At 36.4% G+C, this 130,907-nt stretch overlaps 3 protein-coding genes across 4 annotated transcripts; 1 reads left to right on the plus strand and 2 right to left on the minus strand.

Annotated features, from left to right (window-relative positions):
- Positions 1–1,055: 1,055 nt before the first annotated feature.
- Positions 1,056–19,917, minus strand: LOC125683240 (neuroguidin-like). Of its 2 annotated transcripts, XM_056158973.1 has the most exons (14): positions 19,874–19,895; positions 19,165–19,268; positions 17,080–17,220; positions 10,364–10,501; positions 10,139–10,223; positions 9,999–10,051; positions 9,609–9,696; positions 6,237–6,361; positions 5,977–6,032; positions 5,838–5,886; positions 3,679–3,771; positions 3,330–3,365; positions 1,688–1,706; positions 1,056–1,142 (listed from the first exon to the last, which is right to left on the minus strand). In XM_056158973.1, the coding sequence occupies exons 3-14, from the start codon at positions 17,206–17,208 to the stop codon at positions 1,117–1,119; spliced, it is 897 nt and encodes a 298-aa protein (XP_056014948.1). In that variant the 5' UTR covers positions 17,209–17,220; positions 19,165–19,268; positions 19,874–19,895; the 3' UTR covers positions 1,056–1,116. The 2 variants fall into 2 exon arrangements, with proteins under 2 accessions (XP_056014948.1, XP_056014941.1); XM_056158966.1 differs by lacking the exon at positions 19,165–19,268 and having other exon boundaries at positions 19,874–19,917.
- A 12,819-nt stretch (positions 19,918–32,736) lies between these two features.
- LOC130046409 (protein-glutamine gamma-glutamyltransferase K-like) lies at positions 32,737–78,292 on the plus strand. The gene is made up of 14 exons (XM_056158982.1): positions 32,737–33,082; positions 34,616–34,767; positions 64,172–64,354; positions 64,656–64,916; positions 68,185–68,303; positions 69,517–69,624; positions 69,934–70,111; positions 70,294–70,429; positions 71,115–71,218; positions 76,061–76,303; positions 76,761–77,039; positions 77,308–77,468; positions 77,586–77,722; positions 78,057–78,292. The coding sequence occupies exons 1-14, from the start codon at positions 33,039–33,041 to the stop codon at positions 78,211–78,213; spliced, it is 2,262 nt and encodes a 753-aa protein (XP_056014957.1). The 5' UTR covers positions 32,737–33,038; the 3' UTR covers positions 78,214–78,292.
- A 3,276-nt stretch (positions 78,293–81,568) lies between these two features.
- On the minus strand, positions 81,569–113,236 carry LOC130052856 (b(0,+)-type amino acid transporter 1-like). The gene is made up of 13 exons (XM_056158989.1): positions 113,038–113,236; positions 102,461–102,562; positions 100,694–100,821; positions 94,184–94,319; positions 92,296–92,421; positions 91,627–91,726; positions 91,488–91,532; positions 87,468–87,591; positions 87,275–87,378; positions 86,893–86,989; positions 82,327–82,476; positions 81,888–82,068; positions 81,569–81,782 (listed from the first exon to the last, which is right to left on the minus strand). Exons 1-13 carry the CDS (start codon positions 113,105–113,107, stop codon positions 81,736–81,738), a joined length of 1,410 nt encoding a protein of 469 aa, XP_056014964.1. The 5' UTR covers positions 113,108–113,236; the 3' UTR covers positions 81,569–81,735.
- Between the last annotated feature and the right edge of the window lie 17,671 nt (positions 113,237–130,907).

The raw sequence follows: 130,907 nt of genomic DNA on the forward strand, positions 1-130,907 counted from the left end.
CCTAGCTCCTAGCGACTTCTCCCTATTCCCAAACTTGCAAAAGGATATCCGTGGACGTCATTTCCGGCAGTTGAGGAGTGCGTCAATGGAAAGGACCCTGACTTTTTCAGTTCTGGGCTGATGGCACTTGAACACTGTTGGTCTAATTGCATCACACTAGAGGGCAATTACATCGAAAAAGAAGAGGTGGGTCTCAACTGGAAATAAGCTAGGCTGGTTACTTACTGACTCGCCCTCGTATATAGTACCGCGATAGTTCATGGACTAGAGCGTGTGTGCTTCCTGTAAGATTTATAAAGGACGAGGTCAGTCATGGGTATCCGACGATGACGCCGTGGATACATAATCAAAGACGCCGCGCTGATGCATCTTCGCTCCTATGACATGAAGTTGCGTCCCTTAGCAATGGGAATGAACATTAATAGTCATGAATGTAACACGCTACCCCATGAACAACCTCGATATCATATACCCCTACAAGTAGCACATTCGCGTAATTTAAACCTATGCATGAGATCCAGTGCCATAGCAGTCAAGAGTTCTTTATTGTGCGAAAGCCTATCTTAACACAATTCATTGTATAATCAGTATTAGACTTGGTGCTTTCAAATCTTAGGAAAATGTCTTTGAAATCTTAGGAAAATGTCGATGAAATCAAGGTAGCCCAGGATATCATAGGTTTGAGTCCCGCTTGTACATATATATATATACACACACACGGATTAAGGAGAAATCTCGTAGTGGTAGTCCGAGATAATATAACGGATTAAGGAGAAGTCTCGTTGCAGTAGTCTGGCAATAATGCGACAGATTAAGGATACATGTACGTATCGAAAACCAGGGAGCAGATGGAAGATCTAATTTTAATCAGATTGTATTCAATTTCATCTAAAGCCCTCATAATTTCCAACAGTTAATTAACAGGTAGATTCGCGCATACATTTTCACAACCCTTCACGCAGGTAAATTCGTGCAAATGTCTTTCAACCGTATATACAGGTACAGTCATGAACGATATCAATAAATCGTCAATCAAAGAGTTTAAACAAACATATAAATGCATATATATGAAGGTTTATTTCAATGTTGATTTTTTTTTCATCTGCTATCCATACATTAGTGTTTTCTTCTCTTTTTGAATCCTGAAAAATAAAATTCATAAAAACTTAAAATAAATAAATAAATTATATATATATATATATATATATATATAGGTAAAAAATAAAAATGGAACACGAAGACGTTTAGTAAAGCTTTAGCGCTTTCATTTCAAATCTTCAGAAGCTTTACATTTAGTAACATAGCGACGTTACGTCACAAACAGCGGAAAGTTAAAATGTAGATTTGAAATGAAAGCGCTAAAGCTTTACTAAACGTCTTCGTGTTTCATTTTTATTTTTTACCTATACTTTTGATCATTGCGAAAAGTAACTATTATCTATATATATATATATATATATATATATATATATATATATATGATTGTTTCCAATTAGTAAACTTCATAAAACCCAAGGGTTTTATATTCATCAACTACTGAAATATCCGTCAATTTGTTTTATGGTTGGTTGTTTTTTGTTTTTTTTTTATAAATTTTGTTTGCTTTTGCATTTTTTAAAAATAATCATCGGTGACCTTTCTCATTCATCTGTATCTTATCTAGTTACACAGAAAAAACCGGGGTTACCTTTCTTTCCTTTCTTGCCCTGTAAATCAAAGAAGAAGAAAAATATATCAGGACTGCAAGGTTTATTCGTACTGTACTAATATTGTACTAATATAGTCCAACTATTTCAACTCATCTTTACCATCCAAGCGTGACGCTCCGTGGAACGGTCTGCCATGTGGACTTAGAAATGTACAGACACTCAACTGTTTTAAAAAGAATTTTAAAGCCCCACCTATTTCATCTTGCTTTTAATGTATGATCTGTGATTCTGTTTTTATATGTATTTATTACTTTTTCCCTAGAACATTTATGCCAATAGTGTTTCAGCTTTTAACTTAACATTTTTTAAAAGAGTACTTTTTAGATACTTTGCATAGTGTTCAACTAAAAAAAAAAAAACTTTAACTATCAAACTTAATAATAATGTTTTATTTTGATAATTTAATAGATGTAAGATTTTATGTCATACTGTCATTTGACTTCATTTAATTGTGTGGGTTTTTTTTAATTATTGTTGCATCCCTCACTGCTACCCTTGTAAAGCACCTTAGAGTAATTTGTTTTATATAAGGCACTATATAAAATATATTTATTATTACATGTATTATTATAGTTTCTCTATGAATAGATAAACACCTTGAATTGTCAATTGGCTGTCAAGTCAGAATAACTAGATTTTCATTTGGAGGATTCTACTCACAGAAATTAACAGTAAACATTAATTTCCCAGTATATGTCCAACAACACTCTTCTTTGTTGACAATGCACATTAAGACAATAATCTCATATTAACATATCACAGATGTTTTGTAATACCTGAAGAAGTTACTACTTGTTACAGAGATAGAAAAAAAGTAATGGCTGATTCAAAATGAACAGATAACAAAATAAGTTTTACAATCAGTCCACCCTCAACAGCATAGGCTCAAAGTAGAACAACTGTATTAATTTCCAATTTTATTTAAAATTGGAAATTAATAAAGTTTTAAAATATTAAAATATAGTTTAAGTTATTCAATAACCAAAGACTAAAGCATATGTTTGTAACTCTTTTAAGATGTCAAACGAAATAAGCATTGTATGCCAACACTAAAAAGTCATGTGATAAATATACATAAAAATTGGTTAAAGTGACGATATTTTAAATTACCACTGTATAAATACTGTATTTATAATCTAATTATGAATATTAGGGAAATCAACATGCAATAGACAAAATGCCAGCATGTGAGTTACTGTCTTTGACATATTCAAATCATTATAACCTTTCCATATTGAACTATCATAAGATGGAGGTATCTATCATAGCCTTCTCTCATAAAGGGAGGTAACCCTATTTGATATTTCTAGACAGAGAAACTCTCATAGAGGGAGGTACATGTAACTCTATTTGGAATTTTTGCTATTTTTGTATTGTGACACCTAGTTGTTGGACTCATTGAAGTTGCATGTAAGAGCAATTTCACATACATGTATATCTACCCTGTCAGGCTATAGTAATCGGGCAATACATTAGTACATTCAACATTTATCAAAATTATCTAAGATTATATTCATATAAAATTGGGTAATACATGTACTTTTAAAATTAACAATGTCTTCCTTGTTGTAGTATAATTTTCTAAGCTATAATAAAGGACAGCGCACTAGTATAATTTACCTTTCCACCAGCTTTCCTTTTCTTGGAAGATCCACTCTGATAAAAAGAGAAAATATCAAAATCATTTTTTTTCTTCAATCCTATTCTGCACCATGCATATATATGTATTTACAAAATTCTTTTTGATTGAATCTAACCATTAATTAACAATATAAAATATTTCAGTACAATCAACACTCTCTGTGGTATTTCAGATCTGTTTAGTAAAATTTCATTGATCTCATCCATGCCTGGCATATTGCAGGTGGGAAAAACCCAGCTGATCATTTGCACAATTTATTATTTGTCAATTATGAAGCATTATCTAAAAAAGGCATCAGTAAAATGATATTAACAGAGGTGCATGTACCTGGGAAGTTCGCCCTTCTGTCAAAGCGCTGATGTCATCAAAATGAGTCAGGTTATTCAGTGAGGAAAAACCAGCTACTCTCTTCATCTCATTCTGTAAATAAAAATGACTATCAGATTAACATCAGTGTAAACAGAACTCTCCAGCAGCTGTGTAAGTGCACTTAGTACAGTACCATTCAGCTATTGTGTGAGTACATACATATAAGTACCCTTACCAAACAGTAGTCTTCAGTGACATAAAAAAGGCTCACAATGCTCACCTGAGTCAACCGGGTCCTGTTGTTGTTTAGAAGATAAATTTTTTTAACCCTCTTTATTTCCACAATTTTTTAACCCATGTCATGACTCCACCTAAGCCAAACAGGGGCGTGGCTTAACCCAACTTGAATCCACACAACAGAGGGATAGCCAAACAAGGGCGTGGTTTAAGCCAACTTGAATCCACACAACAGAGGGATAGCCAAACAAGGGCGTGGCTTAACCCAACTTGAATCCACACAACAGAGGGATAGCCAAACAGGGGCATGGCTTAACCCAACTTGAATCCAAAACAGAGGGATGCCCCTCATTTCTCTAAAAGCATGCATTAAAAAAAATCCAAGATGTGTTTGTGAAACACTGGTGCCCCCACATGGCAGCAGAGTAATCATAGTACCCCAGCAAGGTCTTGTCACATGGAATACAGATGTGAAATATGACAACCCTATTACTAACCATTCAAAAGTTATGACCTAGCTTGATGTTTTTTGAAAGTAGGTCAAACTCCCAGGTCAAGGTCATGAGGGCAACAATTTTGGTACTAAATGAAAGGTCCTGTCAAAAGAGTGACACCTTTGAAATATCAAAGCCCTATCACTAACCATTCAAAAGGTTATGACCAAGCTTAAAGTTTTTCAAAAGTAGGTCTAACTCCAAAATGAAGGTCACATGGTCAAACCATTTTGGTAACAAAAGAAAGGTATCGTCATAAGGAATACACTTGTGAAATATGAAGCCCTGCCACCATCCATTCATACGTTATCACCAAGATTTGTGGACAAACAGACATACTGATAAAAAAAACTATATGCCTCCTAATCTCTGCTTAAAAAAAAAGATCTTGAAATCTTTTCCCATCTATTCTCACGTAAAGCTGTGAATCTGCATTGTGGTCCAGACCTACCCCCAGAGCATTGATTTAAAGTAACTGAAATCGACACTACCCAGGGATGCTTGCATACTGATATGGCTAATCCTGATCCTGCAGCTCTTGAAAATTAGATTTTTTGAAAACATTATTCTTTATATGTAAACCTTTGATCCCCTATTGAGGCCCCATACCACCCCCACCCCCCTCAGTCTAGATTTGAATAAACTTGAACCTGAACTATCTCTGTGGTCACCCTACCTTTAGAGACATTGATTTCAACAAATCTGAATCTTCACTACCTGTAGATGTCTGCCTATTAACATGACAAATCGTAGCTTAGCTGTTCCTAAAATTTTAAAGACTTTATACTATATATACTCCCATGTAAAACTTTCATCCCCATATCATGGCCTCATCCAAACTCAGAGAGCCACAAATTTAATAAACTTGACTCTCCGCTACCTGAAGATACTTGTTTATCAATATGATTAATCATCATTTATGGCCTTGTTGTTCTTAAGAAAAAGATTTTTGAAGTTTTATCCCTACATATTCTAATAAAAAATATTGTTCTCCTATTTCAAAGGGGCATGGATCATGAAATGTACAAATTTAGAAGCCCTTTACCCATGGATACTTTGTGCTAAGGGTGGATCACACTAGCCTAGTGGTTCTAGAGAAGATGAAAATGTGAAAAGTTTACAGACAGACATCAGGTAATCAGAAAAGTTCACTTGAGCTTTCAACTCAGGTGAGCTTAAAATTAAACTCAGCAAGTTATATCTACATGTATTGCACAACCATTCAATGGTTGTATGACAAAAATACCATATCTCTCTATAATATTGAATCCTCTTCCAGTTTTTCTTTAACTATATACATAATCTATAACACAGAATTTCAATTCAAAATTTTAAATCATGACTTCAATAATTCATTTATATTTCTTTGATGATTCTAAACATGTACATTTTGCAATACAAACAGAAAAAATAAAAGTAAACTAAAGATTCAGTTGCTATAACTACCTTATCCTTCTTAGACACCGAGAATCTCATGAAATGTTCCTCTTCATACCTAAAAAAGCAGACATATACAAAGTTATGTCATGTAATAAAAAGTCAAAGAACTGTAACACGAATGAAATGAAAAGTTGAAGTCTCTCACTCAGTTCTGTCCCTTAGTTTCTTCTCTGCCTTAGATCGCTGTGTGCTTGTGGTTTCCTTTAAACAGAAATATTGTCTTGATAATGTTAAACATTCTGGCTGAAGAATAAAACTTCTAAACAATCAACCCCCAAGAGACATACACATACATGCCAATTTCATACAAACGAATCTGTAATAAATCCAACACTTTTATTTTGAAATAGTTATGAATGACAGATATGTTATTCTTAAATTGTAGGAATGATTTTGAGTGGTTACCCTGACTTCTAAGGGGCCTTCACTGTACTCCTCCCTCAGATCTCGGAGCATGCTCGTACTGAGTGCCCGCTTTTTAGCCCGCTCCAGGACTTGCTGTTCCTTATCTTGTACAGACTCATCACCCTCTGTCAATTAAAGTGATTACTGTCATCATGTTTAATACACTTCAACCTCGGTTTCTCGAACACTGATATCTCGAACATCACGGATATGTCAATGCGATTCAGAAATCCCAACCACTCTTAATATTCTCAAAGTATTTTACCCTCGGTTTCTTGAATCCTCTATCTCAAAGCTTATAATTATTCTCGGTCCCATCGAGTTCGAAATAATGAGGTTTGAATGTATTAAAAATAAATATACTGTATAATGATTAAAACAATCTCTGTCATCAATCCTAGTTGTAGAGATAAATAGAGGACCAGTAATGAGGATTAGGAAGTTTTGTCAGCTATTTATCAATGCATATAACAATTCTTCTTTTTTTGTTTAACAATAATGTAAAATCAGCTAAAGATGTTAAAAAGTAAATTTTACTACTCGGTGTTTATAAATATGAAATTTCAAAAACCATTGTATGAAAACAATGTATATATCACAAAAATTAAAGAAAGGTATGAAAAAAGAATATCAGAATTCAACTATAAACTACTTAATGGTACATGTACTTTGAACAATAATGTATATGTAAGTAAATGGAACAAAGATATGTCTCCATCATGTGAAGCTTGCAATGTAGATGAAGACATAAAATATCTTTTGTTTGAATGCAAAATTGTTAAACATATTTGGGAGAAAATTAGCTCCTTTTTGAAGTTTGAAATTCCACGAAAAACTATTGTGCTTGCATATTATAATGAAATCAGTGAAAAACAACCTTTTTTGAATAACCTTATATCTTTTATAAGTTTTTCTATATATAAATATAAAATGAAATGCAGATTACAGAAGGAGGAAATTTTGGAGCAAGATCTCCTGCATAAGCTTAAAAATGAACTTCTTATTCAGAATATGGTAATTGCCAATACTGGCAAGAATAGACGCGACTTTCATAACAATGTAGGAAGCTGTTTGTAATTAACTGAATATATTCTAATAGATATATGCATTATGAAATGAATTTTGATATGCATTATGAAATGAAATATCATGATTTTTCTGATGTATGAAATGAATTACGATTATTTTGATGTATTAATGCATTATGAGATGAATTTTTGTGATTTTTCTGATGCATGGTGATTTTTTTGTGTATATATCAAATGCACTATGATTATTATGATGTATGTATAATTTTCTGATGTAATATGATATGAATTATGAAATCCATTACAATCAATATTATGTATGCAGGGCTTGAAATTAACTGTGACTGGTTAAAAGTCTGGCAGACTGACTGACATTTGTTTTAGTCAGTCCAATGGTACTGGTCAATTTTCTAAAACGTCATTTTTGAAAAACTTGCTCATCGAATCTTAAACATGCCTTTGACATTCCTCTGTAGACATAAAAGTATCACTAGTCCCAAGGGCTATAAAATTTAGGGAAAATTCCTGTTCTACATACTACTATTCAGTGACAGTATAAAACAAGATGTATTCTTAAAACATAAAAATGCCCCACAAAAGTGCCTAAACAGATGAAAGACTTTATTTACATAACATAAAGGGCTACCTGCTCATTTTAAATATCCATTTAGTCTCAATTTAGTATCAAGTGTATTAAAGATGTTTTACAAATGTTTTACACATAAATATTATATACCAAGTTTGGCCCTGCCCTGGAGTCAGCTGAACCTCTACCCTGTGGATTATGAAATTCACAATTTTGGTAGAAGCTTTCCTGCTCTACATGATTGATGAATATGCATTTAGTTTTTTCTTACACATATGCAGTTGTTGAGAAGATTTTTGAAAATTGGTCAATTTTTTACAGTTTTTGCCCTGTCCCCAAGACCCTAGGGGTGGAGGAGTCCTGAAATTTATAATTTATGTCCCCCTTGTCCCAAAGATGCTTCATATCAAATTAAAAAAGAATTGGAAAGGTAGCTATCAAGAACAAGTTAAAAATGTTCAATTGTTAACACACAACGCATAATGAACAACGACGGACGCAGACCAATTGCAATAAAAAATGTGGTTTATCGATTAATAAATTATTGTCCTTTTATTATCGTCCACATATGACAAGATGTGTCAATTCATGAAATTGTTTTGCTTTAGTTCTTAAAACTTTGTTAAATAGTGGAATGTTCTGTGCTTGCACATTTGTGAGTCATATAAGTACATATGTATATGTACAGCCGTTTCATTTATCTACGAGGACTGAATATATCGAGTGGTTAATAAGAACATGTAATGGCTGCACCTTTTTCTTCTGGAACACAGAAATATGATGTCACACACATCAATACACACAAAGGTCATGGTGTGCGAAATTTACAGCAGCTGATAGTAGCGTTGTTTCTCTGTTGTTTACGCGCGGGCAACTCTACTGGACATTGTCAGAGACAATTTTTAAATGATTATATTCAAGCTAGGATCACAATTACCTATACTTAAAAGTGTTCATGACGTGCTGAATTTGGATTTGTTACAAGATGTGGCAATTGTGTCCATTTAATGTGATACATGTATGTATTTTTTAAAATCAGTGCATTATGTAAGTCAGCTAAATTTTCAAAGCAATGTAAAGTATGTACACTATCTGATTGTGGGTATTTGAAGGTATCGCTATCACCCTCAATGAACTTCACCCTTGTACAATATTAGAGATGAAATGCAGTCATAATTCATTGTTTATCAGTTTCCAGCCTTATTCAGCCTTAAGGAACCAATTTGTATTGCTATAACGCATCATTCATATTTGTAACCTTGAGTCAGCATGGAAGGTCAAAGGTATAAGAGAGAGATGGAGATAGAGAGACAAAAGGGAGGAGAGAGATGGAGAGAGAGATCCTCATTTTAATCCCTACATTTGTATCTGTGGAACTAATTCATCCAAAAACATGCAGTACACTCAAAGCAATTATTTTCTGTATTAGGCTAATAATCACAGCCTGTACGGAATGAACATAAGCCACTGATCCGCGGATCATTGATGCATATCTAATACTGTCAATCAAAATAACACTGGGCTCATTTTCATTGAGAAATGGCTTTTTTTAAAAAATCATTTTAAATGTTGGCCTGGAGGATCTGCAAGATAATCAACTCTAAACTGGAAACATTTTTTGGATTTTTGATTAAGGCAGTCTCACAGTCGATCAAGGAGATATCCCATGAATGGTATGAAAATTTGGTTCTGAATGGTTATTATGTGATTTATCAAATGGCATCATTTGTACACAGATATATTGGAACATGACTTTACCATAGTGCATAGCTGTGAGTTTAGGAGGCTGGTAAATCTTGGGTTTCTTTTCTTCTCCCTCTGATTCTGATTCTGACTCATCATCAAGCTGGGGAAAAAATCCATTCAAGTGTCAAATAAATAAATAAAAATAGTAATAAAACATTCTACACCATTAAATTGCTAACAAGTTTGATGTACTTGAATTATATAAATAAAAAACCAGACTAATTTTCAAACTGTTGATTAATAAAGAACCATCATTTCATGTGGCTACAGGATAGTGTATGAGGAACCTTTAAAGTTTCACTGCTGTCCCTTCAGTACATTACATGTACCTCTATAAACAATTGTGATTAAGTTTAATTTTAATCCTCTAATGTCCTATTACAAAAATATCTTCCAACAAACCTTGCTTATCAAGTTTTCGGGGTTAGCTCTGTATCTAAGAGGATCCGAGGAATCTGGAATTGAGATTAAAGCTCCATTATACACACTGTAATAATACTCTGAAATATTTTTTAAAATGTCCAGTTTGATCCGGTGCTTACCTATACCCCCTGTGGCTGCTGTTCTAACCACTTTGTCAACTTGATATTTCAATTTTTTGTCTATTGGTCTCATTTTTTCAAGAACCTAAAATTAACAGAGCACAATCTGTAATTAATTTAAGAAATTAGAAGACGAAATAGCATCTATATATCCCTTAATTAACCATTACGAAAATTGTGAGCAGAGTTAAGAAATCTACGACTACACATGACAAAGACACTGACTGTTCTGATTTCAACAAGTCTATCGATAGATGGATCTCCCTCTATGCTTTCTCCACTGGATTTCTGCAGTGTTATGTAGGTCAGATTCATCAAGTAGGTCAACAGCAGCTGGTACTTCACCTCCAGAAAACTTATCCCCTAAAACAAGTCACATAGTGAGATAGTACATTAGAATAAGTCACATAGTGAGATAGTACATTAGAATAAGTCACATAGTGATATACAGTCAACTCTCGATAAACCGCCACCTTTTGTTCTTATGAAATTATGGCATTATAACGAATTTGGCGATGAATTGAATTACCGCCATCTTGAAGAAATAGAGTTACCGTTCTTTTATATGTAAGAGTTATCTTTTGTCCTTACTTGCATAAACCACATAAACAATGATTTGCAATATCCTGATGGGTACATTTTGGATGATGTTCTTGGTACGTAATGATTTGCTTTTTTTCATCAGAATTTTAACAGGACCCTCTTTCGTGGCGAAATCATAGCTAAATTGAAATGTGTTTCTATGATGTATAAACAACTTGACTACAGTTCATCTCCAGTAATTTTCTTGTTTATTCAATACAGCAATTACTGGGATCCTTCTGTCCAGGTGTACGCCAGAGATCGATAATGACCAATTTACTGCTTCACTGACCACGTGCACCTATGGCGGTTTATCGAGATAATTAACACAGTGAAATAGACTTTTGTAATGAAAACACTGTGGCAAATGGCGATAGCGAATTTGGCGTTTTAACGAGAGTTTTAAGTAACAGGAAAAATGTTCCTAGAAAAATGCGGCGTTATAACGAAAATGGCGATGAATTGAGTGGCGATAATTCGAGAGTTACCTGTAGTACATTAGAATAAGTCACATAATGAGATAGTACATTAAAATAAGTCACATAGTGAGATAGTACATTAGAATAAGTCACATAGTGAGATAGTACATTAGAATAAGTCACATAGTGATATAGTACATTAGAATAAGTCACATAATGAGATAGTACATCAGAATAAGTCACATAGTGAGATAGTACATTAGAATAAGTCACATAATGAGATAGTACATCAGAATAAGTCACATAGTGAGATAGTACATCAGAATAAGTCACATAGTGAGATAGTACATTAGAATAAGTCACACAGTGAGATAGTACATTAGAATAAGTCACATAGTGAGATAGTACATTAGAATAAGTCACATAATGAGATAGTACATCAGAATAAGTCACATAGTGAGATAGTACATTAGAATAAGTCACATAATGAGATAGTACATTAGAATAAGTCACATAATGAGATAGTACATTAGAATAAGTCACATAGTGATATAGTACATTAGAATAAGTCACATAATGAGATAGTACATCAGAATAAGTCACATAGTGAGATAGTACATTAGAATAAGTCACATAATGAGATAGTACATCAGAATAAGTCACATAGTGAGATAGTACATCAGAATAAGTCACATAGTGAGATAGTACATTAGAATAAGTCACACAGTGAGATAGTACATTAGAATAAGTCACATAGTGAGATAGTACATTAGAATAAGTCACATAATGAGATAGTACATCAGAATAAGTCACATAGTGAGATAGTACATTAGAATAAGTCACATAATGAGATAGTACATTAGAATAAGTCACATAATGAGATAGTACATTAGAATAAGTCACATAGTGAGATAGTACATTAGAATAAGTCACATAATGAGATAGTACATTAGAATAAGTCACATAGTGAGATAGTACATTAGAATAAGTCACATAATGAGATAGTACATTAGAATAAGTCACATAGTGATATAGTACATTAGAATAAGTCACATAGTGAGATAGTACATTAGAATAAGTCACATAGTGAGATAGTACATTAGAATAAGTCACATAATGAGATAGTACATTAGAATAAGTCACATAGTGAGATAGTACATTAGAATAAGTCACATCATGAGATAGTACATTAGAATAAGTCACATAGTGATATAGTGCATTAGAATAAGTCACATTATGAGATAGTACATTAGAATAAGTCACACAGTGAGATAGTACATTAGAATAAGTCACATAGTGAGATAGTACATCTGAATAAGTCACATAATGAGATAGTACATTAGAATAAGTCACATAATGAGATAGTACATTAGAATAAGTCACATAGTGAGATAGTACATTAGAATAAGGCACATAATGAGATAGTACATTAGAATAAGTCACATAGTGAGATAGTACATTAGAATAAGTCACATAATGAGATAGTACATTAGAATAAGTCACACAGTGAGATAGTACATTAGAATAAGTCACATAGTGATATAGTGCATTAGAATAAGTCACATTATGAGATAGTACATTAAAATAAGTCACATAGTGAGATAGTACATTAGAATAAGTGTGTTTATGGTCACCCGACTGACCCTAATTTATACCGTCAAACATATCAGGTATTTTTTCTCTCTCCAATGCCTTCTGATGTAACTTTCAAATGCAATTCTAGGAATATTTTGTCCATTCATCCACGGTTTTCACATTTACATGTTCCTTGTCATGAATCACAAGATTAAGTACATGTATTTATTTATGCTGTACAAATCACTTTATGAAGAAAAGTGAGAATGTAAATGGAGCTGTTTAAAAACTTTTCTTAGATTCTAGTACTGAAACAGGTTCAGACCCATTACACATTGTCCTGTCAGAGGCAAAAATACGCAAAGTAATTAAGAGTTCGATACTCAAAGCATTTTTAGGATGGAGAGCATTTTCAGATTGAATTGATAATTTTGGTAATACATTTGAACTTTCTGAAATTTGATGTAATATTAAAGGCAATGAAAGCAAATAAACTCTATAATTTAACTACAAAAATGACTCCACAAAATGCTTAGTTTTGGGACTGGTAGTTTCGTATGTGTTGTGACTATGACAATTGACATTAAAATTTACACATTGTCAAGTCTTCCATTAGCCATCAGGTACCCCTAGACACAATATGACGACTTTGATTTAAAACTACTCAGAATCTCGTGTCACATAAAAGTGATAGACAGAAGGATAACTAAAGTACACAAGATCTTCCACACCGAAAAGTTACGTTTTGGGGGGGGAAATAAAATAAAAGGCCAACCCACTTGCCCTATATATTTTTTAACACATTTTGTTTGGCCTTATGCCAAACAACTTGAAGGATTGACAACAACTGCTGAAAATATGTGGCGGGCCCACCTATAAATTCATAATTTCTTTCAATTGATGTAAAGTTCACTTCATTTCTATATGGAGTCAAACTTAACAACACTTTGTGAGATGAGTTGATGATTAACAAAAAAACTACTACAAATGTAATAGCAAAAATGGGCAAATTGTAAACATTTGTTGAAATCTTGCTGATTTGGTCAACCCTTGCTAAGGCCATGTCATTGTTTGAAACTATACTTTCATTTTATTTCAAAGTGCTATAGCTTATGAAAATATCATATTTGAAATGCTTTACTGATAGGATTTGGAAGGTTTTTAACTTGATATTTTTTTACTATCAGGGCTCAAAATCATGTATGGTCTGACAGTCTGCTGCCAGTAAATTATAGATTTGGTCTTGTAAAAAGCATGTGCCATTGGGGATAATAACATGTAACTTGAATACTTATCAAAATTCCTCAATGATCAGGCTAGTAAATCAGATATGTCAGCATCCAAGTTCTTCTCGAATGCAAAATGATTTCTTGTTTTTACTTTTGTTAAGTTGTACTATGAAGTATGATGTAAACAAGAGTACTGCAAATGGTACAACATGTGCCCATTAGACCTTCAGTGCAATAATTATATCTGTATCCATGATGAGAAAAAATCCAGAAAACTATTTGACTTACTTTTAGCCCTAAAGTAGGTCACAGTGCACCAATTAAATTGAAATGTGAACTGATCATCTATTTCTCTGAGAGGGGAGGTTCTGATAAAATTTCAGGGCAATGCCTGTACATGTATATCATAACGGGGAAAAAATATGGAAAACGAAAACAAGATTTTTCTACAAAGTGAAACGATGATCCTGTCCTTTGACCTTGAAAAACAATAGGCATCCTCCACTTGGCATAACTTAAGGTGTATGTGTACCAAGTTTGATGGTCCTAGTCCCAATAGCTTGGTTTGTATTCTGCCTACAAGGTTTTCCTAATTACTGATACTAAAACCTTGACCTTGAAAAGCAACAGACATTTTCCTCTCATCTTGGTACATTTAATTACCTTTGACCTTGAAAAGCAACAGACATTTTCCTCTCATCATGGTAATTAAATGTACCAAGATGTAAGATCCTAGCTCCAATAATTCAGTCGGTATTCTGCCTACAAGATTTTTCTATCAACTGATACTACAACCTTGACCTTTGAGCTAGAAAAACAATAAGCATCTTCCTCTCATCATGGTGATTTAAATGTACCAAGCTGCAGGATCCTAGCTCAAAAAGTTTGGTCTGTATTCTGGCCACAAGGTTTTCCTATTCATTGATACTATGGCCTTGACCTTGAAAAACAATAGGCATCTTCCTCACATCGATGTGATCATATGAACCAAGTAGTATGATGCTGGAGCTTAAAGTTCATTTTGCCTACAAGGTCCAGACAGACAGACGAGGGTATACCTTAATACGCCCTGTCTTCGATGGGCGTATATGGTGACGTCTCCATATGAGTGAAAAAATTCTCAAGCGAGGCATTAAACAATATACAATTAATTGACACGCGTATAATAAATTCATGAATGTTTCTGAGAATGATTTGTCTTAAGTGGGGTGTTCATAAGAACATCCGTCATTGTCAATTGCATGTTTCTTAGAAAGAGTTGTTTAACTGTGATGCTTTCGAAATGCCATGACACTATGTTTCCACAAATGACAAATCCAAAATGACACCAACTGTTGTCCACGTTTAGTAAAGAACATAAATAAGAATAGAGCAAGATTACAACCATTTTGGATTTAAAACCTGCTGGTGATGCTAGTTTGACTGAACAAGATATTTATCATGAAAACGTTTCATTGTCATTCAATTAAGATCAGTCATTTCCATATCCACTGGTCAAAGGGATAGATAAAGTTCTCATTTGACCAGTAAAGTTTAAGTTGAAAGCCTACATGTAAGTGGCCAGTGAATGAAATTAATTATTTCTAGCCATGTACATGTATGAATTAGCATAATTAAATAGGTACTGTTTATAAAGCTTGGAAATGATACATTTGAATTTCAGACACTGAGTGAAATTAACTGTAGACCAACAGATATTGAAAATGTCGTAGACCGGTTGTCTATAGTACAGAACAGTTAATTTAGCAGCCTGCAAACTAGTAAATTTCACAGTCCACTTACCATATGGACACATACATAAGGCCAAAATAAAATGTGTTTCCTACTTCACTCTCAAAGAAATTAGGTACGGTAGGTAGGTAAAACATTTTATTTGAAACCTTATTTTTTGATATGCTTTTAATACAGGTCTTATAGACATTACAAATACTTTTCACCCATTTTGAAGATCAATAGTAGTTAAAATGTAAATCAGAGAAACTCAAATGCAAAAAGAAAACATGAGGCCCATGGGCAACATTGCTCACATGAGTCACGTTGGCCCACGTCTAAAGATTTTCCATATATATTCGCATGTAAAACTTTGGTCCCTATTGTGGCCCCAACCTACCCACAGGGGCAATGATTTGAACAAACTTGAATCTGCACTATACATGTATCAGGAAGCTTTCATTCAAATGTAAACTTCTTTGGCGCAATGGTTCTTGAGAAGAAGATTTTTAAAGACTTTTTTCTATATATTAGTATTTAAAACTTTGATACCCTATTGTGGCCCCATCCTACCCCCGGGGTCATGATTTTTACAAACTTGAATCTGCACTACATGTATGCCAGGAAGTTTTCATGTAAATTTTTACTTTCCTGGCCCAGTGGTTCTTGAGAAGAGTTTTTAAAAAATTCTATATATTTTTGCATGTAAAACTTTGATCCCCTATTTTGGCCCATCCTACCCCCGGGGATCATGATTTTTACAGACTTAAATCTGCACTATGTGAGGAAGCTTTCATGTACATTTCTAATTTCCTGGCCCAGTGGTTCTTGAGAAGAAGATTTTTAAAGATTTCCCCAATATATTTGCATATAAAACTTTGATCCCCTATTGTGGCCCCACGCTACCCCGGGGGCCATGATTTTTATAAACTTGAATCTACACTATCAGTATGTCAGGAAACTTTCATGCAAATGTAAACTCCTTTGGCCCGATGGTTCTTGAGAAGAAGATTTTAAATGACCCCACCCTAATTTTGCATTTTTGTAATCATCTCCCCTTCGAAGGGGAGATGGCCCTTCATTTGAACAAATTTGAAAGCCCTTCACCCAATGATGCTTTTTGCCAGGTTTGGTTGAAATTGGCCTGGTGGTTCTGGGGAAGAAGATGACAATGTGAAAAGTTTACACTGACACCGCCGCTGACAACAGAAAAAATTTGATCAGAAAAGCTCACTTGAGCCTTTGGCTCAGGTGAGTTAAAAATTCCAGTTTGAAAATTCAGAATTTTTATTTTCTTTTATATACACTGTCGATAATATATTTTGGGTCAGCAGGGTAGGTAAGGTCGGGAAACCGAAAACACACATATATTTTATTTTTGCCTAATAGAAAGTTAATGTTTATCCCTGTACTTATGTCCACTTACGCTTGATGTACTGTATTCTTCATTTAGCGCTTTCTTTAGAAGATGATCTATAAGTTTGGTGACATCTTCTGTTTGTGACTCCATGTCTCCAAGGAGTTTAATGACTTCCTCCATTTCCTCTGCCGACATGGTGTTGTGAAACTGATAAAATATGCAAAATAAAAGTTGCAATAAGGAAAAAAAGCTTGTATATATTTCAATTCACCTAACCTAAATAACATCTGAACATATTTTACCAGCAGTCTTCAAAATTAGCCACTAGGTCAAAAACAAAAACTGGAGGCTTATACTCCTGTAAAATTACTACATATATAACAGACTGTCAGGCATGCACTGTTCATTAATAATGTAGCGGTCAGCAGGGTTCAATTGCCGGTGGCCAGATAGCTAAGTTGGTAGAGCACCTAACTAGAGATTCAGGGAGCCCGGGTTCAAATCCAAGTCTGGTCCATTGCATTTTCTCCTTTCCTGTAACATTTGGTGCTGTAGACAAGCTCCTAAAACTGACAGGTAAAAATGCCTGCCAGGGGATTAAGATCCTGGGTTGATGTCTTCAAGTATGAAGACATTTAAGGAGGTGGGAGTGTAGCAGTCAACCGGGTTTGATTGCCGGTGGCCAGATAGCTCAGTTGGTAGAGCACCTGACTAGTGATTCAAGGGGCCCAGGTTCGAATTCTGGTCTGGTCCGTTGCATTTTCCCCCTTCCTGTTACAATATCATCAACTTTCTGTTAAACTTATAGTTCCATATATTGAGACGGAGTGAAATTACAATTGATAGTAAAGATATATTAGAACTATCACACTAAGGATAAACCTTAAAGGGAAAATAAATAAATGTTTATTTGGTATATACATACATGTACATAAATACCAAGGATAACCCATGAAAGCTCGAAAGCTTATTTCCAATGGGGTCCTTTGATGCACGGATGTTTGCGCTAGGCCTAAGGGGGTCATTCATGTGGGAGGAAACCGGAGTACCCGGAGGAAACCCACGTGTCCGAGCGGGCGACTGCCATACCCCCTCACATATAACCACTGCCAATCACGGGGATCAAACTCGGGTCGCAGCGGTGAGAAGCGAGAGCGCTACCTCTGCGCTACCCGGACATCGAAGATAAGAAAAATCATGAATGAAAATTCATTTTGATTGGACAATTAATGGTGCTGTACCTATATAATGTTTTTGGCACAAAACCAGGTATAAAGCTAAAGTTACATACACAACAGTCAGTAAGAATTTGAATATTTGTATGGGAGATGGAACTTGAGAAGGAAATGTATTTTAAAAATTCAATGACCATTTCATGTTTGTTATTGGAAATGTTTTGGACTGACAAAAGTTTGTACAGGTTCATCATTGACAAACTTCAAATTTGTCAATTTGATATTTACTTCAATGTACGCCATTTTTGTGCAAATTCGGAATGTCCTTTTTGAACAGTTTTAAAAATATGTGGAAGGTGCACGCACTTGAATCAAACAGAAAGTGGTCAGTACAACAAGTTCCAGTAAGGCTAAAGTCGCAGAAAGTCATGAGAAAATAAAACGTAGTAAATGTGACTTAGATGAAGAATCAGGCAGTGAAACTGAGCTGGAACAAAATGAAAAAGAAAACGAAATTCTAATTGAAAAGCTTGACGTGCATGAAATTGAAAAAGAATATAATTAAACTATGAACAAATCACCAAACCGAATTTGTGTCTATTATTTATTTTTAAATAACAATATTGCATGATAAATTTTGGTCTATAGGAATTTGTTGTGGTCTATAGGAAATAAAATGACTATGGACCGAAAGTCTATAGGGCTTTAAAGTTAGTTTCGCACACTACTGACAGCGATATTTTCTATTCTTTTTTTTTGAGAACTGTAACATCTTTGTTTCCATAACAAAACCTCTAGCCTCTCTACAATGATCTTCTGTCATTAAGTTTAATTTCATATTTTGTGAAACCTTTTATAGAGGGCTAAGCCCTCTCACGGCCCAAAGGGCCGTGAGAGCGGAGTTCTCCCTATAGGTAACACGTATATACATGTTTAAAAGGAAAATACAGAAAACTAATGAAAAATTAAACCATACCTATGGAACTTGAAAATTTTGGTCCCAATGGCGCCGATTTGAATACTAGCGCGTGGACATGTATTTCTCCATTTTGAATCTCGTGTACCCAAGTTCACGTCGTTCTGAGATGTTACAGAAAATCCATAAAAGCATGTAAATCTTATGTTAATCATATATTTAACGCGATTGTACCAGGCCATGTCCCCTATGTTTGTGTATTTGCTAAACACCGACACTGAATACGACGTCACAATCACTTTTTACATCACTTACATAGAGTTTCCCACGTTCAATGAATAGGCGGATCAAAAATGTCCAATGTTAGAATACTTTTAATGAACTCTGTCCTCACGCGTTAGATGCTAATATTTTGGGATAGTTTTTGTCCTGTTATGGATCTAGATACTTATGCCAATATTTTTTGCTTTGCCCTCAAACACGGTCAAGCCGTAAGACATATTACACGTTATATAGTAGATTTTGATCATTAATAAATTGATCATACACTGTTAAATGTGAAAAACTAAATTTTGGAGGAAATCATCATTATCATCTGTTCATGTCTCACTCTCAGTCCCTTTATATACGGACCTGTTCTTTTCAATACCTTTTAATACACTATCGAAAATGACAGATAATATTTTTTTTTAAAAACCATGGTATCATTTCATATTCAGAATGTGTATCATAATTATGTCATATTTACAAAATAAAAGCAACAAATTACCGTATTTTGATAACACGCTGAACAATACACACCGGAAATTATTAAATGCTATATAATTGCGAAGCCTATCTAAAACCACCACATAATTCCGGAGTCCTATATACTGGTATTTGATGTAGGTCTATTATATATTTAATTTGTATCCAATATCATTGCCTGAGAGTGTCACAATTTCTTCACAAAAATTTCAGCATCGTCAATGTTGCAGAGTGATCATATTTCATGAATCCCATAAAGAATATAAAATTAATAGGAGAAACACCACCCTCGCTTTATACACTACGTCGATGCGGTTTGAGGTCAGGTACAGGTAGGTACTACCGGACTCAGTAACTGTGGCTAGCGACGATGGGCAAACGCAGACTTCTGGACGATATGGGATCAGGTGCCTAGGAGAAGCACCCCCCCCCCCCACCCCCACCCCCGCTCATCGGACGCACCCACCGTTAGCCCTATTTTTTGATCAGGGAATAGTTCAGTATGTAAAGAACAGCCTATCACGCCAGACAGTGATAGCGTGTATTTGCAAATTAGATCGCTCGTTACATGTATAACGACCACAACTTTGTGAAATGCTGACTTTAAAGAAGATCCATGTAACATCAATTTATTTGTCGGTATTTAACTTGTCTGCAGAAAATGCTCTCGCGTATTGAATCAGTTGAGATATATGTTACACCAGTTGCAGCTCTAATGGGATATTGTTTCACACACATGGGAAGTAAATTGACGATGGAGAATCTGAAATGGATTTTGTTTGTCATTTCAAAGTTGTGTTGTTAATTTGTCGTTGGTATTTATGTTCACTATATAAAATATTCAAATATGAAGCATGTATGGAAGACTCTATGGTCTCTCTTATTTCGAGTTCACTGGGATATATGAAGTCGACATATGAATGAAAATAAGTATTGTTAATAGATAAAACGTCGTCGATACTTTTATATCTAAATGTTGATTTAAGGTTCACAGCAAAAGATTTTTTCTATTTATGCAATATAAGCTTTTGTATAAAACCTGTCTAGTAAGATTACAAAAACATGTCAGCTGATAATGAAGCACAGTTTGCGCCCATGGATATTCCAACAGACCTGATTGATGACGTACTTACAGACCAAGTATCATATTGATCAATCGATATTTAAAGTAGTTACTGCCCTTGAACTTTGAAAATTATTACTTTTTCCAATTGAATTTGCTTGTAGATAATGCAGATAATGTAGATAATGACAATGTGTACCATTATTACAATTAGATATTCAAGTTTCTCTTGCTTGTTTACAGATTTATTTTTACCAGGATTATTGCCATTGAACTTTAGAAAAAATAACCACGTCAGTAAAAAAAATAAATCATTAGACTTTACATGTACATGCATTAAAAAACTTTTTTATTTTACGACGATTAACAAACAAGTTCTACTACTGTACAAGTTATATTAATGCTTCTCGTACACTGTACACGCAGTAATAAAGTGAACAACAATGAAAAAATAGTGTTGACTTTTTTAAACCACTTTTTTTTCTTAACTTTTCAACTTGGGTTTTGTAGTAAAGGGGGTAATATTCGAAATAAATAAATTGATGAATTAAGTTAATAAATCCCTTTTCGCATCCAAACAGCGTTTAGGTCCACACCTTTTCATCCAAATATATAATTATTTTTTCACAACTTACTCAGGAAACAAAAGCTGTGCATGTAATATTATATTCTATAATTGTTTTATTTGCACCTAATGTTATTTTTGCATCCTTGGACTTGCGAATATTTTTAACTTGTATGTCAGGCGAGGGGGGAGCGTTCGTTTCACATTGACTCATCTAGTATAAAAATTGCTACACATGAAAGGTGAAGATAACGAACAGTGATCAATCTCATAACTCCTATAAGCGATACAAAATACATGTAGATAGTTAGACAAACACGGACACCTGAACACAACAGAGGTGGGATCAGGTGCCCAGGAGGAGTACGCATCCCCTGTCGACCGGCCACACCCGCCGTGAGCCCTATATCTTGATAATGTAACGGAATTACCCGTAATCAAAATCAGTATGCCAAGAACGGCTTAACAATCGGTATGAAACACGTCAAACAGCATTTGACCCAATGATAGGTTGTATTGACGAACTAGATCGTTATAACGATCATATAATTTGTGAAATACTGACTTCAATCGAGACTGCTGAAACCCCTGTAGCATCAACTTGTTTGTCAGTAGCTTCCCTCGATTTAAAAACTGACTTTACGCAGAACAAGCTCATGCGGATCGAATCAGTTGAGATATGTAAACACCATATGCAGATGATAATGGGATATTGCTACATGAATATGGGAAGTTGACGATGGAGAAGCTGAAATCATCCCGTTTGTCATACAGTTGAGTTGTCAGTTTGACATTAATGTCTACTTTCAATAAAATATCTAAGTAAGAAGCAAAAGCGGACGACTCAGTGGTGTCTTTTATTTCGAGCTCACAGGGATATATCGAATCGACATATGAATGAAAGTTATTATTGTTAATAGACAAGACGTCGTCGGTATATCTAAATGTCGAATTGAAGGCCACAGCAAAAGATTTTTTTCTTCTCACGTAGAAGTTTTTGAATAAATTCTGCTTCATAGAAATATATAAACAGGTCAGCTACATGTAACAAAGGAACACAATTCGTGCCCATGGGAACTCCAACAGATTGTTGGAAGACCTGATCACCAAAGACCACGAAGATATTGTCAATGAGGAACTCTAGCACATTTTTTATTTCAACTTAACAGTACTTGTGCGTGGAATCAGTGTGGTGTTTAACAAAGTATTTTTCTGGATGACTGATCACTAGATATGAATATTTCCGTTTTCCATTTTTTGCTGAAGAAGCAACTGTCTATGATGTCAAAAAGTCTAGTCTTTAATTTATCGTGAGGAATGATCGTGCAAAGTGTTGAAAAGTCATAGGTTTTAATGTTATTGATTTGGGTAGTTTTGCGATTTCAAGTTTACTAAAAGTTCTTTAGAAGTTTTTAGAATCCACATTTGATTTAACACCACTTCTGGCATATGTAGTCGCACAGTAAATTTGAAGTTTCTCTTTCACAGCTGTTAATATTTTCGTGAGGAGCAGAGATAAGGGGCTTGGTAGAGCACTTACTGGATCCAGCAATGTATCTTTGTTTGTAAGGGTTTTTATGTAGTTTAGGAATCCAGTATAGGTACGGTAACTCATATTCATTCGACACATTGACTGGGCTATTAAAAGTGTCTCAAACTGAAGCATGGTTTCGAAGAATTTCATCTTTTGAAAGGGCAGTATAGTACTAGTACGATTACCAAAAGTGGAATTAATACCAAGTTCGTTTAAAAGACAGTTGTAATAATGAGCCTTACAACCAAAGATATAATGTCGTTACAAGCTTTGTCAGCTGAAATCAAAACATATTCTTCATGTAACCTATCTAAGTCTTTTATCACTTCTGCTTTACTAAACACAGAAGGATAGATGGTAAGTATTTTTGTTTTCATATGTCTAATGCGGGATTGGAATATTCCTCTTATACTTTTAATCCATTATGACAATGTATCAAATTCTTCTTTTTCATATTTACCCTATCGTCTGGCATAATCTTCGACAGAATTCATAATAAAGATGAAGTTCTGTCGCCAATTAAACGACCGAGGTTCTCTGTATTTAGGACCTTTTAGAATAAGTGATTTGAGGTCCTCATTTTCAACTATATTAACATCACCAGTAATGGCATGTCCAGCTGGACTATAATTGAAAGAAGATGAAGAACAAGAACACGTTGGTGGATTACGTATAAGATGGTCTATATCTAGGCACTGGAAAGTTTGTTTAAAATTAAAAAGTTTGGATGCAATAGTAGAAGTAAAGTTGTAGAAAATACAGGGAGTAGACTTGAATTTGAAAAACGTTGGAATGCATGACTGAACCCTTTTATGACGAAGGATGTTGCTTATGTTCCTTTGTTTGTAAATTTGAGCTTAAGGAACTGGCAGCATGATTTGGAAGGAATATCATCCGTGACCCGTGCTGGTTTAAAGAGCCTGTGATTGGCAACATTCATAATCATAGAGTTCAGTCTATATTCAGGTGTTCAAAAACCAAGTATAAACTAGCTGTGGCTTCTTCAAATAACGTATATAAAGCTCTCAATGGAACAGAGTAAAATCTAGTCTTTAATTGATCATGGGGAATGGTTGTGTACACTGTTGAAAAGTTATACATTTTGATATTGTTGATTAAATTTTGAGAAAAGTTTTGTGATTTCAAATTTTGTGATTTCAAATTTACTAAACGTTCTTTAAAGATTTTTAGAATCCATATTTGATTTACACCACTTCTAACATATGTTGTGACACAATAGTTTAATGTTTATTTTTCATAGCTGTTAATATTTTCGTGAGGAGCAGAGATAGGGGCTTGGTTAAACATTTACTTAATATATCTTTGTTTGCAATGGTTTTTGTGAAGTTTAGGAATATATTAATCATGTACGTACGGTAACTCACATTCATTATTCCCATTGACTCGGATATTAAATGTGTTTAAAACTGAAGCATAATTTTGAAGAATGAAAGGTGAAGATAACGAAGTGATCAATCTCATAACTCCTATAAGCAATACAAAATAGAGAGTTGGACAAACACGGACTCCTGGACGCACCAGAGGTGGGATCAGGTGCCTAGGAGAAGTAAGTATCCCCTGTCGACCCGTCACACCCGCCGTAAGCCCTATATCTTGATCAGGTAACCATAGTCAAAATCAGTGTGGCATTTTTGGAAAGGGCAGTTGGAGTACAAGTATGATTACCAAATGTGGAATTAATGCCAACTAAAATATAGTTGTAATAATGAGCCTTACAAACAAAGACAATGTTGTTACAAGTTTTGCATCATGAGGAGATCCAGCCAGTATACCATCAGCACAAAACTGAAACTGTACACCAGCTGCATCTTTCCAATCCTTTTATATGGCTCATGAAAGAGAATGACCTAAACACACTGTCAGCATTCCACACCAAGTCCCTGAGAAGAATCCTTAAAATATTTTCGCCTAATACTATCTCGAATAAGGACCTTCTCAACGGGTATGTCCTCAGAAAGGAACCAGACAGTGTCACCAAGACAGTCCTCTTCTGGACATCAGAGGGAAAACGAAAGAAGGAAAGCCCAAAAGTCATATGACAGTGGAGGTATAAATGAAACAACCAAAGGGAAGTTGGAACACCCTCCACAAAACGGCAAAAAACCGACCAGGATGGAAAATCCTCGTTGCTGCCCTACACGCTAAAGGCGTAATTGGCAGTAAGTAAGTATACGGACGTGACCTACACTTTACCATACTTGAAATTGGTCAACACAATACTTTACATGTCATTCAAATGAACTCGATAGATATCCTGTCAAGTTTATCTATATACTGATGTTCACGAATATATAGAAAAGTAAAGGGATGCTATCCCTTTACTTTTCTATATATTCGTATCTTTCAAGTATATTTGTATTTCTATATATACAGTATCTGCGATCCAAACTATACAATATTTTTCCCTATACATGTAGCTAAAATTCTAAACTGTGCTTAATATAGGAACATACGCTTCACTAAAGCCAACACCATTTTAAGTAGGGGTTATTTTACTGATTAGCATATTGTTCTGACAGAAGCGGTGAGCAACGTATCTTCGCAGAATTCTCTTTGAGATCAACAATATTTGTAAACATAATGTGTAGCTGCCAGGATTAATATGCTTTTTGCGTATACATGTATATTGTTACTGATTTTCATTTTTGTAAAGAATAACTCATAGAAGAATTCTGATATACCGAGTTTTTCTCTTTGTTAGAAAACAACCCCGTATCGACTCTACATGGAAAGTGAAGATAATGAACAGTGATCAATTTCATAACTTCTTTAAGGAATTCAATACAAAATCGGGAGTTGGACAAACACGGACTTCTGGATACACCAGAGGTGGGATCAGGTGCATAGGAGGAGTAGGCATCCCCTGTCGACCGGTCACACCGCCGTGAGCCCCATACTCTGAACAGGCAAATGAAGCAATCCGTAGTCAAAATCATGTATTCTTAGAGCGCATGAATAAAAGTAAACAAATTAGAAATTGGTACTCCATTTCGAAAAAAAAAATTCAGGGCCGAATTTCATATCAGATTTCAGTATGGAGTTGTCTTTCACTGTCCGGTGGAAAATGAGATGTACAAGTCGTAAGATTCGTAATATGCAAGAAACTTGGTAAAAGAAAAATGGTTATAAATTGTCAGAGAGTCAATTTCAGTTCGACGCTGTCTAAACGAGGTTGACTACGTCACCTCGTAAAAATGAACTTGTAACACGTACAGCTTTGAGCTCGTAGAACTTGTAACATGTACAGCTTTGAGCTCCTAGAACTTGTAACATGTACAGCTTTGAGCTCCTAGTTTCTACCATCTCGTAGATTTACAAAACTTCTAAAAATGAAAATAATTGAACGTGCATTTATAATAAGATACTTTGAATTAAATATTTTCAAAATGCGGTGAATAATAACTGTGAAGGATCCGGGTTAGAATAGGTCCTCAGTACCCCACCCCCGGGGATCCGGGTTAGAATTGGTCCTCAGTACCCCACCCCCGGGGATCCGGGTTAGAATAGGTCCTCAGTACACCTTGCTTGTCGTAAGAGGCGACTAAATCGATGAATAGGTGATGAAGGTAACGATCAATGATCAATCTAATAATTCCTATAAAGAAATTAAACTTAAAAGTAGGGCAAACACAGACCCCTGGACACACGAAGATCATACATGATCAAGATATCGGGCTCACGACGGGTGTGACCTGTCGACAGGGGATGCTTATTCCTCCTAGGCACCTGATACCACCTCTGGTGTGTCCAGAGGTCCATGTTTGTCCAACTCTTGATTTTGAATTCCTTATAGGAGTTTTGAGATTGATCACTGATCGTTATCTTCACCTTTTCATACCAGAGGTACATATTTGATGTAAAGAAGCTAACAGACAGAAATGTAACACAGATTTGCAGCTCTTAAAAACACCAAAGTACTGTTAAAGAACAGTGGGATAGCACCTGAGGTACAATTATAGACACAGTGGGATAACATCAGAGACGCATTTATAGATAGAGTGGAATAGCATCAGACACCTTTATAAACACGGTGGGATAACATCAGAGACGCATTTATAGACACAGTGGGATAACATCAGAGACGTATTTATAGACATGGTGGGATAACATCAGAGACACATTTATAGATAGAGTGGAATAGCATCAGACACCTTTATAAACACGGTGGGATAACATCAGAGACGCATTTATAGACACAGTGGGATAACATCAGAGACGCATTTATAGACATGGTGGGATAACATCAGAGACGCATTTATAGACACAGTGGGATAGCATCAGAGACACATTTATAGACACGGTGGGATAGCATCAGATACACATTTATAGACACGGTGGGATAGCATCAGAGACACATTTATATACACAGTGGGATAGCATCAGAGACGCATTTATAGACACAGTGGGATAGCATCAGAGACGCATTTATAGACTCTTGCAAAACATTGCTTTCTTTTAAAAACAACAAACGGAAATAATGACTGCCTGATGGTGCATGCAAACGTATAGAAGAGAGATAAAGATTGAAACAGAAACTGTACTTCATCAACAACAAGTCAGAAAAAGAACAGATCTGAGGGGAGTATGTTGAGATGGACACAAGCGTTAAAAAATGTGTAAGAAAGATCACAGAAAACAGACAGAACAGCAACAAGTAAAGACGAACACAGAATTCTACACAACATCATCATACAATTATCTGAAAACTTTTCGGTGGAAGCTCAAAGATCAGAGATGAAAATGGCAACATTTTTCAATAGGAAGAAGATCAGGTTAAGAAATGGAAGAAATACTTCTGCTCTGTGCTCAATACACAAGACGCTGAAAGCACAACAGAAATTGAAATGAAACCCATAGAATTAGATACAAATTGTTCAGAAATAACAGGGGAAATCAGATCTATTAGACAAGAGGCCCATGGGCCATATCGCTCACCTGAGTCATCTATTATGATTTTAAAAAAGATTTTTTTTTTATCAATCTTTATTCCCATGAAAAATTTCTACCCCATATTGTGGCCCCAATCTAGCCCCTAAGAATCACAACATAACTGAAAATGAATTCACATAACAAAGAAATTCCTCAACACCAATATGTCTAACATGATATTGCTGTTCTGGATAAGACGCACGATCACAATGTCATAGATCATGGTATGATACAAAAGACCTTGCCATAAGAAATTTATATACAAAATATGAAAGCTTATCTTAAATATGTTAGGAGATATTAAAAAGGTCAGACTTCTATTAGAAGCAGGTCAAACTTCCATGTCAAGGTCACAATGTCAAACACTGAAGTAAATCAAGGTGTTACAATAAAAATCTATGAACAAAATATAAAAACTCTTCCTTAAATAAATATCCCGTGGGGATCCGGGTTAGAATAGGTCCTCAGTACCCCTTACTAGTTGTCGTAAGAGGCGACTAAATGGGGCGGTCCTTCGGATGAGACCGCAAAAACCGAGGTCCCGTGTCACAGCAGGTGCGGCACGATAAAGATCCCTCCCTGCTAAAAGGTCATAAGCGCCGGGCATAGACCTAAATTTTGCAGTCCTTCACCGGCAATGGTGACGTCTCCATATGAGTGAAAAATTCTCGAGAGGGACGTTAAACAATATTCAATCAATCTTCCTTAAACAGTTCAAGATATATTGATTAGGTCAGGAGTTTTTAAAAGAAAGTAGGTTAAGGTCACAAGATCAAATATAATGGTATAACAAGGACGTCTTGTCATAAAGAATCTATACACAAAATATGAAAGTATCTAATAGGTTACATTTTCTTAATACTATGTCAAATTTCAAGGTCAGAGGTTGTAGTATGAAATAAATGGTATTGTCATAAGAAATTTATATACAAAATACGAAAGATATTTTCTTAAACAGTTCAGGAAATATTGATTAGGTCAGATTTTTTCAAAGTAGGTCCAACTCCCAGGTTAAGGTCAAACTTCACAAAATAAGGTCTTGCCTTAAAGAATCTATATACAAAAAATGAACCCTCGCCTAAAAAACTCCGGATGTATTTGATAGGTTATGTTTTCTGAAAAGTCGATCAACTTCGAAGTTCAAGGTCACAAGATCAAAGGTCACAATATGAAATAAGCTGTCTTGCCATAAGAAATATACATGAATAGGTGAAGATAATGAACAGTGATCAATCTCATACATGTAACTCCTATAGGGAATACAAAATAGAGAGGTATACTAGAGATGGGATCAGGTGCCTAGGAGGAATATGCATCTCCTGTCGACCAGTCACACCCACCGTGAGCCCTAGATCTTGATCAGGTAAACGGAGTTATCCATAGTCAGAATCATGACCTCTGGGTGTGTTCAGGGGTCCGTGTTTGCCCAATTCCGTATAGGAGTTACTGGTCATTATCGTCACCTTTTCAAATTATTGTCTATATTAAACATCTTGCATAGAAAACTGTAGAGTATGCGACATAAAATAAGGACCCTGCTGGAAAAAAGGCATTCTAGACTTTCATGGACTATCCCTGGGATTGGTCAATTACACATGCAGTGGAATATTATTCATAAGGCATTGCGTTTTATTTTCTTTTCTTAGAGTCATTATATTTGTTTTATAATTACATATTTAGTAACCATGTCATATTTGCATGTCTATTCCTGAATAAAGATTATCATCATCATCATTATTATGAAACAATACAGGAAAATAAGATTTTAAAAAATGAATCAAATATTACAATATGCTTTGTTTATCGGGCACATTTACGGACATGCAACTCCCAAATTCTTCACTAGGATACATTGTCGATTTACGTATTCATCTAAATTCCTCTCTCTTTCTTTCAGGCACATTAAACTCTCTAATTACATGTAAACGTACAGTCACGCGTTGGTATAGATAATATCGATCATTAAAACACGATAAAAGATGTAGAATTAATAGCAACATTTCCGAACTCATCAACCTGAAAATGCCATCGATAGAACTGTTAATGTGACCGTTTTAACGATTTCATGTCTATTATAGGTCTGGATATTATAAATAGTATGTTATCGATAAAAGATCGAGTAAATTCGCTTGCATGCTGCTTATGAATTGTGTTATTATCAAGAACGCTTGTAATGTCAGCGGAACTCTCTTTTCCGCCCTCCCACGGGGATGGGGACATCGATTACTAGTGTAGGAGAATTAAAGAAAAGACATGTAAAGCTTTCGGCAGGTCCATGTAAATACATTCAAATAGACCGATCTCGTTATCACTTAACAAGTGGGTTGAAATTCCTTTTAGAAAAAGCAATTTCAATCTATTAAAGATATAAATGTTTTGCTTTTAAGTTTTGTCTTTTCCTTCTTTTTTGTATGCTGTTTGGCGTCCCATTCGTGTATTTTTCATTCGTGTACAGACGTGGATTGCCACTACTCATCTATGCTAGGTTCTCAAGGTCGTACATGTGGGGTGACGGTCTTATCCCCCCCCCCTTCCCCGCGTAAAAAATCATTCCGAAAAACTACTTTTAGAGTAAGGTTTCCTCCTTGGAGAACCGGCTTTAGAATACTTATTCTTTAGATTCGGTTTTCCGAGGGGAACAATCCTATTCTAGCGTACACCCTGACCCAGTTTCTCTCCTTTTCCAACAGTAGGGGCTACTTCATTAAATTTATAAGAATTTTTATTTCGTCCATCAGTACCTATACAATCATGGGAATAAATGATTTTCAATGTTCAATTGATTGATCTTATATAACATTTTATCCCGTGGTTGGAATAGGTCCTCAGCATCCTTTGCTTATCGCAAGAGGCGACTCCCTGCTCAAAGGCCATACCGGCAATGATGACGTCTCCATATGAGAGAAAAATTCTCGAGAGGCCTAGGGACGTTAAACAATATACAATCAATCAATATACAACATTTTGATTCCATGTAATTTGAATACGCATGTTTATTTTTGATACATTCTAGGTATGACGATGTCAAATTTATACCAAGCCTGCATTAGTATAGCTGTAGATCTGTAGCTCTCTGGTATGGTGTCCGGATAGGGCCATTTGCAAAAGCGTGACTGAGCGTTAGTCACAACACGCCATAACGCCAACAAGCAACGCGCCTTCGCGCAGACAAGCAACGCGCTTTCGCGCTCTCACGCCAACAAGCAACGCGCCTTCGCGCAGACAAGCAAAGCGCCATCACGCCAACAAGCAATGCGCCTTCGCTCTCTCACGCCAACAAGCAACACACCTTCGCGCCAACAGGCAACGCGCCTTCGCACCGTCACGCCAACAAGCAATACGCCTTCGCGCCGTTGGCGTGACGGTGCGATGGCGCGTTGCTTGTCTGCGCGAAGGCACGTTGCTTGTTATGAGAGCGCGAAGGCGCGTTGCTTGTTGGCGTGACGGCGTGTTGTGATTAACGCGCAGTCACGCTTTTGCAAATGGCCCTATCCGGACACCATATTCTGGCGATGCAAGAATACAACGATATAATGCCTCAATAGTGCGCATTTTTTCTGCGCCGTAAATCAGTTTTTTTTTAATAAGGTTTGGATCTACATGTAGCTCTCTGATCTGTCTCAATACTTTCCCAGAGAGCCACATATCTGCAGCTAGCGTCCGGCCAGAATTTGTCACTCATACAGAGATGTCATCAGCTGTAGATGAAGTACCACAATTTAGCACTCAGGGCCGTAGTAGTGAGGGTTCTTTAACGTGCCAACTCCTACCGTGACTTCCGTTTTTAAGGTCATATCCGAAAGAATTCTAAATGCCGAGCAAATCACTACCTACGTCTTAGGTTTGACTGCAGGTATCTGACTGACGACCTCTCGGTTACGAAGTGAACGCTCTACCACTGATCTATCGCTACTGGACGGTCAACAGTGGATGTTAACTTCTCCTAGGCATCAGATTCCGTGTTTGCTCTACTACAGATTTTGTATTCTATATCAGATTTATGAGATTTCTCACCGTTTGTTACCTTCACATTTTCTTCATTTTCATATATTTTACATTTCCAATGTTATTGCAATATCTTTGCTAATTGAGAATGACAGATGTGAACTATGTGCTTATGAACCTTGATAAATACAGCAGGACTATCATAACGGCTAGGAATAGTCCGACAGAAGTAAATGTAAATATTTTAAAAATATATTTCATTTATGAAAAGACGTGAGAGCAAGCACTGTGGTGCTTTATGTCTACATACATGTACGTCACACGAAGCGCGTTAGCGTTATAACGCTTCATGAAAAATATGCTGGCGTGAAACATTGCTGTTCATGCCTCGTATATTTCTGTACTATGTTTATCAAGGTTCAAAGTGTGTAAAATTTAGTCTTGATGTAATTATTACGCATTTTTGCATCTTACCCAATGCAAATTTAGTATTAACGAACTTTGCTTTTATAACATAGTTTGCATTGATCGATTCAACATTCCTATTACTGATTGCAAGTTTAATATTAAGTTGTGATTTTTTAATTCAAATTGCAAACCTGATCGCTATTTGGCTTTCCTTACTTAATTGTGATTTACGGTGTCATTTCTCTTCCACTTTCTCCCAGTTCGTGACCGGAGAGTGAATTCTTTCATGCATCCATGCAGCTATCATTTGGCTTTCCGCCTACAAAAACACATGTACCTCAATTTGTGATTCTTTTTTATGTATTTCCGTAATTATTATATAATAAGTTGATAGGCTGCATCTATCTATTAGAATGGTGCTTTCTGTACATGAAATAACGGTCTGTAAACTCCACATTAAAAAATAAACATATTGCTGAAGATATGCCGAGATTTTCTTTATCTGATAACGTAATACAAAGAGCAATCCCGACATCTGAGCTTCATGTTGAGGATGTATATTGTATGGTATTTTTGCTAACATCTCGAATCCCTGACACTAGTCGGCAGTTCCGTTATTTTTTGGCGCATGGGTGGAAAGACGGCGCACAGATGTTGGAGGAAATTTAGAAAGTTTCGGTACACATGGTTAGACTTCCTCGTTATACATAAGAATTATAATCATGATGCACTCCAAGGAGAAGTACGAGGTTAATCCACAATCAAGGTCAGTACCCTGTCTGTTTGTTTGAGCGAACCATTTCATACCTCATCAACGCCAATACTGTCTTTTGCACTCACTTTCTTTGTATGCATTTTCAGCCTCTGTTCGTCTCATTTATAATTCATTCCTCTATTCTTCTTTTTCTCCACAAATTCCTACTTCTCCGGATTTTCACATTTTGCACATGGATAAGCAATTCTCAAAAGTCAATTCAACGTAGAGAGAAAACCCCCAGCAAATTCAATTCAAACATATTTGAAACGATTTCTTTGTGGACGAGGGCCTGTTTGGTAATCGAATTCATACAAGCTTTTAGGAGGTTCATCAAGTGCAACAATTCCCCCAACCAAACATGCATGATGTATTTGAAAATGCTGAACTACTTAACGATTTCTTTTAATATGTTCTGCTTAAACAGCTTGTATATAATTACTCAGTGCCAATACTCTAAAGAAAACACATTACTTCATATTCTGTTACTTGCGATCAGCAGATGAATGATAAATCAAACCTGATTGACATAAGACAGTCATTTAAACAAGCCCAATTATCTCTGAGTAATTGCAACGATATTTATATGAATTGGGGTTCATCATTTTTATGTTAAAGCTAATATACATCATGCAGCAAGAATCGTTATACTCATGCAATTGGTCGTTTGAGATCACATTTTGGTAAATTTTATGTATCGTACCGTTGATTAAGTGGCTTATTTAAATAACAATACAAAATAAATATGCATGGACAGTCAATTTTCTCAATGCAGAAGACACATGGCTAGATACACTGTTGCTGTCAATGGATCAAGTAGGTGCTTGTACTAATCCAAACCAAATACTGTCAGACTCACCATCAACCATGCTGACTCCTAATTACACAGACATAAGCACACGATTTTGTAAATTAAATCATCGTTACTTTTTAAACAGAAAACCTTAAAGGTTAAAACGAATTATTTTTCTGTAGGTGGATGCTAAACACTTTCCTATAATTCCCATGAAACTATTAATTTTTATATAGTGTATGTTTGAAAGGCTTTAATTCATTTCATGCGCCAAACAATCCCTCCATTTAAATTGCGCAGGTCTCTCTCTCTCTCTCTCTCTCTCTCTCTCTCTGTTATAAATCTCTTGTACTGCTGTAATATTGTGAAGAACTGATACAAGGTCAATAACATGTATCTCACTCTTATAATACATTAATCTCAAGCTCATCTCAACGTGCATGCAAGTATTAAACTACATGCACATATGTTATACGTATAAACAAATAGCCAGCATTTACCGAATCCCAGGGACCCTGGGGCCCACTTGAATAACTACGATCACACGTTAGATTTGCGAGTTTGTTCTCTCGTACATTAGGCCACGCTGATAATGGTAAGAACACTGTTTCATATGTACAATGTACTGCCATGCACTCCTACTAGACGCTGATTGGGGGGGGGGGGGGGGTCTAAGAGCGACCCTTCAACTGGATTTGTTTTCTGAAATCACGCAAACTACATAACCTACTGATACTCCATTCACTTTATAGGACGACCTTGTCCGATCGCCTGTCCTCGTATTATGGGAACATCCGGAGCATGCTGCTGGGGAGAAGGTCCACGTATGAGGTGGAAGAGACCTATCCAACAGCAGACGACAACCACGCTGGAACATTTAAAGAGAAAGAGTCACCGACAGAAGGTATGTCAGTGTTACAGTCCAGAGCTAGCGTTACATGTATGTACATGGAAAAGACTGAAATATTGGCTGGCATGTAAGTGGTTATACGTTTAACATTTCATAAATCATCATGATCAGTAAGCAAAACAATGGTTGTAACGTGAGGAACTGTGGAAAACTTGTGTTTTGCAAATATAGTTTCACATAACAAAAAACATACCTGGTTGTAAACAAATGTTTTACAGGTGGAGGTAGGGGGAGGGGGTAGTTGAACTGGAACCACCATGTCCGTTCTGAGGTCTTTTGGATATTTTATATTAGGAAATTTCTCTAATAGTATATCGAACTCCCCCCACCACCACCAAAATACATGTACTACTATGGAGCGCCAAATTAACATACACTAAAATAAATCAGAATATCTTTGATAATTTGAAGATATCATCAATTCAGGTTTTGTGCGCATCGATTCAATCTTTAATTGAATTATTGGTGTCATTAATTCAAATGATGCGCACATCAATTCAATTATTGTTCTCATCAGTTCAATTCATGCGCGATCATTAATTCAACTGTGAAAATGTTGAATTGAAGACATCTCCGATTAGATACATGTAGTTGCTCCCTCTGAAAGAATTATTGCGCGCATCAATTGAATTGATGACACCAATAATTCAATTGAAGAAAGCTATAATTCAATTGTTGAACACATTTAATTCAATTGATGCGCGCAATAATTCTATTGAAGGGAGCAATGATTTAATTATTGCGCGCATTAATCGAATTGATGTGCGCATTAATTGAATTATTACTCTCTTCAATTGAATTGTAGCGTGCATCAATTCAATTGTTAATATCATTAATCTTTTTTTAAGAGAGCAACAATTCAATTATTACGCAATCAAATCGCTGCACGCATCAAAAAAATTGATGATATCTTCAAACAATTACAAATATCTTCAATTATTTGAACTTATGTTCATTTGGTGCTCCATATAATTGTGTCGAAGAAATACACAACCTGTAAACCTATGTAGGTGGTATTTTCAGACAGGCTAAGACGAGGCCTTCTCTGTAGATTCTATCAGTACAATGTCATGAACATATCTACACCATATATAAAAAGATGAAAACTTCTTACCTGACACTACGGTTGCTTAATGACATTCCTTGTCCCTTGTCATTCGGAGAGGGTCAAGGTCGCAGAACATCCCAATCATGCAACGGCACTCTCGCTGAGCTTTGCAAATTTACTCTCTTTGTCTAACAATATAACTATGGTTAAAGTACAGGAAACTATCGTTTAACGTACGCAGTAGCGGTCGCGGGGGGTGGGGTTACGGATGTTGCAATCTGTCCTTTGGTTGCATATTTTCAACTAATATGATCTATCTATTCCATTGTGGGGTACCTTTTTGGAGCAGAAAAGGTACCATTTTGGCTTGCATCCCTCTAGAACACTTTCTGAATCCGCTCTTGGTACATATTTATTGGATGCTGTATATAATGCATTCGGCACATCTTGGTCGATTCCGATCACCATTGTATATAAGTAGTGAGATTAGCCGAATTTTGACGGTTCGTATTGTTCCCTTCCTTTAACCTGACTGGGCGGTGTATTCTTAAATTTGTATTTGGACGGTGCTACTTGCACATGGGTTATGAGTTATGACAGGCACTTGAAAGTCACCAAAATCCCCCTGGATGCTTAACAATGCGCTTCGTAATTGGTTGTCTATTAGAAGTTACTAGAAGGAATTATATCAACTATCTTATAACATAGAATTAGTTGATATAAAGACACATGCAACAAACAAACTTTTTTGAAACATTTGTACAGAGTTATATAGCGAGAAGTAATACATTTCAACTTTTGAACATCATAGAAAATTTACAACTCCCTTATTTATTTATTTTCTTTTTTTTTTTTTTTTTTTACAAATTTTATATTTGTACTTTTTACAACCAAACTACTATAGTAAGCTAAAAAATATATATACCAACCCATGTATCCATTGGGGGGGGGGGGGGGGGGTCAAGTGTCCTTAAAGTAAAACAATAAGGAAATGAGTTTTACATTATGGCGGATACATCTGTTGTTTATATATATTTATCTATCCATGTATTTATCTTTTGTTTTGCTCACGATGTTATTCCAGTGAATGAAAACAGTTCAGAACAGGTTATACATGTGTATCAGACAGAACAAGGCGGTGTTTAAGTTCTCGGTGAATGCACGAACATTTTATTGAATGAATCCAATACATTAAAAGCATAATGAATCGTATCTTTTTCCGGGGATAAAGGGGGAGGGGCGCTACACTTAAATTCATTCCGATTTCAAATATCGATTACAATTTTTTATTTCATTATTGCAAAATCGGAAACATAGTACATTATACCTGAAAAATCTTTCCCCTAAGATATTGAAAGCGTTACTGAAAGTAAGACCACTTACGTGAATGATATTGATAGCGTAGATTGTCGTGTCCTATACAAGTAGTTCACGTAGGAATGTTCGGTCCATTATTGCTGTCTGGTAGAACGTCTGGCTCTCTATCGTGTTGTCTATAGTAAACCAGTGTTCACGGGTCGACCTTTAAAGTTTAATCGAACAAAAGGATTTGCCGGGATGCTAAATCTATCCTGATAGGATTGCAAAGATCCAAATATTATGGAATTTCAAAAGTTTAGATTCATAGACAAATTCAAATTGCACACCTTATACGGAGTTTGATATTACATTGATTAACGTAGTTCCACACTCCTGTGACGTCATAGGATTTTGCAAAGTCAATGATTTAATGACAGGAACATAAATTTTGTTGGAGCCATTTTCAATAGTTATTGTAAAAAATCTTGTTAGCCATAAAATATTTGAAAAGTCTTAGTTATATTTGAAAAGTCAATGATCATGATGATATGTTTTAAAATATTGAATCCAGGGACAATAACTCTGTTTTCATTAAATTATTTATCAAGTCCATTATGCGATAGATTTCCTTTATTTTTGACAAACATTTTACTAAGGTGATAAGGAATCATTATCTGTGTCTTTTCATGAAATTACATAAAATTTTAATCCCGAGTGATTTTGAATAGCTCAACTGTATAGTGCCAGACTTCGGTTTTTTATGGGGGTATACATACTCTGGAAGCTATAGATTTGAAATTATTAAGGAAAGGTATGGATTTTTTTTCATAGATAACTATAACAGATGTACATCTACTAATATAAACAGAAAAAATGATATGTAAACCATGCAATAAGGAAAATGCATCCACATTTGTTTGTTTTTTAACATTTTGGAGAATAACGCTAATTCAATAATTTTGCACATATCTTTCTAAAACTTGATGAACATATTGAAAATGACATGTGTTTTAGTTATTGATATGTTTCCCGATAAATAAATGCAATTCAAAAATATTTTGTTGTTTTTATTTTAAAATAACAACAAATAACTGTTTCCAATGAATTTCGTAAAAATCTACATAGGGGTACACGACTTCAGTAGTGTCTGTAATGAAAATTAACATGGAAATCCTGAACTGTTTTGCCTTTTTTCATTACTCTGAATATTAATTTATTGATTCCAAACAAAAAAATGCTACCTAAACCCCAAAAAATCCAGGACTAAGGACCCACCTTAAATCGCAAGTACCGTGTTAACGAAATCCCACGTGATTATGAGGAATTCTCAAGTTTTAAAAATATATATATTACAAATCCAGTGTTTTTGCCTTCGATGTATTTACAATTACAACATTTGATAGCCATTTCTTCATGATTCATTGTAGTTGTGAACAATGCAAGCATGAATCTTGATCAAATTTGGTACGTCCTGATTAACGGTTTGGAATACCGACAGAAATAGAATATAAGAAATAAACTTTATTTTTGAAAACACATGAGGTTATGAACTGCGACGCTTCACGCCGGCATAGTTCAGGAAACGCGTCATAAAAAGTACGTCGCGTGAAGCATTGCAGTTCATACCCTCATGACATTGTATTTACAAAAATGAAATTTATTTCATAAATATCACTAAAATACATGTAGCTAGTGAACCAACATAAAAACATTGCACTAAACCTAGATCGGATCAATCTAGGATATCACTTGTTCCTTCACCTAGAGTCCCCAGTTTTCGCTGGGCATGCTAAATAATCTATACTGACACTCCATTCCTACAGAGAGTTGTGGTCACTGGATGTGATGTACATGTAGGCCTAACTTGTAATTTTGTTCCAAGTCTCAGCTTTTCCGATCTACAACAACCTGCTTCATTTACAAAGTCCACTATTGGAGAAATGTTGGTAAAATCTGACAAAAATTTGTCATAACTTTTTCATGTCAATCTAGATTTGATATCAAAGAAACGAACACAATCATGCATTGAGGGAGGCCTCATTTTGAAAATAAAAAAATGACAGAGATTCTAAAGTGTTTTTCTATTCAATGAAAACGCTACATTCTCCTTTGACAAAAATAACACCATCTCGCCTCCTCACCCTTTGTAAAATCCTAAATCTGGAACTGAAACTTGTAGAATAATGAAAAATCAAATTCGTTTTCAACTAAAATGTGTATTTCTTTTTAAATCAAGACTTTTACATGTATGACTGCAAGTTTGAAAAGAGTGCTGATACTTCATGTAGATTCGAGAAAGGTCACGGAGAACATAGGATTTGTTTTTTTCCTTTGATTGAGTTATTTAACGGAACAATCTATCTCCCATTGTTGATCATGTGGTGGAAGTCTCGTTCAACAACACGATGATTTACAAAGACAATTTACCGCAGCCAGAAACCAAATTACTTTGTTGATTCTAATCTAGAAGTTCAGACGAAAGAAAACGATTCTCCTAAAAATCAAGGAGCACGAAAATAGTCTTTAGGTTTGACCGAGATAGTATTCATTCAGTGGGAGACGAGCTAGAATTTTGTAGACCACGTGTTTTTGATTAATTTAAAATAATCTCTTGTAGACAAACAGTATTCTTTGGTCTTGCAGTCAGAGCATTGAAGAATTCTGAACTAATTTACGTTACCAGAGATTGTAATCACAACGTAAAATGTGTTCGGTACATGTAGTTTTATAGTGTAGAGACAATGCAGTGGATGATATATGATTTATGTACTCCATTTGTTTTGCCTACATGCATACTCATGTCAGCCGACTCAGCTCTATGGAGTTCTTATGGATTTTCACTCTTATTTCATCGTACTTATCACATATTTTCTTTCAAAGTTGAACTGTGTCATTCACCGAATCTGCAGTTGCAAAGCACCAGTCAACACTTTTCAATGTAATTATACGTAACCATATATATGCACCGAAATGTCATGTCGATAGAATAATCAAAATTGCATCGCTGCAGCGTTTCCCTAAAGCATTGACTGGTATTCATTTTATTACAAATGATTATAGGGTAGAATTTATCTATATTATCGATTTGATGTCAAATTCCAGTGTGATCAAAAACCCAACTAATGCAGTTTGACTGGTTCTTTACGATAAGCATGTTTGCTTGGTTTCAGCTCCTCGTTTATTTCCACGATCCTTACAGATGTACTTTAAATAATGCATTGCAAGATAAAATTTCATAAAACATTTTGAACAGGAACTACATGAATTCCTGATTAATTAATGATCATTCCAATTTAACGTTCAAAGAACATTTGAAATAGGTTTTGAGATATTGTACAGAGAGCGGTTTGTTCTGTGTCGTGAGAAGGCTTTGCATACGTTACAGTCCACTTATCCAACGTCGGGGCTAATTCTAATTTCTTTATAAATGTTTGTCTCTGATTCCAATTAATGAAACCATTTTTAATTAAACTTTCCTCACTTCCCGGGCTGCGTTGAGTTTGTCACAAGCCAGATAATTAAACACTGTGCTTTCAAAAACATTCCATTCAATGGACACAGAGACCTTATAACATTATTGCGCAGCTCCAGAAGATGTATGTAAAGCCCATGCGCCATAAAATATAGTTCGTACTGAAAACCCCCTCCCAGTGTATGTTTTCTATTGCTAAATCCTTTGAGAAACATGCAGAAGAAATGTCTGCTACATCTATCAAAGGCATCCCCCTTCCCATTACCGGAGGATCAGTGTAATCTGGGGGAATCTGTCGTTCATCGCGATATCACCCAATCGTCCATTTACTGCACAATTACGTCATTCTTCTTCCATCAAGATTTGCATACCAGAGGATTGGACGATTTTTAAGCTTTTATTTAACTTGTATGTCTCGTAATTAAGACCACGGCAACCAAATTGATACGCCGAGCAATGCAATTTGTGCATGAGTATTACGTAGAATATAAAGCCGTGAATATTGATGTTTACATATAATAGACATGTCGTGTTTAGCCCAGCAGAATGCCAACTTACACATTACGTCCATTTCGTCACTGTTTCTATACAATATGCAAAATTATTACATAATTACTCCTTGGATGTAATTCATAGTCAAATATTCACATTTCCAATGTTTTCTTTTTCTATCGATGTCTATACAAATTGTAATAATACAATGTAACTATTCCCTCATACGTAAGCAGTTGTACATGTAAACAATGCGCATATGATTCTTAATAAATATAGTACGTTTATTTCAACGATTGGGAATTCCGACAGGACATAAAGTAGAATGCAAATATAAAAAATGAATTTCCTTTTCGAAAAAACAGAATTCACAACTTTGCATATCATCAGCACAATGGGCTTAAAATATAATGACCTAATGCTTGGATATTCGCAACAAATGTATTTTCGAAGGTATTATATATTAAAATCATGTTTCCATGGTTAAATATCGGCAACTATTTGATATGTATCCAATCATTCAAGGGATAAATTGTACGATTTTCCACCTACACGGTAGCGCATAGTAATTGCAATATATTACTTATCATGTGACAATATACCTTTTAAAATCATTAGCTGTAAACTCCACGTGATTAACAAATGGTTAATTAAAACTCGCATATCGTTATTTGATTTCCGCTTCAATGAAATATGTTTTTCTACGAACAAATTTATAAATGCCCATCGTTAATACATGTGCCGTATCAAGACATTCAAAATTTCCGATCAGTCCAAAGAAATTCCACTATAAAAATATAGAATGATATTTCTAGAATTTTCGTTGTTGTTTCTAGAAAATTTTGTTTTAATTCGACCAATCTCAACCGAACATAAATTATTCATACCCTTATTCAAAAATCATAACAAAAACACCAGTATTATGGGTAGCAGTTCCAAGACCTGTGCATTTTATTTAGATGGCTTTGTATAATGTTAAAAACAATTGCAATGTATAGAACAAAATTACCTTTCTAACTCCACGTCTTCATTCTGTGCCGTCACTGCATCAACTGCTTATCATTTATAGTGCAGACTGCCCAGTAGGGGCCCTGCTACACTAGGTTTGTTGCGGCGAGGCGACGATGGTGGTCGACCTTCGGATCCCCTGGAAACGGGGACGGGTCTTCTTGAAGATCCGGGGATGGTTAGGTCCTCCAGAAGGTGGTGGATGGGTCCATCTGCTTATCGCTCGAAATCTCCCGCTTATACACTACTTACAAAAACGTCATCTAGTGGGGAAACTATAACCTTTAGAATACCCAAAGGCGGAGTAGGAATTTCCGAATTGTCACATATTCAATATAATTATGTTATAAACTAAAAGATTATATGAGAAATTAAAAGATTATTTACTACATTAAAGAAAATTCTGAAAATATACGGATATTGTGATACTCAAATCCAGTCATGTATGTTTCATTATCTCTCTCTCTCTCTCTCTCTCTCTCTCTCTCTCTCTCTCTCTCTCTCTCTCTCTCTCTCTCTCAACCACTGAGCCATGCAATAACTTTGTGAAACAGTTTAAAAGTCGAACCAATATACACATGTACCTTGACAATTACATTTGCTCACTTTAAGGTCATAGATAAAAATACACTGTAACTGAACAATCGCTTTTCTGACACAAGTCAAACCGGTGTGAATATTTGATTTGTGAGTTGTGCGGATTAGGTTCTATTTCTCAGAGCTGAGGAAATTTAAGTAATCTAGCGGATTGTCAATGTCACTAAATATCCTTTCATGGTTATTGTGTACCTTTTGCCTCAATATCAAGACTACCGCCATGTTTATACAAATCAAGAATGACCGTCAAGGAGAAGGGTTATGCAGCCCTAAAGTTAAGACGAAATTATGGCGAAGCCTTATTAGGTGCATCGTCGCTAGCCACGGTGACTGAGTCCGGTAGTACCTGCCCCATCTCAGTAGTGTTAACGGAGACAATAGGCATGGCTTGCAACGATGTATTAAGCAAAGTTTCGAGAAACTGACTTAAGACGTGTTCTACCGGTAAGTCATAGCATAAAGCTACGCTCCTACTGTCGTTTGATCCGTTACGAATGCCACCATTAACCATTCGTAGCTGATCGCGATAGTTTTCCAGAATTTCGGGTTTTAATACGATGTGATGCGAGTTACATGTGTAATACGGTCTTACACAATTTGATGCGGTAAGGTCACGATAGATAAATTTCAGGTGACACGATCTGAACACCGTCAAGATACGATCACATACATGTACATGTACGTTCTGATAAGATTGTCCCAATCAAGTTCATGATTGGACCTCGAAATCGTACGATCATCACGTTCCGGGTCCCCGATTTGGGACGACCGTATACGTGCAGATACGTTTGTATTTTACATTACGATACATTAATCACGAATCGATGCGCTATGTTGCGATAGGATACGATTTTGATCGCGATATCTCTCACAATCAGGATCGAAATGTCTTTCACGATCAGGATCGAGATGATTACTCTTTGAGGTAGGATTGGACCCCGGTGGGTATATATACAGCCCGACTGACCACTGACTTCATTATTTTTTGAACATCTAAAAAGAAAACAATACAACCCACAAGCTCTGAAAATGGCGGAAGTTGAAGTTGATTACAGCGTGGATTTACAATATTGAGTACTATATGCTTATTATCATAACTATTGTGACAGATCATGGGACATTGCAAAATAGCGTGATGTTTTATCTTGTAAAAGATTGACAGATTTGAGAACACGATTAGATGCAATATGTTGCAATTTGTTACAATGCAAAACCATCTGATGCAATTATAACGGTAAAATACAAAGTGGTAAAACGGACCGAGATTGGTTCCGTCTTTTGCAATCGCAAGTGACGTATAGCGAGGGTGCATGTGCTTTGGGTTAAAACAAGGGTGAATCCAGAAAATTTTAAAAGGATGGTGCGACCCAATTTTGTGCCTGAAAAGTGGGAGGTTGAAGACCTAAACATTACAAAATACCGTGTTTGCTAAACCAAATTGTTTAAAAGCTATGCGGCAACCCACATATAACCTCCTCTAAAACCGTCACAGTAATATGAATGTTACTGGCATATGCTCCTGAAGGCATAGTTCTACTTTTAAAAAAGACAAAACACACGTGTCATGGGTAGAGAGAAAGAGAATAGAGAGTTTCGAGTTACTGCCGGAATGGTTTTAAACGCGATATAATGTGTGGCTGAGGGCTGTCATGGCGGTACAAGATCTTGACTACGCAGATGACCTTGCCCTACTGTCACACCTTGAGGAGCACATGCAGAGAAAGACATCAAACCTGCAATCTAATGCCAGCAAAATTGGATTGAACATCAACATAAAGAAAACAAAGGTTATGTCTTTGAATATCAAGCATCCACAAGGAATACAGATTAATGGTAAAAACCTGGAAAGTACAAGATCTTTTACTTACCTGGGTAACATTGTTACAACAGATGGTGGTGCGGAAGAAGACATCAAGGCAAGATTAGGAAAAGCAAGAGGTGCCTTTATCCATCTTAGGAACATCTGGAAGTCAAACAGCATAAGCAAGAACACCAAGATGAGGTTATACAACAGCTGTGTCCTGTCAGTTCTGTTGTACGGAGCGGAATGTTGGAGGATGACGGAGAAAGACATTAATAAAATATCAAGCTTCCACAATGGATGTCTCCGAAAGATCTGTAAGATATTTTGGCCTTAAAAAATCTCAAATGATAATTTACATGCAAGAACAAAATCCTCAGACATGCGCACCATACTTATGAAATACCGCTGGAGATGGAGGTTGGACATGTCTTAAGGAAACCCATCAATGACATCACTAGGGTCTCACTTCGATGGACTCCAGAAGGAAAAAGAAATCAAGGCCGTCCAAAGACCACCTGGAGGAGGACCGTTGAAACAGAAATGAGAGAGGTTGGCATGACCTGGGGTGAAATTGAAAAGACTGCTAAAGACAGAGAGGAGTGGAAGAAACTAGTCCTTGCCCTATGTACCCACGGGCGCAACAAGGACTAGGTAGATAGGATAGGTATAATGTGTGGCTGAGGGCTGTCATGGCGATACAAGAAAAAAACGGGGGGGGGGGACGACGGTCATCGACCCAATACTTTTACAGAGATGGTAGGGAAAGATGAGCGACGAATTAATGTTTGTGACAGCGATCTGTGTACAATGAGCAGGGAATGCATCGATGATCTGTGGTCAGTGAAGTGGCGAAATTGAAACTTTGGACGATTTTGAAGAGCTATAGAACTCAATAGTTAGTAGTGTGTACCACTTTGCTATATTACAACCGCATGGCAAGTAAAACTCATAGGTTAGCTTTGTTTTATTTCATATTGCGTCGTTAGGTTAATGACAAAAAGAATAATCGAGATGTTGATGAAAATTTAAATAAACCCCACCCCGATATTCCTATAAATGACTGTATGGTAGAGGGTACTATTTTCCCTTTCCCGACACAGAAAAGGGGCCCAAAACTACGTGAGCTTGGCTAGCGTTATGTATAAAGAGCTCCAAATTAACGTAAACTCAAATAAACGAAGATATCAATAATTATCTGATGAGTCCACATGCATAACATACCTGCACGAAACTCAACGATCGTACGACCCTCCGGGACACCTGTCCTGTAATCTTAATAAGTTTGTAGTTTCTCGCACGTTTATTCAAAGTATCCGTGCTTCAGTACATATAATAATGATTTATGCAACTTGCGTAAACTGGGTGTGCTCACGACAATTTTCCCTCCCCCAACCCCTTTCCCTACCGTCCGTCGTCTTCTGATATTCATACATAGAGAAACAGATCTGTTGCAACTTTCCATAATCTAACCGGTTTAACCTTGGAAACCGGGGTACATGTGACACCCGTTTCAGAAATTATTGTTTAATCTCTAGTACATCTAAATTTAATTGTAAATGCGAGTAAAACCAAACGAAAACAAGGGATTCTGTAAGCACCAGATACATGCAGTGCCATTATTTGGTATTCACAGAAAAAAAAATCAGAGGATTGGTCAGCTTGATCCAGTATATTTTTAGTTTCAATGGTCGGTCATTCCATGTATTTGTTGACAATTTGCCAATATCAGATATCTATTTACTGCATTGCTTTTGTTTTACTGTGAAGTTTCATGTCGAGAAAATAAATTGTTTAGGATGACCCACATGTACTTTTTTATATTCACCAGCTAAGGGGTCCATGCTATGAAAATTATGTGATATCTACAGCTAAATGTTTCTGCATAATTATTTATAGATAATAATTTTCTTGTATAGGTACATTGTATCAGAATAACTAAGACGCAGTTGTCCAAGTCTTGTTAAGACCAGCTGTGTTACAGATCAGGCTAATGAACGATTAGAAATCCAATGTACTTAAAGAGCTTCGCAACTGAAATTTGGGTCGCAACGCTTGTTATTGAACTATAGTGTTCTAAACTTGACCTTTTTTACACTTAGAAGTTATTCAATTAAAGTTGATTTTTGTGTTGGTGTTAAACACAACATAAGCAACACAAAACAATCATTACATAGAATAGATACAAAATCATGTCTTCTAACACTACAGATAAAAAAATAAATTAGTACTAGTAATGGAAATAAATAATGACATTTTTGCACTTGATATATGAAAAACTTCATGATATCAGAATTGATAGTTTAAAAAGACATATTAGGAGTAATGTCAATTTCTAAAAATTTACACAATTTTCAAGGTAAAATTTTAAAATGCAACTAAAAGAAGTGGGGGTTGGAGATCATATTTTTGGTGCTCCCCCCCCCCTCTCTCTCTCTCTCTCTCTCTCACATTTCCCCGCTAAGGTTAATGATTTACATGGTATAAAATTTCCGACCTTAATGTTGCACAATTGCTCCTAATTACTCTCTGTACGTGAGATCGATATCCAGCCTAGACCTATAGACTCAGATTTGTGGACACATCAATTGTACTTTCGATGTTAATATCTCTGTCCTCTATCAGTGTTTACCATATGAAATGAAGGATAATCTCATTTATGTTCATCCAAAATTTGGTCTGGAACCGAATCATCGGCAATTTACGTCAATGTACTGGAGGTGCATCTCCCCCTTCGTCTTTCATTTGGACCCAAGGCCATATGCGGAACACATTGTTTTAGTGTCCCTACCTATAGATGACACTGGTGATTTTCATTGGCTTAAAGTTTTTATCCAATTGAATTAATATCTCAGATTATTGGACAAACATGTTTTACTAAAATAATCAATTGACAATCACACGTAACTGGCAGAGTGATCTGTTCTACATTTATGATAGATTTTTAATAAAGCCGAGCAGCCATCGCTTTTCAAATGGAAGGTTTCTTGGAATTATTCTGATTCGGTCCAGCATATAAAGGACAAAACCATGCTTAAATGTCTACAAAGGATTAGCAGCGTTCACAGACCAGGTAGGAAAGTCCTTCATTAAACGACAGCACAAGTCATAGCAAGAATACATTGTAATTTGTATGTATAATTAAGAATGGGAATTGTGTGAACATTGCCCTTGCAGACGGTACTTATTCCATTGCATTTGATTTGTTGCATTCGATCACCGCGGACGTGATAAATTCCATACGTAATAATTTTCAGACTTCTATATACAGTGTACATGCATTATTTCAATCGTTCATTCCTTTTATTTCATAATTATATCAAATGAAAATATATACCAATCAATTTATTATTGCAAGCGTTTTTTCCTTTTTCTTTCCTTCTTTTTTGTTTTGTTACTGTCACTGCAAATTTATCATAAAAAAGATAAATGGGGGAAATAGTTTTAGGACCCATCCCCGATTTGCATGCTCCGTTCTATTATAACATATTGTAGAAGTGACGTTGAAGAGCTGCACATTAACGGTGCTTTCATGGCGATACAATCCTCTCCAATGACTTGGCATTGTGTAGACGAACAGGCCCGAAGATGGGGATTTCGAGAGAACACTTTCTAGATTTTTTTGTGGGAAGTATCAGGGATGGGTGGGTGAGCTTAGCATCCTTTCCGCGCGGTCTCCGTTCGATGGTAGGCGGAGTGACTTGTACATGTAAGTGTATTATCATGATTCCTGCTAGTAGCTAATCATTCATAATTTGATAAAAACCGGCATTGGGGTATCGTCATGGTGTCGAACAAACCATGCGATAGGGGGCGATAGTTTGACTAACTTCTTTGTAATGTGGAAGAACACTGCTTGAGGTTTTTAGCATATAAATTAGACCACAGAGAGAGCTCTACACACAGTGTGAAAATTAGACAAAGATGATGACTGATTTAAATAAAAGACAAAATGGTTATATAGTGTACTTTTTGACGTCACAATGCACACACACTACAAGAGTCTCAATCACTGAATTTGTACTTTCTAATTTATTTTTTTTGTATAACAAAAAGTGAATATCATCAACTGTAATTTAGAAAAAAAGATAAATAAATGAATTAGAAAAAAGTATTTTTTTCATTTTTTTTTAAGTATAAAGAGGACAGTGACATGAAAAAAAAATTCGTCGGTGATTTCTTCATACTTGATCAAATCTTAACAAAGGGTACTTTCAATACAAACATCTCCAAATCATGTGGCTGTTTTCATAATTGCACGGAGTTATGGGCATGTAAGAACTACCATCCCTGAAAGCTAGTGAAAACTCATTACATCATGATCTTGATATATGACGTTTCTCAATAAAATATGAGTTTTTGGTGACATTTCACGTACAATTCAATTGCGTTCTATCTAACTGACCTGTTTTTATATACATATGATGCAGAATTTATTCAGAAACGTCTACATGAGAAGAAAAAATCTCTCGCTGTGGCCTTCAATTCGACATTTAGGTATATGGACGACATTTTATCTATTAACAATAATAACTTTCATTCATTTGTCGATTCGATATATCCCTGCGAGCTCGAAATAAGACACCACAGAGTCATCCACTTCTGTTTCATACTTAGATATTTTATTGAAAGTAGATATTAACGGCAAACTAACAACTCAACTTTATGACAAACGAATGATTTCAGATTCTCCTTCGTCAACTTCCCATATTTATATAGCAATATTCCAGTATCACCTGCATATGGTGTTTATATCTCTCGACTGATTCGATACGCGAGCTTGTTCTGCGTATGACCAGTTTTTAAATCGAAGCAGTCTACTGACAAACAAGTTGATTTTGCAGGGATTCCAACAGTCGCGTTGAAAATCAACATTTCGCAAATTATATGATCGTTATAGCGATCTAGTTTGTCAATACGACCTATCATTGGATCAAATGCTGTCTGACTTGTTTTATACCGATTGTTAGACTGTTCTTGGCACACTGATTTTGAATACGGATAACTCCGGTAACCTGATCAAGATATAGGGCTCACAGTGGGTGTGACCGGTTGACAGAGGATGCTTACTCCTCCTAGACACCTGATCCCACCTCTGGTATCCAGGGGTCCGTGTTTACCCAACTCTCTATTTTGTATTGCTTATAGGAGTTATGAGATTGATCACTGTTAGTTATCTTCACCTTTCATACATACTAAGTTCGGTCAGCTTCTGCAATTGACGGCATTACTTTTATAAAGGGAAATATCTTCCTTAGATTATGTGAAATTATACTTACTGTAAAACAAAGGTCACGTACTGACAAAGGTCACGTACTGACAAAGGTCACCTACTGACAAAGGTCACCTACTGACTCTCTAGCTTTTTCAGTAGCTAAACTTGCTGCAGCTAATGGCGAACTCTTGACAAAGGGACAATTACTATAGAGTGCTTTACTAAACGAGCTATACTGAGCCGACTCTGACACGTCTAGAGCGTTATGAAATAACTAATGAATTTAAGATTAGAATCCAGTAATTGAAGATTGTCTAGAAATTTAATAAATCTGGACATAAATTCCATTTTCCAATTCTATAATTGATTTTGAGAAAAATATTTTCAAATGTTGGGGTTTACGCTCTTTTTTGTGTATGAATATTGAAGAAAATTATGAAAGTGTGCTGGAATTTGATATATCATGTGAAAATTTGTCTACAGATTGCCTGAAATCTAAATATGTTGATGCTGTCGTCATGCCATACTTTGTATAAATCGAATTCTATTTCAGGTTTAACCATTCGTTAAGGATGGTCTCTATTGTTTTTTTTTTTATGTCGAAAGGTCAAAGTCAACCTGGAACATGCATGCATTGTAAGAATTGATTTCTGGATATGTCAAATGTTTCATTGCATTTGAGCTTTGTAATTAGTAGTGAAGCTTTACATGGTGGCTCTCTATAAGACTTCAAATGTTGTTCTGAATCAATACATACGGTAATAAACGAGTTTTAATTAATATCAATTAATATCATAGATATAGGACTCATGGCGGATGTGACCGGTCGACATGGGATGCTTACTTCCAGGCACCTGATCCCACCTCTGGTAAATCCAGAGGTCCGTGTTTTCACAGCTGACTATTTTGTATTCCTTATATAAGTTATGAGATTGATCACAGTTCGTTATCTTCACATTTCATACTTGCATGTATAATGTGATATTCATCACGATTTAGAATTGAAAAAGGGTCTTCTCAAAGGGATTTACCGGTTTATATTAATAAATAAAATATATAAGATTAAGCAACGAACATGATTTCCCTGAATTTGTTGTAGGTAAGAGCAGTGTACTATATGACTTTCTAAATGGTCATATTTCTTACGTTTTGTCAAGTTTTGGGCGGTTATGGGGCTTTTTGCGTTCTTTCCGCCGCCCACTGAACATTGATGACAGGATATGTAATCCATACAATTGCTTCTAGTCGGTAATTAACACACTTTTTCAATCAGTTAAGACACCAATAGAAATGCAGAGCTAGCGCAGAAATTATTCACCGTTTCCCTCTACAAATTGAGCATTTTCCAAGTCATTGAAAGTCGTTTTCGGTATTCCTTGCGTGCTATTCCTATTTCTAGTTTTTCAGGACAATGCAGCCCAAACGTGGTGCGTAATTGTTTTCCCCGGTAAATGTTCCGTAAGAGAAATATTGTTAATTGGACGTTTCGTGCCTATCATCGCACGCAAGGAGGAAGTCGAATAGAAAAACAAAATTCTCAGTAATGTGTCGCCTTCGTCTCTTTTCAAATTTCTTTTACGATGACGGATCATTGAATCTTTGGCCCACAGCCAGTATAACGAGAAACGTTTCCGGCCTCAACGATTAATAAAATGAAGAAATCAAGCTAAAATTCCCGTTTTGCTAAGTACATGTACTGAGATCTTGAAACATGACTATTAACCACACCTGCATGTTTCTTTCAGCTTTCGTCTTTTTGCAATATAAATGATAATATTTAATCAACTCTGATTGAAAACGATATAAATTTATCACGTTTTCAGTTATAAATACCAGTGCATGCAATTCTAATCAGACATGAATTGCTAAAATGATAACTATCTTCAATAATTTATGGGGAAGTCTTTAAAAATATTGTTTCTATGTAAAGGACATCAATTCAGTTTGGTGAAGGTTCTCTCTATGTAAGGTCTTCAAGTAACAAGTGTTAATTCCCAAAACGTCTATCATCATTTCTTATTACTACTGTGTATATATATATATATATATATATATATATATATATATGTATATATATAAAGCTTCTGAAGATGTAATGAAAGCGCTAAAGCTTTACCGAGGATTTCTGTGTTTTCTTTTCATATTTTTAATATATATATATATATATATATATATATATATATATATATATACCACTTCTTAAATATCAAACTACTATCATGATTTGTGTTCGTTATGCTAAAACCCCTAATCCATGATTTCTTGTACCAATGCTTATAGCTGGAATTCGAACTGAAGATATCACTGGAAACCCATAGGGGTTAAATTTATGGCGTTTCACTTGCATTTGAATTATTCTAATCTAACCTTTAATCTTGAGACTTTTCATGCATATAATGCGGAGCAATTGAACCAATGAAAACCCCTTTTGAAGCTCCATTGTCTGAATATCAGTAAAACGTTTTATTCTTCTGATAATTAAGATTAGAAGAATCATAATAAAAACAAGATAATCATGTTGTAATTATGTCATTTCGCAACTAATCTCACAAAAGTCGCATCGTCCTGGAAGTTTGTACACTGCATTGCAATTGATGCTAAGCATTAACTTGGAAACGAGAGATGAAATACGATGCAAGCATGCATTTTAAGTGGGGAAAAGATAAGTTATATTGCTGCGACTTGTTACAAGGAAATGCCGGCTCTAGAATGAGAGGAAACATTGACGATTAACCTTGCACAATGCATAGAGTGCCTTTCGGAATCAATATTCAGCACAGTGACATACAGTTAATTATCACTGTCGGAAAATCCTATTTGTTGCAAAAAGATTTAAGTCACGAAATAAAACGTGAACTCCTACGTCGCAATCCTGTTTCTAAAAAAAAAGGTGAATACGACAAGGGACCCATGTTAGTGTGATCAGCCATACCAAAACTGGACTATTACTTCAATTACTTTGCTTTATAACACATTTTCCTGAAATATGATTGTGGATTTATATTTAACTAAGATCACTTAAAATTAACTGGTAGATCATTATCCTTGCCCGCCCCGATCTTTTCATTGTTGCAAAATATATGATTTCCGGAGTCCGAGTCCAGCATTTACAAAATTTTATACTGTCGATTTCATTTCCGCTGTAAACACATTATAAAAACTGCAAAATGTACACGTAGCTGTTTAGATAAGATAAAACCCCTACATTAATAAACTTAGTGCTTGTAAGCAACGAAGAAATTATAAACGATCTAAAGTGTGTGTATCCTACTGGCAGAAAGTGATCATTGCGTGATATATTTCCGCTGTGAAGTAAGCAGAAATCAGCAGGCAAACAAGGCGTCAGGCCCTCTTAGATATAACTACACTGCACAAGTAGACAAATTTCACAAATTACGATCTTCGACGAAAATTCACTATAGGAGGATAAATTCAAAGATAAATCATGCCAGGAAATATCTGACAGCTTCATGCTGATCTTAGGAGAGAAAATGGATACCTACATACATGTACCAACAAACAAGGACAAACTAGACTCCCTTCAATACAGATTGTGTTAAACGTAGAAAGAAGAAACATCGACTTTAGGGGAAATACGTTACGCTAAGGTGAAGAATAAAGTCAAAGAAACCTTGTTAAAGGAAGGAAATGAGAGTAAATGATATAGACAAAAAAATCCAAAACTTCTGAAAATATAAACTCGTGAAGAAAAATGAAACCATGAATTTCAGAATAAGTTGAGAATTAGAATTTAGAATCTACGGACAAAAAGCTGGTGTTTTCTTTTGAGGCGTGTACTTAAAGGAGGAGGATACAGTTTGGTTTTATCAATGGTAGATCAGTAGTGTTGCAGCGATTATATATACTCGAAGATATTACGAAACTCCTTGACGAAGACTTGCATACAGATGTAATATTTATGGATGCTTACGACACAGTACCTCACCAACGATTAGTATACCCCTGGGTCGAGGCCTCTGCTGGTGGACTGTTAGTCCCCGAGGGTCTCTACAGCCCAGTAGCTAAGTACTTCGTTACTAGCTTGAAAATACGGATGTATATTTAATTGCTGTTGTAAAATTTAGAAATTCATTTCAAAATTAAGGATTATCTCCCTCACGCATAGCTCTTATCCTTAGACGAATTTGACACCACTTTTTTTGGCACACTGTTTCCCCCTAAAATAGCTCTAAAACTTCATTGTTATTTCGGATTTCAAACATTTCGGTTGAGCATCACTGAAGAGATATTATTTGTCAAAATGTGCATCTGGTGCATCAAAATTGGTACCGTATAAGTTTTACATATAAGCTTCTGAAATATGGATTAAGCAAGTTGTGCTGCTGGTTAGAAAATTTCTTAAAAGACATGAAACAAAGAAGGCTATTGGTACATGTATTTTGCGGAACGGAACGGAACGAAACCGGTTGTGGGGTACCTTAAGGGGGAATCGACTGTAAAAAGTTAGAGGATTGTAAAATGAAATACCGGACTTTAAAGTTCTAGTTATATACATAGTAGTGTATACTCATGTGGACCCATGAAAGGTAGAGGGTTGTAAAATAAAATACCGGGCTTTAAAGTTCTAATTTTCATATACAATTGTATTCAATCATGTGAGCTTCTCTTCTGCGTTCATTTCTGTAGTTACTGTATAAACTATGTTTAATTATACCCCCCCCCCCCCGCAACAAGTTGGGGGGGGGGGGTTATACTGGAATCGGGTTGTCCGTCTGTCCGTCCGTCCGTCTGTAGACGCAATGGTTTCCGGGCTCTAAAGCATTATCCTTTCCACCTACCGTCACCATATCATATATATGGACTACCCATGGGATGAAGATGTTCCCTATCGATTTTGGGGTCAAAAGGTCAAAGGTCAAGCACACTGGATATTGAAGTAGCAATATGGTTTCCGGGCTCTAAAGCGTTATCCTTTCCACCTTCAGTCACCATATCATACATATGGACTACCCATAGGATGAAGATGTTCCCTATCGATTTTGGGGTCAAAGGTCACGCGCACTGGACATTGAAGTAGCAATATGGTTTCCGGGCTCTAAAGCGTTATCCTTTCCACCTACAGTCACCATATCATACATATGGACTACCCATGGGATGAAGATGTTCCCTATCGATTTTGGGGTCAAAAGGTCAAAGGTCAAGCGCACTGGACATCGAAGTAGCAATATGGTTTCCGGACTCTAAAGCGTTATCCTTTCCACCTACAGTCACCATATCAAACATATGGACTACCCATGGGATAAAGATGTTCCCTATCGATTTTGGGGTCAAAAGGTCAAAGGTCAAGCGCACTGGATATTGAAGTAGCAATATGGTTTCCGGGCTCTAAAGCGTTATCCTTTCCACCTACAGTCACCATATCATACATATGGACTACCCATGGGATGAAGATGTTCCCTATCGATTTTGGGGCCAAAAGGTCAAAGGTCATGCGCACTGGACATCGAAGAAGCAATATGGTTCGGTTTGTCATGCCATTTGTTTTTTACACTCAGAAAAGAGGTAGTTTATACCTATTACCAACACCCTTTGGGAGATTGGGGTAAGCGGGGGGTATTCTTAGTGAGCATTGCTCACAGTACCTCTTGTTTTTTATGTGCATTTAGTACTGACATAAAATGCACATTTTCTGCGCTGGTTCCGTTCCGCAAAATACCAATATCCGTGTGGGTGTTAGTATTTAACGGAAAGGAACGAAACACATCAAAATATTGAAGTGTTATACTACACATACAATTAGTCTCTTGTTTACATAAAATATTTCGTCACACTATATGATATAATTTTCCTTATGTTTGGTAATTTCACTGTATTTCATTCCCTGTATCACGGTATCTGAAATTAGTTCGCAAATAAATAAAAAAATCCATGTGTTAGGTAAGATTTTGAATATTTGTGTTTCTATGATATTGTTATGGTTACTCTTGTAAATTAATGTCACATTGTTTATCCCTGTTTCTGGTGAAGCTTTCTTTTTCGTCGGTTTATTAGGTGATCACTCTAAAAGTACGTGGAGTTGTCAATGGGAAAAAACGGGGTCAATGTAATTTTTTTAATGCGTAAATGATAGTGGCGAATAAAAACCTCACGAAAACGAGGTTACTAATAGCCACAAAGAATAAGTAGTGTTAACGAAGTATTCTCAGAATGAATAAAGGCCACGCCCAGTATTCCACAAGGGTTTCTCCTGGGGCTGATCCTGTTTGTCATCGTCATTAACGATTTGCTAGACGTGGTAAAACAACAGATCTACAGAAAGCTAGAATGAAATAAAGATACTACTACTCTACAGGAAGATCTACATGAAAGTTTGGACTGTTGTTACTCTATAAAAAACACCCCAAATAGAGGATCGAATACAATGAACAGAATAGAGGATCGAATACAATGAACAGAATAGAGGATCGAATACAATGAACAGAATAGAGGATCGAATACAATGAACAGATGAGGAGAGGAGTTTGTTCACAGCGACAAGTACATAGGTGATACAATCCACACCAAGTTACTGTTTGAAGGGCATACACACACCCAGTCAACAATATTTACATTTGCCAATGTACTACCTTATATGGCAGTACTAATACAATTGAGATTCAATTTCGTGTAACATGAAATTGATCACGTGATCAGTCTTTTCCTGCGTATGAATACAATCACCGCTTCAAAAGTCAGTTTCTGTACCTTCACCTGGCTTCTTTCTTATGCAATACAGTGGGGGATTTAGACCCACCCACCCCCTTTCGCCACAAATTTGAATAATAGAAATAGTGTGAGTAAAATTCCAGATTGGCACCCAAAATGGCTGAGTATTTTGACAAATACTTGACTTTCACCCCCCCCCCCCCATGGATCCACTACTGCAATGACATCATAACAGAAACAAACGCAGCAGGATATTTATACAGAGTTTATTTTGTAAACAAACAAAAATTTCATCAATTTATAACAGAAAAATTAAATATACCGTTCTGTTGTTTCATTTTAAACAGTTTTAAATACCGTCTGTAACTATGCATAAATTGCAACTTCCGCATGGCGAATTTATAAAATAAAGTTCTATGATATTGCAAGTGAAAAAAATGTAGGCAGGGTTATAAGCCTATTTATTTTATGATTATGATAAGTTAACCCGTTGTTTCCTGGCTCGAAAACTTATGTTTATGTCAGGGTACCGGTGCGAGTCTTCATTAGAATCCTACAACAGAAATCTATCAAGTGAATAAAAACTCTGTCAGTTCGTTTTCATTTTCTCTTACACACACTGAAGGTAAATAAAAGAAGCATCCTACCTGCACTTTGCCTAAATCTGTCTTACTGTCTCGAATCATCTCCTGCATGGCTACAACCGCGAGTCCTAATGATGAACATACCGTTGTTTCTTTGCAAAAACCTGTCTAAAAGCTTAACGTTAACTTGACCCATCATATCCACCATCAATTCTCTCAGATCCTTTGAATTTCTGTCGAAATCTGTGTTCAACAATTGCGTTTTCAACTTAGTAGGCTAAACCAACGCCAGTTTTTTCATCGCTGATTGCGACCAAATCACATTACGGATGTACATGTAGTTTACTCCGCTATTGTCTTCATTTCAGTTAACTTTACGCTCTAAATTATCTTTATTTTACACCTGTTTCGTCTTTTTTAACCTTTTAAATTAAATATCTATATCTTCTATTCTCTTTGAGATTGTTCCTAAAAAATTTTATTCGATAAAACTCTAACGAACTATATTTTGTGTTCTATGATCGATATTTCGGACATCTGGTACATAATCATGGAAGCTCGGTAAGAACACAAATCAAAATAGAAAATATGAATATAAGAAATAAAATATTATTTTGAGTGTTATTGGGATATGACATGAAGTTGGTACGTGATCAAATCCATTATTACGCCCTTTGGGCGTTATAGAATTTGATCACGTGATCAACTTTATGTCATATCCCAATAACATTAAAAAATGATATCTCATTTCTTAAAAGCAAATATGATAAGAGGAGTGATAAGGCGTTCTTTTACATACTTTGAAATGGAAACATTCTATCTATTGTGTAAGGCATTAGTAAGACCGCATTTGGAGTGTGGTAGCGTTTGGTCCCCACTACAAAAAGAAATTAATACCGGGAATTGAGAGTGTTAGAAGGAGAGCTACAAAGATGACGACCCCAGTCGCTCTCATCTAACTTATGAAGAACAGTTACGGATATTGGACCTTTCAACCCCAATATCTAAATAACTTCATAGGAAAATAATAGTAACATCAGAAAAATATGACAGCATTGTGTGTAGTGAGCTGTTTGAAATTATCCATCATCTACTAGGGGCTAACCAAAGAAAATGATCAAGAGAAGGGCAAATCTGGATGAAAATGTGAAGATAGCGAACTCCTATAAAGAATACAAAAATAAGAATAGAGCACTCACAGACCCCTGGATATACCAGAGGTAGAATCAGGTCCCTAGAAGGAGTAAGCATCCCCTGTCAACCGGTCACACTCGTATTGAGTTCTATATCTTGATCAGGTAAATGGATTAATCCGTAGTCAAAATCAGTGTGTAAAGACCAGTTTAATAATCGGTATGAAACACGTCAGGCAGCATTTGACCCAATGAAAGTTGTATTGGTTAATTAAATCGTTATAAGGACCATATAATTTGTGAAATGCTGCACTTAAAAGAGACTACGTGAACCCCTGCAACGCCAACTTATTTGTTAGTAGCTTCCTCGATTTTTAAACAGATCATACTCAGAACAAGCTCTTGTGTATCGAATCAGTTGAGAGACAAAGACACCATATGCAAGTGATAATGGAACATTACTCCATAAATATGGAAAGTTGGCAATGGAGAAGCTAAAGTCACCATGCTTTTTAGCCGAGTTGCAACGAAGTTGAACTCGGCTATTGGTTTGGTGATGCGGGCGGGCGGGCGGGCGTCCACAATTGGTTTCCGGATGATAACTCGAAAAGTTTACAATCTAATCAAATGAAACTTTGATATATTGTTGGGTACCAGGTAAGGAAGACCCCTATTGACTTTGGAGAAAATAGGTCAAAGGTCAAGGTCACAGTGACTGAAAATAGATTTAAAATTCCAAAAGGATTTTGGTTTCCAGAGGATAACTCGAAATTTTTTAATTTGAATCAAATAAAACTTGGATATATTGTTGGATACCAGCAAAGCAAGGACCCTATTGATTTTGGAGAACAGAGGTCAAGGTCACATTGACCGAATATAGATTGAAAACTTCAGACAAATATGGTTTCTGGACAGTAACTCGAAAGGTTTAAAACTGAAATTAGTTCTTCACAATTATAAATATACCACGTCATTCCTGGCTTTATAATGTATCCCATGCAACTCGGCTCATGCACCCCTGGGTGCATATACTGATTTTCATAAAGTTAAGTTGTTAGTTGCCGTTAATATCTATTTTCAATAAAATTGTAAGTATGAAGCAGATGTGGACGACTCTATGGTGTCTTTGCCGTTAATATCTATTTTCAATAAAATAGCTACATTGAAGTATGAAGCAAATGTGGACGACTCTATGGTGTCTTTTATTTTGAGTTTACGGGGATATATCGAATCGAGATATGAATGCAAATTATCATTGCTAATAGATAAAACATCGTCGATATATCTGAAAATCACATTAAAGGCCACAGAAAGATTTTTTCTTCTCACGTAGAAGTTTTTAAATAAATTCTACTTCATATGAATATAGAAACTGGTCAGCTAACAAAGGAGCACAATATGCCCTTGGAAATTCCAACAGAATGTTAGAAGACCTTATCACTAAAGACTGCGAAGATATTGTCAATGAGGAACTCTAGCAAATTTTTTATTTCAACTTCAGAATATTTGTGCGTGGAATCAGAGTGGTGTTAAACATATCAATTTTTTGAATGACGAATCACTAGTCTAAGATAGGAATATTTTGGTTTTCCATTTTTGGTTAAGACTCTTTTTTCATTTATCGTCAGGAATAGTCATGTAAAGTGTTGAAAAGTCATATATTTTGATGTTGATTTGAGAAAAAGCTTTGAGATTTCAAGTTTGCTAAAAGTTCTTTAGAATTTTTTAGAATCCACATTTGATGTACACCACTTCTGGCATATGTAGCGACACAGTACGTTTAAGGTTTCTCCTTCACAGCTGTTAATATTTTCGTGAGGACCAAAGATAGAGGCTTGGTAGAACACTTACTGGATCTAGCAATGTATCTTTGTTTGTAAGGGTTTTATGAAGTTTAGTTTAGGAATCCAGTATAGGTACGGTAACTCATATGCATCCGATCCATTGACTGGGATATTGAATGTGTCTAAAACTAATGAATGGTTTTTGAAGATTTTCATCTTTTGAAAGGGCAGTTGTAGTATAAGTACGATCACTAAAAGTGGAATTAATGCCAAGTTCGTTTAAAATATAGTTGTATTAATGAGCCTTACAAACAAAGAAAAATATTGTTACAAACTTCCTCAGCTGGAACCAAAACATATTCCTCATGTAACCTATCTAATTCTTTTATCACTTCTGGTTTACTAAACACGAAAGGATAGATGATACGTACTTTTGCTTTGATGTGTATTGTGCTATCCATTTAAATATCGATTCCGCAAATTGCAAGAAATTGCAATGAAGTATGTTCTAAATTTTGATCCAGCACCATCAACACTGATGTCACTTTAGTGTTAAAGGTTGAGTGTCAAAGAATATCCTATATAGTTTAAATAAATGTGCAAATAGAAATCTAGGATATTTTGTTATATATGGGGCTTACGGCAGGTGTGACTGGTCGACAAGAGATGCTTACCCCTCCCGTGCACCCGATCCCACCTCTGGTATATGCAAGGGTCCGTGTTTGCCGAACTCTTGATTTTATATCCCTTAAAGGAGTTATGAGATTGATCACTGTTCGTTACATAAGTATGATAGGGGTTTTCTTTGGATGGTTCATTTTTAACTTGCTGATCAATTATTTGAGAGCATTTATTTTCCACGTTGAACGGCATGATGACGAAGTATTTTTAATACGCAAGAGCTTATTCTGCGTATCGTCAGTTTTTAAATCGATTAATTGATTGAATATTGAGAGGGACTCTCGAGAATATTCGTCACCACTGCCGTTGAAGGGCTGCAAAATCCCGGCCTATGCTCGGCGCTTACGGCCTTTGAGCAGGGAGGGCTCTTTATCGTGCCAACCTGCTGTGACACGGGACCTCGGTTGTTGCGGTCTCATTTGAAGGACCGCTCCATTTAGTCGCCTCTTACGACAAGCAAGGTGGCACTGAGGATCTATTCTAACCCGGATCCCCACGGGATTTCAAATCGAAGCAGGCTACTGACAAACAAGTTGATGGTGCAGGGGTTCCAATAGTCTCGTTTAAAATCAGGATTTCGCAAATTCTATTGTCGTTATAACGATTTCGTTTGCCAATACAACCTCTCATTTGGTCATATGCTGTCTGACGTGTTTTATGTCGATTGTTAGACCGTTCTTGGCACAGATGTTTGACTGCGGATAACTCTGTTAACCTGATCAAGATTTGGGGTTCACGGCGGGTGTGACCGGTCGACAGGGGATGCTTACTCCTCCTAGGCACCCGATCCCACCTCTGGTATATACAGGGGTCCGTGTTTGCCCAACTGCTTATAGGAGTTGTGAGATTGATCACTGTTCGTTATCTTCACCTTTCATTGATAAAAGCACCAAATTTTGAATTCTACATATTTTTGATCTGTGTTTGCCCTGTTCTTGATTTTGTATTGTTTGTGGAAATTATGAGATTGGGCGTTTTTCATTATCTTCACCTTTTCATTATTGTAAATTATTTTAAATAAGTTCGGTGTAAAATAAAAAAAATCAATCGATAAGGTCATACTTATGTCACTTTGCTGGACATCTTTAACAACATGTATCTGAATTGGTGCATGGCGTCTTTCTCATACAGCCTATATTATTATTTAATACCCACCATATTGTATCATACCGAGTATCATGCTATCGGGGTCCGTGTCTACAACGTATTTCATTCGAAGATGGATATTGTTCAAAGTGTAAGCTGATATGAAACAATACCCTGATAAGCATTTCCTTGATCAGGATTTCCATCTAATGTGCTCTTTGATAGATTTCCGTCTATGGACAGAGAATGTCAAATCTAATTGGATATATACAGATAGCGTCAAGGAGTCTCCGCGTCTAATTTCTATAGTATTAATTCTTTGTATTAGGAAAACGAAAAAATACAATTATAGATATCCATTAAAATTGTTCAGTAATTTACCTCTTGTAACGCAGAGGTAATAGATGTTGTCACCCAATTTGAATTTTTTTTTACATGCCAAAGATCATGTAAAACCCTCAGTAGGTACATTCCTATGTCTAATATTTGCTTTCGAATCTACTTAAGAGATAAAGATTTTAATACTTTCATATTTTTCCCTAGCAATGAGACAAGATAATAAAGGAGTGCTTGTTTTCCAAACACAGAACGATCTAATAGCATAAAATGAGTTAAAACCAGTTTTCGTGAGCGTCATTTTTTTGGCAATGAAATACCTTGTACGTAAGGGCCCCAAGTATTTTATAGCCAACATATACGATTAAGTGCTCCTTTGTTAGCTGGCTTGGTTTTGATATACGTTCGTGCTGTTAAATACTGGTGACACTGATAGAAATGTTGACTGTATAATCTGTTCAAAGCACAATTGCAGCTCTGTTCTGCTGCTAGATATGAAAGTAAATCATTTGTATGGAATGAGCATTATACTAGTATTAAAAATGCCAAATGAAGATAAACAAGCAAAGTACAATTACAAAAATGCTGCAGGAGGTGCGATACCAAAAATATCCCACAGAAACTAAATGACATGAAGGACTGAAGGGGAGATATTTTAGACCACGCTGTAAATCCTTGGGACCAAAAGGTTCATGCTTAATATCCATTCAAGGCAGATGCGCGGACAAACCAAAAGACTAAAAAATCCTTCAGGACCCATATACATGTACAATGCACATATAAATGCATAGTAATTAAAATAGTAAATGCATGCATTTAGATCACATAAATTTATTTATGTACACACACACACACACACACACACACATACATACATACATACATACATACATACATACATACATATATATATATATATATATATATATATATATATATATATATATATAATTAAGAAGAGTATATTCAAAAACTTCTACATGAGAAGAAAAAATATCTTGCGTGGCCGTCAACTCGACATTTAAATATATCGACGAGACTTTATCTATTAACAATGATTATTTTCATTCATATGTCGATATATCCCTGTGAACTAGAGATCACAGACACCACAGAGTCCTCCACATCTGCTTTGTGCAGTACTTAGATATTTTATTGAAAATGAATATCAACGGCAAACTAACAGCTCAACCTTATAACAAATGAGACGATTTCAGGTTCTCCATTGTCAACCTGCCATATTTATATAACAATATTCCATTATCACCTGCATATAGTGGTGATTGGATACACAATGCAAGAGCTTGTTCTGTGTATAATCAGTTTTTAAATCGAAGCAGTCTACTGACAAGCAAATTGATGTTACATGGGTTTCAACAGTTTCGTTTAAACATTTGGCATATTTTATGGTCGTTATAATGATCTAGTTTGTAAATACGACCTATCATTGGTTCAAATAGCATTAAATGCTATCTGACGTGTTTCATGCCGAATGTTAGTTCTTGGTACACTAAGTTTTACTACGGACTACCCCGTTTACCTGATCAAAACAGGACTCATGGAGGGTGTTACCGGTCGACAGGGGATGCTTACTTCTCCTAGGCAACTTATCCCACCTTTGGTATGTCCAGGGGTCCGCGTTTGCCCAACGTTTTAATTTGTATTCCTTTTAGGAGTTGCGAGATTGATCACTGTTCGTTATCTTCACGTTTGATTTGACAATTTTATTGTACAGTATTTCCACGTGATGATAAACGGTTGTGTTTCAGCAGACATCGGTAGATGTAGAATATGGTTTAGGATGCACCCATGATTTCTAGATGATTGTTCAGATTAAGTTTTTGAAAGCAGGTTTAATACGAAGTAACACATTCTATAATGAATTTAACTATCTACTGATATGTAACATCAAAACTTCCATAGGATACTGCAGTTGGGCTGTAGTTTCCGAATGAGTGACCAGTAAAATATTTGGAGGTAGTCAATCACATGTTAAAAAATAATAATGAAGTTTGTTTCAAATGCTGCAGTTGAAGTGTATGTTTCAGATGATGAAATATACACTGTTGTACATACAGGTACATGTAAGAGGCAAACACCAAGACGTGGTCTATGTACATGCATTACCATTTTAATGGCATCATCTGGTATAAGGATTTCATTTTCTATTAATCGTGTAACTTATTTCTCTTCTAGAGATCTCGCTGAAGCCAAAATGCCTGGACCTTCAGCGCACTCTGAACAGAGAGGCCCATCGGACGAGCTCTTACGAGATCCCCAACCTAATTGTAAGAAGGGGACAGACATTTGACATGAGTATTCTCTTTGACCGGGTTTTCTCGGAGCAAGATGATATAATCACACTGCAGTTTGTCACAGGTCAGTCATCATCTATCAATAAGGATGATATAACCATATTGCAGTTTGTCACAAGTCAGTCATCTCTATCAATAAGATTTAGTAGGTCGATGATATCGTGGTGCAGTTACCATCGGTAGATTAAAATCTATCAATTAAATTTGAATTTTTGATTTTCAAACTGACGTGGACTTCTTGCTTTTATTCTACTCAGAATGTTAAAATATCATGATATCTCATAAGCTGTAGTTTTACCTTTTGATCTTCGAATAAGTTAGAATAACATAAATTTGTACATTATGCATATTTTATCTACTATCAGGACGAAAACCTTTACAAAGCAAGGGAACTGTGATATCCGTCCACAAAGCGCGGGAACTACAACCAGGGACCTGGGGATACCAGATCACGGGAATAGACGAAAAGAAGGTCAATGTTAAAGTGTGCACGTCTGCTAGCGCTATAGTAGGAAAGTATCAACTGTTTGTTGACACCGTCCACCGACCGAAAGATGGCGCTTCACAAAAATGTCGCCATTGTCATCCAGACGATGTATTTGTCATTTTCAATCCATGGTGCCAAGGTAAGACAGTCCTGCAAAAATTGTGTATCTATTAGTTCAGCGAGTTAAGAAGTAATATTGCTATACATACGTGATTTGTATATACATTTACAAGTGACGAATAGGTCCAATTAGGTGGACGTAAATCAATTGTAATGTTTACACGTGTTTTTTAAATAAATGATTTACTTACTTTTAACGTCATATCTAAGAATTACACAACTTTTAATAAACATGAGAAAATTGTACACTCTCTTGATCGAAATAGAGTAAATTTTGTTTTGAAAACATAGAAGTCGCTTTAAGGGACGAATATTTCTTTTATAAACACAAATCGTAAATTAATCGGAAGCGGGAAAGGGCAATTTTCAAGAACTTAAAGAATTTCTGGAATTGTGTCACAAGATTTGTAAGGTTTTAGATCGGAACATTTACGAATTTGTAGAATTGTGTCACAAGACTTGTAAGGTTTTAGATCAGAACTCTAACGAATTTCTAGAAGTATGTCACAAGACTTGTAAGGTTTTGATCGAAATTAATATTTATTATGTCTCCCTTTCCCTGAAGAGGGACATATTGTATTTGTGTGAATTCTTCTCCCGCTTCCCATACAAAGTTTGTCCGGGCCATAACTTTTTTGTCTTTTGACATAGGCCTTTGATATTCGGTATGTGGGTATACCATGATAAGGCAGTGTGTCACATATCATATTTGATTACCTTTGACCTTTATCTAAAGGTCAAATAATAGAATTGTTGTTGTCCAGACCATAACATTTTGTCTTTTTACATAGGCCTTCGATATTTGGTATGTGGTTATACCATGATAACACAGTGTAACACGTGGCATTTTTGTATTACCCTTGACCTTGACCTTTCATGAAAAGGCCAAACAATTTATTTTTGAGGGCATTTATTTTGTCCGGACCATAACTTTTAAGTTTTTTAAACATAGGCCTTTCATATTTGGCATGTTGGTAAGTTAGATTTACTATCATATGTTCACAACACTGTTCCTTGGTTTAAGCACATATACATATAGGTGACTGTTATGTACCGTCAGTCTTTATTTTTCAAACTTTATTTTTCATACGGTAGCACGTGACCGTATGCATGGGGAAAAGTCAACTTCGTATGCACAAGTACATATTTATCAAGATCAGCAACGTTTCATAAACAATTGTCAAGAGAATTATATATATATATATATATATATATATATATATATATATATATGAATAATCAATTATAAAATGCATACGGTCACGTGCTACGGTATGAAAAATAAAGACTTACGGTACATAACAGTCACCTATATGTACAGTGTATATGTGCTTAAACTAAGGAACAGTGTTGTGAACATATGATAGTAAATCTAACTTACCAACATATATTTTGGATCAGCTCTTTGGACGAATAAGGCATGTCCTAATTCTCTCCACTTTTAACATTGATTGGCAAGCCTAAAGACCCAAAACATGTAATCTGCGTTGTAAATACGTTTGTAGATTAGTGTAGTTGTAGTGCTAGATGTATTTATATGTAGTTTTTGTTATTATTCTCTGTTGATATTGTCCACATTATGTAATTCTTTTCGTTTGTCCTGAAGAAGGGACGGGTCGTCCCGAAAATTTGACAATCTGGTTGTTCGTGTCGTTGGTCATTTTAGTGCTTTGTGTATATATATATATAGGTAGATAGATAGATAGATATCTTGTCTCAAAGTGATTATGAAATTACACTATCCGTTTCGGCAACATATTCACCTCAGCAACTCCCAACAAAAGAGGTTGTTCATATCTTAGAATAGATATCATTTTTAAAGTTATACTGATATGCTGTTGTCAGATTTATATCCGTTCATTGGATTAAGGTATTTTGTTGCCAAATTTATAACACTGAATTAAGGTATGAAACTCAAACATTATCATCTAGACCAGATTGGTTTAGTTGTTGAAGCTGAACGTTAAGGTCCCAATCAAATTGAAGGATGGCTCTTATTGTAATTCCACCCCTCTAGAATTATAGGTTCAATTTTATATTCGATTGTTGATTCAACAAATAAAATATCTTTGTGACAAATAAAAATGATAAAAAAAAAGTATGTTGCGGTATTAATATTTTTTTTCCAGCTAACACAATATACCATATCAATGTCAGGAAATTGCGATTTTCCATAAACAGCATTATTAAAATTTCACAAAAACTGGTTGTAACGAAATTATAGTATTCATAACAATATAATGAAACTTTCTTTATTGCCATTGGATTCAATATTTTGAAACATATAATTGATTATTCATATATAACTTAGACTTTTGAAATATTTTATGATTAACAAGATTTTTTACAATACCTATTTAAATTACAATTTACATTAATATATATGCCCTAATTTCTTCAATATTTTCAACCCGTTTCCCAACCATTTTGACAACAGTTGTCAACGACTGGCTGTATTGAAATGACTATACGTTGAAAACTATGTGGAGCTGAAGGCTCGTGTTTATACCGTTGGAAAGGTATTGCATAGAGTTATTCAAGAGATTGATCATCCACGAAATCATGCAAAGCGTTATCGCGGTCTTGTACAATACACATTGCATATCGAACAACCCTCGTACAAGTAGTATGTTTATTGGACATTATATCCTGCCTCTCTGTGTCAGTAAGATAAATATTTTCACCTTGACCTTTAGCGGACTCGGTCTATTTGTATGTTTATTGAGGATCTCTGTATTAGTAAGATAAATATTTTCACCTTGACCTTTAGCGGACTTGGTCTTTTTGTAAGTTAATTGAGGATCTCTGTATCAGTAAGATAAATATTTTCACCTCGACCTTTAGCGGGCTCGGTCTATTTGTAAGTTAATTGAGAATCTCTGTGTCAGTAAGATAAATATTTCACCTTGACCTTTAGCGGACTCGGTCCATTTGTATGTTTATTGAGGATCTCTGTGTCAGTAAGATAAATATTTTCACCTCGACCTTTAGCGGACTCGGTCTGTCTGTATGTTTATTGAGGATCTCTGTATTAGTAAGATAAATATTTTCACCTTGACCTTTAGCGGACTCGGTCTATTTGTATGTTTATTGAGGATCTCTATATTAGTAAGATAAATATTTTCACCTTGACCTTTAGCGGACTCGGTCTATTTGTATGTTTATTGAGGATCTCTGTGTCAGTAAGATAAATATTTTCACCTCGACCTTTAGCAGACTCGGTCTATTTGTATGTTTATTGAGGATATCTGTATTAGTAAGATAAATATCTTTACCTCGACCTTTAGCGGACTCGGTCTATTTGGAGGAGGAGTCACACAGGGAGGAGTATGTCCTCAATGAGACCGGAAGGATCTGGATGGGGACTGTCGGCAAGTTTTGTGTCCGGCCCTGGAACTTTGCGCAGGTCAATATTTTAAATTTCTAATAAAGAAATATATTTTCATAGCGTCTGTATGGCTATGTCCACATCGTCCTGAAAAAGAAGATTTTTTACTTACTTCTTATATCAAAGTCAATCTATCTATATATTTACATTTCCAATATTTATTTATTTTTACGATTTGTAATGACAGCTATTTCCTCATGAATGGAATGCAGTGGTAAACAGTGCGAGTATGAAATTGACAAATACTAGTATATAGTTATCTATTTTAACGGCTGGGAATTGTGAAAGAAATGAAAATAGAACGTAAATATCAGAAATAAATGGAAAGGTGAAGATAACGAACAGCGATCAATCTCAAAACCCCTGTAAACAATACAAAATAGAGAGTTGGGCAAACACGGTATCATTTTTGAAAATACATAAGTTTTCATGAAGCGCTAACGTTCTACATTGAATATGCTTCATCGCAGTGCATACTCATGTGTTTTCAATAATGAAAAAAAAATCATTTCTGAAATAAAATGGAAGAATATCATCTGATTTGACGCCTAAAATTGTGGAAATCTGCATTTAAAGATTTTTTTTCAAAACGTTTAGTTCTTGTGTAAGAAAAACACTGATAAACTAGCTTTACGACAAATTTTGCAAGTTAACCTCACAAAGTAAGGTATTTCATTGTTTGTCCTCGATTTTTTTCAATTCAAATATCACTTCTGATGCTTGCGATTTTTATTATTTAAATCGCATAAACCAACTGACTACATCTCATTAACATATCTACTTGTCTCTCTGTGTGTAGTTAGGTTGATTGAATATTGTCTAACGTCCCTCTCGAGAATTTTTCACTCATATAGAAACGTCACCATTGCCGGTGAAGGGCTGTAAAATTTAGGCCTATACTCGGCGCTTATGGCCTTTGTAGTTTGAGCAGGGAGGGATCTTTATCGTGTCATACCTGCTGTGACATGGGACCTCGGTTTTTGCGGTCTCATCTGATGGACCGGTACTGTCCCATTTAGTCGCCTCTTACGACACGCAAGGGGTACTGAGGACCTATTCTAACCCGGATCCCCACGGAATTAGGGACTTGTGATAATTTAGACCCACTGCAGCTACTGTGATTACAAATCATATATAATAGAAAATGTTACGAAGCATAAGCTACAATTTCGATAAAATCATTGTTTTAACGTACTGAAATATTTATGTCGGATTACGATTTCAATTCAAGTTTGATGACGTCTGTTTGATGGCTGCGTTGTCGATGATGGAGAAATCAGAACTAGGGGATCCAGCCAGAGGCAACCCATTATTGGTGGTGAAAGCTCTTAGTCGTGTGGTGAGTAGAATATACCCATTATTAGTCTTGTGTTGAGTAGGAAACACATCAAAACACGGAGTACATGAGGACATTTAACTACTGACAGCCATGTTTGATTGCTTTTAAATGTTTTAGTACATTATGTCAAAATGGAATCGACCCCTATTTCATTGAAAAATTCGGTATTTCACATATTTGATATTCATAAGGGTGGGTTAGGGAGAAAGTAATCGTGGTGCATGCTATATTAATACATTAAATTACCAGTATGTATTTTTGTTTCTTCTAAAAAAGAATTTTTTCAATGCGATGTGACATTATTGTCAGATTAATAATAACGAGAGGGACGGCGGGGTGTTGGTGGGGAACTGGTCTGGCAAGTACGAGGACGGCGTGCCTCCCTACTCCTGGAACGGAAGTGCCGCCATCTTAGAGGAATTCCTCAAGAAGAGGAAAGGTGTCAAGTACGGGCAATGTTGGACATTTTCTGCCATAGCAACGACAGGTAACTCAAAACCTTAAAACCAATACTCACCTTTAAATGGAGACGATGAAAGCATCTAATCATTCTTAAGAATTTAGCGCCTGGGAACTGGTTGTCCTTTAAAACCTGACTGATGTATCTAATCTGTCCATTACTATATCGCATTGACTTGTTTTAATTAATAGACTGGTTTTCTGTTACAGTTTTCCGAGCTCTTGGGATACCGACTAGATGTATTACTAATTTCCGGTCTGCTCATGATAGCGATTACAGCATACAAATCGACAACTTCTGGACACCGGAAGGGAGACCTAGAAAAATGATGGATGATACAATCTGGTTAATTATTGATTAAATGATTCATTATCATTGATATAATGTTCATTTCTTTTCGTTGTAAGATTTTTGTAGCAATTCGAAATAACTCTATGCAAGTTTTGGTGCTTTAGTGTGACTAAAGTCAGCAATATCGTAAACAAATACCATGAGAGCAACATAACTGTCATTAATTGTTCAAAGATCTGCTATAATACTAAATTCTCTAAATCGTGAGATGTATATCGAGAACAGACTGAAGCCTATATCAACCATCTCCCAACAAAATATCACACCTTTTTTTATAAATACATTTTTATACGATATACAAGTGTAATATCATCATACTAAATTTACATACAAACATTTATTACAGTGGAACATAGACAATATTTGTATACACGATACTGACATTGATTAAAGTAGTAATGTTACAATATTTATAATTTTTGTCGACCAAACATCTTTCAGAAAATTCAAAATATTTTGTTGTTGCAAAACTACAGCATTTGGTATGAAAGACAGATTAGTCAATTTAATTGACTTTTTATAAACTTTTTTTTTCTTTTCCCATCATATGAAATGTACTTCACGTTTAGAATCATATGTGACAGGCTGTATTCAATTTGGTTTCTTCTATAAGTGCGCAACATTGCAAAGTAATGGTCATCATAAAGACTTTATTCATGTTATGTTCTGTATATATCAGGGATTTCCACGTGTGGAATGAAAGTTGGTTCAAACGCCCTGACCTTCCAGAGGGGTACGATGGATGGCAGGCATTCGATCCGACGCCTCAGGAGTGTTATGAAGGTAACTGTTATATACTGGTCTCTACCATATTGTTGAATGAACCTCTAAGAGCACACCGTAAGCAACATGCCGGAAATTATTATTTCTAGATATATTTTTGCTATTTCATAAAAGACCGCCCGCATGCGCGTGTGTGTTGATTAAATATGGGAAAGCAAAACAAACAAGAAGATGTTACCATTATTCCTACTCTAAACCAGCTAAAACTACTCCGAAATACACAGCGTGATTGCTTTTTGATTGAACTTCATAAGACTAGTCTGATCTTACAGTCTTTCGTATTGAATTATAGATATATACCAGTCAATTCAGGCCCGTAGCCAAAATGAAAGCGAAGTGTACGCAAAGTATAAGGGGTCTGGGGCCGTATTGAGGCCCCCCAGTGGGTCCAGGACAAAGTCCGGGGGGGGGGGGGCTGGAATCTCTTGGGTTTTGCCAATGAAAGCGCATATTTTTTGTGCATAAAAGTAAGGTTTCTTGTCAATTTCCAAACCCAAAAGAATTCACACAAAATTATTTTCTAAAGTGTTTTATAACGCCACCTCACCTTGTGTACTTAGTTGGTTAACGTCCCGCTCGAGAATTGTTTTACTTTATATGGAGACGTCACCATCGCCGGTGAAGGGCTGCAAAATTTAGGCCCATGCTCGGCACTTATGGCCTTTGAGCAGGGAGGGATTTCTATCGTGTCACACCAGCTGTGACACGGGGCGTCAGTTTTTACGGTCTCATCCAAAGGAATTAGATTTTAATTAGAATTTAGTCACCTCTTACGACAAGCAAGGGGTTCTGAGGACTTATTCTAACCCGGATCCCAACGGGACCTGTGTGTACTTGGACTGACTTTACATTCGTTTTATGATTTTTGTTTTCGACTCGACTGGCATATACGGTGAATGTTATTATTAACAAAGAACAGCCTAATCCATCTACTACATGTACCAATATGATGTACATTAGAGTGATATTCGACATGATGTCTATCAATCTGATTAAAATCAGATCATTCTTTGATCCGCTCCGGTAATGTTACATGTATGTCGTTACACAAAGCGATTGATATAACATTACCGGAGCGGACCAAAGATAGGATTTTAATCAGATTGAATGTTAATGATTTGAAATTAAAGAGGATATTAAAGATTGAAAGGAAATTATGATGCTGATTAAATTATAAACCGGGACTAAGTAATGCAGTTATTTTTTAGGCATAAAATTTTTTACCGGCAATGATATCTCTCTCTCTCTCTCTCTCTCTCTCTCTCTCTCTCAGTCAGAGAGACAGTTGCATACTTGCGTATAAGCACCTACGCGCCTGCAGTCTATCTACAATGGGTGTATATAATATACATGTACTGTATATCTAGAATATTTATCTGCACGGTGCCCCAAATGATCAAGTGAAGATAACGAACAGTGATCAACACCATACATCCTATATAAAGATACAAAATCAAAAGAAAATTTCAGAAATATTTCATTTCATGACGATTTTCTTACCCAGAACATTATTCAACAAACAATATTTATTAATATATCCATTTCATTCACAGTTAAACTGAAAATGAAAACGGTATACGGTACTATTTGCAGTGAAGTATGGGATTTTTCTTCAGAACATCAGTACTTGTAAATATGTAAATTAATAGCAATTTCTGGCACGCAAAGAAGGAAGACAATTTAAACTGAAATCCAATTATTTATAAAGAGTGATGGAGAGGCACCGTCCTCTCGACGTCTTATGGATATTGGATCATTCCTCGCTCATTTAGTCAAATAGCACTCGTTTAAACATTGAGTCTGTTTCGGGGTCCACCAAAAGAGTTGATCAGTTTCTGTCTGCGTGTGAATCCATTAGACCGCTAGATGAGGGGATGATCTTAGTAGTTGTGTTCATTTAAACCATCTTTTATATCTCAATTTTCCCTTTGAAAATCTATCAAGATAGAATTATACAAACCACGCACATCCCCACTCACTAGAAAAACAACAGTTATTAAATTATTTCTGAAATTCTAGCATTAGGACAAATATTTCCTAATCAGTCTGCTCTGCTTTATCAATAATAAAAAGCTTTTTGAAAAGTATTCATTAATCAAAATATCCCATTAATTTATTATATGGAATATACACAAACTCTGTGAAATCATCATCAAATACATGTAGATTGGACGTACATGGACAGTTAAACCTGTTTAACCCCACACCTGAGTAGTGTCGTGCACTGTAGAATCCAACCGATAATTTCATTCTAAATATTCTGTACGATACGACACAAACTTTGTTTTCAAGGGCGTGCAGGTTTTACTGCATACAGATTTAGAGAATTTTTAAATTTACATGTATCCATAGAATCACATCATCTAATTGGATAACAATAAGAATAATAACACATCTCATTATATGATTTAGTATTTTCGAGCTTTCTGATCGGCTGAGGTTCAACAAACTAGAAGAATTAGAACGTTATGTTTACCTCCATTTGCCTTCAAGGTGAAAGGAACATCTGGTGTTTCTAATATCGCACCAAAAATAAATTGGAAATTTCCGATAGACCAATGAGAATTGGCGTCTCTAATCTCTTTCTACTAGGTCTTGCACTCTAATTTTAATTAAAGACGGCCGATGAGATGTTCTGTATATGAAAGGTGAAGGTAACGAACAGTGATCAGTCACATAACTCCTGTAAGCAATACAAAATAGATAGTTGGGCAAACACGTACCTCTGGATATACTAGAGGTGGGATCAGGTGCCTAGGAGGAGTAAGCATCCCCTGTCGACCGGTCACACCCATCGCGAGCCCTGTATCTTGGTCAGGCAAATGGAGTGATCCGCAGTCAAAATCAGTGTGCCAAGAACGGCCCAACAATCTGTATGAAACATGTCAGACAGCATCTGACCCAAAGATAGGATGTATTGGCAAACTAGATCGTTATAACGACTTGAGAATTTCGAAATGCTGCCTCTAAACGAGACTGTTGGAACCCCTCACCATCAGCTTGGTTGTCAGCAGCCTGCCTCGATTTAAAAATTATATATAATTTTCAAAACATAACTCATAGGATCAGGGTAGGCCACCATTAGAGTTTCGAGTATTACATAAAAATATATCGGATTAAAATATCTCAACAGCTTCAAGGGAACAATTTGTCAAATTATGATGCAAAAATTCCCAGGTATTGTATATTCATATTCAATATGACCTCTTGAGCGCGGGCAGGGCTACAATAGTGGTTCAAAATGATACACTATAAGTGTCTCATATAAGTTTCTCAGTTGAGTAGTGGGCTCTTGATATTGGAGTCCTTCCATTGCGGAATCACCATAAAGTTGGAAAAGTAAAAGAGTAACATTATGTTAGGTAGCTTTAATATGCATGTACATAACATTGTTCAAACCACTTCAAAAATAGCTTGATTATTGTCACCGATAAGCAAGATGTTCAAGGGATTTTAATGAAAATGAATGGGTCTACAGATAACAAACGGTAATCAATCTCATAAATCCTACAGCGAGTATGGCAGTATAATGTATCGTGTATTAGCAAATTTAGCTCATTGTAGGAGAAATTGTTTCGTTGCTTGTTTTAAGGCCTCTCAGCAAGGTTACAATCGAGAAAACGGGTGTGTGTGTAGAGAGAGGGCTAGAAATCAGTGTAAATTTGATGTGAACTATCTGTTCGAAAAAGAATACGTTGCGACAAAGGAGATGGTATATAATAGTATTTTATGTTTTAATAGCTTTGAAAAGGGAGTTTTGGAAAAGTCAAAGGTGTTAATGGCAGTAAAGAACTTTGCGGAATTCGTTTTAGAGACTTTTTATTGACTGGATACTTTGCAACCCGCTTTGATAGATGGTTGTGAATTTAACTTGACCTTGGAATAAAGGGGGTAGATCATAGGGTGTAAGGACGTGCATCGTGTTCCGGAATTGAATGTCTAGTAATTATTTTTTCCAATCCTGTTTCTCGATTTATGTTTCCTACACAAATCTTGTGCGCCCTTAGATTTATTTTTTTCTCTCCAAGTTTCCTGATAAATTCACTGTGAAATATTGCCTACATCAGTATATTCTAAGATCGATAAAAGAGAAATTAAATTTTAGACCTTCAAGTGAGCTATCAACGAATTCAACGCATATTCCACAGTCCCCTTGAAGAAAAATTCAGTCTGTGTTGTATGACCTACCGGACAGAATTTTCATCAAGATACATATAATATATATATTATTTAGCTTTTTGTTTACAAATACGAGAAATGTTTCCTGATCAAAGCATTTGAACGCTGAAAATAACTAATGGGTTTTTTAAACAACAAATACACATAGTTTGCAAATAACGCAACACATACCACATGTGATATACTAATATAGCAATATAGTTTACCAATACAAGCTATCATTGGGTCAAATACCATCTGACTTGATTCATACCGATTGTTGGGCAGTTTTTGACACACTGATTTTGACTACAGATAACTCCGTTTAACTGCTCAAGATATAGGATTCACGGCGGGTGTAACCGGTCGACAGGGGATGATTACTCCTCCTAGGCGCCTGATCCCACCTCTGGTATATCCAGAAGTCCGTGTTTGCCCAACTCTCTATTTGTATTCCTTATATAAGAGTTATGAGATTGATCACTGTTCGTTACCTTGCCTTTCATACTGTATACATGTATATCTCAAGGAAAAGTGCATCTGCACAACAATGCATAATAAGAATGTTTTCCTATGTACATCAGATGTGTTTTGAAAGTGCATAGTTATTCAATCATTTAATTATGTTTTAAAAGCGAATGGTTCTGATCTAATTCTTTTATCATTTAATATTTAATTAATTAGGTGTCTTCACGTGCGGACCCTGTTCTGTACGAGCAATACGTAACGGGGAACTATATCTAGGCTACGATACCAAGTTCCTGTTTGCAGAAGTAAACGGAGACCGCATATTTTGGACTGTGGACACTGAGGGCAATATGGAACCCGTGTACCAAGACGATGACGTGGTGGGAAAGTTCATGAGCACCAAGGCGGTCAATACCATATCACGGGACGATGTCACGTCCAAATATAAACAGGACACAGGTATTAATAGTGTCCATTCGTTATTTGAATTCTAAGATACGGGGAAGAATTTCGTTATTATAATTATGATGATATAATTCCTGCAATTTCATTGGCTGAAACTATGCAATTTATCTACGAGCATGCTAAATACTTTATTCGCTTTTTTTTTATTATTGTTTTGTTGTCTTCATGTCATGATTTCTTATAAGTAATTGGAACTTTTATGTTGTGTGTTAATTATAATTGTGTATGCTTTTTTATTGGAATTGATTTTGGGTGTAGGGAAATTTCAGAATCTGTTTAAATGATTTGCAAGTGTATAATGAATAGCTGAAGTATGTTAAGTGCAAAGTAGTGTGTAGATGACTTTGGCAGTCATTATAAGATCCATACTTTTAAGTACCGATTCTCTTTCTGGAATGTAATTTCACTCCTTTAAGACTAATTAATATATCTAACCCAAATGCTCTTGTAGGTTCTATAGAGAAAACAGAAATCATTGCAAAGGCCAACCGATTCAGCGGGCGTACGAACGTGCTGATCAAAAAACCGTCGGCTTCCGACGTGGAATTCTGTCTAACCGGCGAAGTCCACAAAACAGGAGACATCGACATAGAACTAAAAATGACGAACACTAATGAGGAGTCGAGGATAGTAGAAGTCTATATGATTACCGTCGCCACTAAATACACCGCCGTGCCTCTGTCTGATATCAAAGACTCCAGTTCTACCAATGTACTCGAGCCCTGTAAAGGTAGGCTAGAACACCGTAGGCTATGTGTAAAGGCAGGCTAGAACACCGTAGGCTATGTGTAAAGGTAGGCTAGAACACCGTAGCCTATGTGTAAAGGTAGGCTAGAACACCGTAGGCTATGTGTAAAGGTAGGCTAGAACACCGTAGCCTATGTGTCACTGTCGTTGTGCATGTTTGTTTCTCTGTCTCCAAGAGTTGTGAAAATATTTGAGCAACTGGATCTTACATTGTACATTTTTCTCAGAAGTTTTCGTTGTTTTTTTTAAAGAGTCCATATCGTCCATGAGTCTAAAAGCAACGGAGTACCTTAATACTATTGATTCAGATAGTCATGTTTGTGTGTATGTCATGGCAACCGTCAAGGAAACCTCTCAAGTTTACATCAAGCGGGAAATATTCCGGGTGGAGCAACCAAATTTGGAGCTAAAGGTAGGTCTTAATTAACTGGTCTGTATCACGTTCTGTCAAGTCACAGAACGATCATGTCAATCTGCCTCTAATTACTACACAAAATGAGAACTTATCCCATTTGATTTATGTTGGCAGACAGAAGGAAGCGCCATTGTAGGTAAACCATTTGATGTCATTGTGAAGCTTGTAAACCCGCTGTCTGTTCCGCTGAATGGTGGGTCGATTTGTATGGAAGGACCCGGCATGGTAAAACCATCATCCGTCAAAATTAAGTAAGTCATCTCAATATTATCCGGCATGGCTTTATTGCCCACACAAAATACCACAGTTATTTCTGTAAGAAGAATCAGACAAAGTTCTCCCGGGAGATACTACTTAAGGTTAATACAATTATATCGTGTGTTTCCTGACGGATATACTAAACGGAAAGATATGTTATCATGATTGAAAATTCTTCGACTACCATAATTAGTTTTCACACATCAAATACATCATATAGATTTCAAATTCCCAAAGGGTTTCAATGTGGTTATGTTGAATTATATTGATAAAAAAGTGCAAATGGTCATGTTTAAAATGTGAAAGACGTGTGTTATTTGATTACAGAAAATCGATTGGCCCTAACGAGGAAATTCGTGAGACTGTGCAGGTTAAGCCTCGTCGGGCCGGAAGAAGGGAAATAATGGCTAGTTTTCAGTGCAAACAGCTGTGTAATGTGACTGGAGTGGTGGAGGTGGATGTTGTAAATGAGGGTAAAAACTGACGTCAATGTAGGAAATATACGTATTGTACACAGGTTCTCAACCGTTTTGTATTATTTTTATTAAATCAGAATTATTATGGTGAGTGTTCTTTTTCCCTCTTCATGAACTGGGGCATTCTGCCTGTGCCACAAAACCACACAAAAGGTTAGTTCATGACCGAGTAACATACAACTGATCTTATTATCATTTTTCAAAATGATTGCAAAATTGGCATGTTTCGATTATAAAAAACGAAACATAGATCATGTTTTATTCACGTAATTCTACAAATTTAAATGATGTACACGAACGGCCAATGCCTTTTTATTGCAATTTCAATTGCCCTCGCGCATACATCAACAGGGATCTTGTCCAATTCTCCACTAGTGTTCCAGCTCTTATCATCTTAAGTATATGTTGATTATACTTAAAAGATCGAGTTGTATAAAATGAACAGTTTTTAAGTATTTTGTCCTTCATTGTAGAGCCCTTAAACATTCGAAGCAAACTGTCGATTGTTATTACCAAGACTAAAACTAACCCTTCAACGTGTAATGTAATAGAAGAATTCTTTACAGCGAACCGGTTTTAAAAACGCTGTATTCAACGATTAGAAAAGAAATGAATTCTCATTTATATCAGGTGATAAATACCAAGATAACTCATGAAACGTCAAGAGCTTATTTCCAAAAGGATCTTTTAAGGTGTGGTTTTGCACTAGTGTCGGCGTAAGAGGGTCATTAGTGTGGGTAAAATCCGGAGAAAACCCATGTACATATGTATCCGTGGGGACGACCACCAGACCCTCTGTCACTAGTGAGCATCAACCCCGGATTACAGAGGTGAGAAGCGAGTACAGGATCCGCTCAATCGTGTTAATATACAGGATTAACTGATTGAGTATAAGGACTGACAAAACACACATTTACCAACATGTTTATTAACTTGAAAATATGTCGCTTGTTTGTACATGTAGGTTACTCATACATCTCTTTAGAAAAGTGCACTGTATATTGTTTACACGAAACGCTATACTACTGTAGATATCAAGCTTCTTTTATTTTAACAAAAGCATGGAAGTACTGCAAATACTGGACGGTATTAATACGCAACTATCACCTGAAAACAGCGGTAAAACTTGGACATAAACAGCGTTAAATACATGTACATATAAACCATGTGATCAACCTCGTCTTCGTTTGATTTATAATTCAAATTTAAACAATAATTCATTATTTATAAAACATAATTGTCATTTTCGTCTGATCCTGAGATACTGAATTTTAATTGAACAACCACCCTTAGTAATTAACACATTACAAGGAATTGTAACGGGATGTTACTTTACGAGGAAAAAAAATTAAACCATTCAAATCTCCCTATCTAAGGATACAATAGACGGGTACCTGTAAAGTGCGAAACGAAACCCACCGAAACGAAACGAAACCCACCGAAACGAAACGAAACAGATTGTATAATCGAACTCTTTTAATTATAATAATTAAAAATGGTATCTCAGGCCCCTGTTAAAGTTTACACATATAAATAAAATTCGCCTCCCCTTTGATGTAGGCTTTCGGCTTGACTGATACAAAGTTTTAAAAGTTGGAAAGGGGGGGGGGGGGGGGTAAGCACAAAGCAAATAAATACCATGTGCAATTAGCTTTGGATCCATAAATTTCAGAACGGGAGGTTACAGTCCCATAGGTCAGAGTTCTGGGGAAACACACTATACGAGGGATGGGGTCGTCGGCGTTGGATCCGCTTTTGGGCATAAATACATGTTTCAGTATTTTTGTTCTAAAGACAAATATATGTATACATGTGGATATTGTGTATTTGTATGTAGTATATCAAACGGTGGATTCTGAATATGTCCTCCCGTTCTCTTTGTGATTTCTGCTGAAAATTCCCTTGTTCATAAGCCTTTTCAGTTTACAAAATGCCGACCTCCTCCTAATATTATTGCATTAAAAAAAATTCCGTTTTCCATCCCGTTTTCAATTCCCCGTCTTAGCAACACCCCAAATGTCAATCTTTCACCAGAGGGTGTATTACGCTACGCTACAACGATAACTCTGGGTAGAGATTGCCCAAATGTATAGAGTTTTTTCCATTATTGAAAGTACTCGCACCTCAGCAGTTAGAGATAAAATAAGAGCTTAAGAGCTCTTCCTGCTTTCAATTTTCTTAGACACCAGCTCCTTCAAACAATGTATCTATGCCCAAAGGCGGATCCAACGTCGGCGACCCCACCCCTCGTATAGTGTGTTTCCCCAGATCTCTGAGACTGTAACCCTCGGTTCTGAAATTTATGGATCCGAAACTAATTGTACATGTCATTTAATCAACTACGGATATGTACTTTGTGCTTACCCCCCTTTCCAACTTTTAAAACTTTGTAACAGTCAAGCCGAAAGCCTACATCAAAGGGGAGGCGAATTTTATTTATATGTTGTAACTTTCACAGGGGCCTAAGATAACATTTTTAATTTTTATAATTAAAAGAGTTCGGTAATGCAATCTGTTTCGTTTCGTTTTGGTAGGTTTCGTTTTGTTTCGGTGGGTTTCGTTTCGTTTCGGTAGGTTTAGTTTCGGTAGATTTCGTTTCGTTTCGTTTCGATTTCGTTTCGCACTTTACAGGTACCCTACAATAGACAGTGTGCCACAACGTTCACCTGAGTCGTCTTGTCCATACATTGACTAAATGTAAAACCCTACCACAGCCTTCCCCCGTTCATAAAAGATCACGATACGAACTACTACATGCAGATTCTTCCATATCAATTTGACAAAGCTGCATATTCCTGTTGCTATTATTTTAATCTTATGTATTTCTATATAAAATCGTGAGTCTACATTACACGAATGTTAAGTGAATGTCAATTTGAAAAAAATGGATACTGGTGGCTCTTGAGAATATATATATATCGATCCAACATAATAATAATAATATATACATCTTTCTCAGATCCTAATTTGCACCAAAAATCAAACAAAGATGACAAAAATATTATAATAAGCAAAAAGGTATTCAAAGAATGATAAGATATTCTTATAAGTCAAAAACATTAAAAACGCGTTAAACCTCCACCTCAATCGTCGCGTCCTTTCGTGGAGTGCATGGCTGTTAAATTGCAATTGTTTCGGGGGGGGGGTGAAAATTTTACGACAACGACAGACGGCGGATGAATTTCAGTCAGCAGAGTTTACTTGAAGCTATGACTCGAGTAAGCCATGGTAAACAAATTTTCAATGTTTATGTAAATAGTTTGCATGTATATCTATGCAATTTCATCAAAGAAAACTTTATCATGGTAATTAACTATCATCAAATTATTATTATTATAACGGCATAAATGAGTTGCAAAGGTATGCTTTTAAGTTTTTTAATGTTCAAAGGATTGAAATGTTGATTAAATTTAGAAAAAAATAAGTTCATGTCAAAAGATTTTTAAATTATTTGTTTCAGTGTTTTAAGCCATTCTAGCACCAATACGAGTATGTATCACTCTTTCCAATGTTAAAACAAATTAGTTACATCATGGAACGACTAGGAATGTTTTCTGAATTTTTATCGTAATCCAATCTGAAATAGAAAATGTAAATTAAAAAAAAAGCGAAACATGAAAGTACTTTTCAAATTTAAGCATATTTCAAAATCATTGTATCACATTCTGTAATAAACCCTTACCAACTACTGGCTGGAGAGGACGACGAAAAGCCTTGAAATATACAAAAGGAAAATACAGAAGGAGTCCACTGGCTATAAATAGAAACGCATACAGGAACTCGACCCGAGGTGACTGTATGATAGGAGCCAAAATGAGGTAGAGTGACGTCAAAACCACAAATACGGCAATTACAGTGGGAACCTGCCGGTAAAATCAAACATCGAGTTTACTTTGACGTACTTCATCTCCAAATAATTTTATCTTGTGTCGTTTCATGCTTTACACACACACAGAGAGAGATTAATCAATGTTCATTATCTTAGCCTTTCACATTAATTTTAATTATATATTTTGGTGTATATATTAATTACAAATACTTGAAAGAAAAACCCCACAGCCTGCATTTCAACTTCCGTAACAAACAGCGAAGGAGCGAGGGAAGGATGTTTCATAACCTACCCGAAAAGGTCTCTCTGCCTTAGGTTCTGTTCGCCGTAAAACTAACAATGAAAAGACGGTGAAGCCATAGGCGATCCAGGCGGAGAAACTGAAGAAGTCGATCAAGGTGCTCAGGTCCCCAGGAATAATCAAACAGGCACCAATAAACGCCTAGGGGGAAAAAAAGCAAATTATACCAACAATGTTAAAGTGTTCCCTATCCTTACAAAAATATGAATATTTTGTTAAAAATATTTTGTATACAGATTCAGCACTGACTAATTGATATCGATCATCTCAAAATACTAAAATCAAGAATGCATAACATTGTATAATGCATGAAAGGCGACGATAACGAACAATGATCAATCTCATATAAGCAATACCAAATAGAATAATTGTTGGGCAAACGCGGACTCCTGGATATACATGTACAGTGTACCAGAGGTGGGATAAGGTACCCAGGAGAAGTAAGTATCCCCTGTCGACGGGTCACACTCGCCGTGATCCTTATATCTTCATTAGGTAAACAGAGTTATCCGTAGTCAAAATCAGTATGCCAAGTACAGCCTAACAATGGGTACTCGTATGAAACAAGTCGGACAGCATTTGACCCAATGATAGGTTATATTGGCAAACTAGATTGTTAAAACGACAATAGAATTTGCAAAATGCTGACTCTAAACGAGACTGTTGAATGCCCTGCACCATCAACATGTTTGTCAGTAGCCTGCTTCGATTCAAAAACTGATCATACGCAGAACAAGCTCTTGGCGTATCGGATCAGTTGAGAAATATAAATATCATATGCAGATGATAATGGAATATTTCTATATAGATATGGGAAGTTGACGACGGAGAATCTGAAATCATCCCGTTTATCATAAAGTTAAGTAGTTAGTTTGCCGTTAATATCTATTTTCAATAAAATATCAATGTATGAAGCAGAAGTGGACGACTCTGTGGTGTCTTTTATTTCGAGTTCACAGGAATATATCGAATCGACATATGAAAGAAAATTATTATTGTTAATAGATAAACGTCCTCAATATATCTAAATATGGAATTGAAGGCCACAGCAAGATATTTTTCTTATCACGTTTTTGAATAAATTCTGCTTCATAAGAATATACATGTAACAAGTGGCCCATGGGCCACATCGCTCACCTGAGAAAAGAGTGTTTATGTTTTAAACCCAACATGGCAGGTGTGACCAGAAAATCAATAGGGGGTCATACACGTTGTAAATATGTGCATTAAGTGTGTAATTGTAACAATTGAATGCCCTTCAGTCAAAGATTTTTGGTGCCAAGATTAATGATATTCACCAAGTTGTTCAAAAGGAATCGACGGCGAGTTTTCTTCTTCTTAATTTATAAATGAAGACAAAAATGAAATTATATCACTAGATTTATTTGGATGCAAAATTAACAAGAGCAGAAAAAATTGAAAATTTATCTACCTTTTTCCTATATATTCCCATGTAAAATTTCTTAAACACTCCTCCTTATATATTCCCATGTAAAAAAAAAAAAAAAAAATCAAAAAAAAAATCGATCTTCTATGTGGCCCCAACCTTCGCCAGGGGACCATGAATTCCACAAAATTTAATCTGCACTACCTGATAATGCTTTTACATTAAAATGACTAATCATTACTATGCTCTTCTTGAGATGAAGATTTTTGAACATATATTTTTTTAAATATTTCAATGTCAAACTTTGAACCCCTATTGTGGCCCCTCCCTACCCCCTGGGGGCATGACTTGAACAAACTTGAATTTACACTACCTGAAGATGCTTCCATATAAATATGATTAATCACAGCTTTGCTATTCTTGAGAAGAAGATTTTTAAAGATTTTCCCTATATATTTGTGTGTAAAACTTTGATCCACCCCTTGGGGCCCCATCTTATCTCCGGGGGCCATGATTTGAACAAACTTGAATCTGCACTATGTTAGAAAGTTTTCATGTAAAAATCAGCTTTTCTGGCTCAGTGGTTCTTGAGAAGAAGATTTTTAAAGATTTTTCCTACATATTTGTATGTAAAACTTTGATCCCCCCTTGGGGCCCCATCCAACCCCAGGCGCCCATGATTTGAACAAACTTGAATCTGCATTATGTCAGGAAGCTTTCATGTAAATCTCAGCTTTTCTGGCTCAGTGGTTCTTGAGAAGAAGATTTTTAAAGATTTTTCCTATATATTTGTATGTAAAACTTTGATCCCCTATTGTGGCCCCATCCAACCTCCGGGGGCCATGATTTGAACAAACTTGAATCTGCATTATGTCAGGAAGATTTCAAGTAAATCTCAGCTTTTCTGGCTTAGTGGTTCTTGAGAAGAAGATTTTTAAAGTTTTTCCCTATATATTTGTGTGTAAAACTTTGATCCACCCCTTGGGGCCCCATCTTATCCCCGGGGGGCCATGATTTGAACAAACTTGAATCTGCACTATGTCAGAAAGTTTTCATGTAAAAATCAGCTTTTCTGGCTCAGTGGTTCTTGAGAAGAAGATTTTTAAAGATTTTTCCTATATATTTGTATGTAAAACTTTGATCCCCTATTGTGGCCCCATCCAACCCCAGGGGCCCATGATTTGAACAAACTTGAATCTACATTATGTCAGGAAGCTTTCTTGTAAATCTCAGCTTTTCTGGCTTAGTGGTTCTTGAGAAGAAGATTTTAAAAGTTTTTCCCTATATATTTGTGTGCAAAACTTTGATCCCCCCCTTGGGGCCCCATCCTATCCCCGGGGGCCATGATTTGAACAAACTTGAATCTGCATTATGTCAGGAAGCTTTCAGGTAAATTTCAGCTCTTCTGGCCCAGTGGTTCTTGAGAAGAAGATTTTTAAATGACCCCACCCTATTTTTGCATTTTTGTGATTATCTCCCCTTTGAAAGGGACATGGCCCCTCATTTGAACAAACTTGAAAGCCCTTCACCCAAGGATGCTTTTGGCCAAGTTTGGTTGAAATTGGCCCCGTGGTTCTGGAGAAGAAGTCGAAAATGTGAAAAGTTTACAGACAGACAGACAGACGGACGCCGGACAAAATGTGATCAGAATAGCTCACTTGAACCTTCGGTTCAGGTGAGCTAAAAACGGGTCAGCTAACAAAGGAGCACAATTCGTGCCCATGGGAAGGTAAATGGAGTTATCCGTAGTCAAAATGTGTATTCGTATACGTGTTCTGATCAAACAGAGCCCCAGCAAACAACACGTGTTTGGATACTATGTTTGATAGTCTAGTGTATTTATTTGATCTACGTCAAAATGTACATGATGTGTGAAGGTAAAATTTATCCTTTTACACAATAGTCGTATTTTTAAACACACTGTAAACACTGTAGGTGGGACAGATTGTTTCATGCATCCCCGGTAATCAGTCCACCTGCCATGAGCCTCTGTCTGGGTCAGGTAAACAGAGTAATCCGTAGTCCAAATCGGTATGAAAACAACGGCTTGACAACTGGTAAGAAGCACGTCTGACAGCAGTCGACCTTAAAGACAGGCCGTGTTTGCACACACGGTTATCAAAACCACCATACAATTTGGGAAATGCTGGGAAATGATTACTTTAACCGAGATTGTTGTAACCTCTTTAGTGTCAACTTATTTTTCGGTATCCTGCTTAGGTTTAGAAAGTGATCATACACAGGACATGCTTTCGCACATCGAAACAACTAGTGTATACCTATAATGACGGAATACTACAACATATTTGCTGGTATGTGAAATATGAATTCAAAATCTTAGTTCGAAGGAAATTGACAAATCTAACAAAAGTAGTATTGAAGGTAGTCAAATGAAGCACAAGTGTATGCACAATGACAGCAATTTGTTTTCACAAGGATGGTCTACGTATCTTCAATCTAATACACAGTAAATCATTTCACATATATCTCGGAAACGTATATGGTTCAAATCAGAATCGAGAGTTGATCAATCAGATTGCATTGTGTGGCGACATCTCAGAATGTAGAGAGGATCAAGGAATCCGTTCTACTCTTTATAAGATTGTTCTTAAGACCGATATTTCTATCTCTGATGATAGACTATATTTACGCTGATTGTGATATGTTTTAGGAATCAAGCACTTAATATAATGATGATAGACTGTAAACAAAATGGCAATAACGAGTAACGTTTTTATAAAAGTAATATTCTCCGTGTCTGATTGGTGGACTGGTATGATATTATCAATATCTGATTGATGGACTGGTATGATATTAGCAGTATCTGATTTAATGGTGAACTGGTATATTATCAGTATCTGATTGGTGGACTGGTATATCATCAGTGTTGATTGGTGGACTGGTATATTATCAGTGTTGATTGGTGGACTGGTATGATATTATCAGTCTCTGATTGGTGGATTGGTATGGTATTATCAGTGTCTGATTGGTGGACTGGTATGGTATTTTCAGTGGCTGGTTGATGGTCTGAACACTTATTAACTGTCACCGTTCCGATACTTTTTAACAATTTAACTGCAAGGATGGTGACTTGTCAACAGGTTGACAGGTGTGTTATTAGGAATGACATTCTGTATGTCAGGGTGATGTTTTCAGAATGACAGCCTTACTGTGAGGATAATGGACGGTAATGGGGTCCTTCCGTTGAGACTTATGAAAGAGAAAACCTGAGGAAAATGGCCTTCACGTGCAGCAGCAAAACACAACCTACAACGAAAAAATAAAGCGTTTACATTATTCCACATCCTTACACGATTTACCAGAATGCTATAGATACTTCATGGCTTGTTTGTTGTTTCTTATTATAAATGAGTGACCAAATAATTACATACGCGTTACAATCGTAATTCAACTTACACTTATATTTATTTGCAACACGAGGAAACTCAGTGTAGAGTTCATATTATAACAAATCTCGCGACTGTTCACAATAGTACCTCGATGAATACAAAATAGCATCCATTTCTTAATTATAGGTTTCCATTCCCATACCTTCCCGAGGCGAATAAACAGCCATTTGCGGCTCCAAAACAGGAAATGGAAACGAAGATAGGCATAATAAAGGCGGCAACACCCATCATGCGTTGGCCCCATGCCTGAAAATAAAAGGATTCTGCAGTTAATCTATTCTTTTTATACACCAGGTGAAAAACGCCCACTCGGAAATCGAAGTAATTCCGCTCACCACAGCTACTGCATGTGATACGACAATCTCTTCTTTAGACATGACCCCAAGGTACCCTATGTTGGCCAGAACATAACAAGCTGTGGTCAGTGGAATTCCAACCATAATGGATATAGGAAGATTTCTAGATCAAAGAAACATAGTTACTCATTCAAATATACTCCTCATATGCAAGCCTTCTGTAAAAATTAACAAAGATTATGAAATATACATTGTATCTATTTTTCAAAATACGTCTTAAAACTCATTTTTAAAAGTTTGTTTTTAGATGTAGAATGTAAAAATTGTGACTGTTTTAAGTATCAAACCCAAAACAAAAAATATAATAAAACGAAAAACCTTTTAGCTATCGATCTTAATCATAGTGTTATATTATGATAATTTTACAGATATAAGATTTTACGTCATTTAATCGTGTATTATCATGTTTATTGTTGCATTCCTCTTCTTGCCCCTGTAAAGCGCCTTAGAGTAATTTGTTTTATTTAAGGCGCTATATAAATTTTATTCTTATTTCATTTTTCAATAAAACACACACATAGGTATTTTTTATATGCATTTTCTGATAAGAATTAAAGACGATACATGTAAGTCAATAACATTTATTGCGTTGACGTTAAGCACCACACTGGTGTTGCTGTGAGTTTTGCATAATCAACAGATTGCAAGTGTATTTCTAGAAAAGCATTCAGATCTGGGTGACGTGTATCATTCAGCACATTCGATTCATTCAATATTTTTATAATTAACTCTCATGGTTTACTCTTTATCTATAAAAAAAAAAACTATTATAACGAGCAAAAACGCCTTCTGAAAGGTAACTAAATGAAGATCTTCGGCCAGAAAATATTGATTGCCAAATACATGTAGCTGCCATTAGGCACACAGTGATATAATTCATATATATATACTGTGAATTTTACTAAAATTATTTACCACCGCAATTTCGGGCATACGGTAGCGGTGGTTTGGAGGCTCCCGTTCCACTTGTGCCTTGAACGTTAACATGACGTACAAATAAGAGTTATTGCTCCTTTGCCAAATGGTCGGCAATTAGAAGTGAGAGTCGCAAGTAATCAAATAATAACATAATAAAAAAAAAAGACTTGAGGTCCCGTCTCCCGACAAGCATTGGCAGGATAAAGAAACTTCCAGTCTACATTGCACGTATAAATTTGTGGCAATCTACAACTGTTGACGTATCGATATGAGTGAACAAATTATGATGTCCCATCACAGCGCCATTTGCAAAAAATAAGGATTCAGAGGTAAGCTATGAAAGGTGTAGATAACGAACAGCGATCAAATATAAATACAAACACTCCAAAATAACTACAGGACACTTGATACAAACAAACAAAATGAATGCTTGGGTTGATGAATATTTTAGCTTAATTTGGTTGTCATAAGTACAAACATCAAATTCCTTTTTAAAAAATAAGGATTTGTAAATTTTAGATGACGTTCAAAAGTTAAAATACATGTATATTACCCCCTCCTTATATAACTCAGTACAACCCCACTGTCTTTGGACTTAATTGAGAAATCATGGGAATAAACTATATTTCATACGGTAAATCGTATTCACTTTACTGATAAAACATAAATTTAGTTTTCATTTTTTGAAAAAATGTATATAGCAAGAGTCATAAATACACTAAATTCCGGTATCTGAATTGTTGAAATTTTTATAATGTATTATAACTATTAAAAATCGACCTAATAGTACTATACTCATGCAATAATCTACTAATTATCATAGAAAATAAATTTGGTATACCCTTAAAACCATTTCTTATTCAATATATACAATAAAAAGTCCAGGAAATGTTCGGATTGTCCGCTCCACTAAAAACTCGACGTTAGATTACTCAGTCTAACATTGAAGTTTCCAGTGGGCCGTGTGACGTCATCATTAGTATTCGCTGGTTTCGAGTTAATTCGTAACTATACATGTCAGCTCGTTGATTTCCATGATGTTCCGAGACTTTGCCTCTGGTTCCAATTGACCGGTTGCGATAGCTCAGTGGTAGAGTGTTCGCTTCGTAACCATGGTAGGGGGTGGATCGAAAGTCCGAGTCCCACTCATGCCATGGCTGCGTCAAACCTAAGACGTAAATATAGGTAATGATTTCTCCTTCGCCAAAAAACCCTTACTCCTAAGGCCCTGAGCGATAAGCATCGGTTTAAATTTTGTAGTAATTCACTTACAGTTGGTGACGTCTGAATATGAGTGAATTCTCGACCGGACGTAAATCAAACAACCTAGGACCATTTGTAATGAAAAGTGAAGATAACCAACAGTGATCAACCTCAGAAATTTTCTAAAAAATACAAAATAAAGAGTAGGGTAAACAAGGATCCCTGGACATACCAGAGGTTTGATTAGAGTCAAATATTCTGATCGGGTATACGGAGTAACTCGTAGTCAAAATCAGTATGTAAAGAACGGTCTAAAACTTGGTATCAAAGGTACCAAACAACATTTGACTTACAGGTTGAATTCCTGAATTAAATCATGATAAAGAATATAGAATTTGCGCAATGCTGAATTTCAACGAGGCTGATGATACCCCTTTAACATCAACGTACTTGTCAGTAGCCTGTCTCGATTTTAAAATTGAACTTTCCCAGAACATGCTCTCGCGTATCGAATTGCTTGAAAGACAAAATCTTACTATGTAGCTTATAATGGAAATATTGTTCTATAAATATATATGGTGAATTGACGATGGAGAAGCTGAATTCATCTCGTTTGTCATCAAGTTGTGTTGTTAGTTTGCCGTGAGCAGTAAAATATCCAAATATGAGCCATATAAGGAAGACTGTGGTTTCTTTCATTTCGAGTTCACTGGGATATATTTAATTGACATATAAATGAAAATTGCTATTGGTAATAGAGAAAACGTTGTAGATATGTCTAAATGTCAAATTGAAGACCACAGCAAAAGATTTTTTGTTCGTATGCAGAAACTTTAACAAAGTATATTTTAAATAATTGATCCCAATTCAAGATAAGAATTTTTAATAGTTACATTTTTATTGAAGAAACAGAATTAACAAATGTGTCCCTTGATTATTCAGATGACGATATCCAGACAGAGAGAAATCGCACAACAAATGTAATTAAGGCGGTTAAAGAGTAAATTTTGGCGTAATACGTCAGCGAAGTGTGTGGATCTAAAATTGAAAAATATTTCCACGGGAAATGAAAAGCCTCGAATATTTCTTTTGATAGATGTAGGATTACACGGGTATAACTATAAATTAATATGACTGAGTTTCAAGGTGCATCTACTTTTTGTTTTACCATTGGCCTTAGCCTCAGGTTCTGTTCAACAAAACACATGTAGCACTCGACTTCAGTCATTGTATATGAATAATCACGGCATTAGAATTTACCTACAATGTATCATCTTCATTGAAGTTATTGTACATAAATTCATCCTCAAAATGTTACCAATGTTAGAGCATTCGCTTTGTAACCAGAAGGTCGTGAGTTTGAGCCCCACACGTGCCACGACCGCGTCAATCATAGGTAGTGATTGCTCCTTCAACAAACGCTCGGCATTTAGAAGTGAAAATCTCGGGTCTTTCGGATATGACCTAAAAACAGTGGTTCCGTTTCGCGACAGACGTAGGAGCGTTTAAGAACCTCTGAGCGCTAAGCATAACATGACGTTTTTTTTTTTGGATAGTTTTAACTAGTAGCCAATGACGTCATAAGACACATGATCCACTCAGTTCAATGGTTTTGAAGATCCATCCTGTGCAACTGTTTCGACTATCTATACAGGCCTCGTCTAGAGTATTGTTATGTTCAGATGAAATAATTTTCCTAACATATAGAGAGGGCTGTGAACGGTCAACTCCTAGGGACCTGACCCAACCTCTGGAATGTCCAGGGTTTCAGGTTTGTCCTACTCTTAATTTTGTATTCTTTATGGGGTTTATGAGATCGATCACTGTTCGTTATCTCCACTTTTAATAGATTTATAACCTTCATAATACGAAAATTACCTTCCGGGGTTCTTTAATTCTTCCGTAACGAAGTTTAAGTTGTTCCTGAAAGTTGCAAATTAGCGAAGTAAGTGATAACTACATGAAACGAAAGTTTTGGGTTTTCATAAATGTACAAAATTCTAATCGTCTACTTTACCAGCCGTCAAAAGCCCAGAGACCGTTGTAGAATGCAATGGCAATGAGTGACACATCGGTCTCCGTGTCTTCAAACCCATCCTGGATGTTTTCACTGTTACCTGTGGTGCATGAGAATATTAAACTGCTGGTTTATAAACTACTCGGCTGGCTTCTAAATACTGGGGCAGTAACAAATGCCAAAGCCTCTCGTGTTCACTCTTATACTACCGCATTGGTAGTAACTGATTGATTGATTGTACATATATATTGTTTAACGTCCCTCTCGAGAATGTTTCATATGGAGACGTCACCATTGCCGGTGAAGGGCTGCAAAAATTAGGCCTATGTTTGGCGTTTACGGCTTTTGAGCAGGGAGGGATCTTTATCGTGCCATACCTGCTGAGACTTGGTTTTTGCGGTCTCATTCGAAGGATCGCCCCATTTAAGCGCCTCTTACGACAGGCAAGGGGTACTGAGGACCTATTTTCACCCGATCCCTACGGGGAAATTGTAATTGAACATTACTTATCAACTATATTGTAAATTAAAATTTACAAAACGAAAACCACAGCAAGTTAATAAGGTACTGGATTCTAGATCTTTTTATGAGTATTTATGTATACTGAGTCAAAATTAGAGTTTACTGTTGTAAGAAATACAATTTTTGGTCTATGTCTTGTACATGTACCTTGTGAAATCTTGATGATTCCGCCGATGGTTAGTATCAGGATGGCTATCAGCTTCACCACTGTACAGATATTTTGGATATGTGTTGCCATCTTTGCGCTGTATCCGTTGATGAATGCTATCACAACTATTAAAAGTACCCGCGATAGGTGAGGATAACGAACAGTGATCAATCTCATTACTCATAACTCCTATAAAGAATAAAAAATAGAGAGTTGGGCAAACTGACCCCTGGATATACCAGAGGTGGGATCAGGTGCCTAGGAGGAATAACCATCCCCTATCGACCGGTCACACCCGCTGTGAAACTCATGTCCTGATCAGGGCCAAGAACAGCCTAACACAATCGATATGAAACATGTCAAACAGCATTTGACCCAATGATAGGTAGTATAGGCAAACTAGACATTTATAACAACCGTAGGATTGCTTGTGTAATATCTTTGTCAAATCGTGTACTTCACGATGGCAGTAGCGGATCCAAAGGGGGGAGGCGCCCGGACCCACCCCCCTTTCATTCGAAAATTTTGCTAAAAAGGTAATAGTAACGCATCTTGAGGTTGGACCCCCCTTTGAAAACCAAAATTAATGGTAGAACCCTCTTTAAAACATTCCGGGATCCGCCCCTGCGAAGGTACATGTAAAATGTTAAGATATAATCTGTCTTAAATCTCAAGACCTCGAAATATACTGTAACTGAAATGCTTGGTTGAGTAGTTGCAAGTGAGAGACCTTCAAACATTTTTCTATTAATTAATAATTTACGTCAGCTCTATATCTCTAATCCGTCTGACAAAACCAACAAGTCATTGTCTTTAAGATACAAGAATTTGCCATGCATAAAGTATATAAAAGTGATAACATGATCCTTATCTTAGTCGCTCAGAATTAAAGTACAGTGTGGTATACATGTACGTCTGGACGGATGTTACACACAATTAATGATTAAATCTGTCAAGGGACAACAGGTAAATAATTTGCCCAGGTGATGAACAACAGCTACTAAAATATAATCTAATTGGTATATACTATTATACAAGGGTATGAAATGTGCCTGGATGATGCATAAAACACTTGAAAATCCTATGAAAAACTCTAAATCACTCTCGCAGAGAAGACTAGGTAAAGTAACTTTTTAAAATATAAAATACGCACTGGTAACTAAGTTAACCACTAACAAAGAAGTAAAGGGCCACTCGAAACTTCCGGTTTAATTTGATAACTAGGAAGAATTGTTTTAGCACACTAAAACAGATGTCTCCCCTTCCATTTTCCATAGTCTTTAAAACCATTTTAGGGATCATCTTTAAAGTGGTCAAAGTCAAAGACCAATCAGTGAGCGATTTACAAATGCTACCACACGCGATGCATTTAAAGTGAAGATTGTTTTACGCCCCGTTGAGAATATTTCACTTATACTGAGACGTCACCAGTTTTCACCAGTTTATTGGTAAAATACCACAAATTTCGGCACTCAGAGCCGTAGCAGTGATCTTTCTTTAACGCGACAACGCTTGTCTGTGATGTACAGATGAAAAGTGTTAGTCACGAAGAAATGATACTGGTGAAATATTCCCATTGCAACGATAGTTACAAATTATCCTGGACATCTAAGCCCAAAATATCCAGAAACTATCTCTAAATCGAATCTAAACGATACAGATACCGACTTTCACTTTCGACTGTGGTGGATCCCTTGACACCGTGCTGCATTATGAAAGTATAGAGCGACACTAATTCTTAACACTACATGTTATAAACAATTATCGATATTGCTAATTCTAAAAAAAAAAAAAAAAAAAAAAAAAAAAAATAGCATTGAAACCAGAAGTCACTATTATACTAGTACTCATGTATAAATGATATTCGGGTATAACAAGAATACTTACTAATGGCAGATAAGGAGACGGCTTTGATGGCGGACTCTGGTGGTTGACAATCTAGGAAAAAGGGCTTAATGGCGTATGTACCAAGAGACAGCGTCATAATGGCGAACATTGTCGGTCGTATGATAAACAATCCGACCTGTAACACAGTAAACATTCAATTAATCCGTGATTATAACGAGTCATTCGTTGTTATCTCAAATTTGGAAAATAACTAAATTATCAAATTCACCCAGCAGAGTATGAGAAGTACAATGTACAAGTATATAGAAAGGATTCTTTCGATCTTTCTGACAGTCCGACTTTGGTAGATATACATATATTTGACGAGACAATAATGGAACCAATGGTGTTGTTTGCACAAAGGCATTAACCAGTAAAATATTATTGAAATAGTTTTCCGAGCCATAAATGTGAAAAGTAGATACATTAGAAGAAGATACCTGCTCTAATGATTGCTTTCTAACATTCTAACAAGATCATTTGGATAAAACAGAAGTCACTTGGACATAAATGTTGGGATTTTTATCTACCAAACCAGAACTTTGCGGTGGAAAGACGTTGAAAATTAATGCTTTGTACCACTGTTGCTCAACGCAGATTGCACATATGTCAGGACCCTTAACCAAGGTTATTGGCCAAGGTCATTGGGAGACAGGGTTCAATGTCCCATTGTTCGAACAAGTGCTGCGGAAGTATATGTCCCGTTGTGACACCTCTATTTGACATATTGACTTACACTTACTACTACAGTTAACCCTCAGTATATTTTGTGTTTGTGTATCATACCAAAATTTCTTTTCCAATAGAACATAATGTACCTGTACAATGATAACCATGCCCTATGCTTTCGAAAACATGTTTATTTCTAGGAAATGAAAAACAAAACTGTTTGAAACATAAAAACACAAATTTTAAGAATATTAATAAAGTTCCCCGGCTTCTTCCGATTTAATGCACAATTACGAAGACTGCTTCAATCGTCCAGAATAAGACAAATCGATTTTTCACTTCCTGTGCCTCTGTATCTGTAAAAATGAAAACTAATGGCGACGGACAGTGATCAATCTCATAATCCATTATAAAGAATATAAAATTTTAAGTAGGGCAAATACGGACCACTGGACACACCATAGGTGGATTGATTGATTGATTGATTGATTGAATGATGTTTTCCGCCACACTCTACAATTTTTAGCTCACCTGAGCTGAAAGCTCAAGTGAGCTTTTCTGATCACCCGTATTCCGGCGTCCGTCCGTCTGTAAACTTTTCAAATTTTCAACTTCTTCTCAACAACCACTGGGCCAATTTCAACCAAAGTTGGCACAAAACATCCTTAGGTAAAGGGAATTCTAAATTGTTAAAATAAAGGGCCAGGCCACCTTCCAAGGGGAGATAATCAAGAAAAGGTAAAAATAGGGTAGGGTCATTAAAAAATCTTCTTCTCAAGAACCACTGGGCCAGAAAAGATGAAATTTATAGATAAGCTTTATTAGGTAGTGCAGATTCTAAATTGTTAAAATCATGGCCCCCGGGGGTCGGATGGGGCCACAATAGGGGGTCAAAGTTTTACATACAAATATATAGGGAAAATCTTTAAAAATCTTCTTCTCAAGAACCACTAAGTCAGAAAAGCTGAGATTTATATGAAAGCTTCCTTATATAATGCAAATTCTAAATTGTTAAAATCATGGCCCCCTGGGGTCGGATGGGGCCACAATAGGGGGTCAAAGTTTTACATACAAATATATAGGAAAAATCTTTAAAAATCTTCTTACCAAGAACCACTGAGCCAGAAAAGCTGAGATTTATATGAAAGCTTCCTGATATAGTACAGATTCTAAATTGTTAAAATCATGGCCCCGGGGGTCGGATGGGGCCACAATAGGGGGTCAAAGTTTTACATACAAATATATAGGAAAAATCTTTAAAAATCTTCTTCTCAAGAACGACTGAGCCAGAAAAGCTGAGATTTATATGAAAGCTTCCTGATATAGTACAGATTCTAAATTGTTAAAATCATGGCCCCCGGGGGTCGGATGGGGCCACAATAAGGGGTCAAAGTTTTACATACAAATATATAGGAAAAATCTTTAAAAAATCTTCTTCCCAAGAACCACTAAGCCAGAAAAGCTGAGATTTATATGAGAGGTTTCTGATATAGTACAGATTCTAAATTATTAAAATCATGGCCCCCGGGGGTAGGATGGGGCCACAATAGGGGGTCAAAGTTTGTTGTTGTTTTTTTTGTTTTTTGTTTTCGTTTTTTCTTCTTCTTTGATATAGTGCAGATTCAAGTTTGTTAAAATCATGGACCCCGGGGATTGGATGGGGCCTCAAGGGGGGCATCAAAGTTTTACATACAAATTTATAGGAAAAATCTTTAAAAATCTTCTTCTCAAGAACGACTGAGCCAGAAAAGCTGAGATTTATATGAAAGCTTCCTGATATAGTACAGATTCTAAATTGTTAAAATCATGGCCCCCGGGGGTCGGATGGGGCCACAATAGGGGGGTCAAAGTTTTACATACAAATATATAGGAAAAATCTTTAAAAATCTTCTTCCCCGGAACCACTAAGCCAGAAAAGCTGAGATTTATATGAAAGCTTCCTGATATAGTACAGATTCTAAAATATTAAAATCATGGCCCCCGGGGGTCGAATGGGGCCACAATAGGGGGTCAAAGTTTTACATACAAATATACAGGAAAAATCTTGAAAAATCTTCTTCCCAAGAACCACTGAGCCAGAAAAGCTGAGATTTATATGAAAGCTTCCTGATATAGTACAGATTCTAAAATATTAAAATCATGGCCCCCGGGGGTCGAATGGGGCCACAATAGGGGGTCAAAGTTTTACATACAAATATACAGGAAAAATCTTCTTCCCAAGAACCACTGAGCCAGAAAAGCTGAGATTTATATGAAAGCTTCCTGATATAGTACAGATTCTAAATTGTTAAAATCATGGCCCCCGGGGGTCGGATGGGGCCACAATAGGGGGTCAAAGTTTTTTTTGGGGGGGGGGTTGGGGTTTTTTTTCGTTTTTTTTTTTTGGTCTTTGATATAGTGCAGATTCAAGTTTGTTAAAATCATGGACCCCGGGGATTGGATGGGGCCTCAAGGGGGGCATCAAAGTTTTACATACAAATTTATAGGAAAAATCTTTTAAAATCTTCTTCTCAAGAACCACTGAGCCAGAAAAGCTGAGGTTTATATGAAAGCTTCCTGATATAGTACAGATTATAAATTGTTAAGATCATGGCCCCCGGGGGTCGGATGGGGCTACAATAGGGGGTCAAAGTTTTACATACAAATGTATAGGAAAAATCTTTAAAAATCTTCTTCCCAGAACCACTAAGCCAGAAAAGCTGAGATTTATATGAAAGCTTTCTGATATAGTGCAGATTCAGGTTTGTTAAAATCATGCCCCCTTGGGGTAGGATGGGGCCACAATAGGGGATCAAAGTTTTACATACAAATATATAGGGAAAATCTTTAAAAATCTTCTTCTCAAGAACCATTGGGCCAAAGAAGTTCACATTTACATGAAAGCTTTCTGACATAGTGTAGATTCAAGTTTGCAAAAACTATGGCCTCCGGGGGTAGGTTTGGGGCCATAATAGGGACTACGGTTTTACATGCAAATAGATATGGAAAATCTTCTGATATGGACCAAGGTGACTCAGGTGAGCGATGTGGCCCATGGGCCTCTTGTTCAGTTATATGGTGGCGCCCAGTTTTTATTGGTGGAAGAGAGAACCCAGATACAATGTGCCCGGGAAGAGACCACCGACCTTCCGAAAGTAAACTGGGACACTTTCTCACTTACCGGTGCGAGCGGGATTCGAACCCGCGCCGACAGAGGTGAGAGGCGTTGTGATTTTGAACGCGATGCTCTAACCACTCGGCCACGGAGGCCCAAAGGTGGAAGCAGGTGCTTAGGAGAAAGCAGCCCATGTAGACCGGTGAACCAGCCGTGAGCCCTGTACATGTATCTTGATCCGGTAAATGGAGTAATCCGTAGTTACAATCAGTATCTAAAAATAACCTAACAATTGATATGAAACACGTCAAAAAGCATTACACTTAATGACACATTGTATTTGCTTAGGTCAATCTTTTTCAGCACTATAATGACCATAGAATTCGCTAAATGCTAACTTTGATGGAGACTATTGAAAACACTGTAACATCAACTTCGTTGTCGGTAACTTGCCTTGATTTGAAAATTGGTCATACGCAGAATATGCTTTTGCTTATCAAATCAGTAATTTTTGGTTGACATATTACAAGATAGGAATGGTTTTCATTGAAGAAGTAGCTATACTGTAGCTGTCTATGATGTCAAAAGACATAGTTATCAATATATTTTTACTTAATCGTTCAAAATTACATGTATATTCCCATTTTTCAAAGATAAAATGCTTAAAAGTGAAATATCTGCAGTTTGCATTGGTAACTTGTCCCCGTTATTTGATAACATATTTATGAATATTTTAGATATTTTAGAATATCGTTATTATTAGTTTAATCCATGGAGTAGATGGTAGAATTTAATGATCAACATAAAGATGAGATACTTTATTACAGTACTTTTTTACAGTACATTGTGCATACAAGACTGCACTAAATCTTATAAATACTTCGTGAAAATCAATTCAAACAGTATGTCTGTAGTAAGTCATATGTTTACTTCTGATTGCAATTACATATGAATATTTTTCTTTTAAATATTTGAACATTATTTGTTTTCCAAATAAGGAGGATGTCTCATGTGTATTAGATGATTTTGAATTAGTAGCTAGTCTGTTTGTTGTCATATCATGTTTCTATAAAATGAAGCAATATACTCCAGATATTGAATATCTATCATTAACCATTACTATATTATGATGCATGTAACAGATTGTATTAATGATGAAATAATGATCAACACACCACTTAAGGATGGATTCTTATCACAATTCATGATCACATAAATTAGATAAGTGTGCACCATATGTACATTTATTTTCTAATGTCATGAAACATGTGGGCCACAGAGACACATTACTCGTTCCTACTTGTAGTTTTAACAGTTAACGCTAGAATGGGGGTATAGGGAACTTGGATGAAAAATTTTATATAACGAACAGAGATCAATCTCATCAATAACTAAAGATACAAAACACCGAGAGTATCTACTGGATATACCTGAGGTAGGAGCAGGTGCTATAGAGGAGTAAGCATGCCCTGTAGACCGATCACACCCGCCGTAAGACCTACGTCTTGATAAGGTAAACGAAGTGATAGGTAGTAAAATCAGTATGTATAGAACGGCCTAACAATGGCTATAAAACACATCATACAGCATTTGACCCATAGGGCTCACGGCGGGTGTGACCGGTCGACAGGGGATACTTACTCCTCCTAGGCAACTGATCCCACCTCTGGTGTGTCCAGGGGTCCGTGTTTGTCCAACTTTCCATTTTGTATTGGTTATAGGAGTTATGAGATTGATCACTGTTCGTTATCTTCACCCAGTGACAGGATTATATCATTATAACGACCATAGACTATAGAACATACTGGCTTTTAACAAGAACGTTAAAATTCCTGTAACATAAACTTATTAGTCAGCAGATTGCTTCGATTTAAACATTGATAATATGCAAAACATGCTCTCGCGAAGTTGAGAGACATAAACAACACATGCAGTGATAATGATACCGTAAATATACTTTCTGTGTAATCAATGGCGTAGTGAGTCACTTAAAGAAAAAATAAAGTACAGAACAAATCACGATCAAAAAATATTTTCAAAAATTTTGAAATAAATTATCAAAGACTACAATAAATGCACCAATAACACCGTCATTGGGACAAATGTTGTCTGACGTGTTAGTGTTAGGCCGTTCTTTACACACTGGTTTTAACTACGGATTACTCCATACACCATATCAAGACATAAGGCTCATGGTGGGTGTGACTGTCCGACAGGGGGTGCTTAATTCTCCAAGACACCTGATCCCACCTGGTATGTCTAGGGGTCCGCGTTCGCCCTACTCTTGATTATGTGTTCTTTATAGGAGTTTTGAGATTGATCACCGTTCGTTTTCTTCACCATTTCATTTCTAACTCAATACCCCTCCTGGGGTAAATTTCAATGCCCTATCCCTATTAGTTTCTGAATGAAAAGGTTTAGAAAATCATTTTCGCCTCTTAATATCATCCTATACCCCTATTTATGTTACGTCATTATGCTAAGTGTTAAGCGCCACGTTAGGGTAATTCTACACACAGAGAACATGGATATCATAATTTTTTTTTAGAATATATGTTCCTCATATTTACTATGATGCATTCAATCTGTCAGATGAAAGGTAACGATAACGAACAGTGATCAATTTCACAAGAGAAAAATTAATATATACTGTTGTTTTTTGGTCATCTTCGCTTGACCCCACTGGGCACAAGTTCACAGGGGCTGAAAAATATCCTATTTTCCCTCATATTTTGTGAAATGCTTACCCAGTCAAACAGAAAAGCTGGAATCGGTCCAAAGCACTTGTTCAGTTTTCCATACGTATGCATTAAATAAGAATGCTCGCCTCCAGACTTTGGTATCATGGTGCCGAGCTCAGCGTAGCACAAAGCAGCTGCAACAAAAATTATTAGCCCGTATCAGAGGTTCATGGGCTAGATTGCTCATCCAAGCAGTGGTATTTTAAAGACTTCTAAATAGTTTTCTTATACCTATAGCATATATATGGTTTGAATCTACGTAACATGACCATGTTAAGAATTGTACATTAGTGGTTTTTAAAAGTTTATTAGAAAGAAATCCTTTCCTTATAATCCCATGTAAAAGTTTGCATTCCTTGTGACCATTCACTAGCAGTAGAGGTCATAGTTCATGTAACAAAATATCAAATTTACATTTCTTAAGGAGTATCTTCCTTGTGCATAGCTCTGATCCTTAGACGAAATAATTTGACTCCAATCTTTGGCACTCTGGTTTTGTTTTTTAGTTATTGCAAGTTTATTGTTATTTCGGATTTCCAATATTTCAGCTTGAGCATCACTTAAGAGACATCATTTGTCGAAATGCGCATCTGGTGCATCAAAATTGGCACCGTATAAGTTTTACATGGCATATCAAATTGATAAGTCCACTCTTGTCGCAGTGTGAACAAACGTGAAATGAAGGTGATTTAAGATTTATTTTATTGCGGTTTTTTAGAAACATTTCTGGCTATCCCTATGTATGAATTTTAACAGCTAATAATATTATAGACCTGATGGTCGTGGTGTCCGCTATCAAGAATCCAAATAACATAAAGATGCCTACATCCTAATTCGACAACGTGTAACCTTGTGGTTTTTGAAAGGATTTTCAAAGATTCTCCCTGTACATGGGTATTTCTGTGCAGGTCTTCGAAACCCTGTTCTGGCCCCAGAGTAACGTTAATGATGTAAAACTTATACGGTACCAATTTTGATGCACCAGATGCGCATTTCGATAAATAATGTCTCTTCAGTGATGCTCAACCGAAATGTTTGAAATCCGAAATAACTATGAAGTTTTAGAGCTAAATATAGCCAAAAACAGCGTGCCAAAAAAGTGGAGCCAAATTCGTCCAAGGATAAGAGCTATGCATGAGGGAGATAATCCTTAATTTTGAAATGAATTTCTAAATTTTATAACAGCAATTAAATATACATCCGTATTTTCAAGCTAGTAACGAAGTACTTAGCTACTGGGCTGTAGAGACCCTCGGGGACTAACAGTCCACCAGCAGAGGCCTCGACCCAGGGGTCATAATGTAAAACTTATACGGTACCAATTTTGATGCACCAGATGCGCATTTCGACAAATAATGTCTCTTCAGTTAATGATATCAAGAAACTTGAATATGCACCAAATAAATATGTTTGCATGTCGAGTTAAGACAGTACATGTATATCCTTGTGGCTTTGGGGGGACTTATTTATAATATGTAAAGACCAATAAGGACACGACTCTTTTATTTTGAAATCGTCACTGGCGTTCATGAAAATGGATCAAAGGCGTATCCACCACGAAATTGACATTTTTACAAGACGAACGGTGCGTATTTTTGGTCCAGTCTTGTTGTAAGATGGTGTTTTGTTCTTCTCCTACTTCAAATTTAGAATAATTCTAAAGCCGTTAGTTATTGAATTCGGATACTTTCAGTCTGAAATTATGTTCCAAAGAAGGAAATGTTAATAGATCTAGATCTGCTTCAGAAATGAAATGATTACTGATAATCTTACCTAATGTGACGACAACTCCACACGCCATCCACGTGATCAGCCCTAGTCCCACAGACCCTGCACCTTCCAGCACGCCTTTGGGAGATATAAAGATTCCAGACCCTGTAACACAAGGTTCATAAGTAGTCTAACATGGAACCAATTCTGACAGTAATAATCACATACAACAAAACTGGAGGTATTATTTAAAACAAGCATGATAAGATATATGATACTAATTACAATCTTATCATTCGATGATGAATCTACCGTGGTTGACATACGTGTAACAAACATTAGAATCCTTAAAGGTTGACGTTTTGACAATTTACAAGGGAAACAAACAAAAAATCGCCAAATTTGTAACGGAGGATTAATCAGTTTTCGAAAATCATAATTTACATCTTTGTATGACAATTTCCATATGGAAATTACTGTGTTTAAGAATAAAACATAAAAAAATGAATTTTGAGGCAAGGATGAATATTGCCCTTTAAGAAATATGTCATTCAATCATATGTATTATTTGATTTGATAAGTGTTGTGCTTTATCTAAGAAATAACTTCAGCGCTTCATGAAAAGTATTCCGGCGTGAAGCATCGCAGTCATACCGTCATGAATGAATTTACGTTCTACTTTCATTTCTCTAGGAATTCCCAGCCGTTAAAATATATGTACTATATTTATTCAATAGTACTGTATCCATACGCACATTGTCTACAGTGTATAACAGCAGCGCTCATGAAGATATGTCTATCATTACAATTTGGAAATATAATCCATCTTATTATCCGATTCATTCATTCCCACGAGAATTATAAGGATACAGGCTTCTACTGATATTGCAAAATTAACAGTCCCGAATCATTCATTCGGGCCTCAGGGTGAAGTTGTACTGAATTCATCAACCGAAAAGCAGTAAGGGCATGGACAGGAGTGTCAACTTATATCTATCCTCAACTTCACTGTTTCCTTATTTCCCATGACAATCATTTAATTGTCATTAAACTTTCATGTAAAATACTCGAACCTAGTTGGTCGAGAAGCATTTTAAAAAAAAACATATTGTTATCCTCTGAGAACAGAAACCAAGCGCTTCAGGGTGACAGTATCTAGCAACGGGTAACAGTGCTTGACAACGGGTGATATAAAAATTGTCACATGGTCAAATTTATGCACGTACGGTTCGCGGTAAAATCGTTTGTAATAAACGCGAATACCCGCATTGATATACGAAATATCGCATGACAGCGATTGATCAAATATCAACAGACGTTAGTCTTTTTGCTTTGTTGATTATATAGCATTCAGTATAATAAAACGTAGCCGAGGTTGACAATGGTTTTCCCGGGGTGAACATTTTCAATGTTACCCTCAACTACATGCAATATTTATATATTGTTGACGAGACATTCTACACATTGAAAGGATGCATGTATCCACGGGAACTGGAAGGTAATGCCCAATATATTGCAAAATACTGTTTTACACACATATGTGAAATTTTCATTACCTTCTAGTACATGTGCGTATGCAATATTTTAGGTAGGGGTCTTCGTGAATGGAAATTGTTACCTACAACATATGAGACCTGTAATGTTCACAAGGGCATGATTTAATGGAAATTAAGTATAAAAATGAGTTTTTATCTTAAAAATGGGCTATAAATTGGAAAAGGGGTGCTATTTCAGATTTACAATCATATATGGCATGCAATAAAGGTACCTTTATGCAAATAAATATATCAAAATATAGAAGTCCTCTTGAAACTGGCATAAAGAATTAAGATTCACTCATGTTTGGTGTAATAATGTTATTTTAAACAAATCAAATAGCCAATACGTTAGATGGGAGTTCGAGGGGGGGGGGGGGGGGGGGGGGGGGTGTCTTTATCGTGCCACACCTGCTGTAACACGGGACCTCGGTTTTTGCAGTCTCATCCGAAGGACCGCCCCATTTAGTCGTCTCTTACGACAAGCAAGGGGTATGAGGACCTATTCTAACCCGGATCTCCACGGGATCCACATGAGAGAAAAATTCTCGAGAGAGACGTTAAACAAGATACAATCAATCAATCAATACATGTTTATATGAAAAAATTCTCACTTAGGTCATGCCAATTTGCAATCTAGTTCGTCGGATTCGCCGCTTCTATTTGTAATACATCCAAATTATATTATCAAAAAATAATATCTGCCCGCGTGTTCAAAAATATCTGCGTAAAATATTTTCGACTTTTTACAACAAGCGCACAAACGACCTTGATGCATGTGCCCGACAAATGACAGAATCGCGAGCTCTCGAAAAAATTTCCTAGCAGTATAATACGGTGTTTTAAATTATTCATGATATCTATCTTAACATGTACGATACTTCATAACACTGGATTGGAAGTTGTTCCTTATAATGCAATCGAACTGGAAGCCGAAGAAAAATTTGAAGCGCTATTCGATGTCACTCTTTAGGGAACATCGACAGCGTACGATTGATTGATTATATATTGTTTAAAGTATCTCTTGAGAATATTTCTCTCACATGAAGACGTTACCATTGGCGGTGAAGGGCTGCAAAATTTAGGCCTATCCTCAGCACTTATGGCCATTGAGCAGGGAGGGATCTTTATCGCGGCACACTTGCTGTGACATGGGTCTCAGTTTTTGCGGTCTCATCCGAAGGACCGCCCCATTTAGTCGCCTCTTACGCCAAGCATAGGGTACTGAGGACTTTTCTAAATCGGATCGACAGTTAACGACAAATTCACAAAAGGTTTTTGGTGATTATTAATTATGTGTGTTTTATCAAAATTTCAAGAAAATACTAAAAGCGATACATTGGAGATTTCAAAATTGGACATGTCCTTAGCAATATGCTTAGATCTGAATCGAAAGAGTACATGTATTTTTTAGGTATTTTATACAGGTCTAGGTCACTAAGAACATATACCGGTATATGAAAAAATACTCATTTCAACAACCCCCTTGGCACGGAAAAGATCGTTTCCATGATGTTCGAAAAAGAGTGGGCTCACTGGGGGCCGTCAGGGAAACTCAAACACTCACAACCAAACATCATTCAATTAGTTAACCGCAAATATTGCCAAAACGGCGTAAAACCTCAATCAATCAACTATTTCAACAGTTATTGATCATTGTACAAGAGCAAAGGTCTCTAAAGGTAATTTTTAAAACTTCAAGGTCACTCAGAAAATATGCATTTTAAATGAAAAAATCCTTTTTTCAAGAATATGTCAACAGTCATTCATCATTGAACGAACGATTTTCGGACAAAGGTCACTCAAGGTCAACGTATCGCAGAACATGCACTGTATATATGAAAAAAACTCGTTTCAACAATTGAATTTTATACGAATACTATTTGGACAAAGGTCATTTTAGGAAGGTCAGGATGAGACCGTAAAAACTGAGACCCCGTGTCACAACATGTGTGGCACAATAAAGATCCCTCCCTGCTCAAAGGCCGTAAGCGCCGAGCATAGGCCTAAATTTTGCAGCCCTTCACCAGCAATGGCGACGTCTCGATATGAGTGAAAAATTCTCGAGACGGACGTTAAACAATATGTAACCAATCTTCACTCGTAGGAACATCTCTTTATCAAGTCGTTCATTATATGGAGTAGTTCATTTGTTACATGCACTTCCGGGGAGCATAAATCAGTTTCACTGATATTCTTGTCTAATTTAGGCCATGACAATCCTTTGAAAACTTTGCACTCGACGAAGATTTTAGCCCAATATTGTTCTGTCATCAGGGTCTGAAATCCTGACCGAGGGGCGATTAATTTCAATTGTGGTAAAACTCCATGGACGTATTTTGTGTCATGCATGTTAATAGTACAAAATATTTCAATAAATCTAAAATTGTCACTCAGTTTGTTAGTAGTTGACTATGCACAAAGTAGACGAAGAGGAAGTGCTATTTATACACAAGTTATATATATATATATATACATACATACATATACACACACATGTATATATCGGTGTCCTATGGCCTGATCAAGGGACAGTGAATTTTAAATTTCCCTCGTAGAGACAGCTATCATGTATGTTCGTTATAAAATATGCAGTCAGACTGAGCTTGTTTCAGGATGTTCACAGATGTAATCTTTTAGATATTCACTCAGTGTAACAGGTCAAAATAAGTCATGAAGGCCAAAATAGTCACCTCAGACTTGGTGCCGAAAATCATTTTTTTAATAGTATAATTCGAAGATAGTCATTCTATAGGCTCTGGAAGCGTGGTGGGAACATTAATAGTGTAGGAATCGTGCTATAAACGCTAAATAAAAGTTTTGCAACATTGAACATTGCAAATGCCTTTTAAAAGGGAAGAGTTCAAACCCGTTTTGATATATTTAAATTGCCTTTGAATGTAAGTATAATTGATCTTAATCATTTCATCTGATCACAGAAAATTCCCGAGTCTCTATATACTGTGCTGGCAATGAGTCAACTGAAATTTACACTATATATGTATTGTTGAAATACATATGTACATCCTTTGTTGAGGATGCGGGGTTTTTTCTAATCACGATGGTTATGTATTAATCAGAAGGTATAACTCAGATCAACGATTCTAATTTCTTACTTACAAAAAAAACAAAAACAAAAAAAACTACCGCTGAACCGTGCAGAAACTACAGACGCGTGTTTGCATGTGGTTACATTATCATACGGTTGGTGGTTTTTTTAGGGGGGGTCGTTATTTTTTGTTTTGTTTGTTATAGATGATATGATAAAAGAACTCTAGAAAAATGGTTGTTTTCAGTGAATTACATAATTTAAAAAATTGAAAGATTGAATCATTTTTGGCACTATGCTGTTAGACGCCCACTTCTGTAGGTATTCTGAGACGTAGTAAAATATTTGATTATATACAGACGGGGAAAGGATTTAAATATCGACTTCTTTTAAATTAATGCAGTATCCCAGTAATAGAGGAGAAGTAACACTTTAGTGATAATAAAACCCTGTTATTGTCTGCAATAAAATCCTGATGTTACATCAGCAACTAATACCGATATTAACTTCTCCATTTGTCATGTAATAAGGTTTTTATATGCATCAAGTTTAGGTCCCACCGAATCAAAGTCACCTGGTTTCTTCATCCGTCGAGACGGTTCTGTACTGTATGAGGACAATGGAATATCCCCCCCCCCCCCCACACACATCAGCTTTTTTACTGGCAGAAAAGGTACAGACGTGTGTCACAGTCCCATGTTTAACTGTTATTGATTGATTACCTTGTAAACGGGATGTCCATGTAATTGTTATGTACATGTATATTTCGTATGACCTTGTTTACACGACCTTGAATAGTAGACAAAGACCTCTTCAGGTCATCCAGACGTTTACAAGTGTATAATACTCACACACGTTTGGATGCTCTGTTAAACCTTGGTTCAGATTTGGTTATAATCCTATGAGAAGTGAATTGTTGTTCTAACGGTTTGGCTGGTTTAAGAGTAATGACTGTGTCGGTAAAATATATAGGGCCTAGACCAGTCTACCTTGGAGCGTGTTAATGCCTGTGTCTGTAGAATGTATGTGAACTAGACCAGTCTACCTTGGAGCGTGCTCTAGGAAGTTGAAGCTTACACTTTCCATTGACAGAAATACAGATTTAGTATTTAGAACATCTCTCCTCTGGAGAATATATTTTTGGACTCTTCCCAGCACAGCTGTAAAGTAATTCTAAGCCTGCAATGACACTGGTAGAAAATAAAATACTTTCGCTTACATAAACTTTTCTTTCTACAGTATTTCCATATTTTAGTTTACCAGTAGTTTAGTGTCACCAAACGGGGGAGTTTTCTTTCCATAGAAAGTCCCCCCCCACCCCACCCCACACACACACACACACACACATTTATAGGAAATATTTAACACATTTTGGAAAAATCCAGATTGGTCATGTATACGGTTCTATTACATTTTTAACTTCAAGAACACATTGCTTTAGATCCCGGCAGCTGTGTGTATATACTTGTACCGGTAGCTGCTATAGATCCCGGCAGCTACGTGTATATACTTGTACAGGAAGCTGCTATAGATCCCGGCAGCTATGTGTATATACTTGTACAGGAAGCTGCTATAGATCCCGGCAGCTACGTGTATATTCTTGTACAGGAAGCTGCTATAGATCGTGACTGCAACGTGTATAACTGTAGTTTCTTGATTTTAAGACCTTATGTCCTCATCAAACGCAAACAATTCATGATGGTAAAGATATAACTTAAATTACAGCTTATTACGACGGTGACGACAACGAAAAACAACGGACAAGTTTCAATCAGAAAAGCTTCGGAAAGTTACGTGAGCCTTTGGTTCAGGTGAGCTAAAAAAGTTAGATTTCGAAGTCATTCCAAACCTAGGACATAAAACAGATTGGAACTGTCACAACTGAGTACATATTTCTTATACCTGTATGTAGTATTTAAAAAATTGATCCTCTCTGTATGTCTTCCATTTACAAGACCTAGGTCAACCCTTCTACAGAAAAGTTGTTGCAAAGTACATGTATATAAGATGATTGTACTAGACGTTATTTTCAACCGTAACATTGACTTTGGTAAAATCACATTTACCAAAGTATCATACAATGTAGCTTAGTGACAGTCATGAGCAACATTATATTTTATGCACGGAGTCCGAACAATATTTCAACATCTCGTTCAATCTCTACTTAGAGTTATCGTTCCTTACACCCACATGTACAATAATGTACCTCTGTCAACATCTTCGCTACCCAAGGGGTGACGATACACGTGTATCGTTACCCTTGGCTAGAGAAGGTGCTCTGTCAACGTCTCGAGGGTTTTATTCTTGTAAAACGGTAAAAATGATTAGATAAAATATGGGTTCGACTTGAATACAATTGACTTCAATTGTAAAAATATATGCAAATAAATATTGATTGATTTGATTTGATGTTTTCCGCCACACTCAACAATTTTTCAGTTATCTGGTGGCGCCCAGTTCTTTATTGGTGGAAGCGAGGACCCAGATACAATGTACTTGGGAAGAGACCAACGACCTTCCGAAAGTAAACTAAGAAACTTTCTCACTTACCGGCGCGAGCGGGATTCAAACTCGCACCGACCTGAGGTGAGAGGCCGTGTGATATTGAGCGCGATGATCTAACCACTCGGCCACGGAGGCCCCCGTAAATAAATAAATAATAAGCAGATGTCAAGTCTTTCTGTAACACAAGAAGCATTGAATTGTGTAGAAACGCGGATATTGTTCGATTGCACTACATGTATAGGTGGTACAGTAAATCTGCAGTGTAAAGGAAATATAAACTGCAATAAGTTGCTTGCCATACATTTTCCTGATATGTCATAAACTAGTTCTTAGTTTTATTTTATTAATCGTGAAGAAGTGGATTTACACGTGGAATAACACTGCTAATTTTGATACGTTGACAGAGGTTTATGCAAGTGTAAGGAACGATAACTCTGTATAGAGATTGCATCCTGTTGCCTTTAAGCTTTTGACCTAGATTGTGTACAAAACTTTGATGACGATCCAAGCAAGGGTTGCAAAGTGAGCTGCCAGACATATAGTTTATGACGGACATATACGTCGAGGGGGTGAATATATACATGTATAATATACCGGATTAATTACACATGCTGTGCATTATTAAAATTCACACGACACACCGGTGCATGCATATATATATATATATATATATATATATATATATACACCAAAGTTGGTATAAAATGAACGTACACCATGTAAGTAGGCAAAAACAGATCAAAGAGCATGAAATTTTATTATATGTAAGTAGGCATAATTTAAAAACCTTTATGAAAAACTGAGATAGCCAGGTTTTGATTCTGTGTTAGTCAAATATACAGTGGCATGTAACATTGATCTGACAAAGATCCACTGAAAACAAAAAGAGGCGTTAATTAAACTTAAATTAACTTAGTTAAAGGATCAATTTAAGATTGGAATTAGATAACAAATTATGAAAAAAGAAAACTGACCGAACATATATCTATAAAGGTGAAAGGCCCGACTCGGTGAAACAATCGACTTCTCTTCATTTATTATATCATATACCTAGTAGTGTATCAGCCCTGATACACCTATCTTGGCTAGGGTGAGACAGCTGCAAGTAGGTAGGGCTGTCTCGTCCTAAGGGCCGAGATATCTCTGTCTCGGCCCGTTGTCAAGGGGCTGTCTCGCCCTCAAATTTCAAATGGCTATTTCTTCTTTAATCTTTTGAAATCTAACATAACTACATGAAAAAATTATGTTAGACACAATTTTTTCAAATATAATACTTTCTTCCACGAAAAAATTTAATTTAAGCAGAAAAATTGAATAAAAACGTTTTTGAAAACAGCGCTAAATTGTAGCGAGTATCTAAGCAAAGGGGGGTAACCCAAGTAACAATTGTTTATTTAGAACAATAACACGTTTAACTTCATTTCAAAACAATCAACGTTCTAGGTGACAGAAAACAGTAGGAGGATTGTGGAGGGTGATACTGAAGCATTTTCAGAAATCCCCGGTCCTAATGGAGATCAAAATGTTAATTTACAGCAATAAAACGAGAAAAGTAGAACCATTATCTTCCGACGTATTTCAACGACTTATAGATGCTAAACAGATGGGAAACGGTAAAAAAAAACTTACTTCAGTATAAGGTAACATTCCTTAAGCAAAGAAATAGCAGCATCAGATCTGTAAACATTCCCGTTCATACGATGACGCCACGTAAACAAAGTTCTACAACTCTTACAAATTATATGAAATATTGAAAACGGGCGAGTTGGGTAAATCCGAAAAAATAAATAAAAATATTTCACTTATTTCCAATTTTAGTATCAACTAGCAAGCCCCTAGGAGCTGCTTAATAGAATATACATGTACATGAACAACACAACGATAGGTATGACGAGTTTCTCAGCCAAGCAGTTCAGTTAATTCTAGACCACATGAGGGGATGTGGACCCATAATTAATCATCCAATTATCGTGACCAGCAATGGAATAAAGCTGCAAAACCCAGACTTTAGCATGTTTCACAATGTCAATAGTACTGGAAACGTAACCATTAAAGTAAACTATCTGAAGGAATGAAATAGTCAAATATCGTTGTACAGTATACCATGTATTTATGTTTGGGTCAAGGACCCCCACCCCACCCACCCCACCCACCCACCCAATTTTAAAAAATGTTTATCAACTTGTTGTGTTTTAGGTATATGATATAAATAATATCACACTCTAATGTTGATCTCGGACCTGGGATTGCCCCTCGAGTGATCTCGGCCCGAGCCCGTAGGGCTCGGGCCGAGATCAACTCTCGGGGCCAATCCCAGGTCCGAGATCAACATTAGAGTGTGATATTCTCTATATAGCTAATTCACTGAATATCAGTCAATAGCCTTTCATTACACATTTTTAAAATTCTATGCAGTTTTAATTCTTAAAAAGCACATTAGTTGACATTTTAACCACATTTTTACGTCACAATCGTCGAGTTTGGTATAAAGTAAATGTGGCGTCGTAGTTAGCTTTTGGCTTAAAGTGGTCGCCCAGTAAAAGTCCGGGTGCTCTCTATAATATATGTAATACACCTTTCTTATGTAAACCTTTCAGGGCCACTTAAAAGGAATGATAAGCTTGATACTGTGAAACACAGGGGTAATAACGCGAATTTAAAAGGCGTTATTGTAACACTGAACAAAGACGCACGTGCAATAACGCAGTTAAAGGCTTTAGAATACAAAAAGAAGGCGTATTAACGCGAATAAAAGGTCTTTCGTTTGCATTAACGTTATCATTACGATATCATCTCGTATTATTACGCCTTTCCATCCGCGTTCTTACGTCATTTCTATCCGCGTTATTACGATTTAGATTTAAGCTATTGTGCTTTTCGTTCGTGTTATGGCACCTTTCTTTTCCCTTATTACTCCTTTGAAAATTTATTTATGTTTGAAATGATCTGTTCCTACTTTATAAACATCGATGATCTTTATAACAGGAAATCATAAAAAAATGTAGAGCAGGAATTCTGGTACCTGTATTTCTTAGTGATATGCTGTCTTTATAGGGGCGCATGATAGGTATCAAAAGACAGCTAATAAAACTGCAGCAAATAAGTTAGTGCGTTTACAACTTTCGATATATCGAATGCACATGTATGGTATGAGGTGATATTTTCTTAGATGCAAAATTTCTCTCCAACATCTAAGACACAGGTGAACAACCTATTTTGATGGCGGCCAAGGATCTGGGTGGAGACACCTTCATGTCGCGAGATCAAACGACATTTAGCGACTCTCTTTAATCTCGCTGTTTATGGGATACATTAGGTATCAGTTTAGTAGGTCAATTACCGTTAGATGTCTTTTCTCGTTTTATCCGATTTCAGAAAAAAATTATAATATCGTATATCTATTGTGAAGTAGTTATGTATTGTATTCTTTGCTGGGTGAGATTGAAAAAGGCTAGTGATCCCATCTTATAAGACAGTTAAGACAAGTCAATTTTTGATCAAATTTGATACCAATTAAATAATATATAGATATCAATAGTTAAACCTCTTACCTATCATGGTGCCCATGATAAGGAAAATCCCGGACACCAACCCTACATGGCGATCTAGTTCCGAAGCCATCCCGGACTTTCCGTCCAACTTCCCTCCACCTGCAAATAAAGTCTTCTACTTTTGTAAACAACGCAATGCACAACGCATAATTTTTTGCGCACTATGAGTATGTTGGCTATGAGAATGAAATTGCGTTGTATACATGCCTTCCAAATTATATAAATTTATTAAGTATATGTATCACCACTGTACATTCGGTGAAGCGGAACATATCAACTCCATCCGGACTGGGGTCCACATGGATCAATGTTGAATTGATAACATTTAGGGCTTTTGTTAGCAATGCCTTTAAAACTACGTATCTCATTATAACCCTGTGATTACTCATTCGTTCAGCATTTCTCACGTTTTATATGTATATATATTGACACTGTTTACAAAAGTAACACAATCAAATTGTCCAGTTAAAAGACGGGTTGTTGACATCATAATTAATAATGAAATGCTAAGTAGACGTATTAATTTGAAAGGAGTTGTAATTTTTTCCCAGTGTTATACGCAATATTAGTATAGCCCACCCGTCAACCGCCTCACTGAGTATGCAGTCAACAAAAAAGGGTACAAATGTACTTATATATTCATTTAAACCTGCACATTCAGCAAATGTGCTTCTGGTTTCGATTTAGCACCATGCCCTGACGTTCTCCCACCCGCATTTTATCACCGGGTCATTTGTTTAGCTAATCAATTAAATTTCGGAGACTACTGAATTTTCCACACACCAATATTTACATACAAAGTTAACCTATTTTGTTAAGAATCAAACTGGAGCGTAACAGTCTAAAATTGTATAGACACGGACCGACCACGTGAAAACAGACTGCACATGGAATATGATCTCTCTGCTGCGTGCACAGTTATCGACATAGGAAAATAATCAAATGCTTCTTTGTCTGTTACGTGTGTAGATTGAAATAAATCAATCCATTTAGTATGCAACGCAAAAATCACTTTTGCAACCCCCCCCCCCCCATCCCATAAATTATCATCCCATAGTGATAAAAAAATACCCTATGAAATACCTGTAACAATTTCAAAATGATATAAGTACACGTACCTGCCATATTAGGTAAAATGTCCAAATATGTCAAGTAACGAATGCCCACGCATGTCGTCGCGCTCTTATACCCTCAGTGGGTCACGTGGTCCTAACACCTAGTGATCTATGACCCAGACATTAGTAAAGTTTCATCTGGACCATGAATACCGTCAAACCGTATAAAGGTGAGGTGATTGACATGGGTAACTTATTACACAAGTAAAGCGGCAAGTGACAGAGTTTTCAGCTAACCTGACCCAAAGGCTCAAGTGGGCTTTTCTGATCGAAATAATGACATATTCGTCATTTGTTGTTAAATTTTTACACTGTCATCTTCTTCCAGAATGACTAGGCTAATTTCAATTAAACTTGGTACAGTGTACAAATCATTCTTGGGTAAAGGAGATTCAAGTTTGTTAAAATTAAGGCCCATGCCCCCTTCAATGGGGGAGATAAATCGAGAAAAGGTAAAAATAGGGTTGTGGCATTTAAAAATCTTCTCAAGAACCATTGGGCTGGAGAAGTTGAAATTACATAAAAACTTTCTGGCATAATGTAGATTCAAGTTTGTCAAATCATGGCACCGGGGCGTAGGATGAAGTCACTATAAGGAATCAAAGTTTTACATGGGGATATGTAGGGGAAAATCTTAAAGAATCTTCTTTTCAATAACAACAGGGTCATGACATGTCATATCAAAATGCAAGAATCCAGGTAGTGCAGATTATATATATATATATATATATATATATATATATATATATATATATATATATTAAATTGTGGTCCCAGGGATAGGGTAGGACCACATTAGGAGATCAAAGTTTTACATAGGAATGTATCCATTAGGTACAGTAAATCTTTTAAAGAATATTGTTCTTAATAACAGCAGGGCCATAATTACTCATGTTAATATGCAAGCATCTCCAGGTAGCTACATATGTAGGATTCACGTGTGTTCAAATTGAGACCCCCAGGGGTAGGGTTGGGCCAAGATAGGGGATCAAAGTTTATTCTGAGAATATACAGGGAACCATCTTTAAAAATCTTCATCTCAACAACAGCACGGCCATGAATCGTTATACAAGTATCTACTGGTATCCAAGTTGGTCAAAGCAAGACCTCCGGGAGTAGGGTTGTGTAACAATAGGGAGTCAAAGTTTTATATGGAAATACATAGAAAAACATCTCTAAAAGTCTTATCAACAACAGCAAGGCCATGATTATTGATATTATCATGCAAGCATCTGCAGGTAGTTCAAATTCAAGTTCGTTCAATTCAGGGAGCCCTAGGGATAGGATGGCATCACAATAGAAAATTAAAGTTTTATAAGGGAATGCACAGTAAATTAATTAAGCGAATTCTTTTTCATGAGTAGCAAGACCACGCATAGTTATATTAAAATGCAAACATTCCTAAGTTATGTGGGTTCAATTTGAAATGCTTCTGTGACTAAAATTGGGGACATATTGGTTTCCCCCTCTCTGTCTGAAATTTAAACATAGCTCATAACTTTTAAATGGTGAGTGACAGGACTCGCATATTTTATATGTGCATTCCTTGTGAAAATACCTTTCTGTTGGTACTAATATTTTTAACCTTGTCACTTTGGAGTTTGATCTATTTTCACTTAACCTAGACAATATCTCTCGAACTGTTTAATGTACATGTAAGGTTATCATATTTTGTATATAAATGTGTAGATTCCTTATGGCAAGAAATTTCATTTGACGCCATGATGTTTGACCTTATGACCTTGGAGTTTGACCTAAATTTCAAAATTTTAATCGAAACTTTAAGCTTACTCAGAGGTTTTGAATGGTGAGTGATATTTCTTTTATATATCATGTATCTCTTCTTTGTTTTTGTTTTTTTATCATTTCATTTTATTTTCTGAGCACATTCTGTATAATATTATAATACAGTAACTATGAATAAAGTAAGTCCCATGTGAAGAAGCAGAAGTGTTCATTTTCTAAGAGAGAGAGAGAGAGAGAGAGAGAGAGAGAGAGAGAGAGAGAGAGAGAGAGAGAGAATTATGAAAAAAATCAGGTTCCATCTATTTCATTGGGTATCAAATTTCTCATTATCTACATTTTTATAAAAATAGATTTTTGTGCTTCATAATATTTATAAAGATGATGTTGCATAATGCATACTCGGAGGTTTGTCTGTACATGTTGCTGTGTATAATATTTCAACCAAAGTAAAAGAATACTTTGAATATTCTTGTTTCTATCAAGAATACCCAAAATAAATGATTTTTACTGAGTTCTAATTGAAACTTTGTTGTATATTCCAAGTAACGTTCAACGTCATCATGAGATGATTGAACATAGTTCCAATCCCATATCATATGTTCTATTGCTTCCTTTTCTGTGACAAAATGTACACAACTTAGAGTTTTAAAAAGAAATGAATATGTAGGTAGAATTGTGTTAGTAATTCTATATTGAAACCATTGGAGTTTACAGTTTTTATACGCCCGTCTTAAGACGGGACGTATTATGGTATGGCGTTCATGTCCGTCCGTCTGTTAGCTTTTTCGTGTCCGACCCGTAACTTAAATACTACAAGGCCTAGAATCATCAAACTTTGTCTGTAGATACATCTTGGGTAGAAGGTGTGTCGCGCATTAAAACCAGGTCACTGTGACTTTTCGTTAAGAAGATATCCGTCTGTCCGTCCGATTGTTAGCTTTTTCGTGTCCGACCCGTAACTTAAATACTACAAGGCCTAGAATCATCAAACTTTGTCTGTAGATACATCTTGGGTAGAAGGTGTGTCGCACATTAAAACCAGGTCACTGTGACTTTTCATTAAGAAGATATCCGTCTGTCCGTCCGTCTGTTAGCTTTTTCGTGTCCGACCCGTAACTTAAATACTACAAGGCCTAGAATCATCAAACTTTGTCTGTAGATACATCTTGGGTAGAAGGTGTGTCGCGCATTAAAACCAGGTCACTGTGACTTTTCGTTAAGAAGATATCCGTCTGTCTGTCCGTCTGTTAGCTTTTTCGTGTCCGACCCGTAACTTAAATACTACAAGGCCTAGAATCATCAAACTTTGTCTGTAGATACATCTTGGGTAGAAGGTGTGTCGCACATCAAAACCAGGTCACGGTGACTTTTCATTAAGAAGATATGGCCATATATGGCAAAAACTTGTCCGGCTCATAACTTGAAAACTATTAGACCTAGAATCACCAAAATTGGTCAACTAATGCATCTTAGGTAGAAGGTGTGTCGCATCCTACTTTAAAGTCACTGTGACATTTAATTAAGGTGATATTAAAAAAAAATGTTTTAATGGTTACAATCTATACTGTTAACAATATGTGACGGGCGTATCATGTGCCGTGGCGGTGCACTTTATTTGTGACTGTGAATGGTGGTTTGTGTATTTTTCCCACTCCCTTTTATCTATCTCTAAATGTTCACTCCATCTTGTTCTGCCCATTGTCATAGAGGAATGTATTTAATATTTCAGAAAATATTTTTGGTTGTTTTTTTGGGAGGAGGGTTTTTTTGTTTTTTTTTTTTTTGTTTTTTACATTTCAGCACACCATATGTTTGATCTAATAAGTTTGACTTTTTAATTACTGTTTTAATGGCATTAATAATGCTTACATATTGTAAGATGTTAATCTTGATATGTGGATAAATATTGCAAAACCTATCAAACTAAACAAAATGCACCATCCTCGTCAATGATATCATTAATGTCTTGTGTTACTGTCAAATAAACATTAGAAAAGGTTTTCCCTCCGATATGTAACATTGGGTTATAAAACAGAGGGGAGTCTGCTGCAACATCAGACCCTGTAAAGGTATTTTGTAATTCCACCCATGCTTTGAACACATCTATCCAAAATTTATTTTTCAATGATTTCAAAACAATATTAACTTTGCTATTGGCAAACAGAAGATTATCACTAAATTTTTATCCAATCCATACAGTGTGAGTTTTAGAGTAACTGATACAAAATCAAGACATTTCTGAATTTTTTTGTAATATATTAAAAGTTTCCAACAAACTTTCTTTACTTCCATCAAGAATGATTGAGGTATCATCAGCAAGTTGAGAGATTTTTTTCAGTATTGCCTACAAATATACCTTTAATTTTCTTGTTTTTCCTAATATGTATTGTTAAAATTTCAGTACAGATAAAAAAAGATAAATAAAAAATAAACGGAGAGAGAGAGAGAGAGAGAGAAGAGAGAGAGAGAGAGTCTCCTTGTCTGTATGTATACTTTGTGGCAAATCCTTTCTTTTGGTAACAAATATTTTTTATCTTGTGACCTTGAACTTGGAATTTGACCTACAGACTTTTAAGAAAAGTTAACCTATAGTAGGCAATATCTTCTGAATTCGAACTGTTCAACGTAGGGCTTTCATATTTTGTATATAAATTCCTTATGGCAAGTTTCACACCATGATTTATTGTGACTAGGTTGGGACTGAAACACTGGGTCAAAAGTTTTCATGTGAATAAAGATTGAAGAAATCTTTAAAATTACAACAGATGAACAACAGCAACGCCAAGGTGACTCAGGTGAGTGATTTTGCCCGTTGTGTATATTGTGCCGAAGGTGTGTGTCAAAACGATTTCCACTGTTTCATTTCTGTGAAATTCCATTCCAACCCCTCCTCAGAGACCGCAACAAATATTTTGTTAAAATTTCAAGCTAGCAAAATATGCAAATAGGTTGGACTGAATTTTCTGAGATTAAGAGAATATGGACCCTTTCCATCGCGTATATTTTTACACCGTTCCCTACCATTTCTATCCCTCCCCCAATTCCTTGTAGAGTTTTGACACGGATGCAACAGGTAATCTATAGAAGAACGTGCACGTGTCAGTTACCTTATATAGTTTACTATCTTCCACTCATTTCTGTTTTGAGTTATACCATGTGACGTCTGTGACTTTCAGTTTCACAATGTTCTACGATAGCTTTCGAGTTGTGTTTGTGACTTTCAGTTTCACAATTAGGGTTGTGTTTGTGACTTTCAGTTTTACAATTAGAGTTGTGTTTGTGACTTTCAGTTTCACAATTAGGGTTGTGTTTGTGACTTTCAGTTTCACAATTAGAGTTGTGTTTCTGACTTTCAGTTTCACAATTAGGGTTGTGTTTGTGACTTTCAGTTTCACCATTAGGGTTGTGTTTGTGACTTTCAGTTTCACAATTAGGATTGTGTTTGTGACTTTCAATATCACAATTAGGGTTGTTTTTGTAACTTTCAGTTTTACAATTAGGGTTGTGTTTGTGACTTTCAGTTTCACAATTAGGGTTGTGTTTGTGACTTTCCGTTTCACACTTGGGGTTGTGTTTGTGAGTTTCACGATGTTCTAAGTGGGCTTTAGAGCTGTGTTTGCGTCGGACCTCTGACCCAATATACTTATTCAGATTACGGATGTAGTATTCAGATTGGTCTATAAAAACAGCTGAAACCTTAGAGTATTTTCAAAAATCATTTCGCATGGCCATTTATTTATCACACCAGTACATTGTATGCAATAGATAACAGTAAAAACTTCTTTATTATTGATGATGAGAAATACCAGTAACCTAACACAGACCTTCGCTGACAGTATCTCTCTGCACAGATCTGTAACAAATGATCATCTTAATTCTGTGAAAGTTCTGTTGTCTGTCAAGAATTATAATAATTTTCATTAAGACTTCAAATCCAAACATTTGCTGTGACAGGTTTCTGAGAGAGTCCAGGTTATAATCATGTATATCCCTACATTTGCGTCAAGGTTTGAATTTATTTTTTTTTTATTATCAACAAGTTCATAGTCCATAAAGTGTGCAGGTTTAAACCAATAATCAATTGTCGCATTTAAACAATAAATCTTTGCTTTTTCTGCAAATACTTGAGAGGCTTTTTTGCACAGACAAGGGGTTCTTTCCTGGTCGTTAAAGAATTGTTAACCTGTTCAGGTATGTCCGTATATGTTTTATTCATAAAACGTGCTAGTTTCTGTCTAAAGGGGAGACGAAATTGCTGCAATGCTCCGATAGAAGATCGGAAGGCTCGTGCGCTCATACCTCTCAACAAAATATAAAAGACGTCTTGAATGTTAATGGTGCTTCAGGAGAGTCTTTTAATTTAAAACCATGAGAACTGAATGTGCTGGGAAATATTTTCCTCCATTTTGTTGTCTGTTTACATTGAAGTACCGATAGTTAGATTCCTCAGAAAGAACTTGGTCAAACTCTTCAAGGCTACTAAATACATTAGCGTAGCATTGTAGAGGTTGGGAGTCCAAAATCAAATGGATCATATACGCACACGACACCATCTTCAGGTTTGGGTCAGAGGAAGAGCGCTTTGTGTATCACAGTACTAAAAGTGACATTTTGATTTTCCTCGCCATTGACTGCCAACTAGATTCTAATGTCCCCATCTAGTTGCACGATGGCTGTTTTACCATACGATAACAATTGATTTGTTTGAAGATGATAATTAAGAAATAAATTTGATTTTAAAAAAAATACATGAGAGTATTTATATCCTCATGTACATGTATTCTTTAGATAAAATTTATCTCATATAATATTTACATCCACCTTTCATTTCTCAGTTGTTAAGATATTAACTAGTATTTGTATTTAAACGCGCATTGATTATAATACTACCATTTGGTTCAGTAACGAGCAGCATATTAACTACATTTTGAGGTGGGGGTCGCTGATAGCAAATGATGGAAGTTAATTCTAATACATTTCATAAGCTTTTTGATATAAAACGGGAATTTAGGAAACATTAACATAAAACGCACAGAATAAATATCGATTTCTGCATAATTTAAAAGTTCCTTTGCAGTTTTGAAAGTATAGTGTCAAGGTTTCTCTCAATTACAGAACTAAATCCACAACAACTTGCCATAAAATATTGAGTTACAATCAAAAAGTAGAGAGTTTAATGTATTCTCAAGAGGCACTGTAGGAATAGAAAAACCAAAACTTACTGTATGTCTCACAGTTGCAATTTATTTAAAATATGTGTTTGCGCTATAGTTATATCGGTATTCATATTGTCGCTCATAGCCAATTGAATACAAACTAGTTTTTGAAGTATGTGAGAGTCAGTGTGAAAGTTTTATATTGTACAGGTGGTAATTATTTCTACTTTTAGTTCAACTTTACGTTTGACTGACCAGTGGTCTGAGTTCATAATACTATAGACCAATGGATTTTACCGAATACTAATTAATTATGCTTGTGTTACTAACCCGTGCACTATATAAAGTTAGAAACCCCGCCAAAATCCCCACTCTAAGCCTTGTACCAATATGGTTATATTGGTCAGTCCTTGGTAACATATCGATTCACTCAATGTAATATTTTGTTCATTTATAGTACTGGATACCTGGTAAGATTTACATTTATCTTGTAATTCATTTACTTGTTAAATATATGTAATTATACTGGCAGTCGTATTAATCAAGATTATTTGATACATATCAAATAGTCCACCATCAATTAAGATTGGCTAATACAGTTCGTACCGTTTACGAAATAAACCTGGTTCGAACTATATTGCCTCTTACAATACCGCCTAACGGGGAACGAGTTAACTTTTTATTCTGCTCAAACCTTAGATTCAACACATTGTGAAAAATGATTTTCTTAATGACAATCCATTGCCATCGAGCTAATTTATTAACATCGTGCAATCGTATACGCAGCCAAACAATCCTTTACCAGTCCAGCAACAGGATGAAGCCAAAAAACAACAAAAGGGACAGATAGAAGCAATACCGGTCGATTGGTTTTTGATTTGTTCTGTCCATGGTGAAGATAACGAACTGTGACCTATCTAATTCCTATATAAGCAATACAATAAAACATCTTTTCCAATAATGGAATCGTCACCACTGTCGGCGATGGGTTGCTAGACTTTGGCCTGAGTTAGGCGTTTACTCGGCCACTTAGCGGGGAGCCTCAGCCTCAGCGATTTTTATCGTGCCACCTGTGACTCGGACCCGCGGTTTAATTTGACGGCTTGTCACAACTGCGATGGGTGCTGTGGACCTTTCTATCCTGGATCCCCACGGGACTCGAGTCTAAGAATAGGAGGACAAGGCAGTGAAGCACGGCAACGTTATGGTCACCCCCCCCCCCCCTCTTTTAAATGCAGGAGGTACCCATTCAGCCGGTGATGGAGGTTTAATCCCGGGCGAACGCTACTAGCCTTTCTCAAGGTCAACCTAAATAGAATCGTCACCACTGTCGGCGTTGGGTTTCCAAATGTTGGCCTGTGCTCAGCCGCTTTGCGGGGAGCGATTTTTATCGTGCCACCACACACGGACCTTTCGTTAGCTAAAAAGCGTAAGATTCGCAGCTTGTGTAAGAGTTCTAATATATATATATATAACGTAACAGAAGTGACTCGCAATAAATATATAATATTTACAACATGTAAACGTATAAGCTCAATGAAAATCCTTAGCTAGGCATATATGAAAAGATCGTTCAACGAAAACAAAATGTGGGGACAGGGAATGACAGAAAAAACCCATGCCCCCTTCCCCTCCCTCATCCTTTGTACGTTTGGAAATACATGTAGCATATACCTGTCATTGTCAATTGTTTGTTTAAATAACGAAATCAAATTTGATTGTGTTGACAATGATTCTGAAGAATATATTGGTCGTTTAGAAAGAATAAGGTAAGCCTAAGTTACACCGTTGTATCCTCTAAATTCCTGCATGACCTACTTACACATATGATCGGGAGATGTGTAATCAGTTATGCAATATCGTCCCTCTGAGACATCGATCTCTGTCCTTCGCTGTCAAAACATAATCGTGCATAAGTTCTTTCTCGTTCACGATCGACGCGGATCAGTTCATTGTTTTTTTTACTGTGTTCCACACATTTTTGCTGTGTCGGACAAATCTTTTACGGAGTCGGAACAGCAATCAAAACACAAATGGAAAACCCTCATGACTCGTGTATAGCTTAATGACGTGGCTTCTAATTATAGATATTGCACCAGGCAAAATTATTGATGTTCTTGACCTCTAAGCGCTATGTGAAGGTAACAATGCAAAGGCACCCTAGCCAAAAAGGTTTCATGTACAGATTCTTATTCATTTTTAGATTTTGAATTACTTAATAATCATAAAGTGATTTCCTACACACAAAGAACACCGGAAAAACACTTATAAACAGATATATTCACAAATACAATGACTACAATGCTGCGCAATTAAATCCCCGTCCGCTTGCCTGGAGTTCGCGGGTAATAGAGAGAAAAAAACACGTGCAGGCTCAGAGGACTCCGAGCCCGACCAGAAATACCAAAAATTCACCCACCCCCCCAAATCACTACACTCCCCCCTGTTTTGAGGAGGAATGTCTCAATTCCGATAAATTAAACCTGCAGCACTAGCTTGCAATAGGTACATACAATTTACAAATAAATGAATGAATTACACCTATGATTTACAGCATGATAAACTTTACTCTATAAAATCATAGCACTTAAGCAGTCCAAAAAGTTCACAACACAGGAAGTCACGGTCACACAACGCATCACAGAAAATCCAGTAACAGGAAAGTCACATCACAGAGTCACAAACTTTCCACATGAAAACGATACAGGACAGGCATCATCTTGGACATCGGACACGGCAGAGGACATCACATATTCCAGGTCAGCAGATACGGAAACACCCCTGCCCAAGAACGGCTGGGTTACGGCCGCCTAATCTACCCTTCCCCGCATTTCGGGGTACTGTGTGCATGGAGGAGTTCACATCCCTCACATAACTCGTTAACTTTCTTTCGTACCCCCTTGCGATGACCAAACCTAGGTTGTCCCTGGTTCACTGTTAGTTGAACCTGGGATGCATAGCCATCATCCCACGACCAATGAATACTCGCGAAGCCACAAGCAACAAACCCATCCCGTTCATTGCTTAGACGTTTATCAGGAGGAAGCCTCTCAGTCAGAGAAGGAACACTGCTATCCCACCAGGCTGAACGGGACAGAGCCACAAACCCCGCATTTGCGGGGTCATCTCCACGAGACGCAGACACAACACACCCTCCATAAGACCAACACACAATGGTACATTTATCAGGTGCCTTGGGGACAGACGCCCCTAGGAACTGATAGGCCATTGCTTCAATCATAGCTGGGGCATTGGTAATGATTAGACTGTGCCCCTCAGCAACAGCTCTAACATTACAACTGAGGCCTGCATACTTTCACTATTGCATGGAATACCAACACAGCCCTCATCACAAACCTCCGCGCAACCTGGAATAATCCAGACTCATTAACATGACACTCAACTGCATCCTCGCCCCCCAGACTCGTTCTCTGCATCCGAGAACTGGCCATCAACAGAATGCAAGACCAGAGCCCGTGCCACATCAATTTCCCTCCGTCCAGCACTACTGGTCCGACCACTCAAACTCAGCTGATCATGAGCTGAGAGACATGATATACCGACCACACCAGACCGTGCCTCAACCTGACACCCCGACTCGACTGTGGAAGGATCATCATCATCCACATCGCAGAACACATCAACAGCCATGTCAACAGCTACCCCGAGAAGTCATATCACTATGGCAGCAAACACTATCCCCAGTGTTCTCCAGCCCACCACCCTGGTGACTAACACCTGCCTCAGTGTCCTCCGGCCAACCACACAACTTCTCATCTGCGCCTGGCATCACCCCTGTCTGCGCGGACCATGTGTCCCTGACCCCTACTTCACTCCGGGCCCTCTGAACAACCACACCCGTCGACAACAAAACACTACTGCCCACCACAGACACACAACTACTCCGTTTCACTGGCATTCTGACCTCATGACATGCACTGTCGACTACTGACCTTGCTGTAATGGAGCTACCTAATAAGGGTTTACGGAGCACCTGTCCCGACTTATTTTGAGCCCCGGTCCTTGGGGACCGACCAACTAACACGCACTGACTAGACAGCTTGGGACCATCCCTACTAGCAGCAGTACAGACTTCTGTACTGACATGCCTAACGAGTGGAGATCTCGACCTTGACCTGCTATGTCTAATCCCGTCTGACTGACGAGAGACCGAAACGCATACCCCTATCTGCATTGCCCATAGGCCTCACCTCACTCGTCTGCAACTTCAACTGTGATGCACCAACACCTGACTGACCCTGCGAGATGCACTGTTGATATAGGGGCCCTGAGGAACTCTCGTTTGCATAAATAGGCAAATGATGGGGAGACTGAGGTTGGTCATGACTACCACCAATACTAGTACGGCTAATGTAATGGGTGTTCTCCAAAGATACCGACCCATTTCTGCTGAGGACTCTATGGCATGACCCACCCACCACTTTGGGACAACCAACCTGTTCGTCCAATATAACTGGCAGAGTTGGTTCAGGGTACCCCCCTACTTGACCTACGGACAAGGTATCCCAACCTGGATTTAAAGATGAAACCCCCAAATCACCCCTTGGCAGAGGCCCTGGGGAAGAGTTACCTACATTCCCAGGACACCCCGCTAACTGCTGAGCCACTACTATGGAACTGTCGCCACCCCTACTGTTTCTCCTAGACATTGCCTGACTGATCATGTTACTAACATTGTTAGTCAACTGTGCCAACTGGGTCTCTAGCATTAGAAGCCGCCCTTCCAGTGACAGATTAACTGACCCAGTCCCATGTCCCTGGCCTGAAGCTACAACAGAACCCATTCTATCTAGCTGGTAATGTTGGTCCTTTTCAAGTCCCCCATGTAGCCCCGCATTCCATCCTTGGGTGCCCGTCACACCCCGCGTAACATCACCCCCCGGAATACTCCTGCCACCCGGCGACCCCGCATCCCTTACTTGGGTACCCGCCAAGCTTTCCTGCCCGACTACCTTACCCCCGGGATGCCCCCGTCACCTATCCATCTCGGACTAACCTGACCAGAATACCAGGCCATCAGAATTACTGCCTAGCCACAAACCATAATAATACAACACAAGTACAATAATTACATTTAACCATGTAAACTAACAAAATTAACTAAGAAATTCTAACATTTCAAAATGGCTCCCACCTGCGACCACGCGGCCCCCGCTATGATCCGCGGCGCAGGTGGGCAAAATATCCTACCGGCAACGCCAATAAAGTGATTTCCTACACACAAAGAACACCGGAAAGACACTTATAAACAGATATATTCACAAATACACAGAACAACTTACAAGGGGTTAACAAATACAATGACTACAATGCTGCGCAATTAAATCCCCGTCCGCTTGCCTGGAGTTCGCGGGTAAGAGAGAGAGAAAAACACGTGCAGGCTCAGAGCACTCCGAGCCCGACCAGAAATACCAAAAATCCACCCCACAAAATCACTACAATCACTTTAATTATTACAGACGCAGATTCAAACAGGAATTTTAACTGAAAAATGACATGCTTCAACATAATTACTTGAGAAATTTTATTTGTATTTGGTCGTGGTGAATAATACTGGACAATAAATAAATATGGGGACGGCCGCCGGGTCGCCCCCAACAATGTACAATACAAATGGCGACCCCAAGTGGGCTTAATTGTGCACTGGGTAAAACAAGTTCTCAAATGCACAACAGAAATGTACACTGTGCCGATATCCCATAATCACAGAAATGAACACGTACAATGGGCCAATATCCCAGAAACAATGTCACATCAATGCAATATAATTGATCAATGGGCCAATATCTCATGAATATAAATGTCCATTTGTTAAGTTCAAATTCTCGAACGGGACGTAACACAATATTCAATCAATCAATCAATGTTAAGTTCAATGGGCCGATATCCCATGACCATGAATGTCCAATACACATATTTGTTGAAAGTCCAAAATTCAATGTTTAAAATATTTGTGAAAATGCACTATTTGCGCAACTGCAACTATATACAAGTTAATATCAAAATTGATCCATTTGAGGTGGAGTTTGACGAGAAGCCCATCTGATCATAGCACCATGCTTGGTAAGATCCGATCGGTTCTTGGGTGCACCGCGACTTTGAGTGATGAGTTGAGGTCAGGCATACTTGTATTCCCTGAAGATATAAAAAAGCAGAGAAGCAGTACCATGATACAAGCAAGCAAGCAGAATACAAGTTTGCAACCTTAAACTCTTGTATGCAGTGGAGGGGGGGGGGGGTAAATTAGAGATGTCTTAATGGTTTGACCTGCCATTTTCGGTTTGGCAACCGCTTGCGAAGACTTTAGAAGCAAGATAGATATATCATGAAAGTGAACCTGACTTACAGATGAATTATGCATTCGATGTGATAAACATGTCGTAGGTGGTTTAAAAATGCAGCACATGTACAATATTCAATCCAAAAGCAATCATTAACCATCCGACAACTTAGCGTACTTATGCTTGGATAACAGGCTCTAAACTTGAAAACAATCTTAGCATTTAATGCAATTAAAATAGAATTTATGAAATAAACTAATTTTTGGCAAACTGTAGGCGTGTATATCTTATTAGAGTTATCTCTCTTGTACTGTTCATGTTTAGCGCAAGGGGAGGTAATTTTGATTGTTGAGTTACGCAACTTTGCATATAGAGGGCGCATATTGGCGCATTCTAGAAATTTCTAAAATTAATGGCTGGACAAGTCCAGAGTAAACAAAATTTCCCCACCTCCCACCCTGATGCATAATTTGTTAATTTAGGGGGGACAAAATGGGGAGGGTAGATATGCGAATAGTCTAGTTGGCAGTTGATCGATGAAACTTGAAGATGATGTTGAAGCTAGTTAATTTTTGATATGGGGGTTGTTAAGTTCCCCATCTTTGGTGGGCCATATAATTGTGGATATTAAATGTATGTTGATTGTAATGTTTCATCATGTATATCTTGTTTATTATTGGTTGTATTTATCATTGCATATTATCTGTCATTTACATTAATAAATGACATTTTTCACATCAACAAGATTTTGTCATTCAGACCCACCAAACTAGCACACACTGTGTTGACAAAACAGATTTTAATTCATATTTTTAAAATTTGAGATGTCTGAATGGTTTGACCCACCAATTTGTTCGGCTGCTAGAGGTGGCAGGGAACATTTTCTTTGGTTCTGAAACGTGGGTAGGGGGTATACATCAAAGTCAGATTATGACAGACTAATGAAAAATCATATTTCCCTTTTTTATCAATACTTGTATTTCATATTGGTGTAGTTAATAAATTATTACCCTAAATTAGATGTAATCTATAAATACTGGTGCACAAAACATGCTCTGAGCAGGTGACCCTTTTTTGCTTTGATTTTCTCTCATTTGGGCTAATCCGCACCACACCCACACCATCACAGTACCAAGCATGGGGATTAGACATTGTGCACAATTAAGAACCCTATCTGTCCTTCTTAAAAATCTACCTTTCATATGGGGCCATCACCTTCCCTCTCAGCTACAGACCTTTTGCTGGACCATGCATGTTTTCACCGAAATTTCTTCAGCAGCTGACCACGTGTCTTAGTTTCGTATTTGCACCCATCTATATGCTAGAAATCATGGTGACACCTACATATTGTATATCAACATTTTTATTAAGCACTCAGCTACATTTGACATGCATCCTAAAATTATTGTATACATTTTTATACATGTAATATCACTTCAAATATGGGGTATTTCCATTTTTATTTTTAAAAGTTGACCGGTGTACCAGTGATCGCTGAATATTCTCGGCACTAAATATTCCGTAAAACACGGTCCCAATCATACAATGAATTATCCCTGAGATAAATAGGCGTATTCTTGGACTGAGCTTGGATACGCAGTAGTATTTTCAAAAATGACTTATATTTCTGAATGTAGGTTAAAGTTTGTTTAAATTTTTGTCAGCGTTTACGACGTTGCGCAATTTCGGGGGTAAAAATACCACTCTCTGAAATCGGTTTACCACAAATTCACAATAGACTTTTCCATATATTTTATTATAATCAAATTATTTGTGCTAATTCATTTGAACCCTTTCGTTAAGTTACATGTAGTTAGGAAATATACTGACAGGTAAAAGAAACGCAACCTCTATTCGATATAAATAATGCATTTGGTAGGATAACTGATTTTTTTTTTTACCCGAAAAAAAAACCCACCCATCGTCAGCTGCCGATCTGCATCTCTCTCTCTCTCTCTCTCTCTCTCTCTCTCTCTCTCTCTCTCTGTACAATGTATGTATGTAAAAGAATACTAGAAAACAAAATTCTGTTAGACTTAAGTACATTACTTGTAATGTGTCTCGAAAAGGGGAACACATGATAAACAGGCTTAGTAATGACAGCGCTAATATCAATGACTACACCAGAAGCCGTGGACCAACCAACATTAGTGAAGATTGAAGTGACCATGCGACTCGACTGAATTCAAGTTTCAATTCCAAGTAAAGTTATAAATGTCTGAATTTATGTTTGGAATGAGAAATTATTGCAAAAACCGTGAAACGACAAAGTAAATCATCGTAGTGGGAGTGTATTTACACTGTACATGCAAACATGAAGGTGTACGTGTATTAATCCGTGGATCGTTGTGTATTGTTTAAAAGACTTTTGCGTACCACTGGTGAATTTTTCACTCTAGGCGAGGCATCACTACCAATCAAAATGAACTTAGTGAATTGTACACATGTAGTTCCATATATTTAAAAGATTTTTTTTTTCTTGCGCGATTTTCTCATTTCCTCTTCTTCTTTTCTCTAAATTTTTGTACCCCTGATTAGGATATTTTATGTAATTTGTAGAAATAACCAAGTGTATACAAAGGAACTATTTGATGTTGGTAGCTGAGGCTACTTCCTGAGGTGCCTCCGGCTGTTTACACGCATGTGAAAAACACGTGGATTTGAGGGTAATTATGTTTGCGGGTATTTTTCTCTCTCTCAAAAATGCCGCGTAGGGTGTTGTTTTTCCGGTGTCGGCAGACAAGACTGGTTACATAGAACATTTCCGACTGCGTTATTCGGCATCAATTCAGCAAATTGATTTTTAATGATTTTTTCCCTCTATAGTAATATGCAGTGAAAATAATTACCGGTGTGATAATGCCTACAGTAACACGTGATCTCCATTTTTAAGGTTATATTCAAATGACCCGTGACCTTCACTTCTAATGTCAGACGCTTGCTAAATCGTCATAGGTTTGACGCGGGCCCAGGATGCAAATCGATTGCTGACCACCAGGTTTACGCGGCCGGATGTAGAGTTACAAATGTAACCAATACATGTGTAAAAGCAACGGGATTCTACACTCGTATATATTCATGTGGAATTTTAGCAGTGCTTGGAATAAAATTTCAATCATTGGTACATGTAGGTATTTGCCCAAAATCATCATAGTGAAAAGGCTTAAGGTTTTTGTCGACGTGTTTGACATATGCCTGTCCAAAGTGCGATAACTCGTCTAAGTTTTAAAAGAATTATTGTTTAGACCATGTCTGATTGTTTTTGATTTTCCATTACCCTTTTCTCTTAATATTTGTACCGTTGATAAAGAAATTTGTAGAAATAATCAATTGTATCATATAATACTTCCTGGGGTGCACTCGGGTTGTTTACGTGTAAAAAAAAAAAAAAAAAAAAAAAAAGATATATATATGGATGAGAGGTTAGTCAAAACAATGAAAAACAAAATGTCAGGTAGGATTCTCTCATATCTACGTATGTAAGATACAGATATTCTATGAAAGAAAGGTATGTAAGATATTTCTATCTTTCATATCACGTGACGTTTATC

This window comes from Ostrea edulis, chromosome 1 (genome assembly GCF_947568905.1).
Source record: "Ostrea edulis chromosome 1, xbOstEdul1.1, whole genome shotgun sequence".
Taxonomy (NCBI): Eukaryota; Metazoa; Mollusca; class Bivalvia; order Ostreida; family Ostreidae; genus Ostrea; species Ostrea edulis.

Bases quoted from the DNA above. Each gene is read 5' to 3' on its own strand.
- LOC125683240 (XM_056158966.1), bottom strand. From the start codon at position 17,208: ATGTCGGCAGAGGAAATGGAGGAAGTCATTAAACTCCTTGGAGACATG. The intron at 9,697-9,998 runs GTTTGTTGGAAG...TTTTTTCCCCAG, and splicing joins CCGAAAACTTGATAAGCAAG to CTTGATGATGAGTCAGAATC. The intron at 6,033-6,236 runs GTAACCACTCAA...TTCTGTTTAAAG, and splicing joins AAGGCCCCTTAGAAGTCAGG to GAAACCACAAGCACACAGCG.
- LOC130046409 (XM_056158982.1), top strand. From the start codon at position 33,039: ATGATGCACTCCAAGGAGAAGTACGAGGTTAATCCACAATCAAG. The intron at 33,083-34,615 runs GTCAGTACCCTG...TTCACTTTATAG, and splicing joins GAGGTTAATCCACAATCAAG to GACGACCTTGTCCGATCGCC. The intron at 76,304-76,760 runs GTATTAATAGTG...ATGCTCTTGTAG, and splicing joins CAAATATAAACAGGACACAG to GTTCTATAGAGAAAACAGAA.
- LOC130052856 (XM_056158989.1), bottom strand. From the start codon at position 113,107: ATGGCTTCGGAACTAGATCGCCATGTAGGGTTGGTGTCCGGGATTTTC. The intron at 87,592-91,487 runs GTAATTTTCGTA...TCTTTGATCTAG, and splicing joins GAATTAAAGAACCCCGGAAG to AAATCTTCCTATATCCATTA. The intron at 87,379-87,467 runs GTGAGCGGAATT...TTTTATTTTCAG, and splicing joins TATCACATGCAGTAGCTGTG to GCATGGGGCCAACGCATGAT.